The sequence below is a fragment of the Crassostrea angulata genome, chromosome 3 (genome assembly GCF_025612915.1).
Source record: "Crassostrea angulata isolate pt1a10 chromosome 3, ASM2561291v2, whole genome shotgun sequence".
In the NCBI taxonomy this organism is placed as follows: Eukaryota; Metazoa; Mollusca; class Bivalvia; order Ostreida; family Ostreidae; genus Magallana; species Magallana angulata.
In genome coordinates this window covers 19,256,397-19,392,256 of record NC_069113.1, presented here as the reverse complement: position 1 = coordinate 19,392,256, position 135,860 = coordinate 19,256,397, and the positions used below count along the sequence as shown (strand labels likewise).

The window sequence follows — 135,860 nt, the reverse complement described above, 5'->3', positions numbered from 1 at the left end:
AAATTTAATGTTTTACATTATACTGGGAAATACTCGCTCCCGTTTTATTTTCGCCCATTTCGCATTCGTTGTTGACGGGCAAATTTAAGACCTGGCGAATTCCGATATCTTCAATTAATTTTCTTTAAACACAGTGTGTCTGGGCGAATTCAAGATGGGGTTATTATTCGTTTCCTTAATATTATATTGTTACAGTGCACATGTAATGGCCACAACTTGGTGGTGGATTTCATGGCAAGTTAACACAATACTTAATTCTAAATCATTTGATTTATATAATAAAACTTGAATTCATACATCCTATTCCAAAAATAATCCAAACGCCGATAGTATTATAATTTTAATATTATATTAAAATTCACATTTAAACCGCAATTGTAATAGTGTACACGTCAAACAGCACAGAGGAGAAAAAACAAATCGCTGGGCGTCAAATCTGAATCTGGTTTAACAGTATCACAAATTTACTACTTCAATGAGGTTAAAAAAACCTCTGTTAGTATAAAACATAAAATGTTATTTGTACTATAAATTCTACAGCATCCTCATCAGCCAAGGGTTTACAATCTGCTTGCCTCATGAATATACTGAAAGCACTGGTGACAGTGGTCTTTCTCTATCATAGACCAACTTTACTCAGGGCAAGTTACTATTACTCGACACATCTTGACCAATTTGTACCTCAACCAACCTCTTGATGAAAGTGGAGGAATTGGCCGAGGTTTGCCTAATGGCATCTTCGCTAAACAAGTGTCTGATTCGTTTTTCTCATCTGATGAGAAAAAACGAATCGGACACTTGGCTAGCGGAGATGGCCTGATATTTGCTCTCACTGCCTGTTTATAGGTGTATGAACCATGTTAAAAACTTTTTGTCCAGTCTGCCAACAAGTTAACATGATTGTATTTCTCAATGAAAGTATCATCTCCATTTTTGCTTTAAACCTACGAAATTGAGAAACAGTATATCTCTGGTCACTAATTTATTTAGATATATATTTATAAACATATCTTCTTTGCTGCTGGACCATCTGGAAAAAAAACATAAGTATTTAAAATGGCATTTTCTTATTGGTGAATTGACAAACATTCACATTTTTTTTTTTTGCAATTTCCTTTATGTAGGCTTAGAACCAGTTGCATGATACTGATAATTTTTGTAAAGTTTATATAAATGAATTTGAAAATGCATTATAATTTAAAAAACATTCAATTTTGCTAGCTTATTCTCAGCAATGACTTGTTTTTCCTTTGTATTTCACAGGAACTTAACACATTTCCAATACATTTGGAACAAAAATAACTGAAAAGGGACTGAATAAAGGTACTTGATTTTGTTCGCATGACTATAATAAACTCAAACAGCATTTCATAAAGCTACATTTTTTCTCTTTGTTTTTACCTTCTGTTTCTACATTCCCTTTGATCAGCACAGATTCAGGGACCCTAAATTTGATGCACATCATCTCTTTCCCAGGGGCCACATTTCTGACCTCCCTGATGCTGATGTTATCATCCAGAGTACAACCTAAAACTCTTTCCACAGCCTCTCTAGTGTCCTGCTCAAGATTCTCACATTTACTAAAATAATAACAATGAACATAAGGCAAGCAGTTAGGATCCTTTGGCTTGCAGCTAGATTGATTAAAGAGCCCAACAAAACTGTCCAGAAATTCTACAGCCAGAGCTGGCAAATTCATTAAGACATGAACAGTTCCTTTAGAGGACGGGTCCTTCCATATCCTTTCCATTTCTTTTGAAAATATCTGCTTTATAAAGTCCCTGCCATCCATGTTGAAACAATGAACATTGCTATTCTGATTAGCTTTGTTTTTCGAAACATTTAACACCAAACTCTGAAATGAATCAGGATTCAAATCATTTGCAAACACAGTTATTCCTTTCTTCCCACATGGCACTGCAAATGGCCCCACCCCTGCAAAAACGTCAAACACTGTATCCTCCTGCTTTATCTGTGATGCCACCAGGTTATGTTCTGTGCCTGTGCAAATACATGTACTTGGTGTAGAAAAAAATCACTGGCTTGAGCTTTAATTTAAACTTAAAATAAAATATTGTGGAATCATTTACATTTATGGTGGCTCAATTTTTGTGGATTACATCCTCAACAAACTATGAAATTTGGTAAATATCTATTATTCATATGAATGGACCCATGAGATATTAACAATCCAAGGAACACATTAAAAAACTGGCAATCCTAAAAATTGGTCTTACGAATGTAAGGATTCCACAGCATACACATCAGAATAATAAATTATGCGCAATTACCTAATTTAGTATTCCAGTAAACCTTGGAGAAATCAAAAGTGAAGGTACACCCATGCTCCTTGACAGTGGTGGTAAAATCTGGCTCACCAGCAAGCAGCTCCATCTTGAAGTTCCTGAATTCCGAGTCAATTGATTTCAACTTGTTGACAACTGTTTTTAATGTTCTGTGTTTATCTAGAATCACTTGACCTGAAATTAAATTTAAAGACAAGTCAGCATGTTTAAATTGTTTAGATTAATTTGATCAATAGCATTAGTGTTCTAAGAAAATATTTTCTTTGAACTTGATTGAAGTAAATTAAAGTAAAACCAACAGTTATAATTTTTCCCAAGTATATTATCAGTCTGTATTGGATTTCTTAATTTACTGTTCAGTTGTCTGTTCTAAAAAATTTAACCTATGTACCAGAACTACCAATACATGTACTAACACTCTGAACCACAAAATTATTTGTGAAGCAAAACAAACTTCACCTATCAAATTTTTATAGTCATCTGCTCCATCCCGAAGGTTCAGGTGTGCAACATGTCCAACTATTGCAAAGCCTGTCACTGCCTCTAGTTCCTCTGGAAGCACAGCTTTAATTATTTCTGCATGGTCCCAATTGTCATAGTTCATATCAAAACTGTAGAATTGAAAACTAGATAATACAACATTTAATTTCTCCAAAACTGTTCTTTGGTCCTCATTGAAGTCTTCAGCGGATTTTACCTTCATTGGATTAAACAGCATAAGTTTATGGCTTTTTGCAAGGGAGTCTTTTGCACTTAGCTCCACAACAGGTTTAATGGATCTAAAACGCAAGACCTCTTTTTTAAGAGATTTCGCAAGTTTTCCTATACTCTTCTCGGGAACAGCGAGTCCTGGAATTAACACAGTCTTCCGAAAGAGATTTCTATCCAGAACTTTCATTCCCCGGACAGACTCCGGAGGATCAAAAAATGCTGCATTCCCTGTCATGGTGTTGTTTTTCTGACTGTCAGGATCACTTGAGAACATCCATTTATGAATTAGTTTTTGTAAAGACGAAGGCCTTACTTCGCATAGATAACATGCGTTATTCTTTGTGTATAGTCTTATCAAAGCTGATTGTCCTGACAATCTAAGATTTGCAGAAAATTTCCGTAGAAAATTGAGTACCTCTGTTTTCATTTCATTGCACATGTGTTGCATCAATCCGGAATTAGAATTTTCTCATGTTAAGCCATGGTCAAACTTATTCGATTTGAAAGTAATTGAGACTGCTTACAGTGTAATTTGAAGTAAAAAATATACGTTGTTTTAAATTTATTATAATCATAGCCAAAAACGAAATATTTCCATTTATTTTGACTCACTTACACTTTGATTGAAAATTACAGAATAAACACGAATAGTTTGATACACGGTCTACTTTTAAAATGGACGACCAGGGATGTCCTCGCTGCAAAACAACAAAATATCGAAATCCGTCCTTGAAATTACTTGTCAACGTTTGTGGACATTCCTTGTAAGGACTCTTAGTGAAAACTTGGTTTTGTAGAGATTATTCTTGTAACATATTTACAAATTACCACAGCTCTTTCCACCGGTGCGTGAGCTTTTGAGGACAGGGTCGACCACCCCCCCTCCCTTTCCATTCCTCACTCTTAAGTATAGACCCCGGGTTGTTACTCCTTTATTGTCGTTACTCCTTTATTTTCATTAGATTATATAAAAAATAAGAGATTCTCTATATATAATACATTTGTATTAAGAGAGAGCGGGTCTGATTTAAAAAAATTGTTTTGTATAGGTAAGTTTGTGCAATGAATGTATGTATTAGATTAGAAATACATGTATGTCATAACAGGATTATTTTTATGAAAAAAAAAGAAAGAAGCAAAGACCTTCATGTCTTTACTTCGGGGTGGGAGATGGTAAAGGGAGTCGGTCCTGTCCTCAAGCACCTGTGTCTTCTTCCCAACAACAAAAATTCGAACATAATTTAGTTTATGAAAATTAAGAACCAAAAGCATGTGGTAACATTTTGAAACATTTAATGCATTAGATGTAAAAAAAAAAAACAAAAAAAAAAAAACTATGATGTAATTGTTTTGTGGGGGGTGACATTTTTCATAAAGATTATCTTGCCTTCAGCATCGAATTTGAAGCAGCACTCTATGTCTGTCAGTCACATTGCATTTAGAAATATGTGGAACCTTGTCAATTCATGATGGTTGACTTTTTCTTTGCAGATGTGAAACTTGTGTTGAAGCGTTGTTTGTAAAAGGTTCAGGAATATGCCCTGAGTGTGGAACAGCTCTGAGAAAAAATAATTTCAGGGTTCAGTTATTTGAAGATCCTTTTATTGAAAAAGAGATCGAAGTCAGGAGAAAGATTCTAAAAGAGTGAGTATGGGTATATATATATTATGTGTTTAATATATAAATAATATATATATTATTAATATATATTAATAATAATATGTGCTCATATTGCGAAGTTCACCACTGACTTGCTAAAAAATAAGTACTCACTAATATCTAAATCTAATTCCCAATTATTTGTACCGTACTTTGACACATCACATTTGATCAACAGTAAGATTTGATTAGATTCATTGTATAATAATTTTGAAAGATTTCTTTTGTATCAGATGTATAATAAATGTTGTTATTGTCTTTCTGTATTATAGCTATAATAAAAAAGAGGAAGATTTTAAAACTTTGGAAGAATACAATGATTACATTGAAATGATAGAGACATTAAGTAAGTACTCGCACATTTTTAGAAAAATCACAAACATTCCAAATATTATGGAATTCGAAATATTTTAAGGTAACAAAGACAGATATTGCCTCTGGTGGAGTTTGAACCCAGGTCCTCCAGCTTATGCATTCTTCTAATTGAGCGACAGGGCTTAAGGTTTAACCCACTAGCCAGAGCTAAAAGGAATGATACTTGTATTTAGATAACAATGCCACAGTAATGGATTCATAATAGTAGCATCACAAACAAGCATTGTTTTTGAGACGTGAATAATTTCTTCTATTAATGAATGAAAATTATCATAATGTTCTGCGTATATTTTTTTTGCAGTTTTCAATATAGTGAATAATATTGATGTGGATGAAACAAGGCAGATGATAGAACAATACAAAAGAGAAAATAAAGATCAAATTAATAAAGGGAGAAATAAAAAGGTATTTGTCAAAAGCATTTAGGGGACTTTGGCACTTTTGTTTGTGTCAAATAATAAGGAATCAGGAATATACCGTACTAGAGCATGTAGAACCAAATTTATATATTTCTTCCCCTTTGCATCAATTTAATTGTAAGATTCATTTCAATGAATTTTGATTTAACAAATGCTGAGGCTTTAGCTTTAACTTTTGTTTCTAATTTACACTAGTATACAGTAAAAAATGTGAAAAATATTGTTTAACATGTTTATGGCCTGTGCAGTATCAGTTATGCTGAACGTTTTATTACTTGACCCCTAGAGCAAGGATGAAGAGTATTTAGAGAGCCTGATTGAACAAGAGAAAGAGGAGAGTTCCCTCAAGAGAAAGTTTATTGTGGAGGAAGAACAGAGGGAGAAGGACAGTAAAAAGAAGCACAAGGAGGCTCTCCTAGACGAACTGGTGAGCAGATGGCACTGGATAGTTCAACTGATGCCTTATGTGAACAAATTGAATTATTGATTTAATTCATGTGTTTAAAATGCTCAACATGTATTTCTATTATGCAACTTTAAAGCTTGACTTGACTTGACTTCAAAAGATTCTTTTTTATTTCAGATGTTCTCAGACAGATCAGCTCTGGATATTCTCAATGAGCACAAGACAGATATAGACAAGGAGAATGAACTCCGCATTCCTGTGATGGCAACAACAAAGTTCTCAACAGGAATCAAACTGGTAATGTCAATCTCAAAATTATCTTTGTTTCCCCCTTGTGACCCATAATTTTGTAGGTTGGTAGGTTAAAATTATTTCCCCTGGTATATGGTTTAGATAAATAATATTGAAGTTTATTTGGTAAAAAAAAACCATAATTGGTAGGATTTATGTTTGTTGTATTAAGGATAACAAGGGTATTTTATATTTTGCCTTATCAAAGAGTTCAGTCAAGTTTTATATTTTTGAGATTTTTAAAATGATAAAACTTTAGGGGAAGACAATGATGAATACTTGTATTAGTATGAACCGTAAATTCATTTGACGTCTTCTGTCATTAGACTCCCATGTATCAGGATGGGTTCATTTATGATTTCCAAGTTTTGCAATGTTGAGTTGATGATTAAATTTCACATCCTTTGGTGTACATTGTGCTATGCCCTTCGGGGCTTTTTGAAGACCATCGGTAAATGTACATGAATGTAAAAAAAAAATACACAAAAAGATTGTTTGAACTTGTTTTATATACCTTTGAACTTGTTGTTAAAGATTATCGTGTCTGTTTGCAGGGAGCACAGGGTCCCTTCATGTCTGTTCCCCAGCAGACAGTAGAACTGTTCACTTACAGTCCCATTCACCTGGATGTTTTAGGCCCGGATCCACCGGATGAAGAAGCACTGGAGACAAATGGGCAAGTTTTTTTATGCCTAATCGGAGGTTCAATTAATAAGTTTTTGCATGTCTTCTGTAAATTACTCTTGTGAGGAAGTTTCCATGTTTAAAAGCAGTGCTTTTACAGTGTTCAGCAAGTGAACGTATTTGTAAGGAGATACCTGAAAAGTGTTATACTTATAATTATCGATAATGAGGGTCTTTCTCTTTGTCTTTAGGTATTTAAGACACATAAGGAGTGCTTCAGATGAGGAAAAAGGCGGAGGGTTTGAATCTAAACTGGCCTGCATGCGGGCTCTACTAGATGCAGTGAATGGATTGTTTTATCTCCCAGATCAAGTCTGACAGACGCTGCTCACCTGCAAGAGGAAGTGACGGTGACCAGACAGGCATCATGGATATACAACCGAGTGTCAAGGACAGGGGTCTTAATGATTGAACGACCGACAGACACTGCTTTAGTGTTGCTAGTGCCAGATCAAGGAGCAGTTTATGTGTATGTCAAAGAATGGCCGTTGCTGGGATGAACGGAACATGTTTGCTCCTACAGTGCTGGTTTTTGCCATTAACTATAACTTTTTTTGACAGGATTTGATATACTGCCATGACAATACAAGTTTGCTTCAGAAAATGGGGTGAAAAATATTGTACATTTACCGAGTTTATTCAAGTTATTTTGTTACTGCATTTTTGCAGAATAAAAGCAGAACAATTCATATCTTGGTGAGTTCTTATATATGGTTGAAGTCTTTTACTAAATTTCATTCTATTTGACTGTGTGATAATTGGACTGTAATGCTGTAAATGATGTCTTGCAGGTTTGCAAAGCCCAATTGAATGCAACAAAGGATTATTTAAATCATGTGAAAAGGGCAGTAAAAATTTTCCGTCCATTGGTAAAACATTGAAGTTTATTTGAAGAATTGACTTGATAAACAACTGTGGAATCATTAGAAATGTGACGGCTTAATTTTTGTGGATTTAATTCCTCAATTCTATGAATTAATTTAGCATCTCAAACCAAATATCAAACACTTGTTACCCATGTAAACAAATTGATAAAACTTACATGTATTTACTTTAAAAGCAGTAAATCCACAAAAACTGACCTGCACAAATTTTAAATGATTCTACAGTGTTAAACTACCAGGATTAAACTTCGATTGTCCTTTATGAGAAATGGAATAAGCCTGGACAGTTTAATACTTTAGTTTACAATATACTGTGGAATTATTTACCTGGTAAATTTGTGGGGGCCAATTTTCCTGGAATGTAGATTTTTTTTTGCTTATTAATGGGGATGCCTCTCTTATCAGTTTCAGTAAGAAAGATAACTCTTTATTTATTTTCGTTGACGATGTAAATTCGTAAAGGAGGCCACTCACGAAAACCACGAAAATTGAGCCACCATGAATTTTCATGATTCCACAGTAATTTATCTATGGGCTAATACCGGTATATAGTACTCCATGTACACAGTTCAAGCATTCAATAAAAAAAACACAAAAAATGCAATAATCAACTTTAAATTTAATGCTACACACAAATAAAATATAAAATATTTCAGAAATGAACAAAAAAGAAAAGTTTGCTTGTAAAATTATTAACAATAGTTATGTCATTATACAGGCAATGAAAGCACTAGCATTGAAACTCTAGGAAATGTTCACATACATTTCCACCAATGCACTGAAAGTGAGATTCATTGGAATGTAAAAAGATAGACAAATATGTGATGTACAGAATAATTTATCGCGTATACAAGTATATTACTGGTAAGTCATACACTTAAATATATATAGTAAAAGTGAGACGTAAGCGGGACTTTTGACAGTAATTAAATGCACATGAGATCCAATATTTTTGGTTTTCTCTTAAATACTCTATTACCAGTATAGGTATAAGAATTCCATCAAGCACATCCACTGATATTTCATAAGAAAATTTGCCTCTGTATTTGCAATCCAACTTACAAAAAATGAGAAGATAAAAAGTAATTAACATGACAATTTTCTTCAAATATTCTTTGAGATTTCATATGGTACCTACATGTACATGTAATTTAATTATTAAACCTTCACTAACTTGTAAGATCCAAACCAGCATTAAATTACCACTCCCTGCTTAAAAATTCCACTTTATTACATGTTTACACTGCAAAAAACCTTTTCATGTTGGGTTTTAATATTTAAACATAAATTTCAATATTCGTGTCAAAATTAAAATATCCTGTCCATTCCATACTGACAATGTTTCATTGATGAAAATTTCAAGAATTTATGTTTATATATAGTTCACCTGATAAAATGAACTATTGTGAACTATTGCATTAATATACGGTGCCACATTGAAAATGTCTTGTGTCTATCAAAGGCCATTTTTTTGTGAAATATTGTGGGTAAGCAAACAAGCACAGATGAGTAAATCTACTTGTGCATGTATGTGTTGTGAAATTGGCAATTTAAAATTGGGAGAAAAGATTTAAAGCTAAATAAATTGTTTAAACTTGGAGGACCTTCAGACTGTTGCTACATTTTGCACCTTTTTAAATATCAGTAAGAGAATAAAAGCATGTTATTAATAAAACAATAAAAATAATTTCACTCACAATTTCCACATACCCTACATGTAAATTTTCTATCAATACAACAACAAAAAATAAATACACTACATCATTCACACACAAACAAACATTAATTAGTTGTCAAAAATCATCAACAAATTAAAAAAAACCTAAATCAGATCATATAATACACATGTATTGCACTATCAAATTCAAATATAAACAACATATATAAAAAACACTATTCATAATGGCAACAGTTTTAAAAGGAAAACCAAAACAGTTATAAAATGTACACATGAACATGTAAAACAACTACATGTACCTAAATATTCAACAATAAAAACTTTCTTCAAAGATAATAATGCCTATCAAAAAAATTCCTAAATATATTTTTTCTGCGGTTACACTGGTGGGAAAGGGGACTAAGTTTTACTCCAAAAGTAAATTCTAGAACAGGTATAAACACTTCACCAATATTATGAATCTCATCTCAATTCACTTACAATACATTACTTAAAATTACACATTTTAATGAAAAATAATCACATTTCAGTATGTATACATAAGTCAGATTGGAAAGGAATTGAAAATTGGAAAGGAATTGAAAATTACCTGCTAGCACTAGCAAGGTAGGGAAGCAAGTGGAAAATGTTATTTGATCAGAGGTAAGCAAATGAATGTAATTATATGTGTAATGTCATGAAATTGTTTTAACAACTGTCTAAATGTTCACTTCATTCCAAAATATGTATGTCTAAATGTTCACTTCATTCCAAAATATACGCCAGGTAATAATCCTATTTACGGTAAATAAATTTAGCTTCCAATGCAAGGGAGATGACACCAAACCTTTTACATGTACTTGGTTAAGAAGAAATGGCAAGTTGTATTGCTTGAATCTTAGACCTTGAAAAATTAATTCTGACGTTAATGACTTTGACATTGTTTAACTATACTAATTATATTGCACTATCAAGCTTTTTTCCTTCCATTCAGTAGAAGTTGGAACACTATATTGGTACATGCAAACTCAAAATTTTCTCCTTAGAACATACACTATGACTAACAAGATACTTCAACACTTCATAACAAAAACAAGAAATATAGATGATAGACAGATCATGAACTGGCCAGACAATCCTAAATATATATATTCATCATTTTAAAATGAATCTAACCAACAGACCAAGACAGTATACAATCAGTATCAAACAATAAATAGCACATTAATTTCACAAAAACAAAATATTTCTCTATTTGCAGATTTAAAGGACGTTTATCACATAGTTGGTGTATATTTTCTAAGGTTTGTTCTAAGCTCTTTACATACAAAATATTTTCTGCACTTCTGAATACCTTTGAGTCATTTTTTATAGGCAATGCAAACACTGGCCATTAAAAGTAAATCTAGTTAAGTTTCACCAAAAGAAATCATGGACTAACAGTCCTTCATTCATTTATCATTTTTGGGTCTAAAAATTCTATCTAAAATTTCCTGGGATCTAAAATTTGGTCACTGTAAACCAACTTTTTCTAGCAACAACTTCAAAATTGCAAAAATCAATGTCAAGTAAAGTATTTCACTATGACAATTTAATACATGCAGCAATTTACATTTGTGGTTTGCAAAACAGATACATGTACATGTTTTTCTGATCTGTAAAATTCCAAATACAGTATTTCATATGCACAAATAAAAGTTGGTTTACACTACTTCATCTACAACTTCTAATAAAGGAGGCTTCAATCATAACTCTAGCATTATGTAGTGGCCAATGATACAATACTACTTTGTACTCTGATCAAGGAGGTTTAAATCCTATCTCTTTCAGCATCTAGTGGCCCGTGGCAGCAGCTACATCTTCCTGGGTGGGCTGGTACATCTGACTCCCTCCGGTCTGTTTCTGGGGGTCCTCGTCCCGCTGTTTGGTGTATTTGGGTCCACTCCCCTCCCCCCCACTCCTCAGCCTGGCCCTCTCCTCCTCCTCTTCATCGCTCTTCAGGTAGAAATGGAAGCCGAGGTTGAGTTCTGGGATGTCGTACAAGACGGCCAGTAGCAGCATCATCACCAGCAGGCCCAAAAACAGGTACACTGAAAGGAGGGGTGACAGTTAATTATCCATATATTGTTGCTAATCCATCACTTCTGGAACTTAAACCTGGAGTTTATTTCATTGATACTTATTAGCAAATGAAAGCTTTAGTCAATATTTTACAAAATGCACTTTCATATCAGAAGCGCTCAGTTTGTGAAATTGCAAACTATTATACTTTCTTTTAACAGTTGCCACTCTTTGTGATTTGAAACAGTCCACATTTGTTTTAAAGTTCACTAAACAACAATTCCTTTAGCTCATAATGTTAATTAGTTTCTCTTAATTAAATAAATTACCATCAATATACATGTACATATTCATTATAATGTTGCTGTTGTGCCTTAGAGCTTCGATGCCCCTTTTGTATCTAATGTGTACCGGGTACCTACCTGTGGTGGCTAGCTTATACACCGCTCTCGCCTTCTGGTCAGGATTGTCCCCTGGAATGTAGTCCCCCAGACCAATGGTTGTCATGGAGATGAAACAGTAATAAAAGGAATCTAGGAAATCCCACTTCGGCTCAAGCGCAGAGTAAATGGCGGCAGGAACGACGAAAATTATCAGAACAGTGGCTATGAGCAGTATGAAGAAATGCAGCAATTGTATATGGAATACTCGGTACAAATGGCCGAGTTTGCGGAATAGGAAGTAGAGGAACATCTTGGTGGGTATCATCATTCGCTCCACAATGGCGGTGAAGAAGATCAGGGTAAGGGGAATGCCAATCATGGCATACAGGAGACAGAAGCCCTTCCCCGCTTCTGACAGGGGCGCCACTCGACCATATCCTGCAGTTTGAAATGATCGCATAAAAATAAAGAAAGCCTTCCCCCAAATACTCCATCTAGGTACTTTATATATAGTATATACTGTAAATTCCTCATTTTATGTGAGTCACGATTTTTGTATCAAATCATGAGAATATAAAGTTGCGATAACCAATTTTTTGTTATAATTTCTTATAGTTCAAAATTGTCTGAAAAAAAAAGAGCGAGATTTTAAAATCTGCGATGGTTGCTTCTCGCAATTTGACACGGAATTCAATTTCTCGCATTGAATTCGGAATCTACAGTATTCACTTTCTGGTCAAATAACTCATGATTTTTTAAACAATAGACCACAAATAAATTTTTTAGAATTTAAATTAAAACAGCAAAAAATATTTATACCAGTAATTTATCTTTTTAATTTACACATAAAATTTGCTACATTTAAAAAGCCTTTAGTTTATTAGATGTGAACATTTTACTTCAGGCATTAGACCTTCACAGTTCTCTATGATAAACATACATAGGACTGGTTAATTTTTGTTTCGTACAATGGATCAATTTACTGCTACATGTATGCATATGATTGATCATTCAACTGATTTGTTCAAAATGCCTTGTTGATACCTATTGTTGTCAGGAGGGTTCCAGCAAAGAAGATGGACTGTCCAAAGGTCCAGTTGGGCTCCGCCATTGTGACATTTTTTGTTGCAGACACTCCTCTATTAGTGGCCACCACAATACTAGCAATGAACTTCTCCAATTTGTCATCTATAACAAAGCAAATGGAAAAAACATGATCAATTGGCAGATCAATTCATTTTTACAATTCATCCTGAATTTTTAACATCTGCAGCAAAAATCTATCACCATATTCCAAGCAATCAGTTTTGAGGAAAGAAGTCCCTTGGTGCATCATAAATGAATTATTTATGTGCTGAAAGGCTTTCAACCTAAGAATGGGTGAAAATATAATGCGTACAGGGGAATTGAAGCATCGGTGAGGCGTGAAATGGTTGATCTTGACGCCTACTACAAACCTCAAACTTGTAAGCATTAAATGCAGACAAAAACAAAAGAAGCTGAAAAAATCAAAGTTGTAAGAGATATTATACCTATCACTGTAAAATACATGCAACTCTTTCATTCTGATTTTTTTTTTTTGTTCTTCAAAATTGACAAGCAAGTAAAATATGCCAGTTAATATCATGGTTATAAATGCAAGATAAATATGGAATGAAATAAATGTACCAGTAATCGTGCAAATACAGAGTCATGTTCAGGATAAGGAAAATTACGTTTTAATATTGTTTGTATTACATGTACATGTATAATATGAGTATGAGTAAACAATAGAATATATGTAAGCCAAAAAAAAACTCTAAAAGGAAGTGTTAACAATAAAAACATGTCAATGCATGTAGATATCTTTACTTTCTATTTAATATAAAAACCCATCACTGAAACACTAACCGATTTCTACTTTTCTTCATCTGCAGGGGACTTCATGAAATACTAGCTTGTATAAACTTAATCTTAATGCAGTTACTTTTTACCTGATATGCATGAATGAGCAGACAAAAATTGTAATTTCCTCTTAATAAAGTCACTCTGGAGATCCTTCTCTATGTTAGACTCGAGCTCAATAAACACTAAAGCTCCGAAGCACAGATAGAGCACAAATCCCACACACAGCCACAATAATCGGGCATTAGAGGATCTACAACATGCCTTAATGTTCTCCATCTTAGTCCAATACTGCTTGTACAACAAGTACGCAGCTATCTGCCCCTTCCAAGTAGGCCAATTTTAATTACCGTAATAATGCTAATCTGCACAAGAATTGACAATTCTCTACCTCAACCCAAGGAAAGAAATTTATTACAACAAAATCAATTTCAGACTACAGATGTAGAATCCTACACGATTTATATTCCCACGATGCTTTTAAAAAGACAATGCTGTAGTGTTCGCATCAGTGGAGCATCGGGATTTTTATTTTGTTTTGACATGCAAGGAATCATTTACTACCATGCGAATTAATGCATTGTCTCTACAATAATCAGAGTTCTTGACCTTTCATATCAATTAAGTGTCCCACAACAATTTGTCATTTGGCTTGAAATTTAATTGATATGAAAAATATAAATGGGATATTGCTTTTTTCTCAATATTGGAAAACTAAATGCATGCTTCTTAAAGTTTTTATCAAACTCTGAGAAGTTGCTTAATCAGAAACATAATTTGAAAAATACTATTCAATGATTAAATGCTCATGTCAGACATACAGAATTTCATCTCAAATCATCTCGGTTTTATTGGCATTTATTGACTTTTAATTGCCATGCAAAACCATACATCTAACAAATCAGCTAACACAGCTGAGCAATTCAATTTTAGTGCAAGTTGGCCTCATAACTTATTTAGGGCATTAATTAAGTAACTCTATATAATTATATCTTTAAACCCTTGTAGTTTAAAGTGATATTATTAAAAATAATTAACAATTATTTAGCTGTTCTGTCTGAGAGAGAGAGATATAGAATATCACACTGTTGTCATGATCTCGGCCCTGGTATCAGCCCGAGCGGTTGGTATCGGCCCAAGCCCGAAGGGCGCGGGCCGATACCATCAGAGGGCTGATACCAGGGACGAGATCAAAACAACAGTGTGATGTTGTTTATATCATATATCTAAAATCAAAAACTTTTATTCAAATTCAAATTCCAAATAGGAATATAATTTAACATGAAGATAGCTATAGATTTTTTTCGGATTTACAAAACTCGTTCGTTTTATTCTTTTTTATATGTGTTAAGAACTGTATGAGTTGTCGGACTTTGTTGACAAACTATATGTCGTTTGAAATATATAGTAGAAGAGAGTCTATCGTCTGAAATAAAGCACTATCTATTATCGAGAGAGAAACTTCCATCCTTCGCAACGTCGTTATGATTCGAATTCCTTCACTGGGATTTCGTAAGTTTCCTGTCAAATTCCATTCATAAAAACCCATACTGTTTGACCTAGCAAGTTGTTTGAGAACGTTCATAAGCGCGTCCATTACTTTAATCACTTATCTTTTACAGTCTAATCTCTGGTTTTCTAAGATTAAGTCTCGTTCCATCCTTCTCTATATCCTCCATAATTTAAATGTTGAGATATCAAATATAGCGTGCTATTGTTCTGAATACACAACCGTTGTGTAGGTTACCTCCCCTTGCTTAGATACACATCTCTCTTTGGCGCTATTTTTAAATTATTATTTTTCAATTTTCAGCAATAAATAAAAATATTCAGACGTGTAAGGTGATGCTTTGTATTATTTATTTGTTATTCTATCGTTATTTTACAAACTAGTCTTAATTTAAAGCAAAGATATTTGGGAATTAGCAATTTTAAATTTGAGGGCAATACACCCCCTTGATGACGGGCTGAGACAGAGAAATATCAGCCCCGAGGGCGATACAGCCCTAGCTTCCAGCTGCTGTCTCACCTCGTCCAAAACATGTGTATCAGGGCTGATACACTACTAGGTATATGATATAGAGAGAGAGAGAGAGAGAGAGAGAGAGAGAGAGAGAGAGAGAGAGAAGAAACTCTCAACTCCTTTATTTTCATTACTGCATGATTTTATAAGGAGCGAGGAAAACCTTAGGATGTATTGCCCTCTTCACAAACAAAGGTTATTTATACTGCTTTTACCATGCACTTGAAATATGGATACAAAAGTTTAATTCAATATAATTTCAATGATCCTGTTGTGATACTAAAACTTGTAAATACACAATAAACAGTACACCCCCAATGGCCACATACAGAGAACATGCCCAATATTTATCTTCATCATTTTCATGGCATCATAATTATTAAAGAATCATTCTTAGTAGTTTTATAACAGATAATCGCACTAAAATGTGATTCTCATGAATGATGCACATTGTACATGAATTATAAATGTATGTTATGCTGTAATCTTAAACATGTACTTATAAAGAAAGAAGAAACAATTAATGCATGCATGATTTGATTTACTGATAATGCTTTTATCATATTTTGCTGACCAGTATTAAAACACTAACAAAAAGTGTAAAGGATGTAATTAAGTCATCTTGCCTTTATTAGGTTCAGTTTAATTAATTAATAATTCACCATTCAGAGTCTGATTTCTTTGTTTATGTTTCAGTTTGATTCATACACTTTAGATTTAAACAATAAGGTAAAGTTTGCAGTTTCAGGGAGATAACTCAGATTTACATTGTGACGTAACACCATCTTTTATTTTAGAGATGACAAGATTTAAACAACCTAATAATTGACTTCACAAGCAGGATTTTGTACTTTTGAAAAAAATATGATGTACGGTAATTGGTCACAAGCATTTCTCTATTTACCGGTACCCAAATGAAGTCCGCAACATACAGTTTTTAAAAGCTTTTCAGAAACACCAAATTTCCACAATTACTTAGATAAGTTTTCATTGGATTTAGAAAGATTTTAATTTTCTTGATATTGTTTCATGGGAGCAGTCCAAGATATTGACTTAACTGTGTTGCATTTGACGTATTTCAAAATAATTCTTCAGTCTATATACTTGCCCTCCCCCCCCCCCCCCCAAAAAAAAATCCCAAAACACCCACATTATCAACTCATTGTGATCGCCCCAGGATTACGTAAGAGATAAGGGTATATATATGACTAAACTTTAAAACTCTTAACACCTGTTGAATAGTCCCTTATTTTAATAAGAAGTAACAATATATTATTTTTTTTTTTAAATTGAACCTTCCCATTCCCAATTGTGACCCCTTTCTGACCCCAAGGGTCATTGCATCTTCAAACCCGCCCAAACCACACCCTAATAGTGGCTTCCCAACAACCCAAAAGGGGGGGGGGGGGTATCATGATTTAAGAATTTCCGTCGTCTCCAAAAGAATAAAATCAATTGAAAAAAAAATATAAATATTTCTTCATCAGTTTGGAAATATCTGTGATCATGCTCATGCATATATCCATTTTTCAATAAAAAGTTTTACTGTTGTCCTGAATTTATGATCTTTGGATACTGTGGGTAATCAATAAACCATCTGTAATTTCTTGAACATGCCAGAATGATACCTAATCTAGATGCATTGACTATTCAATATCTTTTCAGTCAGTGTTTAGAGATCTTCATAAGACTGATTCCTCTCATGAAGCCTGTTAAAATTACACAAGCTTCTGCATTATTCAAGCTACATTGAGGCAAGACTACATGTACATTGATAATTCAGAGAATACTATATTACAGGAAGAGGAAATTAATATAAAGCAGGAGTACAAATCCTAAAACCTGAGTTGACTACATGGTCCAGTTCAAGTCATATGGTCTTACGCTGGAAATTGGGAACAACTAGTACAATTGCCAATATATGTATGTTAAAATAAGAATATACAACACTTTGGATATCAGTTCAATATAAATATATCTAAGATATAGAGAACAATTACAGCTTACAATAACGATATGATCAGTCAGATAATGTTGATGTGACAGAAAAGGGTCAATGACATACTAGATCAAGTAGTTTTTTTTTATATACCTAAAATGGGGCATGGCGCCACGCCACGCTAGTTTGCTTTAGATTTAACACTATACCATAGCATTATTTCTAAAACAACAGGAAATTGATAAAATTCAACATGACATGTTCTTAAAGCATAAGTAAGATGAACCAGACAATTACATGTATATTCAAATCTTAAACCATAGGTATAAGTTTTTGGTGCTTTTATTTGGTATGGGTCGGGCTCTGAATAAGTGCCATATACCAAATTCTGGGGAATCAATTGGATTTGTTTGGGCCAGTTTCTGCATTTGTCAATTTTTAAAAAGGTCACCAAGATGTGTAATTTTTGGGATTCACTCATATTGATAAAAATAATAAATACATACTGTTCTTGATAATATTAATTGGAAATGTTACCCAAAATTCATTGCTGAAGGGTACCAACAAAATCCATGAAAAATTGAGCTCCCACAAAATAAATGTGATGGCTCAACCAACACTTAAGCGTGAAACATTATTAAACCCTTAAGTCTTGTTTGAACCATCACATACTTTCAGCATATTGAATGACAGCGTCGAGATTTGCTCAAACCTCTGTGGAGGAAAGGGAGGAAATGTATGAATTAAACATTGAAAATGAAAAAGGATGCAGCTAAGATTTTCAAAGAGTATTTGAGGTGAGAGTTAGAATTTTGAAGAGTTCAACTGTATAAAAAATGGACAATACATTGTTATGGTCAGACCGGTTCAAATACCGGTGACAGATAGCTCAGCTGGTAGAGCATCTGCCCTACTAGAGATTCAGGGGGCCTGGTTTCAAAATCCCAGTCTGGTCCGTCATTATTTCTGCCATCTCGTTACATTTGGTGCTGTGCCAACCCCTGGAACTGGCAGTTTAACTCCTGCCAGGAGAGGAGGCTAGGGGGATCTTCGAGGTTCATTTAAGGGGGAGGAATATGATGGTCAAACTGGTTTGAATACCAGTGCAAGATAGCTCAGTTGGTAGAGCATCAAACTAGAGATTCAGAGGCTTGGATTCGAATCCCGTTCTGGGCCGTCATTAATTCCCCATCCCCTTACAATGTAAGGCCACTTTAACATGGATTAAATAAATAGATGCAAATAAATTTGCATCTACATATCATTGCTTTTGGTAAATAATGTCTCACTTGATAGTCCTTTGGAAAACAAAACACTTATCAGATTTCTTACTGATGACTCTTGAAATATATTGCCTTGTTTCTATGAGACCTGACCAACCCTATAGGCTATATTTTTTTCGTAGTCAGTCAGTAACAAACCTATTAAAATATATAAATGTAAAACTTCTTGAAAATAAGAAGTGCCTACCTTTACCATGCAAATTGAAAATTAAAAGGAATAATACCTGTTAAACAAGTGTTGTCAGTCAAAAAATCAGATCTTAATTTCTTCACATTCTTAATCAATTCTCGTTCTTGTGGTCCTTCAATTGCAGAGAACACAGATGCTCCAATCACAAGGTATAGCAAATAAAAAAGGGCCAATGCTAGCAATCTTATGGTACTTTTGCGTAATTTTATCATTGTCTATTGCTAATATATAAAGTGAAATGCAGTTGTGAGATTTGCCTTTTGCTGATCAAGCGAAGATGCTGGAAGATGCGGTGCTCCAGAACCTTACTCTGCGAAAATCTCAAATTGAATGGCACTCAAGCTTTTTTGTCACATATCTTATTAAATGCTTCACGTGTTATTCAACAGTTTGTCACACAAGACTGCCACATCCGGCAAATAATCGTAAAAATCTGTTTCTTTCCCGTTCTCATTAAAAATGATGTCGACCTAACAACATCTACCGGATATCCATCCGAGTAAATATAGATCTTAAACAGCTGTTCAAGATTTTAACCCACAAACCCTATCTTTATTTAATCAGTTTTAATAAAAAATGCATAAAAACAGTTTTTCTTTACCAACGGTAATAGAAAACAAATAAGACAGATGATGTGATATTAACGCGTAGGGGTATTTAGAGCAATTTTTGGCGGAAATTTTGATAGTTGTTCATGGTAACGAAAGTAAGCTGACTGACTGACAAAAGAGGTAAACTATTTCCCGTGTGATAAGGATCAGCTTAAGAGTGACACATTATAATTCAATATTCAATCATGGTCCTTAAAAAGCACGACCAAAGCACATTGTGTTGATCAGGAAGCACTCAAATTCTACATATATTATTTGTCCACTCAATAATCATGATAAAGTTACCTACATGTATGTGTACTCTGACCACAGGTCTGATGAAAACCATTTTTATACTATCAGCCTTCTACCAGTACCTTCATTCTATCTTTTTAGGAAGACTTTTAAAAGTTCGGAAACACAGCACGGCATAATAATTTGGATCATTAATTTTCAATTTACTGGTTCAATCAAATATAAACATGCAAAGTCCTAGACCCTGATTATAGATGCAATCATAAATGTTTATATATACATGTCAATTAAGTGCTACCTGGCTTTGTTATTTGATAGAACTGGTCTGGCTGACTGTCACATAATCTAAGTGAGATTCTTCGAGACTCAAAATTTTTGACTCAACGAATCTCGCTGAGATTACCTGTTACATTCCATTCTAAATGATCTTCCTCTTCAAAGAAACTTCCCCATGTTATCAACTGTCAGTTCAAGGAATTGGCACGGCACCATATGTAACAGGATATGAAAATGATGAACCTGGGTCCCCTGCATCTTTAGTCAGGTGTTTTAACAATTGTCTATAGATCTGTTAAACTGTAATCAATATTTGAACCGGTCAGTCACAATTTTAATTATAAACCTGATCTTGTAGAGATGATCGTCATAATTTAATAATCACTGATTAATAGACATCTACATGCATTTCACCAGGGTTGGCAAAAAAGTGGGAAATACTCATATTTCCCAGGACGGTGGGAAATACTGGTAATTCCCGGGAATTACTGGTATTTCCTGGGAAATACTGGGAAATAAAGTACAACTACATATTAAAGTACTTCATACTCAGTCTAAATCAAATCTGTTTGGATGTAGACTATAGTACACCTTGTCAGCAATGACATTTTATAACTGTGTTTGATTTTATCAAGTTTTGACTGGCCAGTAATGCATTGGTTATCTTCCTATGAATACTCTAAACAATATGGTTCATTCATACACCATTGTTATTTATTTTTAAGACTTAAGTCAAGTACTTGATAGGTGCATCTATACAGTTGATTTCACACATCATTGCCTGTTATAATATTTTTAACTTTGCAGGGGACCTTCGTTGTCCTTTCTTAAACTTTTACAATATGATTATTAATATTAAGCTTTGTAAGATTTTATGTAAAGTAAAAGCAAACAAAGAGATGGGGGTTGTAGTTATATACGTGTACCAGTATGTAGAAATGGTTACAATATTATCCATGCTGTCCATTTTGTTTAATTGATACATGTTTGGTTCAGAATGCCATTTCTTGGACAATATCCTTCTTGGTACCATGAAAGTTCTACTAATAAACTAACGGTACATGTATAAAATTACAAAATTACGTAACATAGACAAGGCAGTATAAACTCGTCCTCAGCATTATTTGCTAAGTCAGTATAACTACAATATATTGTGCACATATATGCTGGATTTAGATTTTCAAATGAAATAAAGTCTATTTTTCTGATTTTCAGAAAATGAGAATCAAATGTGAAATGGATGTAGTAAATCGGGTCCTGCCCTCTATGAATGTAAAGAAAGGAGGCAAAGCCTGTCACACACAACTGTCGATTGGGAGAAAACCACAGTCGGATAACAAAGAGGGAGTTCTCTTCATAATGGCATGTACTGCAAAGGACAGAAATGGAACCAAGTTTCAAGTCAGTCTAAATGCTGTCTCTTGACCTTTCTGTTTATCATACAGATGCAGACATTACTGGTGAACACATTTGAAAGACAACATTGCTGCATGTATCTCCAGTAAACATCATGCAGATATAAAAAATCGGAGAGGGCTACATTATTGCAGCTAATGTAAAAGTAAATGCTGGCATGCATGAAAGATATTTCTCTTAGTTCAATGTGCAATTTTTTTGTTTCTTTCAGATTCGAGACAATGTAGAACAAATTTTTGCAAAATTTATTAATGAGGGGAAGGCTACCATCCGTTTAAAAGACCCACCTCAGGATTTGTGCTTATGTAAGGTATGAGATGTCATTAAATCATAAAATTGTACACCTTTATTTCGTAAAGAGAGTACGTACCAAAAGGTATTTAGATATTGGTTTTACTGGAATTGGACTCAAGACACTGTATCTCAATTCTGGTTCATTGTAATAAAGAAATATCTTAAAAGATAGCCATGGTCCTTGTTTAACTGTTTCATCTGTATGCAGAGTTATAGTATTTAGTAAAAGCTTTTCTGGAAATATCATCATTGTGATCAGTTGCTGAATTATTGTTCGACACATAGATGGACTTATTCGTAGTCAAGTTTACCATTTAACTTTTTAGCAATTTCAAATATAAGAATAGCGTTGTGACTTTTGTACCGGTACACAGTTCTTATGAAAATTGAGTTGATATCCAGTGTGTAACACTTCCCTAAGTTCCCTTGGTATTGCAAGTACCGGTATACATTTTAGTCGTAAGAAGTATACCGGCAGTTACAAAATATTATATTTCTTGCAGGCTGATCCATTGCAGCTGAAAAACTTCCTTACATTGATTCGTAAGGCATCTCTGGGTGAGAACATCGACAAAATCAACTTATCCACATTGGCTCCAGCTAGTAACAAAAGTGTTGATAAACCCAAAACCAAGATGTCAGTGACTTCTCGCAAAGACTACCCTCTCACTAAGAGCTTTCCTTCACAGTTAGAGTATCTCCATGTCTCTCAGTGTCGCATGAAGAAAATTGACTCCAGAATTTTTCAGTTGAAAAAACTTCAACATTTAGATTTAAGAGAAAATGTGATAGAAGAGTTACCATCTACTTTTTCTCAGCTGGAGAATTTACAGGAGCTAATACTTTGTGCTAACAAGATACAAAATCTTCCCTCATCTCTTTGCTTACTGCCAAAATGGAAACAATTTCTCTCTTTGTTAGACCTGAGTAATAACGGAATCACACTTCTTCCCGTTCAGCTTTGTGAACTTGACAATCTTGTGACGCTTAAAGTGGATGAAAACAAGTTGGAAACTTTTCCACCTACAATTGGAAGACTCAAAAGGCTGAAATACCTTTCTGCTAGTCAGAACCAGATAAAGACTCTTCCTTGCAGTTTTATGCAGTTACGTCTGGAACATTTAGACCTGTTCAATAATCCATTTGCTGATGATACAAAATCTGATCTGGAAGAGACTGAATGGCAAGCCCCATCTTTAGTGGAGTGCTGTGCAAGAATGATCAGGAAAAACAGGTAATTTAAATTAGAATTATAAAGCTGATTTCTTACTTCATTACTGTGTAAAATATAACGTGCATGTATCATGGTGTCAGATAATATTTAATATGATAATATGCAACGCAATATTTTTGTGGATAGGAATTGCATTTTCAGGCAAGACGGCCTCCTTGTTTTCTATCCATTGTCTTGCCTTGTGAATGAACAAAAATGTTATCTCTGCCATTTTGTGTCCTTGATATTCATAATCAAGCTTGTTAAATTAAGACATTTTTACCCCCTGTCTTGTTTTGAAAAGTCGACTGCCAATCTATTTAGTCCTTCTCAGTTTGTCTGTCCCTCCCTTCACTGTGTCAAACTCATTTTAAAAGAAACTGAACACATTGCTTTCATAAAATTTCATTTAAAGGTACATATGTATTGTAATAATGAGATCTCATCAATCATTGATAAACCGTCTTTTATTTTGTCACATCCTGTGAATATTCTTAAGTTTTCCTTCTTTCTCCTAACCCAAACTTTCACAGAGAGCTACAGTTCTGCAATTGACCATGTATTGATTGAAAGTTTTGCTCCTCTGTTCAGTTTCCGTCTTTTGGGATTTGGAATTCCTTTTTTTGTGTTCATGAATCAACATAATCAACAAGTGAAAAAAAATATATTCCCATCCATCAAAACAAAGAAGGAGTCATTTAATGTTCAAAAAATCTTGAAATGACAAAATTGATATTTACAAAAATATAACACGAGAAAAGTAACAATAAGAACAGAACTTTGCAAACTTGAAACTATTATGATACTATTTTAGCGTTTTATGATTATCCTTTATAAAAGTAACTTAAGATATGAAATCAGGAATTTTTTTAGTTTGGGCCATTGTCATTTATTTGAATTTACTGAATTATATATTCATCTGAAAAATGTTCAACTGAGGATAAAGAAACTCAAATAAAAATATGCAAATGATCAAACAGACTATATGCAACTTGTATTTTTAAGAAAAACATTCTAGACCTATGCAGTAAATAAATTTAATGATAATAATTAATACAAGTACAGTCTATTATAAAAGAGGAAAAACTTATAACACCTTACCTTCTCCATATTCTTCAATCTTGTGAAATTATTTTTTCCCTCTTTCTGTTTTGGTCAATACATGGCAGATAAATTTCAGGTTAAATCTGACAGAGATGTGATTAGGATAGATTAGCATAATGTTGGTTGCACAATAAAAAAATTCAGGTTAGAAGGTAATTGATTTCCCAGTAGCATCATAAAGCAATAAAAATCAACAGTGCACATTGATTGATATTGGCCTGGATAAGTCTGAATGGTACAGACTTGTCTTCTCATGGGTTATCACATAAAAGCATTGTCCCTGTGCAAAATTGTAAACCATTGTATGTATGAAGATTATGTAATTTTAGGTATCACTGAGTAAAAAGATTTAAGAAAAAGTTTTAAAGTCTGAAAAATTGGTTTTGTAATTTTGAGTGATGCTGTATAATTTTAAATGATGAATTAAAAATCCTTAGACCAATATTAAGCCTTATAAGAGTTAAAAAAGTTTAAGAGAAGAATACACATCAAGTCTATTGATTGAGGGTCGTGCATTTTTGTAGTAAAGTACTTAAACTGATTATTACTGTTGTGTAGTTCATTAAATTAAAACTGACTTATCACTTGTAATTATGTTAATATTGCGTCTGAGCAACAAAATCTTTTCCCATCAATTTGCTTTATTAATACACAGTATCAACATATTACATATTCTTTATATCCTCTCCAGAGCTGTACTTTACTAAGGCGAATGTTAAAGCCCATAGGCCTCTTGTAAAAACTTTAAAATATTTTGAAATTGGGATTGATTGAAGTAAATAATTTGAGAATGAATATTTATAATCAGTTCTTAATTTGAATTTATTTGTTAGTTGTTACAGATTAGAGTAAAATGACAAGAAACTGCATCAGTATAAATAATTTTATGATTTTGAATAGAATGTACATTTATTTGTTATAGATTACAGTAATTAATATGATGGGAACCTACATCAGTGGTTTATGATTTTGAATAGACTGTACATTTATTTGTTACAGATTACAGTAATTAAGGAAATTATCCATACGTCACAAAACAACGTCTGACGTAATTCACGCGTTATTACGTTTTATCCGTGCCCGATCTAATTGAGACCTAACGTTAAAAGGTGTATTTCAAAACAAAGAAATCAAGCTGACATAGAAATTGATTCAAAACAAATATATCAAAAATCCTGACAACTGCAATCAATTAGGCCTACCGGGGTATTAATCAGCGAAATAACATGACTGGGTTCTGTCGATTGCGTTCTCGTTTTGAAAATATAACACGTTAGACCGCTTACTTTTGTCCTGCATAAACATCAATCCATTATAAGGTTGAATTTAATTCAATTCTTTGAAAATTAATTCCTGATAGTCCATAAACATCCAAAATGAAATCCTGACCGAGATCTATATTCCAGTGCATAAGGGAGATAAAAACACAAGGGGAAATCATTTGACCTATATCATCTTTATCCTTTTCGCTTAGCAACAAGCATAGATTTATTTTCCACAAAAAAAAATGTTTTTAAAATTAAAATAATGCGCTGAAGAGAAGTTATTTCATTATAAGAACAGTCTTTAAAACCAGTAAAAAAAAGTTTGAATAGAGGTTTTGTCTTGAAGGCATATATCAGGTAGTTAGCATTATCCACGCATGTGACTGCAATTTCTAAATACCGATCTCGATCCATAATACTTACCGATATCCAAAGAAACCATCTTTTGCGATTTAAATAATACAGATTAATCAACAGTTTGTTTAAATCATGTTTCCTATTCAACAATAATCAAAACATATTTTCTAGAGTTATGAAATAATAAAACAATGCACAGTTTTTAGCTCACCTGAGCTGAAAGCTCAAGTGAGCTATTCTGATCACTTTTTGTCCGTCGTCCGTCTGTCCGTCCGTCCGTCCGTCTGTCCGTCTGTAAACTTTTTACATCTCTAAAACCGCTTATCCAATTTCAACCAAATTTGGCACAAAGCATCCTTATGGGAGGGCGAATATAAATTGCAGAAATAAAAGTCCGATCTGTATTCAAAGCGGAGAAAACCTTGAAACTGTAGAAAAAGGGGGGTGCATTTTTAAAAATCTTCTTCTCAAGAACTACTGATTCCAATTCAACGTAGTTTAGCATAAATTATCCTTATGGGAAGGAAAATATAAATTGCAAAAATTAAGGTCTAATTCTGTTTCAAATCTGAGTTATTACGAAAATAATAATAAAGGAAAGGCGTGTTTTAATCAGTTTAATAGCCTCGGATTCGGCATCCGGTAAAATGGGTAGACAAGACTTGGCCTGGGCAAAACAAAAGATAAGCAGTTATTAATCTGCCAATCTCATTAAAATTTCAGGATATTTGATGGACCAGTATATTTGTATTTGCTGTAAATATTGCTGCAAAATAATGCGTATTTGGAATTGACGATTGCCGATCTGCCCCGGCTTTTATTTTGCCACGGCCCGGTTTTGCTTACCCATTTTACCAAGACTCGTATTCCATACTTCTAAAACAAGGTTCTTTGTTTAAAGCAGCCATGACATTATACGAAAAAGGGTCGATCTGACTATGATGAATTTGCTTGTTGTGCAACAGTTCGCGTATGAAGGGAAATTTTTGAAACATGAAAAATATATTGGTGCCGATTTTGTGAAGTAAATTGAGGCTAAATATTTCAATGCGTTGACAGTTTTCACACATGACGTTGATGTTAGCTTGTTCTGATTTTCGTTTCGTTTTCATTATTTATGCTTTGTAACCTGGAAACTGTCGTCTGTATTTCGTGATTTTTTGTTATCAAATCAAACAGAGACTTCGGTAAATCAAACAGTTACGTTAACTGTTTACCTGCGCAAATTAAGCAAAATCTGATGTAGGAGTACTGAAATACAATTCATTCTATCGGTAATTCGGCATTATTTTTTGCGTAATGGTAGATTAATGCAATAGGTTTTTGTTGAGATGCTCGGCATTTTCTCTAGTTTATTCAGTTTAAAAAGAGTTTGATATCGCTTACGGAAATATGTAGGTATATACACATGTATATATATGATTCATTTCGAAAAAATAAATTGTGTTCTTTATTTGTTATACATGTAGTGCATGTTTCTTGTGTTTAATTGTTAACAATTTCTATTTACTAACCATTTTTGAGTGTTTGCTTCGAATTATAAGCAAGATACAGAGATTTGCTAACAATTCTATGTTTGTACACAGATCTTAAAAGCTAAAGATTAAATCAAAGTACTGATAGTACTGAAAAGCGCTAACCCAGCTTCTGTATGTATATAACAGATATATGTATATAGCATTTCAGCTTCTGTATACGCACTATATTTCCTCATCACTGCATGACAGTCCCTGCAATGATGTATGTAAGCCCCGTACATTAATTTCACAATAACCCGTATATTAGATTCACAATAGCCCGTGCAGTTATGTGCATAAACCCCTGAAACTGATTCCCTAACCAGTTAAAATGGTGTATACTTTTGCTTAGAGGGGGCGGTTATTCGATGCACCGGAAGTTGAAGTCTAACGACAATAAAGGGCTGAGCTATGCTTAGCGCTTTAAAAAGTAAAAAAATTGTCAATATTTATTACGAAAAATTTCAAAATCTGTTCTTCCAGAAACCAACTTATTGAATTGTAAACTTAACCTTTTTAGCTCACCTGAGAATGGGGCCACAATGGGGGGTCGAAGTTTAACAAATGAATATATAGAGTAAATCTTTAGAAATCCTCTTCTCAGAAACTAATCGGACAGGAAAGCTGAAACTTGTGTGGAAGCATCCTCAGGTAGTGTAGATTCAAAGATGTGAAAATCATGACCCCTGGGGATAGGGTGGGGCCACAATGGAGGGTCGAAGTTTAACATATGAATATAAAAAGTAAATCTTTAAAAATCTTCTTCTCAGAAACTAATTGGCCAGGAAAGCTGACACTTGTGTGGATGCAAACTTATGTAGTGAAGATTCAAATTTGTGAAAATCATGACTCCCGGGGGTAGGTTTGGGCCACAATGGGAGATCGACGTTTTACATAGGAATATACACAGTTAATCTTTAAAAATCTTCTTCTCAGAAACTAATTAGCCAGGAAAGCTAAAACTTGTGTGGAAGCATCCTCAGTTAGTGTAGATTCAAATTTGTGAAAAGCATGACCCCTGGTGGGAGGTTTGGGCAACAATGGGAAGTCGATGTTTTACATAGGAATAAACAGAGTCATCTTTAAAAATCTTCTTCTCAGAAACTAATCAGCCAGGAAAGCTGGAACTTGTGTGAAAGCATCCTCAGGTAGTGTAGATTCAAAGTTGTGAAAATAATGATCCCCAGGGGTAGGGTGGGGCCACAATGGGGGGGAGGGTCAAAGTTTAACAAAGGAATTTATAGGGTAAATCTTTAAAAATCTTCTCAGAAACTAATCAGCCAGATGATTCTGTATAATTGTTAAGACTTTGGCCCCAGGACAATTCTTTGGCCTCACGAGAAGGTTGAGAGTTTACTGTACGTTTATATCCCATATATAAACTATTGTTAGGGATCTTTTTGAGAACTGCAATACTCAACACATGATATGACTATAAAATCATCCTGTTAGAAAAGGGACTAATGATTATAAACATAAGAATATCCAGGGGAAAATGGATTTTATTTATACAGGATTTACATGAATTATTGTATATTGTCCAGATAGTTTGTATTATGACTCCATTGAGCTGATTTTATCATACCTATTGTTCCTCAGGTGAGCGATGTGGCCCATGGGCCTCTTGTTATTTTTACGGATCTTTTTTTAATATATATATTTTAATGATTTTACCAAAAATATGCCAATTGTGATCCTGAAAAGGCCGGTCCCTAGGGTAATTTTATTTCCAATTGATTAAGGGCGTTAAGGTTTAAAGAATATCAAAATTTTAGAGAATTCTGTACGTAAATAAAATTATAAGAGCTTAAATTCTCTTTGAAAATTTATTCATTTTATCTAATTTGTAAGCAGATTTATCTTTTTTTTTTTTATAAATAAGCAAGTGTAACATAAAAAAATTTGTTTTTAAATAATAATTCCTTTATTTTACACAGGATATAAGTCAAAAAATGATTTTGTGAAAGTCAAATTTCAGGCTTAGGCTTATATTCTTTATGTATGAAAAAAGCGCCCTTTTCCGCAATCGGTTCTATTTTTAGCAACGGTCCTAGCTTTTATAATACCGATGGACCAGCCAACAGGGTAAAATTTGATAAGAGCATATCCGCAGATACACGTTTGAAAAATATGAAAAAATTCTGTACGCATTTTATTTATCCAGTTGGGTATGGACCATTACCTTAATATGATGGGAACCTACATCAGTGGTTTATGATTTTGAATAGAATGTACATTTATTTGTTACAGATTACAGTAATTAATATGATGGGAACCTACATCAGTGGTTTATGATTTTGAGTAGACTGTACATTTATTTGTTACAGATTGCCGTACAGTGAGGAGGACCTGCACACACACTTGTGTCGTTACCTGGACTCCGCCAGACTGTGTTGGTGTGGTGGCTTCTGTTTTGAGCGGTGTGTTCGGGCTACCACCTCCTTCTCTCTTAAGACCCTGTCCCCCACCGTCTCAGCTGTAGATATGCGCGGGAGGACTGATGTACCAATTCTCTTGTTTTTGTGCTCCCCCCAATGTCAGCGTAAATATAAAACAAACCCGTATGCTTACTGGCGGTAATAGATAGCACACTTGTGTTAATTTATCCAAAAACCATATACTTGTACTAGTATAAACTGTGGACAGAACAATTTTACGTTGCATCAGTTACATGCAAGTACCACGGTACTACTTTCTGAAAAATAAAACATGGTGCATAGTTACCGTGTGTTTTATGTGTGTGTGTGAGAGAGAGAGAGAGAGAGAGAGAGAGAGAGAGAGAGAGAGAGATGGAATATCATGACACGTAACCATAATTTGTATTGAACAAATATGACTGTATTTGCAGAAATGATTGAAAACATCACATAACTTTATTTTGGTTTACAAATGGTTAACATGTTATCTGTTCATCACTGCAGCAGCTCAATTTGAAGGTCGTAGTAGTATTATTATACATGGACCATGTGTATTCAACATTTTGGAATGTCACAGATCTCAAACTCGTTATTGTATTTTTTAATGTAACACCAAGGAGCCGATTTCTCGGAAAACGGGTTTCTGCAGTAGTTTCCCTCGATGGCATAGCTCTGGTTGCGGGGGGAACGGCCCTCCCACATCATGCACTGCCTGCCACTGATGGTCCAGTTTATGGTACCAAAGTAGTCCTCACCTCTCTCTGTTTCCTGGCACTCACGAGCTGGAGTTACTGTATTGAAAGAAAAGAATAATCCCTACCACATTGGACTTGATTTTTACATAATTTTTTTTTTGTCTCTTGAGAAGTTTCAGATGAGTTTTTGGTAAAAAAAAATATAATGGATGGCAACCAGAACAAAGGCATATGCAACGATTTTCTAAAAACACCTTACAAAAATCTTAGAAATTGGTGAGGATTTTACGTGCCCATATTATTTGTATATATTAAAAAGTAAAAAAAAAAAAGTTTTGTTATTCGCTTTTAATTTTTATATAGAAAAATTAACTGATACAGACCGCACATCGGGACAGAGCAGTAGTCCCACGCCTTATTTCCCGCCGTGGTGTAGCACCAAGGTTCTTTAGCGTACGCCCTGGCGGGGTTCCGGCAGAAGTTTTGTTCCCCAGACAGGGACTGGTAGGTGTGAGTGCGTGGGTACTGCTGGTCCCAGCGCTGGCAGGGAATCCCCGAAACCGTCCTGTCACGTGGCCCTCGGTATTCCCAGCCCAATTTCGACCGTATACAGTCTGGAGTAATAGTATTGGTAGAAGTTTTAAAAAGACGTAGATTTATGAAGTTTTTATGTTCAGTTAGGGAGTTTAGATCATCACGTACTCTTACATTGTTTTTGTAATCAGTGACGATGGCGTCGGTAGAGGTATTAAATTGGTATTCTTATGGTTACAAAGTTTGCCCAAAAGCTCTACGTTATAAAGCGTTTACAATATATGCTTGTCGCAAAAATGAAAACAATTGCAGGTCATTTTCTTAAAGGCTTATTTCCTTAGAACTAGACTTTCCGCCAAACCCACTCTTCTCTTAAAATCTGAAAACTGACTAGATTTTGAATATAAAGTTTTGTTATAAATCCACGCTATGAATATGCAAAAAATGCAACCTCGTATATAACCAAAAATGTTAGTTTGGTATCATTATCTTTCGACCAAATTATAGAGATGTACAAATATATTTTTCAATTTTGTGTAGCAGACTTCCTAAATCTTGCTGTCAAAAATGTCCTTTAAATTACGTCGAGCTACAGACGTACATCTAAAGACTGTTTTTTTTAACGTTTTTTACCTATGTTACATCTTTTATGGACATGTCTAGGTTGCCTCCTACTTATGAATTGAATGCAAGAAGGAGCCTCTATTTTATGTACAGTACGTACAGATAGAGGTTTAGTTTTAATATGGAGACATTTTGTGCATAAATGATAAGTAAAAGGGAGCTTAAAAGTATGGACCAGAAATAAGTTATTTTTTGTTGGAAAAAAACACTATTAAGACATTACAAGATGTTTCATTTGAAATCTTACCTTCAGAAACGTAATAAAGATAACCAGGAGAGTGAATCATTTTGTTCATATCAACCTCTTTAGCCAGTTTACAGACTTTCTTTTCTTTGTTGATGAAGAAGGAAGAACAGAGATGGTGATTGAAACATTTCAAACCACATCGCCTTGGAGAGATGTCGGTATATTCCGCCAGCGGTCGACTGCGCGGCAACTTGTCGTCTGCTTTGGACAGACGACGAAAAACGGATCCTTTGAAGAGAAATCCATGTGAAGTAAAGAAAAGACAAAAACTGATGTAGATGGAGAAATATGAAAATGCTGGTATCATTTTCGTTCACATTTGTACCACAGTTCGGATCCAAAAGAAATTTGAGTTCATCTTCAGTGGTGTATCTCAACTTTATTAACGTTATACTCATTTGCACAATAAACAAGGAGTGAATAAATATGTTTTCTCCTGAGACAGAAGAGTTGACATTTTTGAGTGGAAGTAAATATTTCTTTAAGTGGCTTGATTTAATCACAATGATCATGATGTCTTTGGAATCTCCAGAGATTTTTTTTATCTGCCATTAGTTCATTTGGAAATTTATAAAGGTGCATGGATGGAAATGAAGAGCGAGTGTCAAGAGAAAGTATTTGCAAATGAGGATTTGGGCAAGACTGTGTACTCTGTTCCCAAATTAATTGAATTCATTATATATATGGTTATAATCAATCACTAACATAATGTATCTACATTTTTCGAGAAAAAAAAAATCCTGAATGAAATTAACAAGCTTTTCTCATATTAATTTTGTAATCTCTGTTGTTTTTTTTTTTTTTTTGCTTGCGGTTGACAAGACACCGTTTATCGGCGATTTTCCTCTTTATAATCGAAAGCAGCTGTTTACATGTAGCTACACTTTACAAAGACTGACGACACACTGACTCTTTCGTTTGTCTTCACATTTGGTTCATTGTATAAGGGCACTCGACAATCATTTGTATTTGACGGAAAACAACTTTGTTCAGTCTGTTTGTTTATTAGATAGATTATGAGGATCGATGTACTTTTTGTATATAAAAAATAAGTACAATTTGCATTTCTCTTCAGAATTCATTAGATGTTATTAGATTAGAATTTATATGTTAGTAAGAGCTGTGATTCTATATCAACATCTGTAAATTTCTGCAGTTCATACACTTGTCCCTAGGTAAATATTGTCATGTTCTTTTAAAAATAGTTTAAAAAGAATGGCAGTGTCCTTAAAGTAGTCATGTTGTATATTTTATTTGATAAAATGAAATATATCGGAAAGGACAGTAGTATGCAAATGCATTTATGACATGCCAAACGTTGCAATATTGCGTCAATCTTTTCCATTTGTATTGTATAATTTGTTATTTGTATTGTAAAATTCTACAAATTTCATTTGAATTCTTCAATTTTCCATTTGCATTGTATATAATTTTCATTTATTTTGTATAATTTTCCATTTGCAATGTAAAGACTATAGTCTAAATATTTCAGCATTCCAAATTACATTTATAGTTCGAAGAATGAAAGAGAACAATAGACAACAGAGTTTATATATTTCCATCCACTAATATGACCCCCTCTATTTCTTTCGGAAATTGATTGTAATTCACAGCTCTATAGAAAATGCTACACAATCCAGTTCTAACCAGTTAGTCGATTTGTTAAAACCTTCACAACTTAAGAAATATTACGGACTGCACGAAAAAAGACGATGATGTCAGACTCAAATTCTCACATTAGACGAGTTGGCTATTTCTTTTATTCAACACACTGATGAACACTTACAATAATTTACTACTTTTTACGTTCAATTCATTAATCTGTTTAAAAAAGTTGATTCATTGGTGTTATAAACGCAGCGATCACTGCAGAATTTTTTTTTTTTTTGCATAATCCGTTAACGGAGTTATTGTATTTTTTCTGCAATGTCGCTAACTTCCTATCACACAAGAATATCGCATAAGAAAGCATCCTATTGTTAAAATAAATACACAGAAAAATTGATGGCATCAAATTATTAATTGGTATAAACAAGTGAAAGATGCCTACAAGAAAACTTAATGTTGCAGAAACTCGACGATCATCTTATAAAAACTGATGACAACTTCCTCTCTGTCAGTCTGATTGATTTAGATTGTTTTTTTTTTCATATTTTCTTATTGTGGTTACCCTTATGACTGAAGTTAGTAAGCTGTATTTACATACTAGTCTAGTGATTTCTAAGATGTATACATGAATACATGTGATATATACAATATTTATATATTTAATCATCATCATCATCATCAAAAGTTAACTCTACAATTAAACTCGGTGGGGTTCAAGATAAAACATTGTTTTTCCAGGCCCGTTCAATCACGTATAAGATTACATTCCTCAAATATAAAAGTCACATGTCAAAGTCTATTACGAGAGTTTATTTCGGCGATGCTTTTAATTTTTGTTAAAAACTTAAAATGTATAAATTGTAACTGGTTTTGCGGTGAAACCGTAGTTTTTGGTTTAAAATTATATTTTATGGTAAAATAATGAATTATCAACAATTGCGTATCATATGGAAAAGCCACAGGGGACCTCCAAGTCATGTTCTATTTATTCATAGTAAATCAATCTTGGGTAGTCATGTTTACAATCCCGGCCAAGTCATGATCGGCCACACGGGACCCCCATGTCATGTTCTATATATTCATCCGTCGTACGTCGTCCGTCGTGCGTTAAACTACAAGGCTATTTGTTACCATTTTTGGTGTGAGGCATCTCTATGGTAAGCGTAATCTAAATTGCAAAATTCATGGCTCTACCACCCCGGGGCACCACAAGTGGGGCCAAATATGCAAAACAAAAGCCAATTTTTCAAACATCTTCTCTTCTCCCATACAAGTGAGAAAAAAACTGGTTGCTTATATAGAAAGCCACAGGGGACCCCCAATTCATGTTCTATGTATAAGATTAATCCCCAACATTGACGAAGAAAGAGTGCCCGTGGGCAAAAATATACTTGAATTACCAAGCACTCTTTTTTGACCATATACATTGTACAGTGAGACTCGTTTTAAGATATATCCGTGTGTCATGTACAATTGCTGAAAATTATATAAATGTAAGTATAATGTTGAAGTCAATCTCAAATTTACATAACCAACGTGTTTATATTTTTTATACATGTTTATTTTGGTTATATACTTATAAGGAATCATTCTTTGAGTATTATGGGGTGATCAAATATATACTGTTGGAGCGTGATGAAATCAAATTAAGCCCGAAGGGATTTATTGATTATAGATTTGATCACCTTCGACCGTATTTGATCACATCACAATATTCAAAGAATGATTCCTTATAACTTATATCTATGTATTTTTCACCAATACTGTGCAATTAAATCTTTATTTTTAAGTTATTTTCATTTGTATAATAATTATTACTAGTATGCAAACCACATTATAATTATGCCTGCAACACAACAGTATTTCATTTGCCACAGCGTCATTGATGAAAAGAGTTGAACTAAACGTTACATTTGATTGGTAGTGTTAGATCACAGTCAAATATACTGGAAAATGTAAATGTTTTAAGATACCTATACTGAAAAATTATAATAATATGCACGTGAGAGAATTACTTCAATGAAATCTGTTACTTTTTACTCTTTTGCTGACCAGTTTCAAGTAACTTTCAAGATTATAGTTGAAAAATGTTCGTCGATAATATATGACTAGCCTTGAAGAAATATATAAACTGTTAAGTTCTTTTTTAAATGAATTTTAATTAGAATGCTCTTTCTTTCTTGTAGATTTTGATACAATCTATTTGTATTCTTGCATATTCATTCTATGATGTAGAGAAAAATTAGTTATGAAAACGACCAACATTTTTATTACTTATTTTTCTATACCTTAACAGTAACTCAAAAGTAGCTGACAACACTTTAATTGCTTGTCTTTATTCTTGGGAGTTGATTTTATTCAACTCTCCTATGCAGTTACTCTGGCAAACCGAAAGTGAAACAGTGTTTGGACCGAAGCACAAATCAACATCGCTGACAACATTTAGCTCTAATCGATAAATTCGATGAAGTGTATCCTAAAGCCTTGTTTCCAAGGAATTTTATTTATAGATGCCTTGTTATAGTCAGATTTTAAAAAGGTACGAACAATTTAGATATTTTTTGTACTTGTACATTGTATGTATTCCTACGCCAGAAGTCAATATGAGTCTTGTTCAACCAGACGCTCGGCTGTCTCCGTAAATCTCCGACAAGCCAAGAGTCTCTCTTGCTTGTCGGATACCAAACGTCGATCTGGTTGAACGAGACTAGAGTTCAATATTGCCTGAATCCATACAATTTCTCAGAACCTTTTTCGAATACTGATACGTAGTTTGATGGAATTCTTTGAATATTACACAGCAAGATGTTAATGGGTTTTCACGAAATTCCTGTCGGAGAATTTATATAATAAAAAATGTGCGTAATTCACAAACATATAGGAAACTACTTAGCATGCAAATTAACATATCGTTTATTTTAGAATAAAAAAAAATCGATAAAATCAACTCCCGTCAGTACTTCAGTACTTCGATTCTTTATTAGTTTCAATCACGAAAAAATAAACAATGATTACACCAAATTTATTTTTCACCGGGTTGTTGTTTAATTGGTTTGCTTGGGTCGTATCATCATTTTTGCTGACTTTAGCGGCACCACCTTTCCCCATCTTTGCCAGTGTAATTCCGAGTAATCTTTAAGAGATGTTTTGTACACACCATTCAAATTGGCAACAAAGCAGCTATTCATCCACCCCGGTGCTTTGTATTGTTGTACACAATGGCTACCTGAGTTGTCATTATCCCTATCCTTTGTACTGAAGTACATGTTGTTGAATTCCCTGAAACTATCTCCTGAAGTTAGGATAAAAAAAAATTCATAGACCATATATAATTATAATCAATATTTTATATATAAACAAATGATATATTATATATTGAAAAAAAAACAACTTTTCTTTTTCTAAAATATCAGCGTTATATATACATGTATACCATTTATGTACATCAGCAGGTCGAAAACGATATCGATGGTTTATAAGAGACAGCCATAAATTGTAAACGTACCCAATCCCTTGGTTCCGTTGAAACTTCCAAGCTTCAGTTTGTACTTGTTGGCTTCGTTATCCACAAAAAAAGACGAATATGTCGCATGACCTTTCTCTCTTGAAAATTTCATCATATCAATTCTAAGAATTTGATTTTTATCTTTTGTAAGAGCATGTATGGCGTCGTTTCCTGCAAACGAAGTAAAAATATTAAAAATTTGTAAAAACCTTTATATATTTGTGCTTATTCAGAAAAATTGCATCGACCTACCCAACCAGTACTCGTGGTCAGCGTGACCAAACCCATTTTTGTAATATTTCCAGTTTCTGTAGAAGTCTGTTTCTCCATCTATTCGCCTTTGGATTACCTACCAGTTCACAAATATTAATGACTTACTCCAAACATTGAAAAAAAAAGATTTAGATTTGCTCGCATAGTGAAACATTTGGATATTTTTAAAAATTATCAATGCGTATGAAAAATTGTTGACGATAGGAATAGCTATATAATAACTAGTATTATTTTTTTTTTATAATTACCGAAAAAACCCTATTGTAACAGTATGAGCATCTTTGCAAGCCTAGCCAAGGGTTTACGATCCGCTCCTCTCGTCTACCTTTTTACGATCCGCTCCTCTATGTACAAGGTAGATCGTAAACTCTTGGCTAACGAAGATGCAGAAAGAGGCATAATCTCAACGAATACCCTAGTAAAGCATTACAGATATAAAAAATGTGCACATATTTTAAAATTCTTATATCATATAGATATTCCCCATTTATATATTCATAAAAGTATATATATTGAACATATTTACAACAAAATGCATTTTCCAAATAGAAATTCGATACTGTAGTGAACCGTTGAAAGCAGCTCACTATACAATCACGAAAAATACAATACAAAGATGAATGTACAAACCATGTAAATAACTAAATACATTGTATTAAAAATACTTTACTGCAGTTTTGTTAAACATTGTAAACTCTAAAATATTAGAAAAAATATTTAATATTAAAAATTTTGAAAATTTTCAAATCATTACCTCGTCCCTTTTAAAGTTGCTAAATTTTGCCCACAATTTCGACTACTCACCGTCCATCCCCCTCCATCAGTGGTCATGTCACAGAACACAGTCTTGTTTGTCCCCGGGGTTGGGTAAATTGTGTACACTCCATCTCTACTCAACGGTCTGTGTTTCTTTATGTCAGCACAGTCCTTGTGTCTGCTATGGACCCCTTTAAAAAATGTTGAAAATTTTGAGAAAACTGGATATCATTGTTATGCTATTTTAATTACCATTGAGTTTGTTCTTACGAGATTTTAAAAACACTTGTCCCTTCTTCAGTTTAAAGCTTGACTGGACGTCCAGAGTCATTGGACCGTGAATGGACAGTGCTGTGTCCTGGTGGTCCCAGTTAGATTTTTCTAACATGGACTTCATCTCATCTAGAACGGGATGTGAAAATTGTGACACTCTACTATAGTACGCGCATTTTATTTTTAATTCAGGTGGTATGGGACATCTATGGATTAAAGTACATTATAATTAAAATACTTCTACCTGTTTAGAATTTTATAATTTTACAATATTTTACCAAAAAATAAGCTTTTAAAATATTTGGAGAGGTAAAATTTGTAAAAGCCCCAGCGGGATTCGAACACAAGACTTACAGATTCTCAGTAAACCCTCTTTTTTATCTTTTTAGTAAACCATCTTTCCCACTCCGCTACAACATCAGTTGACAATAGTGGGAAACAACTTCTCATATAGTTACATTTTATTTTATTGTTTATTTCGATAAACAATACGTCACAACATGGATGTGTCCTATCCCACATTTTAAAAAAGGCTGAGTGGTCACCAAACTAGCCATCAGATCTACCCTCATCTCATTAAACTATAAACAAGATTTTTAGGAAAGAAAAATTCCAAAAAATTATGCTTTAAAATTTGAACATTTTCCTATAATTAAATACAGAGGTCTTCTTCTTAGTGAGACCACTGTCGTCTAAATATGGTCACCAAAGACCATCAAGTCTTAAATGATATAAATCTTTGTATCTACCTGAGAGGTGAAGTTTGATTCCCTTGGCATCAACACCCCACAAGGCCATCGTGATAACAACCAGTGTCCACATTGTGAATTGTTGTCGACCTAGAACAGTCAACAGTCTGCTTTATATACTGTTGTACATTGATGGTCTGGTACTTACATGTAATTATAATGAAACAGAATCTGTTCTGGAATATGAAACCAAGGTATCGATCCCTTTGCATGTAGATCAAAATACAACATTTCTGAGAAGCTTTGATTTTTTAATATATGTTTCATGTTGGAATTATTCCAATGAAAGATAGATTTTTAGTTTATTTGTGTACTTCAAATTAAAGAATGTGTTAATTAGATTAAGGAGCATAGGAATTGATAATGAAGTAAAACTACGCAAAACTAAACAAATCTGCTTCATTCTTTGAAATTCTTAAAGCCGATCTTCCATACACATGGGAAAAGTTTTGCCTACAAGCCAATTCTTTTAAATTACTTAAAGATATGGATTATAAGCATGTGTCGACTTAAAAGTGACTCCAAAATTTTCACTTTTTTGGGGAAAAAATCAACTTTTAAATTAGACATCCTCTCTCTTTAACAGCAGGTCAAACAATGCGTCGAAGAATATACTGGCGGGAAAGAGAGAATATGCACGCAGTCACTTGACGAAATCTTTTTTTTTTATTGGTCAAAATTAATATCACGCATCAGACACTCTTATTAAGATACTTACTATTGGTCAAGTTGAAAATCAGGCATCAAACACTTGTCACAAGACACTCACTGATGTTTTAATTGGCCCATGATACAAGAAAGTTATTGAATATTTATTATGGTGTATCCTGAATTATTTGGACGAAGGGCGGAGACTCGTGCTTCGCACTCGTCACCGCCCTTCGTCCAAATAATTCAGGATACACCATAATAAATATACTGTACAATAACTACTACTTAAATGATGTATCATTCACATACATGTATTCTCGAAAAAGAATCCTGAACGAATAAAGATTTGCATTCTTTTTAAAATACTAGACTAAGTACAACAATAAGTTTTAGATGTTAGTAGTTAAAGAGTTGCGATTCTATACCCTATCTACAACTGTCGATATCTGCATTTTATACGGTTATTACTCCTTGTTGTCTCATGGTAAATATTGCCATGTTCTTTAAAGGTGGTTGACTCACCAACGCATTTTTTTATGGTTCGATTTATAATTATTTTTGAGAAATGATTATACAAAATGAACACCGATATCGGCTTCCAATTATTTTTTATAATTTTTTTTTTTGGTATTTTTTTTGTAGAAACCGGAAACATGGTTTAAGCTGTAAACGGGATATCTTAGAGCTAAAAATCTTATATAAATTAATGCACAATACAAAAATCTATATATACATTTCAAAGACAGCCATATAAACTTTATAATATTTTTGTAAAAAAAAAAATATATTTATGAAAATGAAAAGCAAGGATTTTTCGAGAATCTCGCATTTTCGTTTCAATTTCTTTCTCAAATATCTTTGTGTAGTAAGTACTTTATGTGACTATATGTTATTATTTAAATTTTATCCGTAGATAAAAAAAATATAAAGGAATTACAATTTTGACTTTCAGATATATTTTTTTTAATTAAAAAATAAATAGTTGACAAAACAACCTTTGGCAAGTATTTATTTATAATTATATTAGACATTAATTAACACCAACTTTGAAACTCTCAAATACCCTGCTTATCTTCAAAACAGTTTTCTAATTTTAATGAAAAAATTTCATGTCAAATAAAGTGCTGACTGTCGATATCGATCTCTGATTTGTGGAATCATACTTCAAAAAAGATTCTCTTTCGACTCATCAAATAAAATTTTGGTGTGTCGAGGGACGTTAAAAATAGTTTTTAAGAAATGTTATGCAAGTGCATTAGACGTGTGTGTGTGTGTGTGTGTGTGTGTGTGTGTGTGTGTGTGTGTGTGTGTAGCATTTTGAATTAAATTTGTATATCCTTCAATGAAAGAGAACAATACACTATTAGACATGTAAGTTAATACATTTACATCCACTAAGAATAAATCTTATTATTTTTTACGGAAATTGATTGTTAATTAACAACTCTATAGAAACTTGCTACGCAATCCAATTCTAACCAATTAGAACCATTTTAACAAGACCTTGGACTTTCGGTATTGTGTAACTATCTATTTCTTGTGTAAAAACAAGTGCAAAATGACTCAGGTTTGAAGTGAAATATACAGCGATCGCCTAGTCTTAGCTCAAAAGCCAGACAAATCTAGTTGATTTCAATGAGCTAAGGCCAAGTGGCCAGCAATGAAATAGACAGGTCTACGTCACATTGCTGTTTGACATAACTACCCAAAGTCCAAGCTCTTGTTAAAATGGTTCTAATATATTGATCAGTCGAAACCTAATTCACAACCCAAGAAATATCACGGACTGCATGTAATAATTTCGATGATAACAGACTCAAATTCCAATAGATGACGGTCTGTTGTTTCATTTTGGGGAGTTGATTTTAAGGTAGTACGAAACACCCCTGAAATTAATCATTTGAAATATTTTCTCAAATACACAAAATAATGACTTCATATTATGTAAAAATTAATTTCAGTCCATTATCTTAAGAAAAAAATATATATCATACCCATCAATTACTGAAGGCCGAATAAATTTAGGATACAACGTATTTCGAATATTTTGAAACATACATTTGGATGGTGTTCATATGATTTTTGTGCAATTTAGCCTTATATCATTTAAAAATGCGTAACTTGTGTTCTGTTCATAGTAAAGACCTGAAATTTGGACACAACCACCGCCAGTGTTAAGGCTTTATGTCAAACAAATTTCAAGGTCATATCAACAGGTTAAAGGTCAAATATTATGACATCATCTAAGATTTTTATCAATTTATACCTCTGTCAAACATACTTAAACCTTAATGAATCTAAATCCAATGGTTAAATTTTCTTTATTTTGATATATTTTAATTACAGGGTCATGACAATCATACTGTTAAATTTTATTCAAATTTGAATTATACATTTTCTTTTTAGATACCCTTAAGTGCTGCAAATTTTCGTCTTAAAAGAGTTTTCACAAGCACTAGTTTTACATTATATCGCATGAGAAATTATCTTAAGTTACCAGTTAGAATTTATTTCAGTATCTTTAACTAACAAAAAGGTCTCCTGTTTAAATAGCAGCACAAATATTTGTAATATCTTGAAAAATAACTTAATGGCATAGAAAATTATAACAATGACAATTTCATTTTACACTCCACTGAAAGGAGATTCCAATGGTAGGTTTGGGGCGATGTGGGCAAAAATTGTGAGGTCGGATTTTTTTCAAATTCTACGTATTAAAAGATTTTATTCCAAAGAAAAAAATTTCAGAAAAATTGAATTATAGGAAAAATTTAGCTTATCTGTTTTGTACTACCTTAATCAACTCTCCTATGCAGTTACTCTGGCAAACCGAAAGTGAAACAGTGTCTGGACCTAAGCACAAATCATCACCGCTGACAAGACATAGTTCTTGAAAATAACAGATAAATTCGGTGTACTGTATGCTAAAACATTATTTACAAGGAAACGCATTTAGTAATACCTTGAAAATAGTCAGATTTTAATTAAAGGCCGGATCTGACCTAGTTGAATATCCACACGGACGGCAATTAAGCATATTAGGGAGAAGGCCACACCCCAACTGATAAGACTACAGAGTGAAGCTATAAATAGATACCTGCATAGCACAGACACGTGTTGAAATAAAAGACAGCAGCACATGGTTTCTATTAATATCATTCATTATTACAGAGCTAAGGGTATAGACCTTAGGGTTTATATATATTTTGAATAAAACAATCATCAAAAATCTAAATTTACCCTTTTGTAGAAATAAAATGGAATGGACCAGTTACAATGAATCATGTGAAGTTGAAATATTTTCACAGTGGGGAGGCACTCCCTGCATCCGGCCAAATGTCAATAAATCTATTAATCAGCTCATCTCCCAGGGTGGGCCCTCAGTGGGGATCAAAATATTTGTGGATGCGGGGAAAATATGGTGATAGTTATTATGTTGTAATAGATTTCCATGTAAATATTTAATAACAACTTTGATGGACAGAAAATAAGAATTTAATGCTTATAAAAATGGCCACATACATGATGCCATGGTAAAGAAATCTCCTTTGGTACCCCATGCCCTAAAACTTTCCCTCCAATTCTGGCCATCATTCTTGTAACAAAATGGAGGAAAATGAGGACACAAGTATAATTACTTTGAGGGTGAACTCTGATTAAAGGGAATCAACAATTCATTTCATCAATTTTAATGAATGGGAGTTAGAAGAAATGATATGTGAAGAAAATACAACTGGGAATGAGGACATCAGTGCTGACGACTTTGAGAGGACATTCTGTATCCCGCAAAGTCAAAACTGTGATGAATGTGAACATTGTTTTTGCAAACCCTGCATAACAGACGGGGGAAACAGACAAATGTGGTGGCCTTCTGAACCAGCATTACCTGACAAAAGAAATACCTCGTTCCGAAAGGAAAAGTATAAGTTTTTCTGGACAATGCTTTTCCATAGAGGAGTTTTTCTTGATGAAAGATATAGAGAGAGAAAACTAAATGTTCTTCAGTTAGACCCTCGGTTTACCAATGTTGCAAGCCATCGTAGGGACATTCTACCAGAATGTGTTGTCAACTTGGTGCGAGTTTGGTTTCCCAACCCCAAAAATATCTATCCCATACATGGGACACCGTTGGCAGTGACTGTTATTTTTTTTTTAAATTAAAAACAATATAATTATATACATTATTTTATTTAAATCGGAAAATTTTGTTCAAATTTCTTTATATTGGAATTTGTTTTTGTGAAAATTACATCTGCACTGGACTCTTATCTGGTCACTGAAAGGTCGTGTAAACTGTGCTAAGAGCAGTGGTCAGGAGATAACAGCCGGACTCAGCAGGATGCACATTCACGCTTACATGCAGTGTATGTGTTTTTTATTTATCAAATAAATGGATTTATTGGACTTAACTCTTTCTCTCTTTGCTGAGGTAGGATGATTAAGACAATATCTTATTAGCAACCATTTTGAATGCGTCTGTGGAGATTAGAGCTTCCGGTGTAATGTAAACAAACCTCTGCTGTCAATCAAAATGGGTAAATTTGAAAATCAGTGTCACTTCAGAATTTTAATTGATTAATTCTCCCTTATTACATACATTTGATGTAAATTATATGTATTTTCAAATGCAGAACACATAACTTTATATACACAACAACTATCTTAAAGTGGTAATTGGTGATATTTGTATAAATTTGAAAAAAATATCCCCTGAAGTGAAGAGTGGCAAGAAAATTGAAATTTCCTCCATTTCCCCGATTGGCTGCTATTTATACCCCAGAACCGGCCTTTAAATAGTACGAACAATTTTGATATTTTTTGTAGTCGTATGTGTTCCTACGCCAGAGTTCAATTTAGTCTCGTTCATCCAGACGCTCGGCTGTCTCCGTAAATCTCCGACAAACAGAGAGTCTCTCTTGGTAGTCGGAGATTAACAGTGACAGCCGAGCGTCTGGTTAAATGAGACTGGAGTTCAATATTGCTTGGATCCAGAAATGTGTACAATTTTTACAAATATTTCGATTACTGATACATAGTTTGATGGAACTAATTCTATCTTTAAATATTACACAACATGATTCATATGGGGTTTTCTCGAAATTCTTGTCGGAAAAGTTCTGGAGAATTCATATTATAAAAATGTGCGTAATTCAAATACAGATTAGAAACTACTTGTCATGCAAAATAACATATCGTTTATTTTGAAATTAATAATAATCGATAAAATTAACTCCCGTCAGTACTTCAGTACTTTGATTTCTAATGAACTGATGAACATGATTCATGTTGGTTGTGAAGATAAACCAGGTTATTTTGCAGAAAAAAAATCTATTACCCGCTACATTTTTCCGCAATAAATTATATCAAACCACTATAAAACCGCATGTTTTCTTTACATAGATGCCGCCGTTAATGCTAGACGTACATAATTCATTCATATTAAAAACCAGTATCAAATAATCGGCAGTTTTAAAGCTTCGTTTCAAGTAAAAGACTTTTTATAAACAAGTGGGTTGGAGACTCCCTGCTACGTGTAAACAACTGAATGAAGAACTTTTAATGCATGTAAAACCAGCATGGCGCAGGTGAAAGATCAACACAATTTGAATATTTTACGTAAAATTGGTAGAGAATATAAGTACCAATGTGAATCATGCTTGGGAAACCTACGGATTTACCCCAATTTTTTGTAAATCGCTTTTGATTAGTAAAAATGTGCATTATTTTGATGGTTTTATGGAATGTTTCAACAATATCTTCCATAAACGAAATATCTATTTCTTTCCCAAGCAAGAACTTCAAAGTACATGATTTTACAAAGGATTTTTTCTTAAAAATATGTATGATTTAATGTCATTAATCACCTGCACCGATGCGATTTAAATAGATCATTTGCAATATTAGGATTCGCCCGTCACATGATTACAAAGAACATATAACGTCACAAAAATGCATCAAATATAATGTTTATCACGGTGTCAATAAATGTAACATAGATTTTAAAAAATACTCCCAGTCAAAGTATTTTTGCGATGATTCAAATAATATCGTTTTCCAGCCGTATTTTAGCATTGGGACGCCTTTAATTAACATTGCTGCGTATTTGATTTATGCATGTGCTGCTAAAATGTCACGAGATACCCCATAGCTGCTTGATAATTGATTTCCTTTCATCCATCGTTGTTTTATTTCATTGTTTATTATAATTTTTATGATTTGAAAATGTACACTATCGTCAGTTGGAATAGGACCTTCGGTGCTGCTGCATACCAAACTCATGCACGTAATAATTTATTCCATACAAATTCTAGATAAAAGTCTGATAACTTAATCGCGTGTTGGTTTGTGGAGGCTTAATGAGGCTGGGTTCAACAAGAGAATAACCTCAGTGTTGGAACAATATTAGTCCTGTATCGATGAGAGAGTGTCCCGTTATACATGTATATTTAGTAGGGATGCCAATCGGTTACAAAATTGCTATTTAAGGAATGAATTCAATATTTATTAGTTTCATACGATATAAAATGGTTTGGGGCAGTTTACGCTTTATAAACCGCGAAGCGGTTTATAAAAAAAACGTAAACTGTTCCAAACCAATTTATATCGTATAAAACTAATAAATATTGAATTCATTCCCAATAATTTAATTTTTTTTCTATCATTTGTTGATAAAAACAGTCATTTGATCTATAAAATGACATCAAATTGTACAAAATTCAAACGTAATGTCAGGCGGATTGATACGTTTTTGACGTTAGTCTTACTATGACGTAGGCAACATTATTTATACGATATAAAATACATTTTTCAACCAATCAGAAAGCGTGTTACAACCAGAATTAAATTATTTACATTTCAACTGTTTGTCTGTGATAACATTACGAATCAATTTTGAAGCCTTTAACCCACTAATTTCATAAAAGACGAGCGACACAAAATGGGCGTGTCTTATAGCATAATCGAAAACGATATTGGCTGCGCCGAGTAGTAATACTACATAACATGTGCTACATGAAAAAAATAATGGTTTTAAAATGTTGTTTTAAAGTGTAGAAATTGGAAATGATATAAATAAAAGTAATAAGGAATCATTATTTGAATATTATGAGGTGATAATTTCGGTCGGAGCGTGGTCAAATCTATCATAAAGCTCTTCGGGTTTTATTGGATTTGACCACGCCCCGACCAAAATTATCGCCTCATAATACTCGAAGAATGATTCCTTATTTCCTAAATGAATCGACCAACATTTTTAAAGTACATTTTTTGTGCATTAACAGTAAATAAAATGCATCTGACAACACTTTGAAAGCATGTCTTTGTGTTTCTTTATTAGTTTCAATCACGAAAAATAAACAATGGTTACATCAATTTTATTTTTCATCGGTTTATTTGGGCTTTTATGCTTATTCAGTTTGCTTGGGTCGAATCATCATTTTTGCTGACTTAAGCGGCACAATTTTCCCCCAATTTTGCCAATGTAGTTCTGTGTAATCTTTAAAAGATGCCTTGTACACACCATTCAAATTGGCTTGAAAACAGTTATACATCCACCCCGGTGATTTGTATTTTTGTACACAATGGCTACCTGAGTTGTCATTATCCCTATCCGCTGTACTGAAGTACGAGTTGTTTGAATGTTTCAAACTATCTCCTGAATTTAGAATAAATAATTATCATACACAATTTATAAATATATTCAATATCTTATATATGATAATATACATGTACTGTATTATCTTTTGAAAAACATCTTTATCTATTTCAGTAATATCAGCAGTACATATACCATTGATGTACAAGCATGTAAGCAGGCCTTATTCAAGGTGGCATGGGACCAAATTTTTTTTTTGAAATAATGGAAAGATAAATTTTATAAAAATACGCAGTCCGATTCAAACTCGTGACCTATAAATTCGTAGGTAACTCTCTGACGATGAGTATCATTATGTTTTAATTGGAATGCAGTGCTTTACTATCAATGAGAAAAACTAATATCTTAGAAACCCCAGTACATTAAAATTTAGAATCCCTAATTTATCATTAAATATGTGTGTGTGAATATATATATATATATATATATATATATATATATATATATATATATATATATATATATATATATATATAAAAAGCACTGAATAGAATCAACAACACTAGGCATCTTTAAGGTGTCGGATCTAATATATAGATACTAAGCCAGTAAACTGAATATATAAAGCACTAAAAATGGCTAACGACACGAACAATAGAAATTGTCAAATTTTCGGGACAACCCGTCCCTTCTTCAGGACCAAAAAATAAATTACATAAGTAAAAAACAAAGAAAACAAAATCTAAAGCTACTACTAAACTACTTAAGAAACTATGAAAAAGAACAGCTACATTATACACATCATTTGATCACATTCTTAAAGGTGTTGATACTGTCGCCGATCGCTATAAAGTCTTTATAGCGATCGGCGACAGTATCAACACCTTTAAGAATGTGATCAAATGATGTGTATAATGTAGCTGTTCTTTTTCATAGTTTCTTAAGTAGTTTAGTAGTAGCTTTAGATTTTGTTTTCTTTGTTTTTTACTTATGTAATTTATTTTTTGGTCCTGAAGAAGGGACGGGTTGTCCCGAAAATTTGACAATTTCTATTGTTCGTGTCGTTAGCCATTTTTAGTGCTTTATATATATATATATATATATATATATATATATATATATATATATATATATATAGTAAAACTCGGCTATAGCGAAGTCCTAGGGATCAATGGCTTTACTTAGTTATATCCGTAATTTGTTATATCCGTATAACGAATTCGTTATGATAACTATAGCAAATTCACAATATACATGTTTTCTTTCACTATACTATAATTTTTGCTAATTGAAGCTTAAAATTGTGAATTGTAAAAATATTTATGAAAATAAATTAATTCAAACTATTATGTTAGATGGTAGTGCAAACCTTTTTAACTGTAAAGAAATTCGTTATAAAGGTGTTAAATTTCGTTATTATTCACCTCTAAGGGATTCAAAATGAGTTCGCTATATCCGTAAATTCGTTATATCTGAATTCGTTGTATCCGTAAAATTTTGCTAAGATTTGTTTAGAATTTTATACAAGAATTCGCTATATCTGTGTTCGTACTAAACGAGTTTTACTGTATTATATTTCCAACTGTCTTTGTCTGTGATAACATTAAAAATCAATTTTGAAACCCAAAACCTAATAACTTCATAAAACATAAGTGACACAAAATGGGCATGTCTTATAGCAATGTCTTATAGCAAAACTGAAAAACGGTATTGACTGCGCCGCGTAGTAATACATAGCATGTGCTACATAAAAAAATAGTTGTTTTAAAATAATGTTGTTTTAAAGTGTACAAATTGGAAATTATATAAATATAAGTAATAAGAAATCATTATTGGATTATACCACGCCCCGACCGAAATTGTCACCTCATAATACTCAAAGAATGATTCTTTATTCATTAAATATAACTCATAAAATTATTATTTATTTCGATAGGGAGTACGTTAAAATATCGAGGTGCCCCATACCATGTGTACCTTATACATTTTCGATGGTTTATAAGAGGCTACCATAAAATGTAAACGTACCTAAACCCTTGGTTCCGTTGAAACTCCCGAGCGTCATCTTGTACTTGTTGGCCTCGTTATCAACAAAAAATGATGAATATATCGCATGACCTTTCCCCCTCGAAAATTTCATCATATCAATTCTAAGAATCTGGTTTTTATCCTTTGTCAGTGCGTGTATGGCGTCGTTTCCTGCAAATGAACCAAAAATTGAGAATTTGTAAAAAAAACTTTTTTTTATCTTTGTGCATAATAATAAAATTTACATCGACCTACCCAACCAGTATTCATGATCAGCAAGACCAAACCCATTTTTGTAATCTGTCCAGTTTCTGTAGAAGTCTGTTTTCCCGTCTATTCGCCTTTGAATTACCTACCAGTACACATATATTTATTTAATAAAATATTTCAAACATTGAAAAAAAAATTGGCTTCGATTTGATTGCATAGTGAAACATTAAGCAACGTAAATGGAGAGAACTAATATAGGCTATTTTTGCCTACTGTTTGATCCATATTCATTGATATACTTCTGTGTATATTTCTGAATAAAATATTTTTGGATATTTAAAAAAAGATATATCTCAACACGTATGAAGAATTGTTAATGACAAGAACACCTTTAAAAAAAAATCCTATTTAAACAGTAAGAGCATCTTTGCTAGCCAAGGGTTTCCGATCCGCTCCTTTCATCTACCTTTTGATGATCCACTCCTCTCCTGTTCATGGTAGATGAGAGAAGTGGACCGTAAACCCTTGGCTAGCGAAGATGCATTAAGAGAAGCGTATCAAAAATATGCAAATATTTTAAAATTCTCATATTTATGAAATCCGGATAAGCTCATGTAGCTTACATATCTTATAAATATTTCCCATTCATAAAATTATATTAAACATATTTACAACATAATGCATTTTTCAAATAAATATTTGATAGTGAAGCGTTTCAAGCAGGTCACTTATAATACAACCACGAAAAGTGCAAACCATGTAAATACATTAGATATTAGAAATACCTTACTGCAGCTTTGTTAAGCATTGTAAACTTAAAAAAAGGGAAAATAACCATTTATTAATCATTACCAAGTCCCTTTTAAGTTGCTAATTTTGTCCCAAGTGTAACTGACTACTCACCGTCCACCCCCCTCCATCAGTGGTCATGTCACAGAACACTGTCTTGTTTGTTCCTGGGGTTGGGTAAATTGTGTACACTTCATCTCTACTCAAAGGTCTGTGTTTCTTTATATGTGCACAGTCCTTGTGTCTGCTTACCCCTTAAACGTTTCAACGAAATGAAAATCTAAGAAAGCTGGATATTATCATAGTTATGCTATTTTTATTTTCATTGAGTATATTCTTACGAGATTTTAGAAACACTTGTCCCTTCTTTAGTTTAAAGCTTGACTGGACGTCCAGTGTCATTGGACCGTGAATGGACAGAGCTGTGTCCTGGTGGTCCCAGTTAGATTTCTCTAACATGGACTTAATCTCATCTGGAACGAGATGTGAAAATCGTGATACTCGACTATTGCGCGCCGTTTTTTTTAAAGACGGCTGAGTCTCAACAAATTACCCATCATATCTACCTTATATTTATTAAACTATAAACACGTTTTTAAGCGAAGAAAAATTCCTAAATTTGAGCTTTAAAATTTGAACATTTTGCTATAATTAAATGCAGGAGTCTTTTTCTTAATAAGACAGATCAATGAAGTTAAATATGATCACCCACGACCATCAAGTCTTATATAAAAAAAATATTTGTATCTACCTGAGAGGTGAAGTTTGATTCCCTTGGCATCAACACCCCACAAGGCCATCGTGATAACAACCAGTGTCCACATTGTGAATTGTTGTCGACCAAGAACAGTCAACAGTCTGCTTTATATACTGTTGTACATTGATGGTCTGGTACTTACATGTAATTATAATGAAACAGAATCTGTTCTGCAATATGAAACCTAGGTATCGATCCTTTTGCATGTAGATTAAAATACAACATTTCTGCGAAGCTTTGATTTTTTAATATATATTTATTTAACATATTTGTGTATTTGAAATTAAAAAGTGTAAATTAGATTAAAGATGCTTATGAATTTATCAATTTCAATGAAATAAAACACACAAAACAACCCGGGACTATCAGAAGTTTTCATACCCTGAAATCTTCTTCAATCTTTACAATTTGTAAGGAAGTCAATTGTTATAAAAACTCGAATTAACGTTTTTGGATTAAAAAAACAATATTACAATAGATATGAGATATAATGCAGTATTGGTAACATTAAAAAGTTTTTACTCCTTTCTTACTACATGTAACGGAGATCAATTACAACAACACGACTTATTACCAACTGTAAATACAGAGACCTTGAGTTCTATTTTACTTATTTGATACAATTACGCTTTTTATAAAATGTCTAAGAAGTCAAATTTATGGTGTACTGGGAAACTGAATGTTATCCTCTTTATGTGTGTATATACAAGAATCATACCATGGGGGGGGGGGGTACTTACACCGAAAACGAGACCACGAATCCATTGATATCACCTATACACAGCATTTTTAACACAAGAAGAATGAACATATTTTATTATTATTAATTGGAATATGCAGGGAAAGATGCCTACAAGAAAACTTAATGTTGCAGAAACTCGACGATCATCTTATAAAAACTGATGACAACTTCCTCTCTATCAGTCTGATTGATTTAGATTTTTTGGTTTCGTATTTTCTTATTGTGGTTACCATTATGACTAAACCGAAGTTAGTAGCTTGTATTTAAATACTAGTATACATGAATACATGTGATATTATATATATATATATATATATATATATATATATATATATATATATATATATATATATATATATATATATATATATATATATATATATATATAGTTAAATCCAAAAAATATCGCAGTGTCCGGTTTTATATATAGAAAATTTGAAAAATGAAAGACAACACAGAGTAAAACGTTAGCTCGTTCATTCAATCTTCAGACGTTTTAAAACAACAATTACGTTACTTGGTGACATCTACAATACAATGACGTCATAGTTAAAGTTAACGTAGTAGAGGGATAATGCCGCGTAATCAATAGGGTAATTCAATGAAATATATACACAATACATAAAAAAGTTAAATCATAGCAGTCTGTTGAGGGAAGGTTTTAAAGTTTGAATAAAATGTTTTTCTTTTTCTCTTCTTTCCGTTGCACTCTCTGTAAAATGTTTATAAAAAGGAAACACTTTAAATTGCCCGCCTCCGCATACATCGATGTGCTCGCTGAGTTTTATTTTCCGGTACTCTGGGTTTTTAATTTGCTGTTTATGCACCCGGATTCTTGTTCTTAATGTTGTCCCTGTTTCGCCGATATAAAATTTGTTGCAACCATCACATATAATGGTATATATTAAATTTTTGGATTGACATGACATGTCCGAATTTATGCGGAATTGTTTTCCTCTGAAGTCAACTGAGCTGCCTTGTTTTAAAAACGGACACGTGCCGCATCGTATGCCTCCACATTTAGATACCGTTTTTATTGACGTATTAATTGTAGATGGACAGAGTATTCTCTTAAGGTTCTTTGGTTGCCTTTTACTGTTAATAAACTTGAATTTGGATAAAACGCGAGCCATATCTTCATCTGTTTTGAGAACTCCGTTGAGATGATTGACCACTGGAGCTATATTCGGGTTTCTAGGGTTATGGGTAGTAACAAGCGGTAATATTTTAGTTTCCTTGTTGTTCAGTAAAATTGGATTAATAAGATCCTGTCTATCTATTCCTTTGGCCTTCATTATTCCGTCGTTGATAAGGTTGATAGGGTAATGCTGGTCAGTTAAAAATTGTTTTAATTCGTTGAGACGCTGATTTCTTGTTTCCTCATCACTGACTATAGTACATATTCTCCTGGCAAGGTTGTAAGGGATGGCCCTCTTTATATGTCGTGGATGGGACGATCCAAAATGCAAATACTGATGAGTTTCTGTAGTTTTGTAGAATATATCTGTAGAAATTTTATCGTTCTCCTTCTTGACTAGAACATCTAAAAACGGAATTTTTGTGGAACTTTTTTCTAATGTGAATTTAATATCTGGATCTAGATCATTAAGAATATTTTTCAACCTTTGTAATTCCGAGTCTCCTTTATTCCATATGATGAAACAATCATCTAGTTATCTTTTCCAGTTCTTTTTCAGAGTCTGGCTGAATTCTTCACCGAATACCTCATTTGTCTTTTTATACAGACTTTCTTCTAAAAATCCTAAGCATAATGTAGCATATGTTGGGGCCATTTTAGTTCCCATGGCTGTACCTTTGATTTGATGAAAGTATTTGCCATTAAACGTAAATACATTATTCTTTAAGACCAAGTCTGTAGCCTCCAATAAAAACTCCTTTGAAAATCTGTTATCAATGTCCGTTCTGCAATTATCAATCCAGAAATTCAAAACTGGAAGTCCTAGTGTACTGCTTATATTAGTATACAAGTTGACTACATCCAAGCTTACTAGTTGAGCATCAGGATCCACTTGTTCCGGTAGATGTCGTAGAAAATCTAAGTCATTCCGGATGAAACATTTTACATTTTGACATAGTGGTTTCAAAATGATATCCAATAAATTGCTGAGCCGTTGGGTGGGTGCTGCAGGTCCTCCAACAATAGGACGGAATGTTAAATCTGCGGGATGTTCACAAGTAATGTATTCAGAATTCTGTTTTTGTATAGCTTCTTTGATTGTTTTTGATTTGTGAACTTTTGGTAACCCATAGAAGGAACTTTCTTTATATTCAAACTCAGTGACAAATTCTTTCTCCTTATCTGTTAAAGTATAGAAATGTTTGAGTAGCAGTTTTTTTTATTTTTTGTAGGATTGCTTTGTCCTGGTTTTCAGATATTTCAGTATAAAATTCCGTGTTTGAAAGCATATCCATTATTTTTTGCTCATAATATACTGTGTCCATAATAACCACGGCTCCGCCTTTATCCGCCTCTTTAATTACAATATTTTCATCACTCGCTAATGATTTTAAGGCATTGGTTTCTTCTTTAGACAAGTTTTGTTTAGTAGATAAACATTTAGTACTCTCTAGTGGTAAGTTCTGGAGCGTTTCACAAACAGTGTCTAGAATGTTGTTTCGTCCTTTCTTTGGGTTGAAATTAGATTTATTTTTCACTAAATTTTGTTGAGTATTTTCACTTTCTTCGTCGCTCTCCGTACTATTGAAATATTCGGCCAGACGTAATTTGCGAGTGTATTCTTTTATGTCTTTTCTTAATTCCTGTTTATTACTGCTTGGGGTTGGTGTGTATTTCAATCCTTTTGATAGAAGCTTTATTTCGGATTCATTTAATTGTTTGGTGGACAAATTGATTATTTTTGGATCCACGCATTTCGTCGTTGCTGTTGTTGTCGTTGTCGCTGGAATCTTTGTCCGTGTCCTGGTTTGCCTCCGCCTAAAAAATACTTATTTAGTCCTCTGCCGATGTAGGTTGTACCGTTTCTCCGATATGTATTCCCTAGAGAGTAGTTTGGCCTTATATGCCTGTTATTGTTCCTGCTGTTGTTATTGTTGTTGCTGTTGTTATTGTTGTTGTATGAGTAACTGGAAGTTTTTCTTTGTTTCACTTGTTGTGTTCCATTGTTTACTCTTTTTTCATAGCCCGTATATTGTGGCACGATGTGCTGTTTTCTTCCATATCTGTTACGTGTATTTTCGTGTGGTCGCAACGTTGTACGAGAAATGGCTAGGCGAAGACTTACCCATTCTACCCAGAAAGTATAGAATAACGGAAATACCCGGAGAACCGGAAAAACAGAAAAACATCAGAGCAAAGATGGCCGTTGAGCGAATGAAGGGAGAAATACAGCTTTTAAGCATGAGATCTGAAAATAGCCAAAATAAGGTATTTGAAATTGATGAGCAAATGGGCAGCGAACTTAAGAAAAAAGCTAGCGGGAGAATACTTGATATTCTGGAAAACATGTGGAAAGCGGATTGTGAGAAGGAAGAAAAGCGATCACAGGATAGATGGAGAATGAAGGAAATCTGGCAGTTAGATTATGTCAGAAAATACGGGAACAGTATAGTGAAAGAAAAAAATCAGAAGAAGCCCAAAGAAAATGTACTAAATAGATCAGCACGAAATAAACCGAGTTTTGCTGAAATTGTCAATCAAAATTCCACCCAAGAAAACAGAAAGCAATCAACGAGTAATGAGCAAGAACGGTCAACGTTGCGACCACACGAAAATACACGTAACAGATATGGAAGAAAACAGCACATCGTGCCACAATATACGGGCTATGAAAAAAGAGTAAACAATGGAACACAACAAGTGAAACAAAGGAAAACTTCCAGTTACCCATACAACAACAATAACAACAGCAACAACAATAACAACAGCAGGAACAATAACAGGCATATAAGGCCAAACTACTCTCTAGGGAATACATATCGGAGAAACGGTACAACCTACATCGGCAGAGGACTAAATAAGTATTTTTTAGGCGGAGGCAAACCAGGACACGGACAAAGATTCCAGCGACAACGACAACAACAGCAACGACGAAATGCGTGGATCCAAAAATAATCAATTTGTCCACCAAACAATTAAATGAATCCGAAATAAAGCTTCTATCAAAAGGATTGAAATACACACCAACCCCAAGCAGTAATAAACAGGAATTAAGAAAAGACATAAAAGAATACACTCGCAAATTACGTCTGGCCGAATATTTCAATAGTACGGAGAGCGACGAAGAAAGTGAAAATACTCAACAAGATTTAGTGAAAAATAAATCTAATTTCAACCCAAAGAAGGGACGAAACAACATTCTAGACACTGTTTGTGAAACGCTCCAGAACTTACCAGTAGATAGTACTGAATGTTTATCTACTAAACAAAACTTGTCTAAAGAAGAAACCAATGCCTTAAAATCATTAGCGAGTGATGAAAATATTGTAATTAAAGAGGCGGATAAAGGCGGAGCCGTGGTTATTATGGACACAGTATATTATGAGCAAAAAATAATGGATATGCTTTCAAACACGGAATTTTATACTGAAATATCTGAAAACCAGGACAAAGCAATCCTACAAAAAATAAAAAAAACTGCTACTCAAACATTTCTATACTTTAACAGATAAGGAGAAAGAATTTGTCACTGAGTTTGAATATAAAGAAAGTTCCTTCTATGGGTTACCAAAAGTTCACAAATCAAAAACAATCAAAGAAGCTATACAAAAACAGAATTCTGAATACATTACTTGTGAACATCCCGCAGATTTAACATTCCGTCCTATTGTTGGAGGACCTGCAGCACCCACCCAACGACTCAGCAATTTATTGGATATCATTTTGAAACCACTATGTCAAAATGTAAAAAGTTTCATCCGGGATGACTTAGATTTTCTACGACATCTACCGGAACAAGTGGATCCTGATGCTCAACTAGTAAGCTTGGATGTAGTCAACTTGTACATTAATATAAGCAGTACACTAGGACTTACAGCTTTGAATTTCTGGATTGATAATTGCAGAACGGACATTGATAACAGATTTTCAAAGGAGTTTTTATTGGAGGCTACAGACTTGGTCTTAAAGAATAATGTATTTACGTTTAATGGCAAATACTTTCATCAAATCAAAGGTACAGCCATGGGAACTAAAATGGCCCCAACATACGCTACATTATGCTTAGGATTTTTAGAAGAAAGTCTGTATAAAAAGACAAATGAGGTATTCGGTGAAGAATTCAGCCAGACTCTGAAATAGAACTGGAAAAGATATCTAGATGATTGTTTCATCATATGGAATAAAGGAGACTCGGAATTACAAAGGTTGAAAAATATTCTTAATGATCTAGATCCAGATATTATATTCACATTAGAAAAAAGTTCCACAAAAATTCCGTTTTTAGATGTTCTAGTCAAGAAGGAGAACGATGAAATTTCTACAGATATATTCTACAAGACTACAGATACTCATCAATATTTGCATTTTGGATCGTCCCATCAACGACATATAAAGAGGGCCATCCCTTACAACCTTGCCAGGAGAATATGTACTATAGTCAGTGATGAGGAAACAAGAAATCAGCGTCTCAACGAATTAAAACAATTTTTAACTGACCAGCATTACCCTATCAACCTTATCAACGACGGAATAATGAAGGCCAAAGGAATAGATAGACAGGATCTTATTAATCCAATTTTACAGAACAACAAGGAAACTAAAATATTACCGCTTGTTACTACCCATAACCCTAGAAACCCGAATATAGCTCCAGTGGTCAATCATCTCAACGGAGTTCTCAAAACAGATGAAGATATGGCTCGCGTATTATCCAAATTAAAGTTTATTAACAGTAAAAGGCAACCAAAGAACCTTAAGAGAATACTCTGTCCATCTACAATTAATACGTCAATAAAAACGGTATCTAAATGTGGAGACATACGATGCGGCACGTGTCCGTTTTTAAAACAAGGCAGCTCAGTTGACTTCAGAGGAAAACAATTCCGCATAAATTAATATATACCATTATATGTGATGGTTGCAACAAATTTTATATCGGCGAAACAGGGACAACATTAAGAACAAGAATCCGGGTGCATAAACAGTAAATAAAAGACCCAGAGTACCGGAAAATAAAACTCAGCGAGCACATCGATGTATGCGGAGGCGGGCAATTTAAAGTGTTTCCTTTTTATAAACATTTTACAGAGAGTGCAACGGAAAGAAGAGAAAAAGAAGAACATTTTATTCAAACTTTAAAACCTTGCCTCAACAGACTGCTATAATTTAACTTTTTTATGTATTGTGTATATATTTCATTGAATTACCCTAAAGATTACGCGGCATTATCCCTCTACTACGTTAACTTTAACTATGACGTCATTGTATTGTAGACGTCACCAAGTAACGTAATTGTTATTTTAAAAACGTCTGAAGATTGAATGAAAGCGCTAACGTTTTACTCTGTGTTGTCTTTCATTTTTCAAATTTTCTACATATATATATATATATATATAAATATATATATATATATATATATATATATATATATATATATATATATATATATAATCAAAATGGTTTTCTACAATTAAACTCAGTGTGGTTCAAGACAAAGCATTGTTTTTCCAGGCCCGTTCAATCACGTCTAAGATTACTTTGCGTTTAACGTTTTCCTCAAATATAAAAGTCACATGTCAAAGTCTATTACGAGAGCTTATTTCGGCGATGCTTTTAATTTTTGTTGAAAACTTAAAATGTATAAATTGTAACTGGTTTTGCGGTGAAACCGTAGTTTTTGGTTTAAAATTTTATTTTATGGTAAAATCAGGGGTTGAAATATTCCAGGAAAACTCACTAGCCCAGGGGCTACTAGTCAGTAAAAAATTACTAGCCCAAAGCTGAAATCAGCTAGCCCAACCATTTTAAGATGCAAAATAAAAATATATGTATAACACAATTACAGCTGTTTAATTCATTTTGAAATAAATTCTTCTCAGAGACAACACATTTTATGTTTAAACTTTATTCATATCAAAATACAGTTCTGAATCCCCTGATTTGCTAGCCCGATGGACTCTCAGTTGGTAAAAATGAGCATGCCCAAGTTTTAAACTGACTAGCCCCGGGCGTCGGGCTACCATATATTTCAATCCCTGCAAAATAATGAATTATCAACAATTGTGTATCACTAGACGCTGTTGGAGGCGACAAAATGTGTCATATTCAAGGGCGGTTGAAAGGCTGAATTTTATGTATCGAAGATCAATGCCTAACATTGACGAAGGAAGAGTGCCCGTGGACAAAAATATACATGTATTACCAAGCACACTTTTTGGACCATATACAGTGAGACTAGTTTTAAGATATATCCGTGTGTCATGTACAATTGCTGAAAATTATATAAATATAAGTATAATGTTGATTATATTCTAGGAATAAAAAATCATAGGTTAAGTTAATCTCAAATTGACATAACCAACGTGAATATATTTTTATACATGTTTATTTTTGTTATATACTTATAAGGAATCATTCTTTGAGTATTATGGGTGATCAAATATATACTGTTGGAGCGTGATGAAATCAAATTAAGCCCGAAGGGATTTATTGATTATAGATTTGATCATTCGTATAATTACTAGTATGCAAACCCCATTATTATTATGCTTGCACTCCAACAGTATTTCATTTGCCACAGCGTCATTGATGAAAAGAGTTGAACTAAACGTTACATTTGATTGGTAGTGTTATCACAGTCAAATATACTGGAAAATGTAAATGTTTTAAGATACCTATACTGAATAATTATAATAAAATGCACGTGAGAGAATAACTTCGATGAAATCTGTTACTTTTTACTTCTTTTGCTGACCAGTTTCAAGCAACTTTCAAGTTTATAGTTGAAAAATGTTCGTCGATAATATTTGACAAGCCTTGCAGAAAAATATAAACTGTTAAGCTCTTTTTTATATGAATTTTGGTTTGAATTTAAATTAGAATGCAGTTTCTTTCTTGTAGATGTTGATACAATCTCTTAATATTCTTGCATATCCGTTCTATGACAATGACAATAAAGATGCAGAGAAAAATAAGTCCTATAACCGGCCAACATTTTTATAACTTATTTTTTCTATACCTTTATTGTAAATCAAGTGTAGATAACAACACTTTAAATACTTGTCTTAATATTTTTTTATTAGTTTCAATCACGACAAAATAAACAACAATTTTATTTTTCATCGGTTTGTTGTTTTTGCTATATCAATTACTAGTAATTGGTTTGCTTGGGTCGTATCATCATTTTTGCCGACTTTAGCGACACGTCCTTTCCCCATTTTTGCCAGTGTAATTCCGTGTAATCGCTGAGAGAGGTTTTGTACACACCATTCAAATTGGCAGCAAAGCAGCCATTCATCCACCCCGGTGATTTGTATCTTTGTACACAATGGCGACTATCGTCCTTGTCATTATCCCTATCCTTTGTACTGAAGTACATGTTGTTTAAACTGCGAAAACTATCTCCTGAAGTTAGAATAAAAAATATTCATAGACCATATATAATTTTATTCAATAATTTATGTATAAACAAATTATATATTTTATTTTGAAAAACACCCTTTTCTTTTTCTAAAATATCAGCATTATATATATACATGTACTATTTATGTACATCAGCAGGTCTAAAATGTTTTCGATGGTTTAGAAGAGACAACCATAAAATGTAAACATACCTAAACCCCTGGTTCCGTTGAAACTTCCAAGCGTCAGTTTGTACTTGTTGGCCTCGTTATCCACAAAAAATGAGGAATACGTCGTATGACCTTTTTCCCTCGAAAATTTCATCATATCAATTCTAAGAATTTGATTTTTATCTTTTGTAAGAGCATGTATGGCGTCGTTTCCTGCAAAAGAATAAAATATTGGAAAGTAAAAACTTTTATATCTTTGTGCTTAATAAAAAAAATTTGCATCGACCTACCCAACCAGTACTCGTGATCAGCATGTCCAAACCCGTTTTTGTAATCTTTCCAGTTTCTGTAGAAGTCTGTTTTCCCGTCTATTCTCCTTTGTATTACCTACCAGTACACATATATTTATGAAATGCTCTTAATATATTGGGATTCGCATTGGAATTATTTTTGTTTTCGAATTCCTCGCCAAAAACCCTCAAACATTTAATAATCATGCTAGACATGTTCAAAAGTTTTCAACACATATGAAATGTTGTTACCTATAAAAAACAACTTAAACTATTTTTATTATGACCGAAAAAAATTGTATCGTTACAGTCATTTGTACATTCTAAACAAACAATAGTTAATCATTAATTGCAGGTAAATGTATTAAATATGGAAAAGTACATTGTATGAAATGCCATTCATATCATCATTTTTCTTTTTAATATTTTCCAAAATAGAAACTTGAACATACTTACAATAATATTTGATAGTATAACTTTTCAAACAGGTATATAGTCACGAAAAATAAAATACAAAGCTGTATATACTTACTATGTAAATAATCAAAATACCCTACTGCAGTTTTGATAAACATTGTTAACTTAAAACAAAATATTGAATTTGAAAAGAATTTCAAATCATTACCAACACTTTTTAAACTTGCTATTTTATGTCCACCGTTTTACTACTCACCGTCCACCCCCCTCCATCAGTGGTCATGTCACAGAACACAGTCTTGTTTGTCCCCGGGGTTGGGTAAATTGTGTACACGCCATCTCCACTCGTCGGCCTGTGTTTCTTAATGTGCGCACAGTCCTTGTGTTGGCTGTTAAATTCTTAACGTTTCAACATAATAATAATTAAAGAAAAAAAGGATACTATCGTGGTTTTGTTTTAAAAATATCATTTTCACCTTAGTTCTTACTTACTTGACTTTAGAAACAATCGTCCCTTCTTCAGTTTAAAGCTGGAATGAATATCTAGAGTAACCGGTCCATGAATGGACAGAGCTGTGTCCTGGTGGTCCCAGTCGGATTTCTCCAACATGGACTTCATCTCATCTATATTTAATAAGTGTTTAATAAAGCCAATGCAAAGGCAATTGTCATTAGCATCAAAATCAAATTAGATGATAGAAAGAAAATATTATCTTAAAAATACATACATCAGCTTTTCATTAAATAAACAAGAATAAGGAACATTTTGCTTATATATGTACCTGTATGCAAGTATTGAAAAATGTTAGAAACCGGTTTTAATTTCTTTTCAGAAAAAAATTTCAGGCCGCTTTAATCGAAAAAGATCTTTCTTCATAAGCCTTTTAACAACTGTCAACTGATGTTCTTTTTCAATAATGGCTTTATACGCTGAAAAAATCTTGAAGATTCTCTAACTATATATATATTATATATTTCACTTGTTCTTTGGGTTAGCATAGTATAACGATATGTATAATAAGTATCAAAAATGTACTTGTTTATTGAATGACAATTTCAGTCTTTAAGATTTCAACTATATTGCGACATGATGAACAAGTTATCCAAGATACATGTATTTTAAAATTATTTTTGTCTTTTTTAAAAAAAGGAATATGTAATAAAGCTGCATAAAGATCATTAAATCTATCATGTTACGAAACAGAATTCCTGTAAACAAAGATTAAAATTATGATGCTTTACTTGTACCCGCAATGGGTCTTTTTAAGAGGAAAGCTGAGTGGTCTACTTACCCATCATGTCTACCTTATATTTATTACACTATAAACACGTTATTTAGCGAAGAAAAATTCCATAATTTTAGCTTTAAGATTGAAATATTTTCCTATAATTAAAAGCAGGAATCTTTTTCTTAATAAGATCAATGAAGTTTAAATATGGTCACTCACGACCATCCAGTCTTAAATGAAATGAATATATGTACCTACCTGAGAGGTGAAGTTTGATTCCCTTGGCATCAACACCCCACAAGGCCATCGTGATAACAACAAGTGTCCACATTGTGAATCGTTGTCGACCAAGAACAGTCAACAGTCTGTTTTATATACTGTTGTACATTGATGGTCTTGTACTTACAAGTACATTGTACATGTAATTATAATGAAACCGAATCTGTTCTGGAATATGAAACCCAGGTATCGATCCTTATGCATGTAGATCAAAATACAACATTTCTGAGAAGCTTTGATTTTTGGGAGTTGATTTTAATCAACTCTCCTATGCACTTACTCAGACAAACCGAAAGTGAAACAGTGTCTGGACCTCAGCACAAATCATTGCTGCTGACAAGACTTAGTTCTTGAAAATAATTGATGAATTCGATGTAATGTATGCTAAAGCATTGTTTTTCAAGGAAACTTATTTATAAATACCTTAAATATAGTCAGATTTTAAATGGTACGAACAATTTAAATATTTTTTGTAGTCGTATGTATTCCTACGCCAGAGTTCAATATAGTCTCGTTCAACTCGACGCTCGGCTGTCTCCGTAAATCATTGTCGGAGATTTACGGTGTCAGCCGAGCGTTTGGTTGAACGAGACTAGAGTTCAATATTGCTTGGAGCCATACAATTTTCGAGAAATATTTCTATCACTGGTGCATAGTTTGATTGAATTAATTTTATCTTTAAATATTATATAATTTGATTCATTTGGGGGTTTCTCGACATTCTTGTCGAAAAAGTCCAGAAATCCATATTATAAAAATGTGCGTAATTCAAATTAGAAACTACATGTACTTGTCATGCAAAATAACATATCATTGATTTTAAAATGAATAAACATCGAGAAAATCAACTCCCGTCAGTTCTTCAGTACTTTGATTTAATATAAGTTTCATGTTGGAATTATTCCAATGAAAGATGGATTTTTAGTTTATTTGTGTATTTCAAATTAAAGAGGGTGTTAATTAGATTAAAGAGCATATGAATTGATAATGAAGTAAAAGCACGCAAAACTAATGAACTCAGGACTATCAGAAGCCTTCATACCCTGAAATCTGCTTCATTCTTTGAAATTCTTAATGCCGGTCTCCCACACACATGGGAAAAGTTTTGCCTACAAGCCAATTCTTCTAAATTACTTAAAGATATGGATTATAAGCATGTGTTCGACTTGAAACTGACCCAACAATTTTCACTTTTTGGAGAAAAAAAATCAGCTTTTAAAATTTTACGGCTGTTCACGAAAATAAAATTCCCTGCAGTATTCGGACTCGGTACCTACGGGTTGGTTGACCGAAGCAACACCCACTGCATAGAATTATATTTTAAGATAAAATAATGAATTATCAACAATTTGTGTCGATAGACGCTGTTGGAGGCGACAATATATGGCATACTCTAAGGGCGGTAAAAAGGCTGAACTTAATGAATCTTTAAAATTGAAAGTCCCCAAACAACGACGAAGGAAGAGTGCCCGTGGGCATAAATATATTACCATGCACGCGTTTGGGAATCATATACATGTACAGTCGGACTCGTTGACATTGAAATTGAAATCTATGGGCCTTAAAATTTACTATAAATTCTATCCGTGTGTCTAGTGTTGTACAGTTACTTAAAATTATTTAAGTAATATTGATTTAAAGTCAATTTCAAATTGATATATATATTTATATATATATATATATATATATAGAGAGAGAGAGAGAGAGAGAGAGAGAGAGAGAGAGAGAGAGAGAGTTATATGTTTATATTGGTAATATAGATTTGTTCTTTTTTTTACCATATTTAATCACCTTATAATATTCAAAGAATTATTCCTGATTACTTATACTTGTATAATTTTCAGCAATTGCTCAATTACATAAATCGTTGACATTTTTTAATTTCGTACTATCATGCAAACCACGCCTCAACATCATTTGCGACTGTGTCATTGATGAAAAGAGTTATTAAAATCTAATTCTATTACTTTTTACTTTTTTTACTGATCAGTTTCAAGCAACTTTCAAGGCCATTTTTATTTTAAAAATGTTCGTCTGTAACATTTGATTAGTCTCGCAGATGAATATACTAGTAAACCTTTTTTTTATAGAAATTTTCTAGTAAAATCGGAGGAAGAATGTTTTTTCTTTCACATATATTTTGATACAATTTCTAAATATTCTTGCATATCCATTGTATGACAACGATAAGCGTGGATAAATCGACCAAGCAACATTTTTAGTACATATTTTCTATAGTACATATTCTCTATACATTAACAGTAAATCAAATGTAGCTGACATCACTTCAAATGTTCTTTATTATTATCACAAAAAAAAAATGATTACATCAATTTTACTTTTCCATTGGTTTGTTTTTTTTGCTTAATTAATTAGTGTCCTTGGGTCGAATCATCATTTTTGACGACTTCAGCGGCTCCAACCTTCCCCATTTTTGCCACTGGAATGCCTTGGTAGTGTAGCGAGAGATTTTTGGGTACACACCATTCAAATTGGCTTCAAAACAGCTATTCATCCATCCTGGAGATTTATATGATTGTACACAACTGCCACCTCCGTTGTCATTATCCCTATCCGTTGTACTGAAGTATGAGTTGTTTGAATGTTTCAAACTATCTCCTGAATTTAGAATAAATAGCTATCGTACACCATATATAATTATATTCAATGTATTTTTTAGATTTAAGCCTATTATTTTGAAAAAAAACCCACCTATATATATATATATATATATATATATATATATATATATATATATATATAGGCAGATGTTATTCAAACGTTTTCGATGGTTTATAAGAAATAACCATAAATTGTAAACATACCCAAACCCTTGGTTCCGTTAAAACTCCCAAGCGTCATTTTATACTTGTAAGCCTCGTTATCAACAAAAAATGACGAATATGTCGCATGACCTTTCTTTCCCGAAAATTTCATCATATCAATTCTAAGAATCTGGTTTTTATCTTTTGTCAGTGCATGTATGGCGTCGTTTCCTGCAAACAAACAAAACATATTTGGAATTTTTAAACACCTTTTTATCTTTGTGCTTAATTAAGGAAATTTACGTTGACATACCCAACCAGTACTCATGATCAGCGTGACCAAATCCATTTTTGTAACCTTTCCAGTTTCTGAAGAAGTCTGTTTCTCCGTCTATTCTTTTTTGTATTACCTACCAGTACACATATATTTAAATATGAAAAATTGTATAGTCGCCGTAATTTGCATATCCTCAACAAATAGTAGCTATTCACTGCAGATAAACGTATTTAAGATGGAACATTAAGATATGAAATTCTCATCAATAACTTATCATTTTCCTCCATTTATATTTCTGAAATAGAAACATATTTACAACATGGTTTTCAATATATTTTCATTAAAATTTTTAAAGTAAAACGTTTCCAACAGGTATACAGTGACGATGAATAAAATACAAATATGAATGTACATTCTATGTAAATATTTGAAATACCTTACTACATATTTGTTAAGTATTGTAAACTTAAAAAGAAATACTGAGTTTGAAAAGGATTTCAAATCATTACCATTTCACTTTTTAAAAGTTGCTATTTTATGTCAGCAGTGTAACTGACTACTCACCGTCCACCCCCCTCCATCAGTGGTCATGTCACAGAACACAGTCTTGTTTGTCCCCGGGGTTGGGTAAATTGTGTACACGCCATCTCCACTCGTCGGCCAGTGTTTCTTAATGTGCGCACAGTCCTTGTGTTGGCTGTTAAATTCTTAACGTTTCAACAAAATAATAATTAAAGAAAAAAAGGATACTATCGTGGTTTTGTTTTTAAAAATATCATTTTTCACCTTAGTTCTTACTAACTTGACTTTAGAAACAATCGTCCCTTCTTCAGTTTAAAGCTGGAATGAATATCTAGAGTAACCGGTCCATGAATGGACAGAGCTGTGTCCTGGTGGTCCCAGTCGGATTTCCCCAACATGGACTTCATCTCATCTATATTTAATAAGTGTTTGATAAAGACAATGCAAATGCAATTGTCATTACCATTAAAATCAAATAAGATGATAGAAAAAAATATTATCTTGAAAATACATACATCAGCTTTTCATTAAATAAACAAGAATAAGGAACATTTTGCTTATATAAGTACCTGTATGCAAGTACTGAAAAATGTTAGAAACCGGTTTTAATTTCTTTTCCGAAAAAAATTTCAGGCCACTTTTATCGAAAAAGTTCCTTCTTCATAAACCCTTTAACAATAAATGTCAACAGATGTACGATTTTAATAACTGCTTTATACGCTGAAAAAATCTTGAAGATTCTCTAACTATATATATTTTTTTATTTCACTTGTTCTTTGGTTAAGCACAGTATAAAAATATGTCTTATATCATAAGTATCAAAAATATACGTTTTTATGAATAACAATTTCAGTCTTTCATATTTCAACCTGTGACATGATAACCAGGTAATCCAAGATATTTTGTAACAATTTTGTGCCTTTTTTAAATGGAATATGTAATGAAGCTGCATGAAGAACATTAAATTAATCATGTTACGAAACAGTACTCCTAAACAAAGATTGAAATTATGATGCTTTACTCGAACCCGCAGTGGGTCTTTTTATGAGGAAAGTTGAGTGGTCAGCCAATTACCCATCATGTCTACCTTATATTTATTACACTCTGAACACGTTCTTTAGCGAAGAAAAATTCCATGATTTGAGCTTTAAAATTTAAACATTTTGCTATATTTAAATGCAGCAGTCTTTTTCTTAATAAGACAGATCAATGAAGTTTAAATATGGTCACCAACGACCATCAAGTCTTAAATGAAATAAATCTATGTACCTACCTGAGAGGTGAAGTTTGATTCCCTTGGCATCAACACCCCACACAACCATCGTGATAACAACCAGTGTCCACATTGTGAATTGTTGTCGACCAAGAACAGTCAACAGTCTGCTTTATATACTGTTGTGTATTGATGGTCTGGTACTTACATGTAATTATAATGAAACTGAATCTGTTCTGGAATATGAAACCCAAGTATCGATCCTTATGCATGTAGATCAAAGTATAACATTTCTGAGAAGCTTTGATTTTTTAATATATGTTTCATTTTTTGAATTATTACAATGAAAGAGAAATTTTTAGTTTATTTGTGTATTTCAAATTAAAGAGGGTGTTGATTAGATTAAAGAGCATGTGAATTGATAATGAAGTAAAACTACGCAAAACTAATGAACTCAGGACTATCAGATTCCTTCATACCCTGAAATCTGCTTCATTCTTTGAAATTCTTCATCAACTTTTAAATTTTACCGCTGTTCGTGAAAATAAAATTCCCTATAGTATTCGAACTCGGTACCCGCGGGCTGGTTGACCGAGGCAACACCCAATGCGCAACAGAGTTAGTTTTACAATGCGCCATGTAGTTGCGTTCTGTCATAAAAAGTAGAAGTCACGGGGTGTCGAGGATCCTTAAGGAAGCCGGATGTTATAAAAAATAAAACCTACTGTCACCAATCCCTTGAACCATGAAATAGGTTTACATATTATTTGTTGTTGATTTTTTAGTTGGTTTTTGATTGTTTCTTTGTTTTTTGATCTACGGAAACAGGAGTTATAGTTTATAAATTTAATGTGATTTTTAAAAAGATATATATAATAGATGTACAATATCACTTGAAATAAAATGCAGTACTGGTAACATTTTAAAACATGCAGTTCTTATTCCTTTTTACTACATGTAACGGAGATCAATAAATTATTACAACAATTTATTACCAGCTCAATATACAGACACCTTAAGTTATATCCTACTGTTTTGATACAATTACGCTTTTTATAAAATGTGTTAGATGTCAAATCTTGTACTCCAAATTTTATGGAGTTCCGGAAAACTGAACGTTATCCTTTTTATGTGTGTATACTAGAATCATATCATTTTTATTTGGTGGGGGGGGGGATGCTTACGGAAATGATAGCAAGTTATGTGGAATCATTTACATGCATCTTTATAATAGTTATACCAAAAACGAGACCACTAATCCATTGATACCATCTATACACAATATTATTTAACACACGAGGAATGAAAAATTAATATTTGGATAGATCAAAATTTTTACATTTTTCATAAAATGAAAATTAATGAGCCATGTTGTTTATGATCCAAATTTTTACATTTGCAAATTTATCCTACTATGAAAGCATCACACATAAGTGAGAAATTTTATGGACCCATATTTTTTGTTATTTCAAAAATAAAGTAAACAAAGAGAGATTGACACAATCTATTGACTCTATTGATTTGATTGCCCGACAAGTGTATCCATGATGATCGCTCACTGCACGGTCGACCTTACTGCCCACGTGATCAAGAGCAAGGACCGCGCATTGTTCTGAGCAGTCTTCGAGGGCAGCGGACGTTCAAAAATCACGGCGATCTACAAGAACAGATTCCCGCCTGAAAATTTGTCTTCCTTTTTAATCCTGGTACAATTCAAAAGGTACGTAGAAATTCAAATACGAATTCGTTACATGTATATATGCTCGCTATTTTTTGTCTCATTGGTGATTTATTTTTGCGTTTATGAAAAAAATCAAGGAGGGAAGGGGGATGGAGGCATTATTTTGTTTACCGGGAAGATCAAAGGTTTACGTGTTATATTCAGTGACTTTTCTATCTACGCTAATGTAATAGGTTTGAAATTTCCCAGAAAGGGTGGATTCAGACCCCCACCCCACCCCCGAAATCCTTCTCTAGATCCGCGCATGCAGCTGCGGCTATAAATCATGACCTTGAATGTTTTCATAAAAAACTTCTTTTGTTCACATTGCCTTTATTTTACATTAATTGTAGAAAAAAACCTTATACTTTTTCATGCCTGTGCTGAAACTGACAATAACGGAACAAAGCTTGGAAATCTGAGGAATCGACGAATGCTCTGTTGAGGGAAGACAACTTCAGTGCAGCTCGGGTCCTCAAATAGTAAGTACATGTACATCGCAGTAGTTGAATTTTGAATTGAACATATATTTTATTGATTTAATCAAATGGATTAGATACAAGTTCTAAATAACTTAGATAGTCTTCCCCTAATAATGAATTGTTATAAATATTGCCAGTAATAACGTTAGTAGTTTTATATAATCTGGCACGCAGCACTCAGTAAAGATGGGGAGGGACGATCCCCACTTTCGGAACAGACTCCAGGATCATGAAGAAATTTCAGACTTAAGTTAAAAATCGTACACTGTCTTAATATTTCTTGATTAAAAACACGAACAAAATTGAAATACCATTAAAAGTGTCTTGATATAACGTTGTTAATTACTAATTATAAACGTCATTTTATGATAAACAATCATTTTGTAACTGCCTGAAATTTTAACTTAAGTTTGAAATTGCTTCATGATCCCAAGGCCAGAAATTTTTCCTTGATTAAAAATATATTTAGATAAAACCATTTTAACTGGAGCTTGGACTTTGGGTAGTTGTGTCAAACAGAAATGTGGCGTAGGCCTATCTATTGCCACTCAGTCATGGCTCTTTGAAATCAATAAGCTTTGTCTGGCTTTTGAGCTAATGCTACGCAATCGGTGTATATTTCGCTTGAAACCAAGCGTCATTTTAACTTGTTTTGACGAAAGAAATAGATATTTACATCCTACTGAAAGTCCAAGGCCTTCTTAAAATGGTTCTAAAGAAATTATGAACTAACACCCCCCCCCCCCTATCTTTGGCATTAGGAATTTAGATTTTGATGATTGGCGAATTTCTTGTTTGCTTTGTAAAGATTCAAGGTAACCCCCCCCCCCCCATTCTACTTTCAAAAACTATGCTACGTATTTGATAATTATATAGCCTGATAATGTATTAATTGAGGTTTAAAGCTTACCAAATATGTAGTAAATGAATTTCTATGCGCAGCTGATACTTAAGTTCGGGTATATGTGTTGTCTGTACAAAAAGGTAAAACCTCTAAATATTCAAGGAGCTTTAATTATTTACGCAAGAGTTATTTATTACGTATGTAGATCTAGAAAGAAGGGGTCAAAGAGATCGAAAACCTTGGAATTGGAATACTATATTGTCCTTTGGAGCCCCCACCCCCATCCGAGCATACTATTATAATTCAGTGATTAAAAATACATTTAAATAAATACATGTATCTATTTGTAGGACAAATGGTTATTCGTGATTAATGATCCCCGTGGAAAATTCATACCTATTGAATTTAAAAGTAAAATTACCAAAAATAAATGGTTTTAACCCCATCCCCCTGGCCGTGGGGGGGGGGGGGGGGGGGCAAAATTATCCTTTAGAATTCCACACCCTCCGCCAAAACAAATCATGATCCGCGCATGCATTATCATTGGTAGAATTCTAATTAATTTGATTTAAAACATTATTTAAATATATCATCTAAATCAATAATTATTCATTTTGCATGACCTCAATTGCACGAAATTAAAACGTGACGGCGATTAAAATAGCATGGAATTTTAAGTTTTAATGATTTTATTTAATCCATTAACCTCTCACGTTTTTCGCTCGTTCTCAATTTCTACAGTATAGATGCATGATGTCAGATTCAAAATTAATGACCAATTACTTGCTATATGTTAAAGCAATATGAGCTGTATTTTTTAAAAATTTTACTTTGCTGCAAAAACCTGCTATAGTCTGTCCCAAGATATCGCTTCTATCACTTTTTGATGATTTTTGATAAAAATACATATACCTGTGAAAAAAGTACAGTTGAAATCGATGAAATGGAAAAATCCTAGATGTCTTCATTGACAAATTATCCCTTTTCACTCATACAAGTTTATAGGAACGAAAACCAATTTCTTACCGAGATTTATAATGGGAAATGTTTACACCTTTTTTCCATTCGGAAGTAATCGGGACACCTCGCGCAATTTTTCAACGTTATCATCCGGGCTTAATAATGGCTGATGCAATGCAAAATCCCCGTAGACTTTCTATTTTGGGAATAGTATTGAAACCTGAAGCGGTAGAGGGGCGTTTCAAAACAGATAATCTGGACATTTTTCATAGCAGTGGATGAATGTAGTTTGAGAACAAAGGTATTCATTATTATCGAAATATAGTGCGAAAAGTGATGAAAAAAAATCAACATGAAAATTGCAGCTCACAATGCTTTAAATCATCAAAATTAAAGTTATGTTTTTGTTTCACTTGGTTTATTCTCGAGAAAAAAAATTACATGTACAAAAAAAATATGAAAAACAAATGATAAATTCAATGTACTTATCAAAATTCAGTGATAAAAGTACTTCATTGTATATCATTGGTGTCGAATGACATCAACTTGTTGGGTTCTACATGTAAACCCCTCCCTCCCAACTGTTTATCGTTATATAATTGGACCCCCGGACATTACCTGAAAACATAATGGAGATTCACAGTTTCTATGTTTCTATATGCCGTACATTATATTAGATTAATGTTATTTGTTAATATTTTAATAAATATCATGTGCACAGGTTGTTGCAAATTTATGTATTTCTATTATGATTTTATTCACAAACTTTGTACACCGTACCCTTTATAAAAAAAGATAAATATTCTTTTAAATCAAAATTTCAACATATAACCGCATAATCAAAAATTTGTTTCAATCATTTGTGAAATTATTTTTTTCAGACAGGCTTTATCTAGTAGGTCATTTTGTTTTATGTCTGCTGTGTAATGAATCCGAGAAAAATCGGCTTGAGACGATCAGTATTTTCAAATAGGAATATTTTTATTGAATATGATAAATAATGAACAATATTATCATATTTACTTAATTACTTATACTTAATTTGAATTAAAATAAGGATATTTAAAAAAAGTATCGACAAATAAAGTTAAAATAACAGTAACTAAGGACCCTCTTCACTAATAAAATAGTCTTCATTTGAAACTTCGAGAAAATTAAATCGCGTAAATGTTACTTACCTTTGTTTCAAAATTTAGTACATGCCATTTTGACTAAGTTTTTATCAATAAAAATCCCCTTTATGTACTACAATGGAATAAATGCATACAGTTTTCAAATATTCATCTTAGTCTACTAGAAGTAAAAACAGTTTGAATTGTTCAGAAATTATGACCCACACTGTAGAGATATTTTTTTTATCATGGTATTGTCTACCCCCCCCCCCCCCCCCCCCATTTATTTGGGAGCATGTACAAATTCAAGACAAAGGAAGGACCCGGGATTAGGATTTTCACGGTTTTGGTAAGTTGTCTGTTTTTTTCTTGCTTGACAATTTTTTTTACATTAAGTCTCCTCCTCAAAACGATGCTACGTGCCTGCAATAATCAAAATGGTATCATGTATTGCATATTTAACTAAATTTAGCTGCAGTAGTTTTCATTAATTGAAGACATGCAGAAATAATTGTTAAACGGTAACCTAACGTTAAACCTAAACCTTTTTTGTATGGATGTGTTTGAACATTAACACGTGATTATGTATACTAGATTTCTGTTCTGATGTTCAGTCAACGAATATATTGTAATATTCTTTTCATGATATTTTATTTTGTTGACTTTTTTTTCATTACCTTATAAAATGTGTTTCCAACTTTGACTTTTGACACATTTTCCTATTTTGTTCCGTGTACTTACATTTCATTTCACACCTCTCATTTCTGCAGTGTATGCAAGAGAGGGATTTATATAAGCCCTATGGCTTGTTTCCCGATCTTACAATTGTAATTATCATCATGTAAATGTAGTTGAATCTATAATGAATAAATATTGTTTAAACTAAATCGAGGCTTAGTTAAGTCGTAAAATACAATTTCAAATTTAACATTTTTTTGAATTAAATATATTTGATATGTTATAATACAAGTTTACAAAAGGGTAATTTCTACCTATATTCAATTTGAAATATTTCAAAAAACGATAAGAAAAAAATAGTTAATCCTTAAGTTTTGGTGGTATCGAACCCAAAACCTAAAAACCCAAAGTGGTATAAAGTTACTTAATGTCTGCTGCTCTTACCACTAAGCCATTTCATTCACAACTTAGTGCGTTGTTTAAATGCTATATGAGGCATCGGCCACGAATTTACGGACTTGTATTATTTTTCTAAAATGTTATATTGTTGGACTACAAAATGACATTTTTAAAGTAGAGTAGGTCATCTCTCCACATTTTTGTTGATTAAAATTGATTAAAATTCCATTAAACCGCATTTAGACTATGAAAAAAATATGGAGCTCAGACTCGCTCTATAAAAGAAAAGGCATTGAAGTTATAAAAATGACACTATTTGGAGGTTTGGACACGCATACGCCAGTTTAAATCAACCTATAACAGGTATTCAAAATACTTATTGGTTACAAACCGATGTTACGTTAAATCTACACTTTTTAAAATTATTTGATTTTTTTTCCAGATTTAATGATATTTTAATTTTGCAGTGTCTAATCATTCCTCAAATGGGCATTTTACACGCCTTAATCCCCTATTTTTTTGCTAAATGAATTTAATAAAGAATATTCAGGCGAGGCCTAGGGCCTGGGGGGTCTTTCTCAAAATGCTTTTCTAATTGTATGAGTAAAGACATGGCATTGGCTATAAAAAATGTATTTTCAATCACTTTTTATTGTAAAAGATGATAAGAAAAACTGAAAAATGCATTTTATGAAAATTCAAATCTTTTATTCATCACACTGCATACAGCTACACGAAGTTTTGACGAATTCAACAAAAATTGTAACTAGTCGTAAGTCGCTTTGAGTACAGCTAGGCTTTGCAAATTAAAGCTGCTTGGTCCGATTTTATATCAAATTTTATGAACGCTTTTAAACGATGGCTATGCTTAGTATATGTATAATAATAGACATTGTAGTAGTTTTAGCCGTCAATTATGCCAAATTTCAATGAAGAAAAATACGTATAAAATTTGTTAACAAAACAAACGACATTAAAAGGTACCGCGTTATTTCGCCTCATGTTAAATTTCACCCCTGACGACGAGACGGGTATGGTTGTATTACGACTTTAACATCGCTTTAAATAAAGGTCGAAATGATCAGACAAATTACAATTAAACATGTGTACGTTTTGTTCGCTAATATTTCCAAAGTCTGCTTTCTTTACAATCGATGCATAGCATGCGGGTTGAATAACCCCAATCATTCGGGGGACGAAACGATGTGGATTCCTTTTCTAAACATTCCCGTGATGCATTTTGGTTTGTTTTTTCGTTTGCCCAAAGAGAAATTATTTTTATTTACTTTTAATATTTCTAACTTTGAAAGGAGACTGATTCTGCTGGTGTAAATAGGAGAAAGTCCATAACTTTCTAAGATAAATGATTTGTATGAAAAAAATTTTGATACTGTAATTACAAAAAAAATCGGACCAAGCAGCTTTAATGAAAACATTCAATTTATATTTGTTTTTCTAAAAAAAAAATGTCAGTGACATCAATTGCACGGTTTCATTGACTTCGGGTGTCTAAGATATTTACATCCACTCAGACTCATAACCCTGCAGAAATCTACACGATCCAGTTCTAACCAGTTCATCGATCGGTCGAAACCTTCAGCAGCCTAAAAAAATCACGGACTGCACGAAATTATCATGGTGATGTCAGACTAAGAAAAAGTGGCTATTTCTTCTATCTATAACAAACTTTGATTTGGGGTGTTCCAAATCACTTTTTACAACTTGGTTGCAAAATAGGTAAATAACATGTTTATAATTGGTTGTTTGGCATTATTTATAACAACAAAATGCTATGAAGGTAAGGATCATTGCAGAAAAAAATTGCATATATTTTTAAGTTTTAAAATGTATTTTTTCTACCATGATAGCCGCATGAATCACCAAAGACAGCATTTTATTGTTTAAATGTTTAAATGTTTGTTTGAACTAACGTAAATATACATGTACTATCTATATAGGGAAAGTGTAAAATCATTCTGTTTGTGAAAATTGTTTCGATTTTTTTTCTCCAGGGGAATCTTGTCTATACAGCAAATGCAAATGGTGAACGAAAGAAGACAACCTTTTCTATCATCATCATCATCATCATCATCATTGTCGTCGTCGTCGTCGTCATCATCATCATCATCGTCGTCGTCGTCGTCGTCGTCAACATGAAAGTCCTGCATAATGTTCTCTTATCTTTTGTAAGTAGATGTATATATTATTTAAAAAATATTTATACTAAGACATGCCCTGGGCTACTATTCCAACCATATTTTACCGATGTTCTTAATAAACACCCAAACATGTCAGTGAAGAACAATCGAAATCGCGATAACGCAAATAGTCCTTATTATTTTTGTCTAACATACCCCTTTTTACATTTAGAAATTGACGGAAAGAAAACCATTTTCTTACGGGATTTGCTGTCATTCCCTGCATTAAATCTTTACATTTTTACTTCATTTAAAAGCTCTAAATCCATTCAATTAAAATTTTTAGCGTTTGTTGATATTTTTGTGTGTATCTTTTGGAGTATACTTATTCCAATCATATAAAGCACTGCAGCACAGTATTTGACATTTTCTCTTTCAAAGAGTTCAAAATGTTAGATGTTTTCATTGGCTTTTATATAATAGATGAAATAGTTGGCATAAACACGATGAAGGGATAACAGATAATTGTTACAAGTTAACCAAGAGAGCTAACTCTCTCAAAGATTTACCTTAAATTTTAAGCCATTACTGTGTTAGCATTAAGTAAAAAAGAATTCAAAATATTTCAATTTTGAAATTTGAATTGATTATACAGAGCTCTTCTTTTCAATGAGATTTTTATAGTTAAAGAATAGCTGAGACCATTAAGCCTTCTTAAATTCTTAGGGATAGGTTTTCGTTAATAGACCTTTTTTTTCTAGAGATCACTTGTCTCTTTTATTTCATCATTACATGTATGATATAATTGCTTAGTATGTCGAACCATTTTTTGTTCATTTTTATATATACTTTGTCCGATTTTTTCCTTATCTTATTCTTAAAATCGAAATATTTAGATATTTAGAAATCAAGATATTTAGAGGAGAGGACAGGGATGAAAAATCTAAACTGAAATGGATAATATATACATGTACGTGGCCTTAATCCTGTTTGTTGCAGCTTAGACTGAAAAATTAATAAACTTTTTAAATTGTATTTATTTCAAACCAGTGAATGGGTATTTAGTGCCTCTCTTTTTGAATTTGGTTCTTTGGGTCAATTTTCAATAAAATTTCTATTACTGTCCCAAGTAAGAATTTTAGATAAAAGACTGTTTTGATAAACAATCTGACGGGGAGGCGGGGGGGGGGGGGGGGGGGGATTCCCATCAAATTTTCCGTTTTATGCATACATCATTTATCCATATAGACGTATAATACAATAATCTGGTTAAAGGTCATTAATGTTACAAATTAATGTCTAAGGTTTACAACCAATCTGTCGTGGTATAAAAAGGTATGAAATTAAAACACGCTAGATTATGCATTATTATCCATTTGCAGGCATATTTTAAACCAAAGTTGTCAGATTCAAAGTATATGTTTGATGGTAACATGCCCCCTATACTTTCCGCCATGATGTCAATTATAGTCAACCCGTTTCTGGGCACCCCATTCTGGAAAGTTTTTTCCATTAAGACTAAAATCGCATTAATTTTTTACGATTTTTTTTAACTATTTGTATTAATCGAAGTCCGATCCTAGGTATCTGCCCGCGATGCATGATGTCCTATACTTTTCGTTAATTAGTCAATCCGCGTTCTTGGTTACCCCGTCCTGGAAAGTTCTATCCCATTATCTCACCAGAGGTCGCGCTTCGCAAGCGAACGAGTATCAAAATTAAAATCGCCCACTAAAGAAACGAAGTGACTCATTTTATTTATTCAACATTTGTCAAATCTTAACTTCTATGTATTCCCTAGATAGGCTCACAGCAAATATATTTACATTCACTTTCTTTCCCTCTATTAAATTGCATTGGTTGATTTGAGTGATATTTACGCATAACACAGAAGACCCAATCACCAACTCGTATGAATACATTCAGTATTCCTTCAGTATTTCTCGAAGAACATGAACTGACTCTTCTCGCGACTTCAAACCGGATCACGACCTGATATTATACTTACGCTGATTATAATTCATTTATGTAAATATGTTTTGAGGGTTAAATGAATTCAATTAATTAATTTCTTAGTATACCAAAAATAATTATACATTCGTGAAATTAAAGAAAGAGAAATAAAATTGTGTTATTACAATTTAAAACGCTGTGCACTAATTTTGTCAGCATAATTCGGCTGTTCCAATGGCTCTTCCGTTAATTTCGCATTACTCGTTGAATAAGACAGAGCTTTATAAAAATAAATCATAATCATATTTGCAGGAAGGTTATAAATGTTTAATAACGTAAATATAAGTATTGAATCATTATTTTTTTGAAAGATGTTGTCTCATAACTGCAACGGTGTGTGCAAACATTGTCATTCCGTCATCATTCACTTTCCGATCATTATCTCAACAACCGTTGCACACATTCAACTCAAATTTAATATATGGATGTATCTTATTAATATACAGGCTGAGTTTAAAGGAGTATAGCGCACTTATAATGAAATATCGCATACAATATAGCGCATTTTAAAAAATGAATTTTTATTGATTTTTTTCAAATGTTTCCATTATTTTACAGTTCGCGCATACAAATCATAAAGAAGCTTGGTAAAAAATGTTATAGTAGTTTTGATAAAAATCCGATAAAATAATCAGTTTTTGTATTGACCATATGGGAATATGTGATGTGGGCATTGGCAAGTAACAAAAACAAACATTAAAGCACCGTAAACCACCGTAAACCACCGTAAACCAGAAAAAATAAATTAAATTTAATTTCAGCTGACATCAAACAATACTATAATGCAAAGATATTTTTTTTTAAGATGGTTTTCATTTTAAAATTTAAGAGTGAAATCAACAACCCAATTTTCGTGATTACTCTTTCATTGTATTACATGGAGAATTATACGATAAGAATTTTATCATTGATTTCATGGCGTAGTGGTTATAGGCATCGGTTTTTTTTCCTTTTGCTTTTGTGGTCATGGGTTCGATTCCCAATTACTGCATAAATTATTTTTGTCTTAATGATGATGGTTTTGTTGAAATATCGTTTTTTTTTAAAAATTCCCTTGGCCCTAAAGAAAAACAATTCAGTGCAAAGGAGGGGAATGAATCAAGACTCGTAACAAAGATTAGATGGGCTGTTGAGTTGGTCAACGCTAGGTTGAACAGATTCAGTTGAAGAAAAATTCAGTCTCGGCATACGTCATCAAAGAAATATTTTCTGTGGATAAAGATAAACCATGATGATCCACACAACCCAATTGTTGGTTGGTATTGCGAGTGCAAAGCGGGTGCCCGCACAGTTCGTTGGGTGTTGCGCACATATAGCAACAATCATTTGGTATTTAGGAAATGGAAAACACTAGCAATATCAACCAAAATTGGATATATTGATACCATCTGTTCAAGACCCAGCGGCAATTCCTGAAGTAGAGATTGATCTCAAACTTCTCGACTTACTTACGTATACTATGTGATAGTAAATGAATAATTATTACCAGTTTTGTTAATACCACTGTTTATTTAAGTATTACAAAAGCTTGACCTTAAATTTCAACGCATAAGATAAATCTAATTATAGAAGCAGGTACTTTCCATTTAAAAATGAGAAAGGGCGAAGAAATGGGAAAGTACTCTATACCTCTTTGCTTTCGGTCGGATGAATTTTGACAGAGTTGTGCCTCTTGAATTTTGAAAAATTGAGTATACAATTTCCGATCATTATCTCATCAACCGTTGGACACATTCAAGTCAAATTTGAGATGTGGATCTTATCAATATACAGGATGAGTTCGAAATTGGTTCCAGTCATATGTATAACTGTATGCATATATATGTATACATTTTTTGTTGTCTCATGTATTTAATTTTTTTTTATCTTTCTTTAAGGTGGGGCAACTTTGAGTTAGAATGTGTATAGGATTTTATGTTTAATTGCTTGCTAATGCAATAAAAAAAGTTTGTGTTAAGAACCATGTACTTAGTGATTGTCCCTGAAATTTAAAAACATGATCATTTGTTTTGCAATTCTAAAAGATTGTAAGTGTTGTGTAAGATAAATTCCATAAATGGTTTGCCTTTAAGTCATATACTTTATATATAGTAAATAACAACCACATACACTTGGTAACAGTGACCAATGAATTTGATTTTTTAAAAATAGCCATGAATTAGTATTTAACTAACAATTTAATGGGATTCCTGTTTATTATTTATGTTTATTACAATTGTAGCTTCCGAAAAGAAACGGACACAAGAACCTACGGTGACGCATAAAGAAAACCAGTACAAGCGATTACAAAGAATTCGTAAATACGAAGTTAGTTCATGAGATTTGAAACGCAACTACTTGTACCAGTATTGGAATTCATGGAGGCATCAATAGACGTCTTAGTTTTTATGCGTTTGAATTCTAGAAAAAATATACACCTTCTGTCAGAGAAATACGTGCAACTTATTGAAATAATCTTTTTCGGGATAAATTTATGTGCATAGACATACAGACAGACAGACCCACCTATATTAAATGATTCACAATGGAGTTAAGAAATAATCCATCGTTAGCACAAAACACTGTACATACTCTGATGATGACAGTTTATTTTGGACTTTGATATTTACACGTTTGGAGTTACATTTGTATATTAATAAAGTGTTTTGGTTTGTTGTTGTCTTTGAGAGAGGAAGAGAGCATGGGAGAGTGGAGAAAAAAGGAGGTAGTGAAGTACTCTTCCCCTCTCTCACTTTTTTACCACTTCCCCTCTAATTCTCTTATCTGTCTTCAAATAATTGGGTTAGAGGGAGAGAGAAAGAAATAAGGTGCGAGAGTGAGTGATACAGAGGAAGGTACGGTGAAAGAATAAGAGTGGGTGAGAATAAAGAGAAAAAGAGTGAGGGATTGGGTAACAGTATATTCTCTTACCCCACTTACTCTCTCGTTAGTCTCTAATCTCACCCCAATTTATCACCCCATTCCCTCACTCCCCATTCCTTCCCCACACTCTATCACCCCTCTCTTTAACCCCACTCCTACTCCACTCTTTCACTCAAAGGTGAGAGAGTGGAGTAAGAGAGGGGCGAGAGTGGAGCGAGAGGGAGGGGGCGAGAGTGGAGCGAGAAAGGGGCAAGAGTGGAGTGTGAGAAAGGGCAAGAGTGGATATAGTGAGGGGGCCAGAGTGGAGAGAGAGGGGCAAGAGTGGAGCGATAGAGAGAAAGGGCGAGAGAGAAATGGGCGAGAGTAGAGAGAGAGGGGGCGGGAGAGAGAAGGGGGCGAGAGAGAGTGGAGCGAGAGAGAGAGAGGGGGCACGAGGGGAGCGAGAGAGGGGCGAAAGTGGAGCGAGAGAGAGAGAGGGGACGTGAGTGGAGCGAGAGAGAGAGGTGAAAGTCGAGTGAGAGAGGGGCGAAAGTGGAGAGAGGGGGGGGGCAAGAGTGGAGGGAAAAAGAGAGAAGGACGAGATTGGAGCAAGAGAGAGAGGGGGCAAGAGTGGAGCAAGAGAGAAAGGGGCGAGAGAGAGAGTAGAGCGAGAGAGAAAGGGCAAGAGTGGAGCGAGAGAGAGAGAGGGGGCGTGATAGGAGCGAGAGAGAGAGGGGGGCAAGAGTGGAGAGAGAAAGGGGGCGATAGTAGGGCGGGAGAGAGGGGCGAGAGAGGGGGCGTGAGTGGAGAGAGAGAGGGGGCGTGAGTGGAACGAGAGAGAGAGAGAGAGGGGGCAAGAGTGGAGCGAGAGAGGGGCGAAAGTGGAGCAAGAGTGGAGGGAGAAAGAGAGAAGGATGAGATTGGATCGAGAAGAAAGGGGCGAGAGTGGAGCACAAGAGAGGGAGCGAGAGAGTGGAGCAAGAGAGAGAGAAAGAGGGGGACGATAGTGGAGAGAGGGGGCGAGAGTGGAGAGAGGGATAAGAGTGGAGCGAGAGAGAGAGAGAGAAAGAGGGGGAATGAGAGTGTAGTGATAGAGAGGGATGAGAGTGGAGAGAGAGAAAGAGGGGTGAGAGAAAGAGGGGTGCGAGTGTGATTAGAGAGAAAAGTAAGAAGGGGTAGAAGTATGGAGAAAAAGGGGTGTGAGTGAGCGTCTGGAGAGAAGTGTGAGAGTAAAGGTGGAGAGAGGGTGAGTGGCGTGAGAGTGGCATGTGAGAGAGAGGGGACGAGAGTGGAGCGTGAGAAAGAGGTGGGCGAGAAGAGGGAGCGAGAGAGATAAAGAGAGTGGAGCGAGAGAGAGAGAGACAGAGGGCGAGAGAGAGAGGGGGGCGAGAGAGAGTGGAGGGAGTGAGTGGAAGGAGAGTGTAATGATAGAGAGGGATGAGAATGGAGTGAGAGAGAGAAAGGGGTGAGAGTGGTGTGAGAGAAAGAGGGGTGAAAGTGTGGAGTGAGAGAGTGGGGGGAAAGAAAGGGGTAGGGGTATGGATATATTTCAATACTTTATTATAAAATAATGATACAAAAGAATATAGGGGTGTGAGTGAGCGTGTGGAGAGAGGTGTGAGAGCAGAGGGGGAGAGAGGGGTATAAAGGTGAGGAAGAGGGAGAGGAGTAAGAAAGGTGAGGAAGAGGGAGAGAGAGAGGGATGGGAGAAAGAGTGGTTTGAGGGAGTGTGGTGGAAAAAAAAGAGTAGATTGAGTAAGTGGGGTAAGCGGTGGGGCGTAATTTAGGTGAGATGAGGGAGAGAAAAAATAGTCCTTTAGGTTTTAGAAAATATACATTTACAAAAAAAGCCGAGTTCTTTAATAAACGGAAACTGTTGGTGTAAAAGTTAACCCATTCAACATCTTTTATTATCGGTCGCAGGAGCTATGATCTAGTCTGTTTGTGGAGTGTTAGAAAGTGCCATATTATTTTTCGTCTCGATAGTTGTAAAGGTCATGAATGGAAAATCTTAAATTTGTTACATTGATATGACGTATTGAAAAATATTTAATTTTTTCTTACCTTTTATTATTTTTTAATATAAAAAGATTTAAGTAATCTTTTTGGTACGTAAAAGTATTACTCCAAAAGGAGAGGGGTGTATAAAATGTAAGAGCAACTCGAGTAAAATATGAGTTTCCGAATGACTGAGAGTAGAATAAGACAAACGATATTCTGAATATATCGAGTTTTATACAGGATTTAGTTTTCTTAGGAGCCCATTTAGCTAAGCTGATCAGCAGCAGTAAAAGTCATTCCTTCGATCGGTCATCGCGGTTGACTTTCCGATCCTTTGTTCCTAATAATAACGTCACTCGCAGCTATTCAGAGCATCATATCATTTTTTTTTGTAACGGACCCTCTGTTTATATGTTTATGATGATAGATAAAAATAGCGTTATAGTATTAAAAAAATGTTTTTTATTATTGATTTTTTATGTGAGAGAGAGAAAAGAGAGAGAGAGAGGGGAGTAGGCACGCGTTTTATACAAATACTTATATTTACATTTGCAAATATGTTCCTTATATGAACCTACATGTATCGAATAGCGAAAATGTTCAATTCTGTATGAACATTTTCATTAGGTCACAATAATCATATCACGCGCTTATCGCTTGGATTATTGTAAACATAAAATCTCGATAATTTTAACAGTTCTGAACCATTTGTCTTTTTCAAACGTAAATATAAGTAATAAAGAGCAATGTTAAAAAGTTCACCGGGATATGAAGTTGGTTGGTTGGTAAGTGATCAAATTTACTGAAAAGCCTTTCAGGCTTCAAATGATTTGATCACGTGACCAACCAACTTCATATCCCTATGAACATTTTAAATTGCTGTTATTTTCTTAAATGAATACTATTGAAGTAGTTTTAAAAAGTTGGCGATTTGAAGCTGTACATCAAAATAATCTTTTTAGTTTTAGTTCTTTACCGCGCTTTTACATTTTCGTTGTCGTTAAGATATGTGGTGTCATTGTGACGTTTTTCCTTTGTGACGTCACTAATAGTTCCGAAATAGCCATGAAATACATTGAAGAAAATTTTTTATTATAAATTTCCTTTACACATAATTTGCACACAATGGACAAGGTAAATATTGGCGCTTTAATTTCCGGAATTGCGAAATTTGCAGATTTTGTCCCTGTATGTGTAAATGTATATGTAATATTAAACCTGTGTGATAATTTGTCTCCTATTTTGTTTACCATTAAATGATGCAGTTTTCAAAGACGAAAAAAAAATTTTTGTTTCATATTTACAGACAACTCATCCGCTGAATGAAAGAATAAAGGAAGAATATGAATTAGTCACTCTGTTTGTCAGAAAGGTAACGAATCCGTTCATAAAAGCTGGATATCTACTTGTATTATGATTACAAAGAAAGAAAACTTTAATGTGCATCAAATCGTATTTATTAATTTTTTAGGTCGGTGATCTGAACCGTAGAACTGGGGAATTTACCTTTTGTCAACGATCTAGAAAATCAACTGATCTAAATAGTCATGGTTGTTTTGGTTCAGGAGATGATAGGCCCTACGAAATAAAGGTACTGCGTGACTTTATTTTTAGCCGGACTCATTGCGTAAGCAAAACTAGTAGCCAGACTAAAGCTACGGCGCACGGTCTGAACAACCGTTGAAATCGTTCTTTGCACAAAAATGTAGTTTTGATTTAAGAACTTGGAATGAATAGCACGTCAATAGTTAATGTTAGTGTACATCTGATGAATACCATATCACACGATATTAAAACGGAAGATCTTGTTCTTGTAACATTCTCGATACATCGAGTTTGCAACAATGCAAAGTTGCTAAACGGCGGAATATATTGTATACACTAAGAGCCTAGGCCATTCTAATATTTTAGATCCCTATATCATGCTGAGATTGTTGCGGTAATCTTTTTAATCGCGTGTTTAACAGTTTTATCTTAATTAATAAGAAGATGTTAAATATTTAACCCTCCAACGATTATTAAATTTACGACATCAATGTGAATTTGCATTTATACACTTATATTAATCTTAGTTCATTAATTTATAATGACTCAATGTGTCTATATTTAGTCCATTATATTCATGAAAACGTTATCTATACACGTTAAATGAAACGGGATATCGGATATCTGTAATTAGAGTACCTTGATTTTATTTTATTTTTGGGAATTGATGATAACCAACTCTCCTATGCAGTTACTCTGACAAACCGAAAGTAAAACAGTGTTTGCACAAAGTCTCCGTAAATCTCCGACAGCAGATAGTCTCTCTTGCTTGTCGGAGATTAACGACGACAGCCGAGCGTTTGGTTGAACGAGACGAGGGTTCAATTGCTTGGATCCATAAATTTTCCAGAAATATTTTTATCACTGATACTTAGTTTGATTGAATTTATTCTATCTTTAAAATCATATGCAAGGGGTTTTATCAACATTCTTGAGTCGAAAAAATCCGAAAATTCGTATTTAAAAAATGTGCTTCATTCAAATACAGATTAGAAACTACCTGTACTTGTCATGCAAAATAACATATTCTTGATTTTAAAATAAATAAACATCGATAAAATCAACTCCCGTCAGTTCTTTGGTACTTCGATTTTTTAATCGTTCCTTGTTATCTTTAAATGTGAGACGTACCGTCAGAATTTACGAAATTTTAGAAGTGAGATATTAAATATTTAATCTACATACTGATGGTCATTGACTAAACGGTTATATCCCCACTCAAGCATGAATATGCGATAAGGAATAAAATTTCTCTCTCTCTCTCTCTATTCGTTTAAGTAGTCCCGCCTTTTTAACCTGAACATAACCAATTATTGTTTGTTTATAAAGTAACTGCATTTCTCTTCTAGAATTCACTAAGCGACAGTATCATTGAGATCGGCAGCAGCACACACACATTAAAAACTGTGAAATCCAAGAACAATTTCGTATTCAGCCTACAACGAGTAAGTACTTGCCACAATATGTTTGCCGTATTCTCAGGACAATTTTATCAATACGATTTGTGTAACTAATAATCATTACTATTGATGTGTTTTTCCCCACAGGATTGCCACGAAAATGACTATAAACCATGTAAACAAAACGGATTTACAGTATGTCCTTCGCCCCTTACTTCTCTCATCAAAGAGATCCCAAGTGCAGAAAAGACAAGTCTTAAACAAATTTCAAGATTTTTGTTCCTAGTGATTCCACACTGGAGTAGATGTCAAAATACAATGAAATTCCATTTCTTATTTTAAAAAAAAACCCTTTTTAGGACGAAAATCCTTTAACAGTGGGTGTGAAAAAGAAAGTCGCAGAAGATGAAGCCAGAGCAGCAAGATTGAAGCAGATAAAAGACTTCTTTACTGATCCAGTGGTACATACTCTCTCTCTCTCTCTCTCTCTCTCCCTCTCTCTCTCTCTCTCTCTCATTTTCTATTTCTCTTGCTTTGTTATTAAACCTCACCCCAAACCAGTTTCTTTGACAAGTGTTTTTTTCTTTTTTATGACCTTGACTTTTCCTTTAGGACAGGGAGATATTTCCTTTAAGCGAAACAAAGAAACCCCCTTCTCGACCCATTATCCCAAGAGAGGTACACTTCTTTTTCTAACCTCATTTCTTAATCAAAAAGATTAAACGTAGGTTTTTCATTTGAATGATGATAAATATGTTATTTTCAAATTATTTTTTAGATCCCTTCGATTGAAGAAAGTGTTACAAAGATGTTGGAACAATTCAGAACTGCAATGAGGTACTGCAATGGTTGTCAAAATGAAATATACATGTGCACAGATGTTGGTGTATGTTATCGTTCATAAATTTATTTGATAATACATTACATGTATATAATGTTTATACAGTCATATTTAAATAAGAGTTTATCTCAAAATAGTAGCCCGGAGTCAATTCATTGTATTCAATTCATTTCATTCATTTCCTGTAATTCATTTCTGCGAATCTACACAAATGACTGCAAAAATATTACTTATTAGGTTAGACATTGACGGTCTACAGAAATTTGTCGGGTTAGTAACGTATATAGAAGGCAAGGCAAAGCGTTTAAATAACCAATGACTTTGTGGCATTTCAGTCCAAAGCAATATAAGGTGTTTTGACTGTCGTTTACAACTTTTAATATTCAATGCTATTTTTATAGTATACCCACTAATATTTGCATTTTTTCCTCTCTTTATCTCACCAGGCATTAGCAATGAAGCAGAACTTAATAGATGGTACTTCAAAATTTCCTCCTCCATTATTTTTTTTAATACCCGCGGTAGTCGGCAGTAAATAATAAATTGCCATTATAGATATTTAATATTCATTATCATTACCTTATATTAATTTAGTTCAGTGGCACGTTCAAGAGCAAGATCCTAGAAAATGTAGCTAAACTTTCAGTGCTTAATTTCTACATGTAGTATTAAATTCTAGATGACTACCATAGTTACATGTACATCTTTGCACAAAATATAGTATTTAAATTATTTGTTCTTGTTTTTCGCTACATATTAAATGGAACTGCATATTTTCATACACAAATGTTTTCCGATTCACTTGTTTTAGTAATTGACATATAGCAGTATTTCAAAAACCAAATGGGCGTTTCGTTTAATAGAGTTCCATCACTTACATGTACATGTAGTGAAAAACAAAAGAAAGGAAAAAAAATGCGCAGTACACATAAAATTGAACTTGTTGTAATACAAGCAAGTTAATTATTTGGTAAAAGTTTTCTTTTACACAAAGAGCAGCAGTTGAAAACCAAAACTCCTAAGCATAAAAATTAATTTTAATTTGCACATGGCCCTACGAGCAGACCGGTATGAATTTCTTTTGTAAATTCATAGTTATTTCTTATTAGTTTGAAGAGAACACGGATTTTATTTTTTTGAGTATGGAAATTTAGAATCTTTTGGATGATATTATGAATGGTATATCAGAAAAATTTTCTGGTGAATAATTTTTGCACATTTTAACCTATGCTGCGGGAGCATTCGATGTTTAAAATTTAACCGTGTAATTTATGAACTCAAAGCGATAATAAAGTAGAGAAATCAGATCAGTATCGAGAGACCATAAAAAGGAAAATTAACAAGCTTTGGGTGATGTCATGTTGTAAATTGTTGTCATGTTGTAAATTTTGTATTTACACCTACCCATAAATTCAAAATTTACAACATGACAATGATCTTGATGTACATATCTTCATGTCATGTCCTAAAGCTTGATCCTAAATATGAAAGCTCTGAAAAAAACTTAGACATTTTCACGACGTTCCTAGAAAATGTCATTGGCCTAGTTCATAGATATAGCTATGTACATGTTAATATGGCCGTGCTTTTTTCCTCATCAGATTGCATGTCTTCCCTTTCAGAAATGAAGAAAACGTCCTTGAGACTCACAGGTATGGGGAATCGGCTCCTTCCTTAGGACAGGTTCATACCCAGAGCCAAAGAAAAATAAATTATCAGGTAAGTGTCTGAGTTTTCAATATGACAATTACTATATCATTCGTGTACCGGTATGTCTTTGATGTTATTTGAGAAAAACAATGGGGAAATTCGACCAGCAAATCACGCCAGAAATGGATATTTGATTGCAAATGATGAGGAAGTGAGAGAATCTTAATCTTGTAGCAGTGTTCATGAAAAGGTGAGATAGGCACGCTTAAATTGTACTAAGGAAAAAGAAATCCATTTTTATTTCGTCTGAAACATAATTTGTTTTTCATTCTTGTCAGGTTGCACATCGAACTCCATGGTATCTCAAATTATGCTGCTGTGGTACCATCACGATTCCTAAGAAGGTTATTTTGTTTAAAATACTTTCATAATATAAAAAGGAATAAAATTGCTAAAAAATGCAGATGTTTATATAACGATCAACGAATGTAACTCGCCAATGTTTATTTCTTGTTTTAAATTTCAGGTCAAATTGGAAAATAGACAGAAAAGCAGCGATTTTCTACCTTAATCTAGTAAAATTTCAGAGACGAAACAAGGTTTGAAAACCCATTGGAATTGAATATGAACTTATCAAATAAAAAATCTAAAGAATTCTAAAGCTTCGAGTCTATGATGTACTGCAGTCAAAATGGATCATTTTAAGAATTTTTGGTTCAAAAACATACTGTATTCAATATGAAGAAAACCTATTTGTCCCTCTTTCAAATAATACCAAATATATTTGTATTCAATGAAACTATATACAAATCTCTCTTTTTTGTCTTAGTCAAATCAAATGTTACGGATAAAAATTAGATGTTAATTACGAGGAACTTTTATATTCATCAATTACACATCGGTATGTCACAGTAATCCCAGGATGTATCGGAATAACACCATGGGTCACTGTCATCGCCAAATGGGTTTCTACAGTAGTTGAACTGGTCGTCCAGAAACGTGTAGGTGTGGTTTTGTTGGGAGGTATCCGCCCAGTAATTGCAGGGACTCCCTGATTTGGTCACATTGGTTCTCCCATAATAATCCACTCCGTTTGCCGTTTTCTTGCAGTTTCTTGAAAAATCATCTAAAAGAAAAGGGAAGAAAATGGAGATGCAAATCTGAAGATCTTTATTGTTATTTCTAGACAATAAAATAACTAACCAAAACACCGAAAAAAAACCCATTGATATGTGTGTGCGGATGCAAAAAAAAATCCTGGGGGGGAGGGGGTCGAGGTATCATTTAATGTTTGCCGGAGGAGGGGGGGGGGGTCAATGCATATTTTCGGCAAGTTAACTATCATAATATAAATTTTAAGAAATTTCAATATTCCTGGATGGTGGTGGGGGGGGGGGGGTGTCCGGACCACCGACTCCCTCTAGATCCGCGCATAGTATGAGCAGATACAGAGAATCAAATTCAAATTTATGTAAATTCTTGTATGTTTTGGCCGTCATGATTTTCTAGACGTTGATTTAAATAATTTTTTTCCCAAATAGCTGAGAGAGAGAGAGAGAGAGAGAGAGAGAGAGAGATTAAATTCAATACATTACGTGATTTGGACAATTTATAGAATTGGTTCTCGAATGCCTTAATTGTTTGCTCTACCATATTAATGAAAATCATTACCATGATTGCTTTTAAAATGTTCATGTCCCTATATCCCTAGTGTCTTCCGACACTGTTTCATTTGCCTGCGACTTTCTAAGTACTGCTTCAGGTCTAGTCATTTGTTAACACGATCATCGAACAATAAAGCTCGTCGCATTTCAGTATCTAATTTTAAACAAACTGGAACAATCATGAAAAAAAATTAAAAAAGGTATTTTTGACGCGTAAATATTTTTTTAGTGGTCTTAAAAAAAGCGGAAAAAGGTTGAGGAGTAAGGAAAAGGTGCGGTTTTAACAAATTCCCATAAAAAGAAAGTAAAAAATGAAACTTTGAGATGACCCCTAGAAAATATAGATGGTAAATGTATGATTGCTTAATCTTAAAGTAAAAGGTCTTGCAAGAAATTTAATAAAAAGTATAGGGTAGAGATAAATAGGTTCTTCGTTAATAAAAATGAATTTTTGTTTAAAATGTTCTAACAGACTCTCTTGTGTTCTTTTCTCTACCTGTAAGTGCTGACGACTATAAAATAAAGTCATACTAGTCTACTTCGTGGAGTTCGTGGGTTAAGGACTATAAAAACCAGTCGTTGAAAATAAAGAAAAAAACATCTAAAAATTAAATTTCCCCAACAAAAAAATTTCTTTAAAAATTCGAAATTGTTCTCCCAAATGTAAACGCTAACAATATGCTGTAAACACTTACAGCAGAGAGGAATACCACACGACTGCCACCGTGTGCCGGGGTCCACGGTGAAACACCAGGGACCAGCCTCTTCTTCTCTATCCTTGTCTAGATTTCTACAGAAGTTCTCCTGGTTCCCCAGGCTTTGGTAAGTATGGGTGTGAGGACTCTGCTGGTCCCATCGTTGGCACTCTAGTCCATATTTTGTAGTGCGGCGATTTCCGATGTATTCCCATCCAGCTTTTGAATGAATGCACTCTGTATAAAAACAGAGTTATAATAATACCTTGCGTTGTCACTATCCTTGATAAACGTATCATTGGGATGTTGTTGGTAATGTAGCATTATTAATCATTCTTAAGGAAAGAGAACGAGTGTTATCATTTTATTTTGCAAATATATGGCAGTTAATCTGTAAGTAAAATACTAGAAACATGTAAGAGGGAGATACATGTGGATATTTGATACAGTTCTATAGAAAAAATGAAACAAAATATAATCGAATTTCAGAGTACGTTGTTTGACTGCTGTTTTTTTTTGTCTACTCAACATTTCATTAATATTAACTGGTCTAAACAAATTGATTTTTAAAGAATTCAGAGCAATCCGAAAGACTCGATTAAAGCAAAAATACTTAATGCAGGACTTTCAAACATTTTTAGAAATTTTACAGCAATTGTTACATTGGATTTAGTTATATGTTAATACCTTTTGTGATAAACTGCGAAAATCCCAATGTCACACGAAATGACGAGTTATACAGGATTGATGATAAGATACACCTATCTTGTGTTGGGTTATGGAAAAACGAAAAGCACTGATCGTTGGACATGCACGACACACCACATCCTTCTAAACTAACGACACTCACGCGGTCATGTAGAATTCCCTCTGTTGGTTCCCTGTCGTCTGCCTCAGGAACCTGTACATAGGTTGATGATCGAAAATACGTATTCTGTGTCCGTACAGAAAATTCACATAAAATGATAATCTGAACAACGAAACAACGAAAAAGTATGAAATTGAAACGAGGCATCATACTATTCATGAATTAGTAGGCAAAGTGTGCTGTGGTATTCCGCGGCGTAAAGAACCTATTCGCATCCTGCTACATCATTTTTAACACTAAGCATTGGTTTATGGATCTTTTCAATAAATTACTTGTTACCACTGAGGTTGATCGTGTCACACCGGATGAAATTGCACACTAGTGCGCATACCAGACTGCGCATGTCTCACACCAAACGAAATTTTAATTAATAGTTAAAAAAACAATTAAGCATGATTTCAAAATTAAGCTCATTATACACTTAACAAAACTTCCGAGTGTTCACTCTGATAAATAAATAATTTGAAAGTCATGAAAATAAGAAATGAATTTTCAACAATTTGAAACCAATATGTCTTAGCAAAGATAAGAGCAATACTAATTAAGATCACTTACTCGACACGAAACCTAAAAAAAGTGGTTTGTTTTTATTGCGTGCTTCATATTAATGGCATATTTTGCAATTGGCATGTCTTTAGTAATAGTCTCAAATGATGAACACTTAGAAATGCAGAATGACTATTGAGAAACCAAAGTACTCAAATTACAAATATCCGGGTTCATTTTATGTGCATTGAAAATGTTTTCATATTATGTGACATTATTACAGACTAAATAGATACATTGATAATGTTATAATAATGTAATACATGTAATATTAATAAATTAATTGAGTTTATAAGCATGTGTTTACATATTTATTTTTATATCGTAAATTAAATAAATCGAGGGAGGGTCATACATTTAACATCTGCACTAAGATTGACTGTTGCATAGTTACGCTATTAAAACAGCTCCCAAAATTATCACCTCATAATACTCAAAGAATGATTCCTTATTCCTTAAGTACAAGTAAATACATTATATTGGGTGAACACTTTGAACTTTGCTTAGTTTAGTTAACTTTTGTTTGGAAAAAATGATCAATGCTATTCAAATCATCGTATGCTAATGATGGGCCCTTAGAGAAATGATAATAAAAACACAATAAATGAATGTTTTATGTCATGACACAGATGCTTGTCTACTTCAATATATATTCATTACTGATGTTTAAAATGTATTAGAAATTTACCCATGAGAGAAAAACACTAAAGCATGGCTGATCTATGCTTTTAATAATTAATCTCAAATTGTTCATATCTGTCTAAAATACTAACCATTCTGTAAATTTAATTTAATTTTTCGTCTGTGCAATGTGTCGAAGTCCAGTTAGGTGGAAAGCATTAATTAAGAGCATTTATTTCAGCAATCATTCATTAATAGTATGAGTTCTGCGAAGGTCGAAAAGTTAACTGTGTTATTAACCTCGGCATTGTCAGATTTTTCCAATAACCTGTTAACCTTTTGAAACGTGATAAACAATTTTAAACAAACATGGGTGCCGTTTGCTTCTCAAATATTTTTTTCCGCGCAATTTTTTTCCTCGCAATGACATCAAGACGAATCCCTTAAATCATGTCAGAAAGGAAATAATGTTTTATTAACGTGTCATTTTTGGTTGACATATATCTTAGTAAGTCATTTTCTATCTCACACGTATCTTGCATGCTTTCTTCTATTACTAACTGTAGGTTTTGATACAGTGGTTAGTGTATACTTTACTTTTGCTGTTACTTGCACAAACCTTTGGTATTATTCATATCAATTTGAAAAGGAAAGTTTATTTGCAATTCCCTTTACAAATCCAATCTGATATTACATTTTTTGCCTTGTTTGGACTTTAATAGACACGTTCATGTATTCTACAAGTAATATAAATTACGATGCAAGACCATTTTTATCGGAAAAAGAAGAGTCCAATTAATTTTAAAATAGCAAGAAAATTATATTCAGTGACTAAAACATTGATTCGAATATTTTTATTTCCTTTCAAAACATCTAACGAATATCAGGGCTTTTATTTGAAACACTAAAAACTGTTACGTTAGATGTTACCAACGTGAATAAGTAAATAACCATAAAACCTATTAGCTCATCTAAACGTTCCTTTTGTAGACAAGTATTTGAAAGAATCATCAATCTTTTTGTAGAATACCCCCCCCCCCCCCCATATCATGTTTTAATCATTTATAATTACAATGCTTCAGTAAGGCATTTCTGATAGTCAACCAAAATTTGAGCGTCAGTCATCGGGTTATAAGTGAAATACAAAGCTCACAATACTCTGTTATGTAAATAAAGCTAATTTTGAATTTTTAAGGTTTAAACCTTACATAAATGTGACAATTGCATGGAACTGTTTATTTATGTCAGCAACTTTAATCAGCAATTAAAAAATAAGCTTAAAAAAGAACTTTTTACGGTATATTGACAAAAAATTTTCATATAATTCTGATATGGCCTACACGCTTTACTCAGAAGGTCTTGAGTGTTTATATTAAGTATGAGCCAAACAGGGCTAAGTGGATAGTATATATTATTCTCTGAAAAAAAATGATTTCTGCACGGTCAATATGACCTTAAACCTTGATCTACAAACTTTATTTAATGTTACTGCACATTCTTCTTCAGTGGATGAAGTATGAGCCAGATTGGGCCAAGAGGAGAGAAGACATGCTCTGGACAACAGATATCGGACGGACAGACGGACGGACGGACGGACAGACTGACCACAATAGAGCTCCCGCAGAGCGCGGCCTGATAAATTAAGGGGGTAAATTATGCATCAGAGATCCCTGTGATGTAAGCAGATTACAACATTTCAATCTCTTACATCTTATTTAAAGTATATACATGTAATGTTATTAACAATTACACGAAGGGGTAGTGTCATTAAGGTTTTAATATACTACTTAAAATGATAGACCAAGTCCCTATTCAAATTTAAGAAATAAGAAATTTTGTCATATTCACTTCTCGCTTTGAGAGCTTCAACTTTTTACACCTGCATGTACACGTAGGTGTCAAATTGATGGTGTAGCAAAGCAAATAACGGGATTTTGACGTAATGCAATACTTTAACTTCTTTAAATACAAATATTCCATACGCATGGTTTTATTGAATTACTTTAATTTATAATGTTTATTGAATCATGCCATTAAAAATGTATACGATAAATGTTACACCTATAACAAATACTTTTTTTTACATTGCTTGCTGACTACCATTGTTGATTCTCTATTCATCATTCTATTTTAAAGACCATTTTTAAAAGAGCAAACAAATTTAAATCAGCTTAAATCGTGAGTTTACTGACGGCTTTATACTGGCGGTTTGTATTTCTGGATTTCAGGGGGAAAAATTGTAATGCAAAAACAGAATACATAAACTCCCAAGGGCGATCTTAACAATTATGAACATTATGCCAATAATTCATGAAGTTTTATCTTGCTCAAAAAATGAAAGAACTATGAATAATAAATTAATGATTAACAAATATTTCAGATATCGTTTGATCCATTATATCGCTGATATACAGTACATTACTTCACTTTTTAGAGAGGTAATAAAACATAATGGATCACTTTCTTTTAATTACGACAAAGAAAACGTTATACCGGTGAATAAAATTTGATCGGCAATTCGTGATGCTTGAGCTCTTTTTCCAGATGGAGACACTTTTTTGTCATTTGTATTTTTTGTTTATTTAATCTCCATATATCAAGTTTCAAAATTGTTTCGGGAGCATTGTCATTTCAAAGTTTATAGGTCTATTTGTGTTTGCATTCTTGATAAACAACACATTTCATTTTTAGGAACTTCAGTAATGCATTTTTAATAGGTAACCAAAATTTGAGTGTCATTTGTTGAGTTATAGGCTAGGCTAGTTACAGAGCTTGCAATTCTTTGCTATGTAAACAAAGCTTTTGTTTACATTTCGAATGCTGAAGTAAAAATTCCAATTTTTGACCTAAATATGAATATGTTTAACATTAGAAATTGTTTATTTATGGTAAAAATGAATAAAAAGATAGACAAATCAGCCTGAAAATATGTTTTACTGGTATATTGAACCTATGTAAACAAAACAGGGCTCGATCCTTGTTTACATGACAAATAATTCTGACCTCTCTATCTTGCTTATAACTCAACAACTGACTCTCCAATTTCATTGAATCATTAGAAATGCATTTTACAGCATTGTAAATAATAAAAACAGATAAACAGAATTTAACCAAAATCGTGACCATGCCCCTTTCTATTTGATATATTATTTAGCTCATTAAATCAAACGATGTGAGTGCCCAATTCAGTAACTCAATTTCTATGTATCTATGAAAGATCTCCTGTGTTGGTTAACTCTCTGTCTAAACCTTTCTAAGAACTATACACTCTCTCCATTTCATCTCTAAGCACATTTTTCTCTTTGATTACTCTATCCATCCCTGTCATAGTCGTAATTGAAATAAGGTTAGTTGGTGTTACGGCACAATGGATATCTTAATTATTTCTCTCTTTTTTAATTTTTTTAACTCCATTTCCTTTGATTTTTTTTTAATTTTCTCTTCATCTTCACATCTTTTTTTCTCATCTGACTATCTTATTTTTTCTTCCTCATCCATAGATTTTTGTGTCAATTCACTCTCTTTCACTTTCATCTCTGAATTAATATTCTCTCTCCTTCTAATCGAACTCTCTGTGTTTTTGTCTAAACCTTTTCTAAGAACTATACACACTCTAACCACATTTTTCTCTTTGATCACTCTATCCATCTCTATCATAGCCTTATCTCTTTTTCTTATCTCTCCACTCAGCTATTTCAACATTCTTTCTCTTTTAATTGATTTTGTAAAGTTTCTAATTGCTGTTGACTACTAGGATCTTGTGAGTATTTTGTTGTTTGCTCTTAAGGTTGGTTAAACTCTGATTTTATTTTAATTTCACCTTGTTCAACCGGATGATCCCATATCGTGCTTGGAATATATGGATAGTTTTTTTTTAATCTTCAAAGGTTAAATCCCCTTGCATTTTACATAGGGCCATTTGCTTTGTTTATGTCTATGACTGAACAAGTAAGGGTCCTCATGACACAAATAAGTATTCAGGGTAGTCCTGATCTTGATCTTATACTCTAATTGCCCTAAATCTGCCTAAAATAGTAGATTCTTCCTAGCAAAAATGTGCATCGATTGTGTCATCAGACAATCCGACGACAAAATCAAATTAATGTATGCTTGTTCATGTTTTGCTAGAAAATATGACACAAAAAAACTAATTAAAGGAAAAATAAAAAAAACAAGAAAGTTCGTATTTGGCGCCGAACTCTCAATGTTACAGGTCGTAAAATACGATCACTTCTGGCACCAGTGTTGTAAAATGTGATATTTTATAACATGCAAAGTGTGCCCAGTTAGTGAAACAATAATTACAGGATTGGCTAGAACGTCCGTCTGTAATCAGGGTAGCAACACAACTATCGGATTTCGCGCACCTGATTAGCTGACTTTTACTACACCTCGAACCTGATGTAAATAATATGCCTATCAATTATCACTACAACAAATTGAAATATATTCTATAATTCAATATATTATGTTAAATCAACACACATTTAAACACAAACAGTAAAACAAATAAAATAAAAAAGTAAATTACTAGCAGGATTTGAACCCAAAACACTACATGTCTATATTCAGAAGTAAGAGCTGGGACCAGTGAGCCATGCAAGACTTTAAACCATGAGTGTAAGCCTTCAGACTTTGTTTTCTTCTGGCGATGATACTCAACTCGAAGTCCAGTACTTCTTTGAACAATAGTTTATTAATCGTGATCGTATAGTTAAGATTACAACAATCTAAAGCAGCCCAAATCAAGAGTCTCCACAATCTCATTTCATATGGGTATATATAAGGTTTTACTTATGATGGACAGTTTTGACTAGTTCGGCCCATATACGACGATCATGAGTGAACATTTAGTGTTCAAAATTAAGATTAATATTTTATTTCTAAATAAAGTAACAAAACCGTCAAAACTGCCAATCAAAGAGTCTGAATGCAGGATGTGAGTCTCCGAGTCCTGGGTCTCGGAGTCCCCCACCTAGTATGAGGCATCACTTACTCACAATACGTTCATTCATACACGGCATAAAAGGTTACAAAGGTTAATATATCGAATACACAATACATGTACTAGAGCTATCGTTGCAGACACAGAATCGCCAAATATGTCACAGGTTGTTAAACTCTCAATTTGGATATTATTATGCCCGTATTATGCACCTGGTTTCATAACATCATTTAGGAATACTACGCATTGCTACAAGAGTCACAGAGTTCATTCTGTCAATTATCATTAACACCATTCAGTGCGCAGCATCTAGGTACACATAAATATCACAGTGACCATTATGTAATACTAGCAATTCAAGGTCATAGCATTGCTATCTGTTTACATACGTCCCCCAAACAAAAGAAATATCCCGAAGGGAGATTTCTCATGCCTGGCGCCCGGAATAGTAAAGCGTCCTTGATCTACCCTTGATCAGACGAACTTCCTAGTGACATACCAGTCAGAACATCTATGTTAAGAGATAGTAACAAGTGACATGTTTCCACCTCCGGCTTGGAACCTCATTCATCTATAAAAACAAATCTATAACCAGGATGTATACATGTTCATAAAATCATATAGCTTGATTATATCGCATTACGACCATGAAAACAATAATGAATAAAGTATGACAATAATGATCAAGATGAAAATAATCGTAATTCATCATCAAAGTAATACTAAGTATGGTTAAGCTTGATGTCACATATATATACAAAGTCAGTGCATGCTTATAAGTTCACAAAAATATCTCTTCCTTCCTAGGGGCGAGGTTAGCGTCATAAGTTCGGAGTCCATCGGTTTCTTCCTAAATTTCTCCAGAGTGAATCAACAAATACAAGATTTACATTAGCACAGGATAACGCACATTTCTACTTTAACACATTTCACATTTTTTAATTTTCGCTAAATTTCACAATCCTTTCATAAGGAATACACAGCTTCCTCGCGGCTGTAGCTTAATTATTCATCCATCATCGGCACCCGTGGATAGAGGGTCGGCGCGGATGGCGAGGCGACTTCTCGCGGAGCGTCTCCTGCGTTCCTCTGTTGCATAGACATCGCGGCCTTCTCTTCCAGGTATTTACGTGCCAGCTCTGGGTCCGGTCGATAGTATTTGGTCCATGGAGATTCTTCATATTTCTCCTTTCCAAGTAATTGTTGTGCCAGTTTGGTCGAAATAGTCCCCGTGTTACTGGTCAATTTGCGAGGTTCGAGTCTTCCGCTCCGTCGGGGTTTCTCTTGGATCCTAGTGTCTTTCGGATTGGTTCAAGTTCAATAATGTCACTAGAGGTCCTTTTCTCTGGATTCTCACAACAAAATACAGTGTCTTTGGAAGAACCTTTCTTATCTCCGTCACTACCCCTTTTTCGACAACCTGTCCAGCAACCATTACAGCATATACCACCCCACTTTTTAATAGTTTTACGTTTCTTAATACAAAGTCCTATCGTTATTGTTACTGCCAAAGTTAAAGTTAAACACACATAAAACCAGGGGCTTCCCACCCAAGACGAGGATTTTCATGGGATGCAAATTAGTTACTGGCAATTCCGCCATAAGTGAATTCATAAGGAAAACTTTAATATCTTTGGTTTTATGATTGAACCATGAAAACCTGAGCAACATTGTCCCATACTCAAGATGTCGATCGCAAAATTTGATTGTTTTTACGAAAAATCTTAAATCATGTAGTCTTACAGTTTCTTTACTTAGTCGATGTATTTTGAGTATATGTTAAATCTCTTTAACTCGCATATACATACAAATAACCGAGGTGCTGATTCCGCGTTTACTAGTCGGCGTATCTCAATACATGTTTAATGTCACAGGGGGTCATCCTGTCATGTCTTTTTAAAAGCGTGCAATATATACAAAGCTAAGCTTATTCAAGATTATTTACATCTACATTAAAGTATCTTATTTATTCCAGTACTTTGGTTAATTGCTTCAATATAGCCAAACAATCTTCAGCATATTTTTGTTTGCTATTTTTCTTACGGGGTTTAGGGATTGGTTTACGCGGTTTAGGGATTGGTTTGAAGCCTAGACCTACTTTAGGGACTATTTCATCTATTTCCATATTTTCATCTAAGGATACATTTGGGTTATCTAAGGGTATTTCATAGTCTTGACCACTATTTTCATCACATTGTTCTGACTCATGGGTCTCATCCGATTCTGAATCTACGGTTTGATCATTCTCGTGTTTATACTGCTGATCATCCATGATCGTCTTAGCTCTTATACGTCTTTGAAGTTCTGCCAGGGGAATATCCTCTTTGTCTGAAGATCCTTCTCTTTCCCATTGTTTGGACTGTATAGCTCTTTCCAATGGTTCTGGTTGTATGTCTTCATTTTCTGACGACGATTCATCTTCCGGTGGCACCACATAGTTAGTTTTTCTTAGAGTTCTTCCACCATCTTCAGTAGTTTGTGAAAGGGGCCAGTGCGAAATATCTGCCAGTCTTAATTGTCGTGCATGGCATTTGTTGGTTAATCCAGTCAATTGATCTCTCACCACGAAACTAACTGGTCCTTTCTGCTCTATGATTCGATAATATGGTAGCCACTTTTTATCTAACTTATTTTGTCTTCTGTTGTTCTTAAGGTAGACAGGGTCACCTACCTGAAAATTTTCATCTTTGCTTCTCTTATCGGCCCGAGCTTTCTGTTTCTTCTTGGCTTCCTTCATATTACGATGTACTCGCAGGAAAGCTTTATGCTGTTCTTGAAGGGCGATCTTGTGTTGATCTTCTCCCGCATATCTCCTTCGAGGTTTCATTAACGTATCAAGAGGTAATACGACATCTCTGTTGTACATAAGGTAATATGGGGAAAACTTTGACGAATCGTTAGGATGGAAACGAATGGCTGCCAACGTCTGATTAAGATGAATATCCCATGTTTGAGCGTCGTCTGTTGTTTTCTTAGCCATCACGTCATGTAGAGTTCTATGAAATCGTTCTACTTTACCATTACCTTGAGGGCTGTAATAAGATGTTTTGATATGGTTGATATTCAATTCTTTTAAAGTTTCTTCCACTTTCTTATTCACATTTTCTGTTCCGTTGTCTGTGAGGATTTGAAGAGGACAGCCATATCTTGGATATATTTCTTCTAAGATAAGATGTACTATGTTGTCAGCTGACTTATCAGGGACGGGAAAAGCTTCTGGCCAACCAGAGTAAATGTCTATAAAAGAAACTATGTACTTGTTTCCCGACAAGGATGTTGGATATGGTCCTGATAGATCAAGTCCTACTTTAGCCATTGGAAAAGGTGGTATATCTGTCTCTTGAAGTGGAGGTTGATTTTTCTTATTGCTCCTCGTTTGGCATACTACACATCCTTCTATATAAGAGTATAACCTTTTGTACAAATTTGGTATGTAGTACTTTTGTCTGATTACGTCATATGTTTTGTCCACTCCCATATGTCCAAGTCCGTCATGATACTGCTGCACTACTAAAAGTTCTAACTCACGTGGTACATACAGGCGAAGTTTTGGGCCTTCAGAGTCTCCATCTGAAAGATAGTACATTAAACCATCAATTTCCAAAAACTTCTTTTCTTCGGTTGCCGTTGCTGTTCCTTTATTTAACCGATTCTTCAGTTTCTTGATCTGCTCGTCGTGTTGTTGACTTTCTTTGATGTTGATATCCTCTGGTAGATCAATAAAGGGTTTGACCAATTCGTCGTGTTGATTAACTTCACATCTGGCTAATCTCTTAGGCGAAAAGGCATTGGAGTTAAGTACGTTCACTTCAAAGATATTGTCCTTAACATCTGGTTCATCATGCTCTGATTGTTCTTCCTCTTCACACTCGAGGTTGACTGTCGGTAATCTGGATAAGAGATCTGCACAGCAGTTAAATCTTCCTTCTATGTACTCTACCTTACAGTTATACCCTGCAATACTTAGTGCCCATAGTTGAATTTTCTTATTTTGCATTGGAGATTCTAAGATATACTTGAGCGGCTTATGGTCTGTTCTTATAGTAAACTGAGCACCGTGTAAATAATGGTCTAACTTCTGAAGGGCGTAATGGATTGCAAATGCCTCCTTTTCTATGGTTGACCACTTTTCTTGAGTTTTACTCAGCTTGTGTGATAAGTAATATATTGGCTTATCTTCTCCCTCATCTGTCTTTTGAGTAAGGCACGCTCCAATACAATTGTCGTTGGCATCGGTGTACAGGATGTACGGCTTATTAGTATCTGGATATGCTAGTAAAGGCACTACCGTTAAACTTTCTTTAATAAAATCAAACGCTTTTTGGCATCATGGTGTCCATTTGAACCTTGCATACTTTCTGGTTAAGTCAATCAATGGTTCTGCAATCTTAGAGAAGTTCGGCATAAATCTCCTGTAATAACTACACATACCTATAAAGCCACGAACTTCTCGGACTGTAGTGGGCGCTGGTAACTTTCTTATAGCTTCGACTTTCTTTGGATCAGGTGTAACGCCATGTTCATCAATGATGAAACCAAGATATTCTGTCTGTTCCTTGAAGAAACTACATTTCTTTAGCTTCATTTTAAGTCCATGCTTCCTTAGGCGGTTGAAAACGTCTTGAATATGCCGAAGATGATCTTCCGGTGTCTCTGAGAATATAAGAATGTCATCCAGGTATGCGATGGCAAACTCCTCTTGTCCTTGAAGAACTATGTTCATCAGCTCTTGAAAGACTGCCGGTGCAATACTCAACCCAAATGGCATCCGGTTGAATTGGAATAGTCCTTTGTGACATGCAAAGGCCGTTTTTTCTTTACTTGAATCTTCTAATTTCACTTGCCAATATCCACTCTTTAAGTCTAGTGCAGTGAAATATTTTGCCTTACCTAGTAAACATAGGATATCATCAATCAACGGTAGCGGGAATGATACGGGTTTCACTATCTTATTCAAGCTTCTAAAGTCAACGCACATCCGGTCTGATCCGTCCTTTTCTTCACCACTACTAAGGGAAATGACCAAGGCGATTGTGATCTCTCAATAATCTTTGCGTCCATCATTTCTAGTATGGCCTTGTCAATTATCTGTCTTTTATTTAAGGGTACACGGTAGGGTCTGTTCTTTATTGGGTGGTGATCTCCAGTTTCTATCTTCATTTTAACAGTATCAGTCACTCCAAGATCACTGTCCTTCTTTGCAAATAAATCATTGTTTTTGCTCACAAGTCTTTTGATTGAGTGTTCAAATCTTTTAGGTACGTCAATTTCTTCTTTTGTGTCTTGAGTAGTCTGTATTTCTGAGATTTCCTTCTGTTTTAATGCGGTAATTCGTCCTACTATGTAGCCTCTTGGAATTTTATAATTTTTGTTAGTTTGGTTAACGAAGATCATTGGAACTTTCTTATCTTTCCGAACTATACAAACGGCGTCTTTTAAATATAGTCCTGGGTCTTCCATAATGCAGTTATTGTCTATGCTGTTCACTTCAACCAAGTCACTTTTTTCCAGAGGAAAATTGTTATTTATTTTTCCATAGAATACAGTCACCGTGTTTGGTCTCATAATAAGTTTCTTAGGAGTTCTTACAATAGTTGAGATGTGTAAATCTTCTTTAAGTTCCGCGTATACTTTGCCATCAATACGCATGAGTCCAAGATCAAAGTATAAACGAACATTGTTTTTCTTGAGCCAATCACGACCGAGAATCATGTTTCGGTTGAGTCCCTTTGTCATATAAAGTTTGTGGTCTAAAGTTAACCCTGAAATCTTAAAGGAAATATTTACATACCCAATCGCAATTAAAGAATTGCCATTTGCTGCTTGTAAAGAGGGGATGTCATTATTAAACAACTTGGGGCGGGGAAATAGATTATCATACATTTTCTTACTAATTAGAGATACGGCTGCACCTGTATCTACCAAAGCTCTAAATTTATGTTTACCTACTTTTAATAAACAGCTACTGGGGTTGTTAGTAAAATTAATTTCATATGTAGGTCTTTGTTTAAAGTTCTTTCTTCGGGCTTCAACGAAGGAAGAACATCTTAGTTTTCCTGTTTTTGTTTGTCAAAATAAGAGCGAGGTTTGAAATTTTGAGATGGTCCCTTATTTATTTGGTCGCTAAATTTATATGTTCGGCCTTGACGATTTGATGGTCTGCCCCGATTTTGCTGCGCTCTTTGATACATATGCGAGCCCCAACAATCTGCACGCACATGAACTACTTTACCACAATTCCAACATTCCACAGGCGAACGGGGTTTCTGCTCTATATTATGGACGGGTTTGTTTTGACTGGGTCGTTTCATTATTTGAGGACGGGACCTGACTTGGGGTTTATTTTGAGTACAAAATCGAGCCCTATGACCCGCCTGTTTGCATTTAAAACACCTACTATTACGCGCATGGTCAATTTCCATTAGTTCTACAATCCTTGTTTCTACTGAGGTAAGATTATCTGCTCTATCCTTTAATAAGGGAAGAGTAGTATCAAAATTTGAAAGAGTACGTCTGTTGTCATTACTCTGTACAATTTCTGTCATATTTGACCCTCTTATCGCTAGTCTCTGTCTCAGATTTTGTTCTCGCATTGCTATTTGAATTGCGGATTCTAAATCTTTAGGGTTTTCTCGCAAAATTTTCATTCTGAGGTAGTCGAATGTCAACCCGTCACCAAAGATATCTACTAACTGTTGTTATATCAAAGGATCTTTTAGTCTGTCATTACTGTAGGCGTCTTCCGCGATTTGCAATAGTCTCTCGGCGTACAACTGAACACTTTCATTTGAATTTTGTCGAGTCTTACGCATTACTGCTAACGCGTGTTGGGGATCTGTTATTTCTGCAAATCTACTTTTAAGGGATTCCTTAAGATCGTTCCAAGATGGGATTTCTTCAGACGCATTTGTTTCATCTAAATATCTTTTAATATAATCCCCAACTGAACCCTTACTCGTTATGTATGCAAGCATGGGGATCTCATGACCTTGTTTCCCAGACATAACACTGTACTTTTCTACTTCTTTTATCCACTGTTTAAATTTTTGAGCATCTCCCTCAAAAGGAGTTATCACTGAAGATAGGGGCACTAAGAGTGCGGCTGTTATAGCTTTAACTTGACCAATGAAAAAATCTTTATCATCATCCTGATCTGGGACTCGGTGTCGAGGTTCACGAGTTTCATACGGCCTAGCATCATGATATGTTTCAAAAGTATTTTGTTTGATCTGTTCTTTTTCTGAAGAATTTTGACCTGTTTCTTGCCCTTTATTTTCTTTGTTCTGACCCAACCCCGCGAATTGTTTTTCTAATTGCTCCATTTGATTTCTAAGTTCTTTTTTTATAAAACCCATCACCTGTTGACATATTGGTTGCTTAGACAAAGTTGTTTACTTCGAGATAGCTATAAGCGACATATAGAAATGGTTCTTACCTTATTCAATATTGAACTTCGCTCAGTCCTGGTCACTGGCACCAAGAAAGTTCATGTAAGCCTTAAGACTTTGTTTTCTTCTGGCGATGATACTCAACTCGAAGTCCAGTACTTCTTTGAACAATAGTTTATTAATCGTGATCGTATAGTTAAGATTACAACAATCTAAAGCAGCCCAAATCAAGAGTCTCCACAATCTCATTTCATATGGGTATATATAAGGTTTTACTTATGATGGACAGTTTTGACTAGTTCGGCCCATATACGACGATCATGAGTGAACATTTAGTGTTCAAAATTAAGATTAATATTTTATTTCTAAATAAAGTAACAAAACCGTCAAAACTGCCAATCAAAGAGTCTGAATGCAGGATGTGAGTCTCCGAGTCCTGGGTCTCGGAGTCCCCCACCTAGTATGAGGCATCACTTACTCACAATACGTTCATTCATACACGGCATAAAAGGTTACAAAGGTTAATATATCGAATACACAATACATGTACTAGAGCTATCGTTGCAGACACAGAATCGCCAAATATGTCACATGTTGTTAAACTCTCAATTTGGATATTATTATGCCCGTATTACGCACCTGGTTTCATAACATCATTTAGGAATACTACGCATTGCTACAAGAGTCACAGAGTTCATTCTGTCAATTATCATTAACACCATTCAGTGCGCAGCATCTAGGTACACATAAATATCACAGTGACCATTATGTAATACTAGCAATTCAAGGTCATAGCATTGCTATCTGTTTACATGAGGTTAAAAGTAGAATTTTAAACAACATTGTCATATCTCTGAACTTTGTTTTATATCCTCCAAAAGTATTTTGAAAAAGTACATATTTAGTCATCTCTGGGTCATCTCTCAATTTTTGTTTACGAAACAGCAGTTTTTATGTTGAAATAAGTTGTCTTTACACGTTTCAAATTCTGGGAGAGAGGACCTAGAGACAACAAAATTATTTAAAAACAGTTTTAAACTAGTAGGATTTTGCATGAATTGCGTCGTGTTGCTATACTAAAACCCTTATTATAATTCAATTTTTTGCATTCTAAAAATTTCTCTACTTATTACGCATCCAAAAAAACAAAAACAACTAAAGAACAATTACAATTCGAAAAATGGGCAAATTTAATCTATGAAAATTTCACTCATCCTGTTAGAAAAATACAACAAATTACACGTGTTATCAATTACACATCGGTATGTCACAGTAATCCCAGGTTGAATCGGAATAACACCATGGCTTTTTGTCATCACCAAATGGGTTTCTACAGTAGTTGAACTGGTCCTTCAAAAACGTGTAGGTGTGGCTTTGTTGGGAGGTACCCGCCCAATAGTTGCAGGGACTCCCTGATTTGGTCACATTGGTTTTCCCATAGTAATCCACTCCGTTTGCCTTTTTCTTGCAGTTTCTTGAAAAATCATCTAAAAGAATGGCAAGATATGAGAGTTTCAGCGTAAATTATAAAAAATTGATAGATCGATTAACTTCAAAACCGACACATAGATAGATAAATGTAAGTAGGATCGATACTTATTTCCCCTTTAGGCAAACCTTAGGAAAATATCATGTAAGAATTCGTAAAATCTATTTTTTCATTACAATTTTATTTTCCCACCGTGTGCATAATAGTATTTATACTCACAAAAATGCAAAATATAAACCGCCATGGAACCGAAACAGTTAATATGATATGAGAAGCTTATACCTATAAATTAAGTGTATAGACCTACAATTCATAAAACTTATTCAATCCTCAACTGCACTACATAAATGCTAGAACTACATGTAGATAGTCATAATACTAATTGGTTCTGCTACTTGGACATACGCAATACGAATACCACAGTATAACTTATAGCACAAAGGAATACCACAGGTTTGCCACCGGATGTCTGGGTCAAGGGTGTAACACCAGGGACCAGCCTCCTCCTCTTTATCCTTGGCTAGATTTCTACAGAAGTTCTCCTGGTTCCCCAGGCTTTGGTAAGTATGGGTGTGAGGGCTCTGCTGGTCCCATCGTTGGTACTCTAATCCATATTTTGTAGTGCGGCGATTTCCGATGTATTCCCATCCAGCTTTTAAATGAATACATTCTGAATAAAAATAAAATTATGGTCGTTGTCATTTTCCATTTGTAAAGATGTAAAGCTTTTATTAGAATGACGGTTTAACGGTTACATTATTTATCATTTATATAGTTAAAAATACATGAAGGAAAAAGGGTCTTCCTAATGCAAATAAATGGCAGTTAAGTTGTGTCAGGTAAATAACTGAAACATTTAAGCGGGAGATACTTGTATTTATTTGATGCAGCTCTATCAAACTAATGGAATAAAATATAATCAAATTTGAGACAAATTTGTTTGATGTTTTTTTGTGTTTTATCAACATTTAAAGAATATGAAAGTATCATAACAAATTGTTTTTAAAGGAATCCAGAGCAATATAAAGTATTCGATTAAAACAAAATTACTTAATGCAAAACTTTTTACCATTAATTGAATTTTTATGGTAAAATTGAATTTAGTTATATGTTAATACCTTTTGTGAAAAACTGCGAAAATCCCAAAGTCACACGAAATGACGAGTTATACAGGATTGATGATAAGATACACCTTTCTTGTGTTGGGTTATGGAAAAACGAAAAGCACTGATCGTTGGACAAGCACGACACGCCACATCCTCCTAAACTTACGCCACTCACGCGGTCTTGTAGAATTCCCTCTGTTGGTTCCATGTCGTCGGTTTCAGGAACTCGTACATAGGTTGATGATCGAAAATTAGTATTCTGTGCCCGTATAGCAAATACAAATAGAAATATAATTTTCTGAATAATGATACAATGAAAAAGTAAGAAATTAATATGAGGCAACATATTTTTGTTTGAATTAGTAAGCAAAGTGTGTTAGGTATTCCGCAGCGTAAAAAATCTCCTCGCGTCCTGCTACATCATGTTTAACACTAATGCAAAAAATTCATATCATTAATTGTCTGTACGTGTAGTCGAAAGAGATTTAATATTACTAGATTCTAGATAATTTTCAATATCAAAGTCGCATACATTTTCTGTATCGTATAGATTCTCTTAAAAATAACACATTTCTCTAAAATATCGTCATCTGTTGTTAAGTTTTAATGTTTTTCCTTCCGTAGTTTTCGTACATTACGTATTGTGTTTGATGATTTTTCTAGACTTAACAAATAGTTCGTATACTCATTGAGTGGGAAATGACATATAACTATAATAGACTTTTCATTATATATATATATATATATATATATATATATATATATATATATATATATATATATATATATATATATATATATATATATATATAGCTCTCTCTCTCTCTCTCTCTCTCTCATATACCCTCAATTGTATAATATTATATTTACATAACAAATGCAGACCTTTGATCCATAAACACTCTCATCGTTAATAGATGTTAAAATAAGACTTAAAGTTAACAGTTTAAAAGAGATACATGTATCAAAACTATATGTACGTGTCGAGGAAATTCTGTGTGGAAATGACTGAAGGCATTATTGACACAAACAAAATATTCTAGGAATAACATACAATATTTTTTCACGTATGCAAGGTACCAAGATGTGTAAAAACTGACTAAAATACACCTGCATACACATTTCATACGAAAACATGTCTTTCTATTCTCTTTTGAGAAGTGGACAGGCATGTATATTATTTAGATTTATTTGCTAGAAGAAGAGATAGATGTATACATGTACTAGAATAGTTCTTTATGTCGTACACAAGTATCCGATTCTAGCTTTGTTATCATATAAGCTTATGATATTGATGTCTTTATATTGAAGCCTTAAAAACCAATATTATAGTGCATAAATATTTCTCCTCTCTAAAACTTTGTAAGCATTGTCGTATTTCACACGAACTTGCAGAGTGTGCTATATCTTCGTAACTATTTTAGAGGCAGGTCGAAGAAATCGATACATAAAGTGTTATAAAAAATTCAGAAAGGTTTAGGAATAAGTCGGATACTAAAAGCATGAACAAAGAATGTTTTATTAATTAAGATATACGCCTTAATAAGACCAAACGGGGAAAATTAACAATTTTTAGTATAAAGTGGAAGTGGTGTTTTTATTCGTTAAAGCGTTTAGATCTAATTTGACATGAGCATATTTGTATAATGTAAAACTTACGCATTTTATCCCTCTAAACGGCTTTAAAAGAGAAATATGAAATCTGGCTGTTGGCCATTTTGAAACGCCTTTTTACCTAAATAACGCCATTTTGTAAAAGCCAGCATATATCTTCAAACTCAGTATACTCTTAGTATGAATGAAAAAATTGATGGACCGGACTATATTTGTTTTAATGGATTTTTTTCTTATTGAAAAACTTAAATAGAATGTGTTAATACGTCATTTTGCCTCATTTATCGGTTTTTGTTGTAGCCAGCATATTTCTTAAAACTCAGCATGCCTTAGTTATATCGACAAACTTTGTTGGACCTTATGTAATTTTTTTATCTCATGCTTTTTCCCTTTTTAGAAAGTTTAAGAAAAAAATATGATTTCTGACTGTCCGCCATTTTGACATAAAAAGCATCATTTTAGTGGAGACCAACATGATTCTTTAGACTTAGCGCGTCTTATTTATGGTTTCAAAATTTGAGGAACATATTTATAATCGTTTGTTTCTCGCTTTTTCTCTATTCAAGAAACTTTTGGGGGAAAACCCCCCTGGATGTTCACTGTTATGAATCGCCATTGTTTGGGGGAAAATTTACGCAATTTTCTCAAAGATAGCATATTATTCTTGACTATCCACACCTAAGTTATGATTAAAAACTTTGCTGGACCGATTATTCATTGCTTGTCTCACGCATTTTGTCCATTTTAGAGAAGAATTTACAAAATTTTGTTATCCGCCATTTTAAATCACCATTTGACCTAATTAACCTCATTTGTGGAAGGCCAACACTCACCACTCAGCACACATAGAATATGATGAAATACTATGCTGGACCAATTCATTAGTATACATGCGTCATTATTTTTTTCACCATTGAAGAGACTTTAAGAAAAAATTTGAAGATTGACTGTCTGCCATTTTGAATCGCCATTTTTACCTCTTTAACGCCATTTTCATGAGGGTCAGCATATTTTTCAGGCTCAGCATACCTAAATTATGATTTTAAAAATCCATGCTGAACCAAATAATAATTACTTGCCGTTAAAACGTATTTCTAGGGCTATTTTTTCAGACCCGACTAAAAATTGCTTACTCAAATAGTACGCTTTATTATCTCGAAAGTTGAAATACATGTCCAATCCGACTATCAATTTTTTACATACTTTCTTAAAAGGTCAATGAAAGACAACAATAATTAAAAAGGACGTGTTAATGAATATATATAATTTTTTAATACGGTTATCAACATACATTGAAACACAAAATAGTAAATTAAAAACAATAATTAAATTACCAGCAGGATTTGAACCCAAAACAATACGTGTCTATATTCAGTAGTGCAGGGCGGAACCAGTGAGCCATGCAAGGCTTTATTATAACTCGTGGTTTAACGTAGCATTTAAAACAACTTTGTCATATCTATGGTCTTTGTTTATTATCATGGCAGAATATTTTTTTGAAAAAGTACATATTTAGTCATCTCTGGGTCGAACTTTTAACATTTTAATTTTTTTTATCTACAAATTTCGCATCAAAAAGAAACCAAATAACAATTAAAAATCAAGATCAATTAAAGCCAAATTTGAACTCTCAATTAAATGAATAAATGACACATACTAACGTAAATTAAACTTTATATGATATTATGAAGAAAACTCTCCCATAAAGTTCTTCCTTTTATTGTAATATTTTGTAAAATTAATAAACTATGTTTTAAATGGTACAAATAACAAGTAACGTGTTATCAATTACACATCGGTATGTCACAGTAATCTCAGGATGTACCGGAATAACACCATGGGTCACTGTATTCACCAAATGGGTTTCTACAGTAGTTGAACTGGTCGTCCAGAAACGTGTAGGTGTGGTTTTGTTGGGAGGTATCCGCCCAGTAATTGCAGGGACTCCCTGATTTGGTCACATTGGTTCTCCCATAGTAATCCACTCCGTTTGCCGTTTTCTTGCAGCTTCTTGAAAAATCATCTGAATAAAAATGGCAAAGAAATTATCAAAAATTCATAGATCGATCAACTGAAAAACCAACAGATAGATAGATAAGATAGAACAATGATGGATCGATACTTATTTTTCCTGCAGGGAAAATCTAAGAAAGGATCTGGTAAGAATTGGTAAAGTATATTACAATTTTATTTTCCCACTATGTGCAGAGCATTATACAGTAAAACACGCTTATAACGAAGTCCCAGGAACGGACAATTTTTCTTCGTTATAAGCGTAATTCGTTATATCCGTCAAGTTACCAATATGTAAAAGAGTCTTGGGGAATGAAATTCACTTCGCTGTAACCGTTAATTCATTATAAGCGTGTTCGCTATAACCGTGTTTTACTGTAATTTATTCTCACAAAAATGCAAAAATGAACCGCCATGGTACCGAAACAGTTAGCACGTATATACATGTAATATGCTATGAGAAGCTTATACCTCTATATTTAAGTGTAGACCTACGATAAATCAGACTTGTTCATTCCCCAACGACACTGCATGTATGGCCAGAACTAAACGTTAATAGTCATAATATGAGTAAGTAGGACACTGCTACTGGGATTTACGCAATTGCATAAATACCCCAGCATAAACTTACAGCAGAGAGGAATACCACACGACTGCCAACGTGTGCCGGGGTCCACGGTGAAACACCAGGGACCAGCCTCCTCCTCTTTATCATTGGCTAGATTTCTACAGAAGTTCTTCTGGTTACCCAAGCTTTGGTAAGTATGGGTGTGAGGGTTCTGTTGGTCCCATCGTTGGCACTCTAGTCCATATTTTGTAGTGCGGCAATTTCCGATGTATTCCCATCCAGCTTTTGAATGAACGCATTCTGAATAGAAAAAAAAACGAATTTGCCTGACATATTCCTAAAATTTACATTAGTTCATTTTTAGCCTTAAGTAGTTATTACTTCATAATCAAATGCATGTACATCATCAATTCTTCAATCTAACATTCAACATTTTAGGTGAATACATAAGTCATAAAACATGGCAGGACTCAGTAAATATCATGATCAAAATATTTAGAAAACAATTTTTGTATCAGTTAGAGCATACAACTGATATATATATTAAGCATATTATATGTACATGTTTAACTGTATACAGTGAAATATTCGCCACGTTTTATTTTTGCCAATTGTGCACTTGTTATCAGTGGGCGATTTTAAGACTGGGCGAATTCCACTGTATCATATTATCTCTCTTTTAACCAAACTATCTCTGGGCGAATTTCATACGGGGCGAAAGTCTTTGCAAGTGTTGAAGGGCGAACATTACAGGGGGCGAAAATAACCATGTATACAGTAAGATTTTTTGTTTTACATATCCTAAAATCAATAAATTTCAAATTGGTAAAGCCTAAATTTATATATCATATGTTTTATGTCATTCGAGACATAATATAATATGTTTTGAAGACGTAACATTCACAAAATAAGTTTGATGTTTTGTGATTTCAGTAGCAATACCGAATATTCATGTTTTTTTCGCATGTCACAAAACTGGCGAAAATGGGCGGGGGTTGCAACGTTTTGTTACTTGCGCCAGTCATATTTTGCGATTTAAAAAGTTTCTTATAGCAAGCAATGCCAGATTTAATTTTCAAAGTTACGTATTGAATATTTTGGGATGTAGCAGTGGTCGCAAAAAGAAAATTAGATCACCGCGAAAATTAATTATCGGATATAAAGTGTTTAGTAGAATTAATAATATTTACTTTATCAATGCATATTTACATTTTTTAGTGTCTTTGTCTGAGATAATTTCGGTCGGAGCGTGATTATCGTAGCCTTCGGGCTTTATTGGATTTGACCACGCCCCGATCACCTCTTAATACGCAAAGAACGTTTCCTTATTCCTGAAATAATTATGGCTTATCAACAAGTGCTCAACAAGTGTTCATAAGAGTTATTATTATACTTTCATGTTAAATACTGAAATCTGATTGGTTTGGACGCAGTTTACAATCCGTTCTATTACCCTCGGCGTTAGCAACACACTTAGCAATGGGTAACACAACGAATTGTCACATGTGCGTAAATTATGCGCGTATGGTTCGCCGTGGAATTCACGTCATTTCTATATAAAAACAGTAAAAAAAACTCTTAAATTAAGACATTCAGTATAATAAAATAAACAGTGTCCCTTTTGGAGGATAACAGTTGAAATTGACACCCCTCGAAAACCATTGTCAATCATCGCTTCGCGTCGGTTGACAATGGTTTCCTCGGGTTGTCAATTTCAACTGTTACCCTCCCAAACAGGCACTATTTATATAATGTACCATTTGTAAATCAAACCTACTGTTAGTTATAAACTGGGAAAATCCTGCTGTCTGACGAAAGGACATTACGTTTATGATTGATGTTAAAATACATCTTTCTTGTATTGGGTTATGGAAAAACGAAAAGCACTGAGCGCTGGACAAGCACAAAACACCACATCCTTCTAAACTTACGCCATTCCCGCGGTCATGTAGAATTCCCGACAACGGTTCTCTGTCGTCTGCTTCAGGAAAATGGACAAAGGTTAAAGATCGGAAAGTTGCGTTCTGCATCTCGACAATACATATCCACAAGATACTGTGAACAACAACACATTGAAGAAATAAAAAATTGAAAACAGATTTCATATTGTAGTTAGCCGTTTCGATGAGTTGGCCGCTTTCAACTCTGATTTATTTATCTATACTGAGTACCATCAATTGTGCTGATGGTTTATCAATAACCAGACAGTGTATAGATTTACAGTGCATTACCCATTTCTGCCAAACAAGCTACGTGTAAAAGCTAACACCAGAGGGTGTTTTTATGTTTGGCCAGTTCGCACAAAATACAGTATTTTAAATATTATCATGCATGGTAATCAGTTAATGTCATGTAAAACTCAATCCTTTTTTAAAAATCGATGTGCGATGATACTATAAGGAGTCCTGCACTTTATCGGAAGACGATGATGATCCAATTTAATCACAACATTTTAGTTTCATGCACTTGAAATGTATATGATTTGACACATCTTTTGATAAATGTCTATAACTCTAATTATAACCAAAATATACTTTATTCCTCACATTGTCCCTTTTATCTGCTAGTGCTGATTTCAAAACGATACAAACACCTTAATAGGAAGATATTTCAAAACTTGTGGAGTAAACATTTATTATGTTTAATGCAATATATATGAACTGTGTCTTGTGTAAGATTTTGAGACTTTAAGTTTGACTACACTTAATATTAAAAGACTGATTACAATATAAGACAATCAAAGTATTGAAAGTACTGAAAAACAGATAGCAAGCTTGTTTTCAATTGTTTGAGAATACGTCCATTAAAGTGACACGGTAACTCAAAGAAGATAATTAACTTTTTTATAATTACCACGGAAAAAAGAAGAAATATGATACGAGATTTGGTCATACGAAAGAGAGTATACGTATTTCGTATTTTCTCATTAATATGTACAATACATTTTCATAATGAACCTAATTCTGAAACATAGAGAACCAGGCTACGATTTCATTTTTAAGCGTTTTTACGTTATATTCGTTTCCATCAACTTTTCCTTCCAAATTACTGTCGATCAAGTAGCTGAGTTAAAGCAATATGAGTTGTATTTTAGAATTTCATTTTGCTGTAAAAACCTGCTAGTATGCTAAGTCTGCATGTAATTTAAACTTTTATGATAAATAAGGTTGAAATTAAAAACACACAAATTTTTGTCAGAGGAAAGATATCTTTTCTAAGGAACATATAGCATATCAATTTTTGAACAGGACGACAATAATTCAATTTCGCTCCAATTAAGGCTCCTTCACGGCCTTTTTCACAAAAATTTGGCGAAAAGAAATTTAAAAACCAGTATATCTTTGTTATTTTAGTAGAAAATAACATTTTCGTTCAAAAAAAATTCATCATGAAAATTGCAGCTCATATTGGTTTAATTGTAATGTCATTAAATTTGTTGTCTGATTGTACAACTCTGGAACGAAACTCAGTAAAATGCCTTCTTCAATCAAATGTACCATTGCTATATTACTTTTAATAGGGATAATTTGTGACTCTTGCTCAAAAATTGGCATATTTAAAACTTGTCCAGCTTTTATCACTCTCAATACTTTGATTCAGCATAGGTGGTGCGTCCGGGATGCTTCCGGATTGTATTTTGGTTTTTGTTACGCTGACCGCTTAAAAAGTGTGTATTGGCGATCGCTGAAAAAGAATCTGGGGGAATAAGCCGTTGCAAATGCCCACGACCTTCTCAAACCTCTAATAAGAAGTAATAAACGTACGAGTTAACTGGGCATTTAAACGGTGGACAGTATTGTCCAAATGAAAATGTCCAGAAAGGCGTAACTGTGCTTAAATTTTATAGTATTTACATATACGTTAAACTGGCAAATTTGAAATGACAATCATGTACTCATTTAAAGATTTTAAATGCAAAAATGTTGATTTCTTTCTAAAAATATTTTATTTACTAATTTACCTCAGTCATCATATACAACCCCTAACGCAGGGGAGTCCACAAAGAGTATGGGGGAGTCGATTCCACCATTTGTAATAGTCGATTTTTTCCGCTTCGGAAACAGGAGGAATTTAGGTAACACCTTTTGTTGGTATTTAAAACAAGTTTTTCAAAAAAAAAAAATGAGTGGCGTCGGAATCAAATTGAAAGTGGGGGGGGGGGGCTAGACTTGTACAAAATATTGACAAGCAAAAAAAGGTCTTTGGAATGTATAAATTTGCAAAAAAAAAAGGTAGCGCCCCCCCCCCCGGGTTCGACGCCTATGATATATACCACACGGAAGACAGCGGTAGTCAAACCACTAACGTATAACAAGGGGACTTGTTATTCGTCACTGGTCATACTTTATGTTGGTCATTGGTCCGAGTGGTCTTTGTGTCTTCTGGTACAACTACTATGCTTTTTCTTTCACAACAAAACACGCATTTGTAATGTGATTTTCCTGCCGATACAATTGGAATTGAAATACATGCCTAGTTAATCGTTGAATTTTTATAAGGCGCACACTGTACGTTTGACTTAGCTTGTATTCTGCATTTTGAGCACAACTTCATGCTTTTGTCCAGCGTATGTCCCTGTTGTGTTAACAAGACTCTCAAGGATTCAGAGATGGAACGTTTTATCTTGCCATTTAATTGTTTCTTGCATCCACAACAACCATCTGTTTACAATATGAAATCGTGCAATCTTAAAGAGAATAACATACATTTCATATTTTATAAAAGTAGTAGATAACGCATATCAAATAATTTCAAGTTATTATTAGCAAATTTTTTAATTGTTAAGAAAAGAAAAGAAAAATACATTTTAACAATGTATAATATTAATTATAAAAAGAAAATTACATTTTAACAATGTAAACAAAAAGATAACAACCCCCCCCCCCCCCCCAAAACGCGTTCGATTCGAACACCCTCTTTTACAGTGACATTTCTTCAAAGAACTCCTCGCTTACCACTACACCACCGATTCGCTTGTTTAGAGCGTATAATATAGCTGATTCTATTGTTATCAGTATTATGCAAACAACTGGACTTAGCCATTTAAAGACCAATCTTTGAAATTAAAAGAAGAAAACTTACTTTTAACCCTAGAGTGAGTTTCCGTACCATTTTTTGGAAAATCGAAAAAGATAGACGTTAATACGTGTTATCAATATTCGTTCTTTAAGAAATGGTACGATGACCCAGACTATGAAAAAATATAGTTTGAACATCCGATTTCTTTATCATTTTGTTGCCAAATTAGCATATAACTATTTTGTTGTCTTAATAACAATTAAATGTGAAGTTACTTTTTGTGGGTTATGGCAGCACTGAATGTATATGATTACATATGTTTAATAAATGTAACAAAAGTGAAATTTGTTAGAAAAAAAATGTTAGTTTTTTTAATGGACCTATGTGGTTTTTTGCCTCGGCTTATCCCCCCCAGATTCTTTCATTTACACTTAAATAGAACAGAACTCATCCTAATGTGAATTCAACATGCATAAAACGACTAAAAAGTCTATAATGTACATTCTGTCTCAAAATTAATTTGTCGTACAAATGATTATCCACAACAATTTAACAATCTCATTAAGATTAAGAATTAAAACCTTTAAAAATCTTACCTTTACGAGATGATTCATCACTGACTTTGTAGTTTTTTTTACTGTTTTACTTGGATGGATTTTACTTAGCAATAATGGAGTACTCATTGATTGTTTTAAAATCATTTTTTCCTTTTCGAACAAAATAATGATGCTGACACCCAATAACGTATCTTTAACTTAAAAAAATTAAAAACTTATAATTACCTGTACAAAGTTTAAGTATTCATTTTATGTATAAAAAAGCATTAAAAGACATCAAAAGAAACATCAAATCAGGTTTATGTATGTCTCTCCAATTACATGTTACTTTGCATTATTACCAATGTTCCAACTATAATTTGATCTACGTTTCGAAACTCTATGACGTTAACCGCTTAAAAATTGGTTTGTAAATTATTCATAAGCCTGCATAGATATTTAGTAGAGGATTATTGAAGGTTAAACATTGCCTACTATTTTTTTTTAAATTAATCAATAATACGATCCATTTTTCTTCCTCGTATCTGTATTCCAAACTATAGTTAAATCTACATTTTAAAACTCTCTGAAGCTAACCGCTTAAAAATTGTTGTGTAAGTTATTTAGAAGCCTGCATAGATATTAAACAGAGGAATTTTGAAGGTTAAACATTGCAAACCAATTTTTAAAAATTAATTAATAATAAGATCCATTCTTTTTCCTCGTGTCTCCCATTGTGCTGTGATTATTTGGTACTTGACCACTTCACGATACAAAAATACTTACGGTCAAATCCCACAAGTTTCAAAGTTGAAAATTAAATATACATAAAAAAGTACTTTGGATATGCTAATTTTTGGCATTAATAATTCATTTAGGCAAAAAGTTTGAATGATCAAAAATATCCCGAAAGTGGCTTAATTATATGCCAGTTTTAAGGTCGTATTATAAAGTAGCTCGTAATACGTGTCATAGATCACAAATGCCCCGTATACATGACTTTTTTTTGTATATAAAATGAGTCTGCAAGGGGGGGGGGGGGTAAGTTTCCAATGATTTCACTATGGAAACAGATCCAGTGTCGATCAGGCATTGCAAATAAAGGATATGCATGAAATGTTAATGAGTCCTCATTTAAGAAAAATAGAATAATTCATTATAATACCAAGTACATAGTATATGGTGGCCCCGAGGTGAACATCCATATCCAACACGGGTATAAAATAATCATTTTTATTGAATAATTTATATAAATGTCATGTATAATATTCTTAGTGATCAGTGTGTGATTGTTGATATAACAATATTGCATCTACCATTAGTTAATGTGCAGGAACCTTATCAATTTGATAAAAAAAAATGGTCAAACATATTTTAAACATGTTTTAGATAGGGATGTCATTTTTACTCAGCTAGCTTTGTCGATTAATCGGAGGCTTTAGTCGAGCGATAGTCGAGTACTCAATGATTTATCTAATAGTGTGTGTCCTTTTCAAATCAAATAATGCTATTGCCACAGACATCTTAATATCTTAAACTAAAATAAATTGAAAAACTTATAATAATATACACCAAATGTACCGGTATTTGATTTAAAATAAATTGAAAAGTACTAAGTATTTTATTAAAATGTTCTGACTTTTACTTTTTTCTTCTAAAGCTTACGTATAATTTAGCTCCATATCATCATAAGCAAATCAAATGTATCTTGTTCAATGTTAATTAAATAACTGTCCGTGTCTCATCAATGATCAAAGATTAATGCTTATAAAAACACACGCCTTGAGATGAGTATTGATATGATTAAATTTTTGATTATGCAAACATCTAATCCAATAAAATAATGATTAGAAGAAACACAAATAGTTTACAAGTACGTGTACATGTCTGCCTAAGTAAATCAAAAGAAATTAATTATTAGCCGACACCGATTTAAAAGAGAATAATTAATGGATCAAACATGTCGAGAAAAGAAAACTGGTGGGTTTTTTTTTTTACATTTGTAGTAAAAAGAAACTGCCGCAATAATAAAAAATAAATAATATTTTTTAACAATTTTAAATTGTATTCACTTTATTACGAGTAATCGACTAATAAAATTTTAGTCGACGATCGGTGTGACCGAGCGAAAGTCGAGTACTCGAGTACTTGTTGACATCCCTAGTTGTATAAAAACTAATATAACCGAAAATCATACTTTGAAGGATCTTTTCGAAGTTTGAACTTGACTATGTTTAGATAAAAGATAATTTGAAATCACTGGAAAATAGCGACATTTTAGGATATTGTGTATGTGGGTTTTATTTCAAGGATTATTGTTAATGTCCCCAGCCTTTATACCAATGTGGTCAAATTAAGAATTCTATCAGAATTATCAACTCAAACAAGCTCGACCATTAACTTAGGTAGTCGCAATGCCTGATAATATACATCAAATAACTATAACATAATGTTTTCGGCTCATTTACTTTAAAATGCCCCTTTATTTGTATTTGTGGTGTCCATGGTTGTTTTTGTTTTGTTTTTTTTATACTGTTCTGGCCGGTTTTAACTTATTTTTATTCGGAAAGCAATAATTTAATAATGACACGCGTCCTGTGTTTTGTATATCTACATTTCAGTTGGATTGCTACGTGACATAACTTTTGAATTCAGGTTTTAATATTTGATATCAATAATTGATAACAGCGCAATTCTTAAGTTCAACAATACCACGAAATAATTATCATTTCCAATAAAATTCAAACATTCACTTATCATTCATTCAATCCACTAATTGATAATCGCATGCAATATATCGTTAAGTGAAATTCATTTGTCCAAGTATCAGGGAATGTTTACAAAGCGATCAATATAATGCGCTTGAAGCTATGGAACAGAATACCTACATTCATTGAAACGCTTATATAGCGAAACTTGACTTACAATGGGATAATGTTTAACGTTTTAAAAGTGGCAGATGTTTACCTATCACGTGTTTAACCTTCAAAATAATTTAAAACACTTTAATTTGATGTACCTAGCAGAAAATTTAAAGGACTATATATGATAAGGGCCTAAAATGGCCCCCTAAAATAAACATCATCATTTTACTATCATTCTTTGTTTTCTTAGTACAGATATATATGTGATGTGTTTACATAATATTCATTTTGGTTCAAGTGCCCACAATTTAGAAATATGACATTGTAAAGACAACCTTTTCCCGCCATTTTTGCATTTTTAGCGTAAAACAGCTTGTTTTCAAGCAGTTTTTCCTTCCGAAAACATAGAGCGCATTTTTGAACAAATAAAATATTTTAATCAGAGATGTATCTAGCCAAGACTAATAAGTGACACAAAATGTTTCCTTGTTCAAGCATGCGCTCTATATTTCCCATTCGTAAATAGATAAGAAAAATGTCAATTTTTGGCTGATTTTGATTGAATTATAGAAATGGAATATACTGCCAATGAGTGCAAATAAATCAAATAAATAGATGAAAAATATATTTTACATCAACTCTTCTAAAAAAATTTATTGTACCCAAAACACTCAAAAAATGGCGAATTCTGGGGGCCAAATTTAACTCTTATCATATATAGTTCTTAAATACATGTTTTACGTGTAACAAAGGCCTGATTTCCTGAAAATCAAAATAAAAGGCGTTAAATGCAAAATAGACGTAACACATGTAGTGTCTTTTCAAAAGGCGTAATATCGCAAAAATGGCGTTATAGCATCTTTCAAAATGGCCATGTTACCCTGAGAAATGCTTTATAAATTGTACATTGTCCAATGATAAAACAGGATTGTGTTTTTAAGAATGAAATAATGAACAAAATAAAAGATTTGAAACACCTTAGAATAATTTTTTCAAGTTCAGAGTCTATCAAAAAAGCAAAAAAAAAAAAAATTTTTTTAATTAAAAAAAAAGCAAAAAAAAAAAAAAAAAACCAAACAAACAACAACAACAAAACAAACAAAGCCATGTATGGGGTCAGGGGTCATCAGAAAAATAAACAAACTGTCGACTGTCAGCTTGATCTTTTCGATAAAGCTGAAATGCCAATATTATTATATGGGTGTAAAGTATAGGGCTTTGAATGCACAAGTTATAGAACGTATTCATTTGAAGCTTTTGAAACAAATATTTAATTCAAAGGGGCATGGTCACGATTTTGGTCAAAAATTATTTTCATCTTTTACATGCACAAAACCTGTTGCATGCATTACAACATCTAAATTTAATATTAGTTTACACAAAGAAGGGGGAGTCTTCAACCTATTAGATTTTAAATAGTCTTTAACTTATATGAGGCTTTAAAACTGTTGATTATTTGATACTCCATTTTGATAACATTGAATTTGGTTTCACAAAGTACTAAAAACAGCGTCTATGTAAAGGAATATACATTCCCTGAGAACTATCGAAAGGATGTAACATTGACATACCCGCGTTCTGAAATACATTGCCGGTCCAATAGATTGCAGTCTATTGACCGGCGGTCTAATAGATCGCAGCCTATTGACCGGCAGTTCAAAATAGATGCAAATATTTAATTTGTAATAAAACAACAAAATCCCTTTGAATAGGTCATAATATATATTATTCTCTGGAAAAAAGGATTTCTGCACGGTCAATATGACCTTGAACCTTGATCTACAAACTTTATTTAATGTTACTGCACATTCTTCTTCAGTGGAGGAAGTATGAGCCAGATTGGGCCAAGAGGAGAGAAGACATGCTCTGGACAACAGATCTCGGACGGACAGACGGACGGACGGACGGACGGACGGACAGACTGACCACAATAGAGCTCCCGCAGAGCGCGGCCTGATAAATTAAGGGGGTAAATTATGCATCAGAGATCCCTGTGATGTAAGCAGATCACAACATTTCAATCTCTTACATCTTATTTAAAGTATATACATGTAATGTTATTAACAATTACACAAAGGGGTAGTGTCATTAAGGTTTTAATATACTACTTAAAATGATAGACCAAGTCCCTATTCAAATTTAAGAAATAAGAAATTTTTTATATTCACTTCTCGCTTTGCGAGCTTCAACTTTTTACACCTGCATGTACACGTAGGTGTCAAATTGACGGTGTAGCAAAGCAAATAAGGGGATTTTGACGTAGTACAATACTTGAACTTCTTTGAATACAAATATTCAATACGCATGGTTTTATTTGAATTACTTCAATTTATAATGTTTATTGAACCATGCCATTAAAAATGTATACGATAACAAATACTTTTTTTTTACATTGCTGACTACCATTGTTGATTCTCTATTCATCATTCTATTTTAAAGACCATTTTTTTTAAAAGAGCAAACAAATTTAAATCAGCTTAAATCATGAGTTTACTGACGGCTTTATACTAGCGGTTTGTATTTCTGGATTTCAGGGGAAAAAATTGTAATGCATTAACAGAATACATAAACTCCCAAGGGCGATCTTAACAATTATGAACATTAAGCCAATAATTCATGAAGTTTTATCTTGCTCAAAAAAATGAACGAACTATGAATAATAAATTAAATGATTAACAAGTATTTCAGATATCGTTTGATTCACTATATCGCTGATATACAGTACATTACCCCACTTTTTAGAGAGGTAATAAAACATAATGGATCACTTTTAATTACGACAAAGAAAACGTTATACCGGTGAATAAAATTTGATCGGCAATTCGTGATGCTTGAGCGCTTTTTCCAGATGGAGACATTTCTTCGTCATTTGTATTTTTTGTTTATTTAATCTCCAAATATTAGATTTAAAAATTGTTTTGGAAGCATTGTCATTTCAAAGATTTGTAGGTCTATTTACGTTTGGATTCTTGATAAACAACACATTTCATTTTTAGGAACTTCAGTAATCCATTTCTAATAGGTTACCAAAATTTGAGTGTCATTTGTTAAGTTATAGGCTAAGCGAGTTACAGAGCTTGCAATTCTTTGCTATGTAAACAAAGCTTTTGTTTACATTTTGAATGCTGAAGTAAAAATTCCAATTTTTGACCTAAATATGAATATGTTTAACATTAGAAATTGTTTATTTATGGTAAAAATGAATAAAAAGATAGAAAAATCAGCCTGAAAATAGTTTTTACTGGTATATTAAACCTATGTAAACAAAACAGGGCACGAGCCTTGTTTACATGACAAATAATTCTGACCTCTCTATCTTGGTTAACTTATTATAACTTAACAACTGACTCTTCAATTTCATTGAATCATTAGAAATGCATTTTACAGCATTATAAATAATAAAAACAGAAAAACAGAATTCGACCAAAATTGTGACCATGCCCCTTTAAGAAATAACAAGTTAGAAAGTTCACCGCTATGAATTTGGTTGGTCACATGAGCAAATTCTGTGAAGCTCGAAAGGCCTCTCAAAAGACTTGATCACGTACCATCTAAGTTCATATCCTAGTGAACTTTTTAACATTCCTGATTATTTCTTATATTTTCATTTGAAAAAGGCAAATTGGTCAGAATTGTTAAAATTACCGATATTTTATGTTTAAGCGCGTGCTATGATCAATGTGGCGTCATATAAAAATTCATACAGAATTGAACGATTTCTCTCTTCTACAGGTTCATATAAAGAGACATATTTGCGAACATAAAAAGAGGGAAATAATTCAGATATTCATTGTGCCGAACACCAACTAACCTTATTTCAATTAAGACGTCAAGATGTTTGTGACGCAATCATTGAGTTCAGATTTTGTTTATTTTGTGAAGTTTTGTAATTTACGGTGAAAAAGGGTAACAGGATACAGGCTTTTAACTAATTCACCAACACACAAGATCAGAGTAGTTCTGACTTCAGAAGCGAACAGACGTGTTGCATAAGGTAAGTATCCTGGTAAATTCCCATAAGAGAAAGTGGAGCTTTCCTTACTCTCGCGGGGTGTACCGAGCATACTACACTTTCATAGCTACATAGAGATTGAGTCACTGAGTTGAGCACTCGCATCGTTTGGTCAAGAACTCGATCATTTGTTGAGTACTCATTGATTTTGGTTTACTCATTAGTCGAGTACGCATACCTTGGTGTTGGTTGATATTCATTAGTTGAGTACTCAAGGATACTCATTAGTTGAGTATAAATTGTTTTAGTTAATTTGATAGTTCATAAGTTCTGTTAGAATTTTATTTTTATAGTTTTTATATTGTGATTTTTTTAAAGTGATTTTTTGTTACTAAGACGAATGAGGAAATAATTTATTAACACCGCCGATCTTAAAATTGCTTATTAGATTGTAATTAAGGTCTTTAATCAAAGAAACTTAGTTTAGTAACTGGGGGGTCCCGCAAAACTCGATGTAAAGGTAAACACTTTACAAATTGATATTTTAGAAAAATAAAAGAATACTTTATTTACATTATGCTTAAAAGTCAAAAATAATGTCACTATTGATATCATTATTCTTTTTATTCTTTGATTAACTCTAATATTTAACGATATTTCCTCATACGAGACATGCACAGTTCTGTTACTTTCTATAGCTGCTATTTGATATATTATTTAGCTCATTAAATCAAACGATGTGAGTGCTCAACTCAGTTACTCCATTTCTATGTAGCTATGAAAGATCTCTTGTGTTGGTTAACTCTCTGTCTAAACCTTTCTAAGAACTATACACTCTCTCCATTTCATCTCTAACCACATTTTTTTTTGATTACTCTATCCATCTCTGTCATACTCGTAATTGAAATAAGGTAAGTTGGTGTTACGACACAATGGATATCTGAATTATTTCTCTCTTTTTAAAATTTTTTTTACCTCCATTTCCTTTGATTTTTTTTTCAAATGTTTTCTTCATCTTCACATCTTATTTTCTCATCTGACAATCTTATTTTCTCTTTCTCATCCATAGATTTTGTGTCAATTCACTCTTATTCACTTTCATCTCTGAATTAATATTCTCTCTCATTCTAATCGAACTCTCTGTGATTGTCTAAACCTTTTCTGAGAACTATACACACTCTAACCACATTTTTCTCTTTGATTATTCTATCCATTTTTATCATAGCCTAATCTCTCTTTCTTACCTCTCCACTCAGCTTTTTCAACATTCTGTCTTTCTCTCTTAATTGATTTTGTAAAGTTTCTAATTGCTGTTGACTACTAGGATCTTGTGAGTTCTTTTGTGTTGTTTTGTGTTGGTTAAAGTATGATTTTATTTTAATTTCACCTTGTTCAACCGGATTATCCCATATCGTGCTTGGAATATATGGATAATTTTTAAATCTTCCAAGGTTAAATCCCCTTTCATTTTACATAGGGCAATTTGCTTTGTTTATGTCTATGACTGAACAAGTAAGGGTACTCATGATTGTGATCTTTAAATATACCTACAATCAAGCATACACAAATAAGTGTTCAGGGTAGTCCTGATCTTGATCTTATACCCTAAATCTGCCTAAAATAGTAGACTCTTCCTAGCAAAAATGTGCAACGATTATGTCCTCAGGCAATCCGACGACAAAATCAAATTAATGTATGCTTGTTCAGGTTTTCCTAGAAAATATGACATAAAAGAACTAATTAAAGGAAAAATAAAAAAATAAATAGAAAAAAATACACTAATACACAATTATATTGTTATATTATTTAAACGTTACCAATTTGAAACAAGAAAGTTCGTATTTGGCGCCAAACTCTCAATGTTACAGGTCGTAAAATACGATCACTTCTGGCACCAGTGTTGTAAAATGTGATATTTTATAGCATGCAAAGTGTGCCCAGTTAGTGAAACAATAATTATAGGATCGGCTAGAACGTCCGTCTGTAATCAAGGTAGCAACACAACTATCGGATTTCGCGCACCTGATTAGCTGACTTTTACTAGATCTCGAACCTGATGTAAATAATATGCCTATCAATTAAATTATCACTACAACAAATTTAAATATATTCTATAATTCAATACATTATGTTAAATCAATACACATTTAAACACAAACAGTAAAACAAATAAAATAAAAAGTAAATCACCAGCAGGATTTGAACCCAAAACACTACAAAGTCTATACTCAGAAGTGAGGGCTGGGACCAGTGAGTCATGCGAGACTTTAAAACATGGGGTTAAAAGTAGAATTTTAAACAACATTGTCATATCTTTAGACTTTTATATCCTCCAAAAGTATTTTGAAAAAGTACATATTTTGTCATCTCTGGGTCATCTCTCAATTTTTGTTTACGAAGCAGCAGTTTTTATGTTGAAATAAGTTGTCTTTACACGTTTCAAATTCTAGGAGAGGGGACCAAGAGACAACAAAATTATTTAAAAACAGTTTTAAATTAGTAGGATTTTGCATGAATTGCGTCATGTTGCTATACTAAAACCCTTATTATGACTCAATTTTTTTTGCATTCTTAAAAAAAAAAAACTAAATAACAATTACAATTCGAAAAATGGGCACATTTAATCGATGAAAGTTTCACTCATCCTGTTAGAAAAATACAACAAATTACAAGTAACGTGTTATCAATTACACATCGGTATGTCACAGTAATCCCAGGTTGAACCGGAATAACACCATGGCTTTTTGTCATCACCAAATGGGTTTCTACAGTAGTTGAACTGGTCGTCCAGAAACGTGTAGGTGTGGTTTTGTTGGGAGGTATCCGCCCAATAGTTGCAGGGACTCCCTGATTTGGTCACATTGGTTCTCCCATAGTAATCCACTCCGTTTGCCTTTTTCTTGCAGTTTCTTGAAAAATCATCTAAAAGAATGGCCAAAAAAAAGAGTTTCAGCGTAAATTATCAAAAATTCATAAATCGGTCAACTTAAAAACCGACACATAGATAGATAAGATAGATAAATGTAAGTAAGATCGATACTTATTTCCCCTTTAGGAAAACCTTAGGAAAACATCATGTAAGAATTCGTAAAATCTATTTTTGCATTACAATTTTATTTTTCCACCGTGTGCAAAATAGTATTTATACTCACAAAAATGCAAAATATAAACCGCCATGGAACCGAAACAGGTAATATGATATGAGAAGCTTATACCTATAAATTAAGTGTATAGACCTACAATTCATAAAACTTATTCAATCCCCAACGGCACTACATAAATGCTAGAACTACATGTAGATAGTCATAATACTAATTGGCTCTGCTACTTGGACTTACGCAATACGAATACCACAGTATAACTTACAGCACAAAGGAATACCACAGGTTTGCCACCGGATGTCTGGGTTAAGGGTGTAACACCAGGGACCGGCCTCCTCCTCTTTATCATTGGCTAGATTTCTACAGAAGTTCTCCTGGTTCCCCAGGCTTTGGTAAGTATGGGTGTGAGGGCTCTGCTGGTCCCATTGTTGGCACTCTAGTCCATATTTTGTAGTGCGGCGGTTTCCAAGGTAATCCCATCCAGCTTTTGAATGAATACATTCTGAATAAAAATAGAATTATGGTTGTTGTCATTTTCCATTTGTAAAGATGTAAAGCTATTATTAGAATGACGGTTTAACGGTTACATTATTTTATATAGTTAAAAATACATGAAGGGAAAAGGGTCTTCCTAATGCAAATAAATGGCTGTTAAGTTGTGTCAGGTAAACAACTGAAACATGTAAGCGGGAGATACTTGTAGTTATTTGATGCAGCTCTATCAAACTAATCGAAAAAAATATAATCAAATTTCAGACAAATTTGTTTGACTGATTTTTTTTTGTTTTATCAACATTTAAAGAATATCAACGTATCTTAACAAATTGTTTTTAAAGGAATCCAGAACAATATAAAGTATTCGATTAAAACAAAATTACTTAATGCAAGACTTTTTACCATTAATTGATCTTTTATGGTAAAATTGAATTTAGTTATATGTTAATACCTTTTGTGAAAAACTGCGAAAATCCCAATGTCACACGAAATGACGAGTTATACAGGATTGATGATAAGATACACCTTTCTTGTGTTGGGTTATGGAAAAACGAAAAGCACTGGTCGTTTGACAAGCACGACACGCCACATTCTCCTAAACTTACGCCACTCACGCGGTCTTGTAGAATTCCCTCTGTTGGTTCCCTGTCGTCGGTTTCAGGAACTCGTACAAAGGTTGATGATCGAAAATTAGTATTCTGTGCCCGTATAGCAAATACAAATAAAAAGATAATTTTCTGAATAACGCTACATTGAAAAAGTAAGAAATTAATACGAGGCAACATAATTTTGTTTGAATTAGTAAGCAAAGTGTGTTAGGTATTCCGCAGCGTAAAAAATCTCCTCGCGTCCTGCTACATCATGTTTAACACTAAGCATTAGTTTATGGATCTTTCCAGTAAATTACTTGTTACCGCTAAGGTCGATTGTTGATGAAATTGGACAATAGTTCGCATACCCTACTGCGCATGTCACACCAAACGACAGAGTTTGTTGTCTATCTCTGTGGCGCAATGGGTGTTGCTTCGGTCTACCAACCAGCAGATTTTTAGTTCAAACACTGCAGGGATTTTTATTTTCCTGCACAACGGTAAAATTTAAAAAGTTCATTTTATCCCCAAAATTTGAAATTTTCTTTAGTCAATTTCAAGTTGAAAACATGCCAATCTGATTAAAATCAGATCCTTTGATCCGCTCACTTAGATCGCTACACTAGGTTCAGATCCTTGTTTAGCGATCTAAGTGAGTGGATCAAAGGATCTGATTTTAATCAGATTGAAAACATGCAAAAAATTCATATCATTAATTGTCTGTACGTGTAGTCGAAAGAGATTTAATATTACTAGATTCTAGATAATTTTCAATGTCAAAGTCGCATACATTTTCTGTATCGTATAGATTCTCTTAAAAATAACACATTTCTCTAAAATATCGTCATCAATGTTTTTCCCTCCGTAGTTTTTGTACATTACGTTTTGTGTTTGATGACTTTTCTAGACTTAGAGTTGGAAATGACATAAAACTATAAAAGACTGTTCATTTTATCTCTCTCTCTCTCTCTCTCTCTCTCTCTCTCTCTCTCTCTCTCTCTCTCTCTCTCATATACCCTCAATTGTATAATATTATATTTACATAACAGATTCAGACCCTTTATCCATAAACACTCTCATCGTTAATAGATATTAAAATAAGACATAAAGTTAACATTTTAAAAGAGATACATGTATCAAAACTATATGTACGTGTCGAGGAAATTCTGTATGGAAATGACTGAAGGCATTATTGACACAAACAAAATATTCTAGGAATAACATACAATATTTTTTTACGTATGCAAGGTACCAATATGTGTAAAAACTGACTATAATACACCTGCATACACATTTCATACTAAAACATGTCTTTCTATTCTCTTTTGAGAAGTGGACAGACATGTATATTATTTAGATTTATTTGCTAGAAGAAGAGATAGACACATACATGTACTAGAATAGTTCTCTATGTCGTACACAAGTATCCGATTCTAGCTTTGTTATCATATAAGCTTATGATATTGATGTCTTTATATTGAAGCCTTAAAAACCAATATTATAGTGCATAAATATTTCTCCTCTCTAAAACTTTGTAAGCATTGTCGTATTTCACACGAACTTGCAGAGTGTGCTATATCTTCGTAACTATTTTAGAGGCAGGTCGAAGAAATCGATACATAAAGTGTTATAAAAAATTCAGAAAGGTTTAGGAATAAGTCGGATACTAAAAAGCATGAACAAAGAATGTTTTATTGATTAAGATGTACGCCTTAATAAGACCAAACGGGGAAAGTTAACAATTTTTAGTATAAAGTGGAAGTGGTGTTTTTATTCGTTAAAGCGTTTAGATCTAATTTGACATGTGCATATTTGTATTATGTAATACTTACACATTTTATCCCTCTAAACGGCTTTAAAAGAGAAATATGAAATCTGGCTGTTGGCCATTTTGAAACGCCTTTTAACCTAAATAACGCCATTTTGTAAAAGCCAGCACATATCTTCAAACTCAGTATACTCTTAGTATGAATGAAAAAATTGATGGACCGGACTATATTTGTTTTAATGGATATTTTTCTTATTGAAAAACTTAAATTATGATTAAAAACTTTGCTGAACCGAATATTCATTGCTTGTCTCACGCATTTTGTCCATTTTAGAGATATAGGAAGAATTTACAAAATTTTGTTATCCGCCATTTTAAATCACCATTTGACCTAATTAACCTCATTTGTGGAAGGTCAACACTCACCACTCAGCACACATAGAATATGATGAAATACTATGCTTGACCAATTCATAAGTATACATGCGTCATTATTTTTTTCACCATTGAAGAGACTTTAAGAAAAAATTTGAAGATTGACTGTCCGCCATTTTGAATCGCCATTTTTACCTCTTTAACGCCATTTTCATGAGGGGCAGCATATTTTTCAGGCTCAGCATACCAAAATTATGATTTTAAAAATCCACGCTGAACCAAATAATAATTACTTGCCGTTAAAACGTATTTCTAGGGCTATTTTTTCAGACCCGACTAAAAATTGCTTACTCAAATAGTACGCTTTATTATCTCGAAAGTTGAAATACATGTCCAATCCGACAATCAATTTTTTACATACTTTCTTAAAAGGTCAATGAAAGACAACAATAATTAAAAAGGACGTGTTAATGAATATATGTAATTTTTTGATACGGTTATCAACATACATTGAAACACAAAATAGTAAATTAAAAACAATAATAAAATCACCAGCAGGATTTAAACCCAAAACAATACCTGTCTATATTCAGTAGTGCAGGGCGGAACCAGTGAGCCATGCAAGGCTTTATTATAACATGTGGTTTAACGTAGCATTTAAAACAACTTTGTCATATCTATGGTCTTTGTTTATTATCATGCCAGAATATTTTTTTGAAAAAGTATATATTTAGTCATCTCTGTGTCGTCTCTCCATCTTTTTTTAAAAAGCAGCATTTTTATGTTGAAATAAATTGTCTTTACACTTTTCAAATTCGGGGAGAAAAGACACAGAAGCAACAAAATTATTTTAAAAAGCTGTAAATAAGTCGAGTTCTGCATTAATTGCGTCTAGTTTCTATATTAAGATTCATATTATGATTAAACCTTTTGCATTTTGAATTTTTTTCTACAAATTTCGCATCAAAAAGAAACCAAATAACAATTATAATTCAAGATCAATTAAAGCAAAATTTGAACTTTCAATTAAATGAATAAATGACACATACTAACGTAAATTAAACTTTTTATGATATTATGAAGAAAACTTGATCTTCCTTTTGTTGTAATATTTTGTATAATTAATAAACTATGTTAGAAATGGTACAAATAACAAGTAACGTGTTATCAATTACACATCGGTATGTCACAGTAATCCCAGGATGTACCGGAATAACACCATGGGTCACTGTATTCACCAAATGGGTTTCTACAGTAGTTGAACTGGTCGTCCAGAAACGTGTAGGTGTGGTTTTGTTGGGAGATATCCGCCCAGTAATTGCAGGGACTCCCTGATTTGGTCACATTGGTTCCTCCATAGTAATCCACTCCGTTTGCCGTTTTCTTGCAGCTTCTTGAAAAATCATCTGAATAAAAATGGCAAAGAAATTATCAAAAATTCATAGGTCGATCAACTGAAAAACCGGCAGATAGATAGATAAGATAGAAAAATGATATCGATGGATTGATACTTATTTTTCCTGCAGGGAAAATCTAAGAAAGGATCTGGTAAGAATTGGTAAAGTACGAGGGTTGTTCGGAAATTATTGAGACAACTCCAATATTTTCTTTTCTAATCGACGAATTTTAGTGAAAATTGGCATAGACACTGAAGAAACGCCAAAAAATAATAAAACAAAGTAATATTAAAAGAATATTTAATATTTTGTTTACGACGGTAGGTAAACAAGTCGGTGGTCGGGGTACCCGGCGCAGCCACGAACTCGGAGATTTTACAACTTAAACATCTACTTTATAAGTGTCCGGAGAATTACAGTTTATGATAAAAGAAATCAAATTCAATATTTTCATTTTGCTATTCTTTGCGACTAACTTTTGATTAAGTTTCACCGATGTTCAAGTTGAAATACGGATATGGTACACCTATATTAACCAAACAATAGAAGACTGACAACGACTTTACATTGAATTGTGACGTCAAGGCGGCGCATTGAAAACCGTCCATCTGGTGGAAATCTCAGAGGAAGGCCTTTTAATGCCACGCAAATTATTAAAAAACTATACGATGACAAGACAAGATATAAGGCATCAGATCATCATATTTTTTTTCACTAATTGTTTAACTAGAATTAGACCAAAGGGATTAATTATCAAGTGTTTTTGACACACTAACTGTTGTCAACAGTTCTGAAATATATAAAAAAATGACAGCAGTAGACAATCACAGTAATTAGACTTTCGGGTAAAAATAACTTGATTTTTTCCCTAAAAAAAACAAGAATGAGAGAAGTTGTAATTGATAACATCTTGAAATGAAAACAAAAGATGAGAAATAAAGAATAATTCTTATATCCGTTCGTTTGAAAAGTGTTTCAAACACAGGAGCAATAAGAAGCCTTAAAATGACGTTGCGAAAAGTTTGCGGTTGCGCCGGGTCACTGGACATAGGCACTTTGGTCAGCTTACCAAGAATGATCTATTCACACCATGGACAAGAAACTTTTCACATTGGTAATCTCTATCCTGATTTACGTTTTGGTGAAATTTCAAGAGTTAATCTTTTTTACTAAAAGAATACGAGAAAATGTCTCAATAATTTCCGAACAACCCTCGTATATTACAATTTTATTTTCCCACTATGTGCAGAGCATTATAATTTATTCTCACAAAAATGCAAAAATGAACCGCCATGGAACCGAAACGGTTAGCACGTATATACATGTAATATGCTATGAGAAGCTTATACCTCTATATTTAAGTGTAGACCTACGATAAATCAGACTTGTTCAATCCCCAACGACACTGCATGTATGGCCAGAACTAAACGTGAATAGTCATGATATGAGTAATTATAAGTAGGACACTGCTACTGGGATTTACGCAATTGCATAAATACCCCCAGCATAAACTTACAGCAGAGAGGAATACCACACGACTGCCAACGTGTGCCGGGGTCCACGGTGAAACACCAGGGACCAGCCTCCTCCTCTTTATCATTGGCTAGATTTCTACAGAAGTTCTCCTGGTTCCCCAGGCTTTGGTAAGTATGAGTGTGAGGGCTCTGTCGGTCCCATCGTTGGCACTCTAGTCCATATTTTGTAGTGCGGCGATTTCCGATGTATTCCCATCCAGCTTTTGAATGAACGCATTCTGAATAGAAAAAAAGACGAATTTGCCTGACATATTCCTAAAATTTACATTAGTTCATTGTTAGCCTTTAGTAGTTAATACTTCATAATCAAATGCATGTACATGATCAATTCTTCAATCTAACATTCAACATTTTAGGTGAATACATAAGTCATAAAACAAGGCAGGACTCAATAAATATCATGATCAAATTATTTAGAAAACAATTTTTGTATCAGTTAGAGCATTTAATCGATATACATTAAGCATATTGTATGTACATGTATAACTGTATACAGTGAAATATTCGCCACGTTTTGTTTTTGCCCATTGCGATTTTAGGACTGGACGAATTCAACTGTATCATATTATCTCTCTTTTAACCAAACTATATCTGGGCGAATTTCATACGGGGCGAAAGTCTTTGGAAGTGTTGAAGGGCGAATATTACAGGGGGCGAAAATAACCATGTATACAGTAAGATTTTTTGTTTAACATATCCTAAAATCAATAAATTTCAAAGTGATAAAGCCTAAATTTATATATCATATGTTTTATGTCATTTGAGACAAAATATGGTATGTTTTGAAGACGTAACATTCACAAAATAAGTTTGATGTTTTGTGATTTCAGTAGCAATACCGAATATTCATTTTTTTTTTCGCATGTCACAAAACTGGCAAAAATGGGTGGGGGTTGCAACGTTTTGTTACTTGTGCCAGTCATATTTTGCGATTCAAAAAGTTTCTTATAGCAAGCAATGCCAGATGTAATCTTCAATGTTACGTATTGAATATTTTGGGATGTAGCAGTGGTCGCAAAAAGAAAATTAGATCACCGCGAAAATTAATTATCAGATATACAGTGTTTGGTAGAATTAATAATATTTACTTTATCAATGAATATTTACATTTTTCAGTGCCTTTGTATGGGATAATTTCGGTCGGAGCGTGATCATCGTAGCCATCGGGCTTTATTGGATTTGACCACGCCCCGATCACCTCTTACGCAAAGAACGTTTCCTTATTCCTGAAATAATTATGGCTTATCAACAAGTGCTCAACAAGTGTTCATAAGAGTTAATGTACCATTTGTAAATAAAACCTACCGTTAATAATAAACTGGGAAAATCCTGTTGTCTGACGAAAGGACATTACGTTTATGATTGATGATAAAATACATCTTTCTTGTGTTGGGTTATGGAAAAACGAAAAGCACTGGGCGCTGGACAAGCACAATACACCACATCCTTCTAAACTTACGCCATTCCCGCGGTCATGTAGAATTCCCGCCAAAGGTTCTCTGTCGTCTGCTTCAGGAAAATGGACAAAGGTTGAAGATCGGAAGGTTGCGTTCTGCATCTCGACAATGCATATCCACAAGATACTGTGAACAACCACACGTTGAAGAAATAAAAAAAAAGATTTCATATTGCAGTTAGCTGTTACGATGAGTTGGCCGCTTTTAACTCTGATTTATTTATCTATACCATCAATTGTGCTGATGGTTTATCAATATCCAGACAGTGTATAGATTTATACAGTGTATTACCCATTTACTCAAGCTACGTGTAAAAGCTAACACCAGAGGGTGTTTTTATGTTTGGCCAGTTCGAACAAAATACAGTATTTTAAAAGACTTATTCAGCATTGAAAATACTATCATGCATGGTAATCAGTTAATGTCCCGGAGAAATCAATCCTTTTTTGAAATTGAATTGCGATGATACTATAAGGAGTCCTGCACTTTATCGGAAGACGATGGTGATCCAATTTAATCACAACAGTTTAGTTTCATGCACTGAAATGTATATGATTTGACATATCTTTTGATAAAGGACTATATATGGTTTGAGCCTAAAATGGTTCCCTTATATAAACATTGTCATTTACTGTAATTCTTAGTTTTTTTAACAAATATACATTTGAAGTTGTTTCATAATTTTCATTTTGATTTTAGTGCCCACAATTTAAATATATGACATTATAAAGTTTACTTTTTCCCGCCATTTTCGCATTTTTAGCATAAATCAGCTTGTTTTGAAGCAGTTTTTCTTTAAGGAAACATTGAGCGACTGCTTGAACAAACAAAATATTTTCACCAAAGATGTATCTTTGTAGTACTTTTAAGTGACAAAAAGTTCGTTCTTGTTCAAAGAGTCGCTCTAAATTTCTGATTCGAAAAAAGTTACGAAAAATGTCAATTTTTGACTGATTTTGATTGAAATAAAAAAAAAAGCGTCACTTCTGACGTCATATACTGCCAGTGAGTGCATATAAATCGAATAAATAGGTG

General features: G+C 33.4%; 12 protein-coding genes, 1 long non-coding RNA gene and 1 pseudogene across 15 annotated transcripts; 4 read left to right on the top strand and 10 right to left on the bottom strand.

The window, feature by feature from the left end:
- Positions 1 to 327: 327 nt before the first annotated feature.
- Positions 328 to 3,468, bottom strand: LOC128178580 (tRNA (guanine(37)-N1)-methyltransferase-like). The gene is made up of 4 exons (XM_052845826.1): positions 2,766 to 3,468; positions 2,292 to 2,480; positions 1,402 to 2,001; positions 328 to 1,030 (listed from the first exon to the last, which is right to left on the bottom strand). Exons 1-4 carry the CDS (start codon positions 3,463 to 3,465, stop codon positions 999 to 1,001), a joined length of 1,521 nt encoding a protein of 506 aa, XP_052701786.1. The 5' UTR covers positions 3,466 to 3,468; the 3' UTR covers positions 328 to 998.
- Positions 3,469 to 3,681: 213 nt separating this feature from the next.
- LOC128177100 (CDK-activating kinase assembly factor MAT1-like) lies at positions 3,682 to 7,542 on the top strand. The gene is made up of 8 exons (XM_052843649.1): positions 3,682 to 3,781; positions 4,509 to 4,661; positions 4,949 to 5,022; positions 5,353 to 5,456; positions 5,757 to 5,897; positions 6,054 to 6,173; positions 6,722 to 6,843; positions 7,043 to 7,542. The coding sequence occupies exons 1-8, from the start codon at positions 3,693 to 3,695 to the stop codon at positions 7,167 to 7,169; spliced, it is 930 nt and encodes a 309-aa protein (XP_052699609.1). The 5' UTR covers positions 3,682 to 3,692; the 3' UTR covers positions 7,170 to 7,542.
- Positions 7,543 to 8,341: 799 nt separating this feature from the next.
- On the bottom strand, positions 8,342 to 19,653 carry LOC128175366 (potassium channel subfamily K member 1-like). Of its 3 annotated transcripts, none has more exons than XM_052840933.1 (4): positions 19,190 to 19,653; positions 12,881 to 13,024; positions 11,876 to 12,274; positions 8,342 to 11,482 (listed from the first exon to the last, which is right to left on the bottom strand). In XM_052840933.1, exons 1-4 carry the CDS (start codon positions 19,365 to 19,367, stop codon positions 11,226 to 11,228), a joined length of 978 nt encoding a protein of 325 aa, XP_052696893.1. In that variant the 5' UTR covers positions 19,368 to 19,653; the 3' UTR covers positions 8,342 to 11,225. The 3 variants fall into 3 exon arrangements, with proteins under 3 accessions (XP_052696893.1, XP_052696892.1, XP_052696891.1); XM_052840932.1 differs by lacking the exon at positions 19,190 to 19,653 and adding an exon at positions 13,810 to 14,811; XM_052840931.1 differs by lacking the exon at positions 19,190 to 19,653 and adding an exon at positions 13,124 to 13,775.
- Positions 19,654 to 19,787: 134 nt separating this feature from the next.
- On the top strand, positions 19,788 to 30,165 carry LOC128175365 (leucine-rich repeat protein 1-like). The gene is made up of 5 exons (XM_052840930.1): positions 19,788 to 19,886; positions 21,492 to 21,677; positions 21,904 to 22,002; positions 22,490 to 23,220; positions 29,770 to 30,165. Exons 2-5 carry the CDS (start codon positions 21,495 to 21,497, stop codon positions 30,020 to 30,022), a joined length of 1,266 nt encoding a protein of 421 aa, XP_052696890.1. The 5' UTR covers positions 19,788 to 19,886; positions 21,492 to 21,494; the 3' UTR covers positions 30,023 to 30,165.
- A 131-nt stretch (positions 30,166 to 30,296) lies between these two features.
- Positions 30,297 to 32,682, bottom strand: LOC128175369 (plasminogen-like). The gene is made up of 3 exons (XM_052840935.1): positions 31,960 to 32,682; positions 30,938 to 31,168; positions 30,297 to 30,650 (listed from the first exon to the last, which is right to left on the bottom strand). Exons 1-3 carry the CDS (start codon positions 32,264 to 32,266, stop codon positions 30,415 to 30,417), a joined length of 774 nt encoding a protein of 257 aa, XP_052696895.1. The 5' UTR covers positions 32,267 to 32,682; the 3' UTR covers positions 30,297 to 30,414.
- A 3,856-nt stretch (positions 32,683 to 36,538) lies between these two features.
- On the bottom strand, positions 36,539 to 51,225 carry LOC128175370 (angiopoietin-1-like). The gene is made up of 11 exons (XM_052840936.1): positions 51,147 to 51,225; positions 50,737 to 50,868; positions 50,510 to 50,649; positions 49,652 to 49,748; positions 49,397 to 49,567; positions 47,294 to 47,428; positions 38,372 to 38,503; positions 38,150 to 38,292; positions 37,325 to 37,421; positions 37,073 to 37,243; positions 36,539 to 36,859 (listed from the first exon to the last, which is right to left on the bottom strand). The coding sequence occupies exons 1-11, from the start codon at positions 51,217 to 51,219 to the stop codon at positions 36,612 to 36,614; spliced, it is 1,539 nt and encodes a 512-aa protein (XP_052696896.1). The 5' UTR covers positions 51,220 to 51,225; the 3' UTR covers positions 36,539 to 36,611.
- Positions 51,226 to 60,161: 8,936 nt separating this feature from the next.
- LOC128175371 (angiopoietin-1-like) lies at positions 60,162 to 67,740 on the bottom strand. Its single transcript, XM_052840938.1, has 11 exons — positions 67,656 to 67,740; positions 66,663 to 66,794; positions 66,425 to 66,567; positions 65,897 to 65,993; positions 65,644 to 65,814; positions 65,303 to 65,437; positions 61,803 to 61,934; positions 61,567 to 61,709; positions 60,894 to 60,990; positions 60,646 to 60,816; positions 60,162 to 60,436 (listed from the first exon to the last, which is right to left on the bottom strand). Exons 1-11 carry the CDS (start codon positions 67,726 to 67,728, stop codon positions 60,183 to 60,185), a joined length of 1,548 nt encoding a protein of 515 aa, XP_052696898.1. The 5' UTR covers positions 67,729 to 67,740; the 3' UTR covers positions 60,162 to 60,182.
- An 8,165-nt stretch (positions 67,741 to 75,905) lies between these two features.
- LOC128175372 (uncharacterized) lies at positions 75,906 to 80,567 on the top strand. The gene is made up of 2 exons (XR_008242677.1): positions 75,906 to 75,976; positions 80,163 to 80,567. It is a non-coding gene; the product is annotated as an uncharacterized LOC128175372 (long non-coding RNA).
- Positions 80,568 to 83,908: 3,341 nt separating this feature from the next.
- On the top strand, positions 83,909 to 88,849 carry LOC128175791 (uncharacterized; annotated as a pseudogene).
- A 250-nt stretch (positions 88,850 to 89,099) lies between these two features.
- Positions 89,100 to 91,734, bottom strand: LOC128175368 (plasminogen-like). Its single transcript, XM_052840934.1, has 3 exons — positions 91,266 to 91,734; positions 90,579 to 90,815; positions 89,100 to 89,345 (listed from the first exon to the last, which is right to left on the bottom strand). The coding sequence occupies exons 1-3, from the start codon at positions 91,603 to 91,605 to the stop codon at positions 89,107 to 89,109; spliced, it is 816 nt and encodes a 271-aa protein (XP_052696894.1). The 5' UTR covers positions 91,606 to 91,734; the 3' UTR covers positions 89,100 to 89,106.
- A 14,460-nt stretch (positions 91,735 to 106,194) lies between these two features.
- LOC128176070 (plasminogen-like) lies at positions 106,195 to 107,887 on the bottom strand. The gene is made up of 3 exons (XM_052842119.1): positions 107,554 to 107,887; positions 106,857 to 107,105; positions 106,195 to 106,433 (listed from the first exon to the last, which is right to left on the bottom strand). Exons 1-3 carry the CDS (start codon positions 107,885 to 107,887, stop codon positions 106,195 to 106,197), a joined length of 822 nt encoding a protein of 273 aa, XP_052698079.1.
- Positions 107,888 to 110,493: 2,606 nt separating this feature from the next.
- On the bottom strand, positions 110,494 to 113,866 carry LOC128175225 (plasminogen-like). Its single transcript, XM_052840693.1, has 3 exons — positions 113,514 to 113,866; positions 111,800 to 112,036; positions 110,494 to 111,178 (listed from the first exon to the last, which is right to left on the bottom strand). The coding sequence occupies exons 1-3, from the start codon at positions 113,839 to 113,841 to the stop codon at positions 110,970 to 110,972; spliced, it is 774 nt and encodes a 257-aa protein (XP_052696653.1). The 5' UTR covers positions 113,842 to 113,866; the 3' UTR covers positions 110,494 to 110,969.
- Positions 113,867 to 126,724: 12,858 nt separating this feature from the next.
- Positions 126,725 to 128,551, bottom strand: LOC128175202 (hepatocyte growth factor-like). The gene is made up of 3 exons (XM_052840652.1): positions 128,155 to 128,551; positions 127,474 to 127,710; positions 126,725 to 127,029 (listed from the first exon to the last, which is right to left on the bottom strand). Exons 1-3 carry the CDS (start codon positions 128,486 to 128,488, stop codon positions 126,791 to 126,793), a joined length of 810 nt encoding a protein of 269 aa, XP_052696612.1. The 5' UTR covers positions 128,489 to 128,551; the 3' UTR covers positions 126,725 to 126,790.
- A 2,347-nt stretch (positions 128,552 to 130,898) lies between these two features.
- On the bottom strand, positions 130,899 to 135,570 carry LOC128178344 (plasminogen-like). Its single transcript, XM_052845462.1, has 3 exons — positions 134,674 to 135,570; positions 133,350 to 133,586; positions 130,899 to 131,842 (listed from the first exon to the last, which is right to left on the bottom strand). Exons 1-3 carry the CDS (start codon positions 134,993 to 134,995, stop codon positions 131,604 to 131,606), a joined length of 798 nt encoding a protein of 265 aa, XP_052701422.1. The 5' UTR covers positions 134,996 to 135,570; the 3' UTR covers positions 130,899 to 131,603.
- Between the last annotated feature and the right edge of the window lie 290 nt (positions 135,571 to 135,860).

Excerpts from the sequence above, each read along its gene's own strand:
- LOC128178580 (XM_052845826.1), bottom strand. The coding sequence starts at position 3,465 with ATGCAACACATGTGCAATGAAATGAAAACAGAGGTACTCAATTTTCTA. Across the intron at positions 2,481-2,765 it reads TGACTATAAAAATTTGATAG|GTCAAGTGATTCTAGATAAA; the intron begins GTGAAGTTTGTT and ends ATTTAATTTCAG. Across the intron at positions 1,031-1,401 it reads AGGGAATGTAGAAACAGAAG|ATGGTCCAGCAGCAAAGAAG; the intron begins GTAAAAACAAAG and ends TTTTTTTTCCAG.
- LOC128177100 (XM_052843649.1), top strand. The coding sequence starts at position 3,693 with ATGGACGACCAGGGATGTCCTCGCTGCAAAACAACAAAATATCGAAAT. Across the intron at positions 4,662-4,948 it reads AGGAGAAAGATTCTAAAAGA|CTATAATAAAAAAGAGGAAG; the intron begins GTGAGTATGGGT and ends TCTGTATTATAG. Across the intron at positions 6,844-7,042 it reads GAAGCACTGGAGACAAATGG|GTATTTAAGACACATAAGGA; the intron begins GCAAGTTTTTTT and ends CTTTGTCTTTAG.
- LOC128175366 (XM_052840931.1), bottom strand. The coding sequence starts at position 13,463 with ATGATATTAACTGGCATATTTTACTTGCTTGTCAATTTTGAAGAACAA. Across the intron at positions 13,025-13,123 it reads AACTGATTGCTTGGAATATG|ATGACAAATTGGAGAAGTTC; the intron begins GTGATAGATTTT and ends GCTTTGTTATAG. Across the intron at positions 11,483-11,875 it reads GTATAAGCTAGCCACCACAG|TGTACCTGTTTTTGGGCCTG; the intron begins GTAGGTACCCGG and ends CCCTCCTTTCAG.
- LOC128175365 (XM_052840930.1), top strand. The coding sequence starts at position 21,495 with ATGAGAATCAAATGTGAAATGGATGTAGTAAATCGGGTCCTGCCCTCT. Across the intron at positions 21,678-21,903 it reads GAAATGGAACCAAGTTTCAA|ATTCGAGACAATGTAGAACA; the intron begins GTCAGTCTAAAT and ends TGTTTCTTTCAG. Across the intron at positions 22,003-22,489 it reads AGGATTTGTGCTTATGTAAG|GCTGATCCATTGCAGCTGAA; the intron begins GTATGAGATGTC and ends TATTTCTTGCAG.
- LOC128175369 (XM_052840935.1), bottom strand. The coding sequence starts at position 32,266 with ATGATACCAGCATTTTCATATTTCTCCATCTACATCAGTTTTTGTCTT. Across the intron at positions 31,169-31,959 it reads TCTTTATTACGTTTCTGAAG|ACTGTATACGGTCGAAATTG; the intron begins GTAAGATTTCAA and ends CTATTACTCCAG. Across the intron at positions 30,651-30,937 it reads CTGCTCTGTCCCGATGTGCG|TAACTCCAGCTCGTGAGTGC; the intron begins GTCTGTATCAGT and ends CTTTCAATACAG.
- LOC128175370 (XM_052840936.1), bottom strand. The coding sequence starts at position 51,219 with ATGTGGACACTGGTTGTTATCACGATGGCCTTGTGGGGTGTTGATGCC. Across the intron at positions 37,422-38,149 it reads CTGATGGAGGGGGATGGACG|GTAATCCAAAGGCGAATAGA; the intron begins GTGAGTAGTCGA and ends GTGAACTGGTAG. Across the intron at positions 37,244-37,324 it reads TGACCACGAGTACTGGTTGG|GAAACGACGCCATACATGCT; the intron begins GTAGGTCGATGC and ends CTTCGTTTGCAG.
- LOC128175371 (XM_052840938.1), bottom strand. The coding sequence starts at position 67,728 with ATGTGGACACTGGTTGTTATCACGATGGTTGTGTGGGGTGTTGATGCC. Across the intron at positions 65,438-65,643 it reads TAACGGAACCAAGGGTTTGG|GAGATAGTTTGAAACATTCA; the intron begins GTATGTTTACAA and ends TTCTAAATTCAG. Across the intron at positions 61,710-61,802 it reads ACGATTGTTTCTAAAGTCAA|AATTTAACAGCCAACACAAG; the intron begins GTAAGTAAGAAC and ends TGAAACGTTAAG.
- LOC128175368 (XM_052840934.1), bottom strand. The coding sequence starts at position 91,605 with ATGAATAGTATGATGCCTCGTTTCAATTTCATACTTTTTCGTTGTTTC. Across the intron at positions 90,816-91,265 it reads TTCGCAGTTTATCACAAAAG|AGTGCATTCATTCAAAAGCT; the intron begins GTATTAACATAT and ends GTTTTTATACAG. Across the intron at positions 89,346-90,578 it reads GTGTGGTATTCCTCTCTGCT|ATGATTTTTCAAGAAACTGC; the intron begins GTAAGTGTTTAC and ends CTTTTCTTTTAG.
- LOC128176070 (XM_052842119.1), bottom strand. The coding sequence starts at position 107,887 with ATGTTGCCTCATATTAATTTCTTACTTTTTCATTGTATCATTATTCAG. Across the intron at positions 107,106-107,553 it reads TTCGCAGTTTTTCACAAAAG|AATGTATTCATTTAAAAGCT; the intron begins GTATTAACATAT and ends ATTTTTATTCAG. Across the intron at positions 106,434-106,856 it reads TTTGTGCTATAAGTTATACT|ATGATTTTTCAAGAAACTGC; the intron begins GTGGTATTCGTA and ends CCATTCTTTTAG.
- LOC128175225 (XM_052840693.1), bottom strand. The coding sequence starts at position 113,841 with ATGAAATCTGTTTTCAATTTTTTATTTCTTCAATGTGTTGTTGTTCAC. Across the intron at positions 112,037-113,513 it reads TTCCCAGTTTATAACTAACA|AATGCGTTCATTCAAAAGCT; the intron begins GTAGGTTTGATT and ends TTTTCTATTCAG. Across the intron at positions 111,179-111,799 it reads GTGTGGTATTCCTCTCTGCT|ATGATTTTTCAAGAAGCTGC; the intron begins GTAAGTTTATGC and ends ATTTTTATTCAG.
- LOC128175202 (XM_052840652.1), bottom strand. The coding sequence starts at position 128,488 with ATGTTGCCTCGTATTAATTTCTTACTTTTTCAATGTAGCGTTATTCAG. Across the intron at positions 127,711-128,154 it reads TTCGCAGTTTTTCACAAAAG|AATGTATTCATTCAAAAGCT; the intron begins GTATTAACATAT and ends ATTTTTATTCAG. Across the intron at positions 127,030-127,473 it reads CTGTGGTATTCCTTTGTGCT|ATGATTTTTCAAGAAACTGC; the intron begins GTAAGTTATACT and ends CCATTCTTTTAG.
- LOC128178344 (XM_052845462.1), bottom strand. The coding sequence starts at position 134,995 with ATGAAATCTTTTTTTTTATTTCTTCAACGTGTGGTTGTTCACAGTATC. Across the intron at positions 133,587-134,673 it reads TTCCCAGTTTATTATTAACG|AATGCGTTCATTCAAAAGCT; the intron begins GTAGGTTTTATT and ends TTTTCTATTCAG. Across the intron at positions 131,843-133,349 it reads GTGTGGTATTCCTCTCTGCT|ATGATTTTTCAAGAAGCTGC; the intron begins GTAAGTTTATGC and ends ATTTTTATTCAG.